The sequence below is a fragment of the Nyctereutes procyonoides genome, unplaced genomic scaffold, assembly GCF_905146905.1.
Source record: "Nyctereutes procyonoides isolate TBG_1078 unplaced genomic scaffold, NYPRO_anot_genome, whole genome shotgun sequence".
NCBI lineage: Eukaryota > Metazoa > Chordata > Mammalia > Carnivora > Canidae > Nyctereutes > Nyctereutes procyonoides.
The window spans coordinates 3,219,631-3,363,809 of record NW_026575042.1 but is presented as its reverse complement, the minus strand read 5'-3'; the positions used below and the strand labels follow the sequence as shown (position 1 = coordinate 3,363,809).

Sequence of the window (144,179 nt, the reverse complement as noted above, 5' to 3'; positions counted from 1 at the left end):
CCATATATGGTGTTCTAAGCAAACATAAATAAGTAAATGAATAAATGGATGAATGAATAAATGAATGAAATATTCTTATGAATTTTACCATTCATCTTTCTATTATACAATGACAGTTTTGAATGAACCTGTAGGAGCGTTTAAGTCAGATGTGGAATCACCAAAATGACACAATTCGTATCTCCTAGTTCATAATTTACGTATGATTCATTCCTATCAGAACAAATACTGTGTGATAGTGTTCTTATTTCACTTATTTTCTTTTTAAAATTCATTTATTTATTTTAGGGGATCCCTGGGTGGCGCACTGATTTGGCGCCTGCCTTTGGCCCAGGGAGCGATCCTGGAGATCCGGGATCGAATCCCACGTCGGGCTCCCGGTGCATGGAGCCTGCTTCTCCCTCTGCCTGTGTCTCTGCCTCTCTCTCTCTGTGTGTGACTATCATAAATTAAAAAAATAAATAAATAAATAAAAAATAAATAAAAAAAATAAATAAAATTCATTTATTTATTTTAGATAGAAATAGTGAGAGCCAGGGAGAAAGGCAGGTGGAGAGGGAGAGAGAAAATCTCAGGCAGACTCTGTACTGAGTTTGGAGCCCAATGTGGGGCTCAATCTCACAACCCTGAGAACAGGGCCTGAGCCAAAACCAAGAGTCTGACACTTAACCAACTGAGCCTCCCGGACCCCTGTTCTTCTTTCACTTCTTGAAATACACACTTTTTACCCATTCTGTGTACCTTTCTCTTACTGACAAGTAGAGTAGAGTTGAAAGGAAAAGATACTATGGTTGCCCTGTCTTTACCATTCTTTCTAAATCCTCATTTTCAGTGTCAGTGGTTGGTTAATACAGGGAAGTAAAATAAGGCTACCATAGGTTTCAGGACGCCTGAGTGGCTCAGTGGTTGAGCATCTGCCCTCGGCTCAGGGTGTGATCTCAGGGTCCTGGGATTGAGTTCTGTATCGGGCTCCCCATAGGGAGCCTGCTTCTCCCTCTGCCTATGTCTCTGCCTCTCTCTCTGTGTCTCTCATTAATAAATAAATAAAACCTTTTAAAAAATACCATAGGTTTCCTTGGCCTTTCTTGGAATCCCACTGTCTTCTTTCCGCAGTCAAAGCCAGTGGTGGTTGAACAGAGAGATTGACTCTCCCCTCCATTCCCCTGCTTAATCAGTCCTACTGATAACATACTTCCCACGTACTCATCATGGGTCTGTGGGAAATAGGTGCCCATGGGGCATCAAAAATGCTATTTGAAATGGGGCAGCAGGGAACAACAGACACACATGCTGCACACATCTCTGCTTATGAGCATGTTCCAATGTCTCCTTGACTTCTCTTGTAAAACACAAGTTCAAAGATAAAATTATTAAGAATGGCTCCCTGCTTAATTCTTTCCTGTCACCAGGGGCACCACGGAACTAGCCCTGCCCATCAGGATGGTGGCATGTGAGAGCTAACACTTTGTGCCTACAGTGACCGGGCACTGGTTCAAGTCTCAATGAACTCATTGAGACTTCTTGGCAAGTAAATCAGTAGGTAAGTTATTACCTCACTCTTCATATCAAAACTTGAGACACTGGGAGGTTAAATGAGTTGCTGAGGGTCACAGCACCTGCCACTGGTGGAGGCGAGATGCAGCCCCAGCAGGTGGACCTCTGGTCCATACCCCCAACCACAAGGCTAAACTGCTTCTCAGGATGAATCAAGGAATGACTTGGGTGGGGGCGGGGGCGGCAGGCAAGGGGATGTCCCACATTCTTTGCTCTAGTGTCTGTATTGAAGTCTATATGGCAGGGTTGAAGAGCCTTTCCCTTCACACGGGAATCCATAACTTTACTTCTTTAAAAATGCTACCCTTCCTCAAACTGGGCGAAGGGGCTTAGCAACATTTTAAAGATGATGAGGGAGGTGGGGATGAAGTTCACACTGGGAGGCTTTGGAGTCTATGGGCCCAAATAAGTCAGGGGAAGGCAGCAGGGGGTCCGAAGAAGCCCCTTCCTCCCATCCGCTGTTAGACTCAGGAGCCTGGGAATTTTGCACAGGAACCCAGTTAAGCACTGGCTTGATTTTTCTTGTCCCTTAGTAAACAGTGTGCACATGTGTGTGCATGCACACACAATCCAGCTCTACATCCAGGCTACATTCTTAGAAATGGTGTCCCTTTACCACTCCCACATCTCCTCTTAATTTGACTCAAAAGCATTCCCCACTTGCTGCCAGGAAAGCAGGAAAGGCCTTGCTGAGCAGGTTCACCTGGTCGCCCTTTGCATCCAAAACACTGGCCTACACATATCAGCAGGGAGGAAGGAGGACAGCCAGCCAGGATGGAGGGATGTGATAGCTCCCTGTTGGTGCTTGCATAGGCAGGAGAGGACAAGGAGAGCAGGGAGGGCAGGGAATGGAGGTGGGGACACAAAGGAAGTAAGATAAGCACTTTGCACAAGGTCCTGGAAGATGAAGAGATCAATGTATTGCCCAGTGGTCTTACATTAACCCTAACTGGTTTATTAGTCACCAGTCTAGTCCCATTCAGCCATTTTTGTGACCAACCAAACTAGTAACCTTTCCTCTGAAGTAGTGTGTGTTCTCTGATTAGCCATCCAAACAAGGGTGATGTCAAAGGCAGCTGGGGTTTCCCTCTCCTGGCATGAAACCCCTGGACCCCCTACCAAAAAGACTTATGCAGCATGTGTGTTAACGCACCATTTGTGTTTTTCCCATAAATGTTCCTGCAGACATTGTCCCATCATTCAAAAATTAAAAACAACAACTGTAACATAACTAGGTACTGACCAGACTTGAAGAAAGAACATCAGTGAAGGGAAGCTGTGGCTTGGTGCAATTGCTTTCATCGTTCCAATAGAGCAGCCACATTCTCCCCATTGGTGTCTTTCCTTTTTTCCAGCACATGGGCAGCTTTCTCTGCCTTTCCCGTTGTCCACTGCACAGTGCCTTCATGGCACTCTTATTGACCAGCACCAGCACGGGGCAGAGTGCTCCTCCTCGCTCCTGCTTCCTTATTTGGGTTGCAATAGGCTCTATTTCTCTCTGGACATAGTGTTTGGAAACCAACAGGCATGTATTTGATGCACTGTGCAAATGTCGTATGGTGTTGCTAACGTCATACCATTGACAAAAGAAGACAAGAAAAGGCTCCCAGCAGATGGATTGGTGTTACATTTCCTACTACGCACAGTTGATTCATGACAGCCCAGAGCAAACAGCAACCACTTTATCAGTGGGAAAGATGCAAGGTTTTATGTGGTCTCCAGCAAGAATTCTCCCAAATGGCTATTTTGCAGTCCTTACTGACTTGTCAGTAAATTTTCTCTTTCGTGGTTCCTTTTTCCCCCCTCAAAGATACTACTGGTCTCAGAGCTTAGAGGCAACAATTGTTGTTCCTCCCAAAATAAAGGTCATTTGTGCAAAATAGTTTATGACCTACAAAAAGTTGGGCCAACACAATCTCTACCAAAGGGATCTCCCAAATACCTCACTCATTTTTCACATTTGGTCAGTTTGAGTGACAAAGGCTCATGGGTGTAAGAGCATATGATACCATACAATTATGGCCTCTTGCTTATCTTTTTATAGACAGGCCAAAGAAATCCCAAAATGTCAGCCAGGGCTGGACCATGAAGGGGAGTCAGTAAAAAAGAAATGAATTATTTTCTTCCTTTGATGATGGCTTTTTTTTTAAAAGATATTATTTGTTTATTCGTGAGAGACACAGAGAAAGAGAGGGAGAGAGGCAGAGACACAGGCAGAGGGAGAAGCAGGCTCCATGCAGGGAGCCCGACATGGGACTCCATCCCAGGTCTCCAGGATCAAGCCCTGGGCTGAAGGCAGCGCTAAACCACTGAACCACCCGGGCTGCCGTGTTGATAGCTTTCTGTTATCATCTTCAGAGTCTTCAGCAAAGATCCTGACACTGTGAAGATACAGTTTATGTTTATAAAAGATGGAGAACCTGCTCTCATCCTGGCTTGCTAATTTCCAGATTTCTTCTGGCTTTCGCACAGGAGAGTAAGGGTGTTGAATGCCAAGTAGGCGGAGGATGATCCCTGGCTGGCTCACCCCATGTCTGGGTTAATCTCCACCAGCTACCAGTCAGGTGGGAAGCATCACTTGGCTGCATGGCCACCGCGGACCATTCCTTTCAAGTTATTATAGGTTGCCACGGAAACAAGGATGTCTTAATGTTAAGAATAATTTGCTCCTTAATGGAAACAGTCTCTCTCTGAAGGAAAGTTAACTGGGAAACCATTTGAATCATCCCCTGTTGCTGTCCCTACCCCACCCCCGCCCTACTTTCCTCTGTTTGCCTAGAGGTCTTAATTTTGATGATCTATGAGGTGTCAGCCAGAAGGTCTTGTGCTCTGCTGCAAAGCACTATAAAAAGGCAGATGTATGACTGTGTCATCTACAAATACCCTAGAAAGTTAAGTGTTAAACCAATGTTAATAATAAATGTTTTCCTCCGAAGTAGGTTATGGCAGCATCACCAGAGCCCTTTGAAGTCGTACAAACTAATAAAATTCCGGGGAGCTCAGGAACGCTTACCCCTGCCATTGTCTTTATGGTACAGTCAGGAAAGTTATTAAATGCCATTCCATTGCTTTTGCCTGAAGCCCTTGGATGCCCCTCTGCATCTGAGCTTGATCTCTGAAGATGGGAAGCCCTGGGACAAGAAAGTCCCAGGGAATGGAGAAATGACTCTTTAAAAGTCTTTTTTGAGGAAACACGGTGACTAACCCACCACACTGACTCGGTCCAGCACCCACCACCACTTTGCTACAAGATCTCCTTGATCTAAATGGGTGAGGCCATCTGGGTCCTGCCTGGCCTCGATAGTAAGGCCCTGTGTTGGTCGCTTAGGAACCACTGGTCTTCACTCTGACTCCTGCAGAGATTTGTCTGAAGAGAGCCCCCAGGTGGGAAATCTAAAAATCAGGTCACATGCTTATGGGTGCAAGAATTAGAAGCTTACTTTGTTGCCCTATCTTTGCTCAAGAAAATTCTAAGCCAAAACTATATTCTGGCCCCAACAGATGTAAAGTCTTGGCTGCTCCTTATCTTCCGTTGCTTCTCATCCAATAGGAAGGGTGTTTGTTACTGTTGCTGTTGTTGTATTCTCTTAGTAGATCCTTCCTGGTGCAGGAAAAAGAGTCAGCATCATGGGGAAAAGGAGCCACAGTCATGAAATCAAAATGTTCCAGTTTTAAGCTAGTTTCCCCAGAAGTGGATCCTGACAGAATATTCCAGTGAAAGTGATTCATTAGGAAGTGTTCCCACGGTTGTCACATTCTGTAGGGTTGGGAAGCAGGTCTGGGAAGGGAAGAAGAGCAAACAAGGCTATAGTGTCAAGCCGAGTTCCTAGGAGGGTAATGCTGGCACAGTATAGGTCACACCTAAGTGTTCCCATCAGGGATGAGGGAGTTGGAGAGCCCGTAGCCTAGACCCCTCAGTCATTGGTTAAGGGATGTAGGGGCAGGACATACGGGGGCATGGCCAAAGCTGCTCCAGTAGCCTATGGGTTGTCCTCTGCCATGGAGATGCACGTGAGCCTGGGAGCGGAAGCACCAGGAAACAGCAATACGACAGGAGGGAGTAGCAACAACTGTACTGACAGCCACTCTTGTACACCCCATCTGCAAGAGAAAAGAGCAAGGAGGGAAGGCCAAGCTCACTTTCAGGTTAATTTGTTTGTTCATCACTCACTTATTCACTTAGTAAACATTTACTGAGCACCTGCTATATATTCCAGGCATTGCGCTAAATGCTGGAGATGATAAAGAAGAAGAAGGCAGAACCGATCTTGTCATTGCGAAGTTAACAGGGTGGGTGGGGACATGTACTGAAATGTCTGTCACCCAGCTGAGGTTTGGACTCGACTATTTCTAGCTTCCATCTAGGTCTGTTGGATGAAGGGCCAACCCTTCTACCTTGAGGAAGCTCTCTGTATAATTACATAAGTCAGGGGTCACAGGGCTGTGCTGCTTAATGCTAATACTGCATGCACCTAGAGATCTCTGGATGAAAAGCACAACATGAGTGCGAGGTATTATTAGTAATAAAGGTGGTGTTTAGTAATACCAAAATAAATAGGCTGACAGGAGTTTTGCTCTGCATTCAGGAAAGTGTTCTGGGTCTCCTAGGCCCTTTATCTAAGAATCAAATGCTCCCAACATCTATAAAACATTCCTGCCCTGGTTTGTCTTAGGACCTGAGCGCTTTTCTGGCATCCACGCTTCAGTAAGTGCCCTGCTGATTCCAAGGACTGCGGCTGTGTGGGCGGCATCTCAGCGGCAGCCCAGGCAGATGGGTTACCTGAGGTCACATCCATCTAGCCCTCCACCAATGGGCCAGGACCAGGAAGGAAGGAGAAGGAACTGGAGTGGAGACATACCAAAGAGGTTCTTAGTTGTAGGGGTAAGTGGGTTTGGAAAAATATAGCATCCCTGCCCCTCTGTTCCTGGGACTGAGGCCTTAAAGAGTAGAAGGAAAGGGCGGGGAGGCTGATTTACAGAGGGCGAACAGGAAGCCCTCTCTGGGGAGAGGATGTCCGAACGAATGTTGTGTGCCATCTGGGACCTTGCCTTAGCAGATGGAGCTCCAGGGTAGGAAAAGCTTGGCGTCTGAGGGGCAGCAGAGTGGGCAGAGGGTCAGGGTGGAGCTGACAAGCTGAGAAGCAGGGACATGAGGTCTAAGCCCCAGGCAGGCCATGGTCAGAAGTTTGGATTTTATTTGAATGTGATAGGGAAAGCCTATCTTAGCCCTTATCCCCTTCCCCTGTAAAGGTCAAGAAAGAAGAGGCCGTGGGCTCAGGCACAGAGCAGGTGGCATGGAGAGCATATGGAGACCCTCACAGATGACAGCCAGGAGTCCCTTGGCCTTTGGAAGGGAGCAGGTGCCTCCTCCTGTTCAAAGTTTGGCTCCTGGAGCCTGGAGTTTTCCCATGATGTATAATTCTCTTCCCTGAAGGTTCAAGTGCTTCTGCTAAAAGCTAGTAAGTACCCTGGTAAGCTTTCAGATCCTGCTGCAGTGATTTTTAGGTCCTGGTGGCCTTTTGACAAAAGCTGGAATGTCCCAGTGTACCTCTACAGGCTGCCAAGAAAAGACAGTCCAAGCCTGATGTGAGGGCAAACAGGGCTGGGCTGTGGCACAGGGGCCAAACATCTTACACACCCAGCTCCTTGGACTTGGGAGAAGATCAGTCCATCACATTAGAACATTGAGAATAGCAGTTCTCAAAGTGTGGTACCCAGACTGGCAGCATCAGCATCACATGGGATGGGAAGTTGTTAGAAATGCTAAGTCAGAAACTCCAGAGGTAGAGCTCACCTTCCATGTTCTAGCAAGTCCTTCTGACAATTCTGATATCAAGTAGTTTGAGAACCATTGCTTTAAAGGAAAGCTGGGAAGGTGGGTTTTTTTGTTTGTTTGTTTAAAAATCCTTCCTTAGTTAGGACTTGGCTCTCAGTGTAAAGTCAAATCAGAGCAAAAACAGAAACCTTCAGGGCACAGAGATATGTGATGCCAAAACCCCAACCACCCACTGAGCCTCACATCTGAGTTATAACTTCCCCAATTCAATGAAACTTTGTGATGAAACATATTAATAAAGAATAAACTCTACTTCTCCCAAATAAGTTCCAAGCCCTTAATTTATCGTTGGTGTACTCTGGATGCTCCTGGGATATGTATTCATTCCTTCTCATGCTCAGCTGCTGAAGATACAAAGATGGTAAGACTCTCGAGTAGCTTGAATCAAAAAGAGGAGTGTGACTTGTAAATGAAACATTAAAAGGCACAGTAGTAAGCACTGCAAGAGTGCTGTGGGCTGGGGTGAGGGAGAAAGAGAAGGAAGGAGGAGGAGGCAGAGGTCTCAGCCTAACCTGGAGGAAGGAACCAAGGGAGGTTGGCAAGGGTTAACCCAGTTCACGTGGTCTCCTGGCTGAGTCAAATCATCATGCAGTCAGGGGCAAAGCTCCAGCCCACATCCCTGCCTTCTCCTCGAGAACAGAATTGTCCACAGAGCCCAAATACACCCATTGCCACAAGCATGTGCTTGAGCTGTGAGAGGGGAGACTGGAGGAGTAAAGGCATCACTGGCTACCCCGGCCTCCTGATTGCTGATCGGCAGCTCTCCCTGGCTGGTTGGCCAGCTCCAAAGCCCAGCAGTTGCTTCTCGGTGTAATCACCCCAACAGACACTCCCAAACCTCATTTCTACCACAGAATTCTGTCCATTTGAAAGTACTTTCAAGACTTGGAATAAATCCCTATTTATATAATGACTGACATTGTTTTTAATGACAAAAAATTAGAAACAAGTGACATTTGCAATAACAAAGAATGGTTAAACAAATTAGATTAAGTCCATAGAACATAATACTATGCATTAAAAGCTCTGTTTTTTAGTGGCACCTGTGTGGTTCAGTGGTTGAGCGTCTGCCTTTGGCTCAGGGGGTGATCCTGGAGTCCTGGAATCCTGGGATCGAGTCCTGCATCGGGCTCCCTGCATGGAGCCTGCTTCTCCCTCTGCCTGTATCTCTGCCTCTCTCTCTCTGTCTCTCATGAACAAATAAATAAAATATTTTTTAAAAAACCCAAGACTTTGTCTTTTAAAGAATTTTGAATGTTGTGGGAAATGCTCTTATATATACAGTAAGATTCTAATTTATAAAATACGTATAACAAACATATGTGCATTAAAAATATCAAGGAGAAATAAACCAAAATACTACGAGGTAGAATGGGAACTTTCATTTTTTATGCTTTTTGTATTTTTCTTTTTTCTACACTTGGCATGTATCCCTTTTATAATGAAAAGGTTATAAAAATTAAAACCCACATGTGACTTCCTCCTGGGCATAAGGAACTCCTTATCTCATTGTTCCTCCAGACAGCTGCCTCCTGGTCCAGTCCTGGTGAGTCACCCACCTTGTCTGTTTTTTATTTTCTCTTTGCAAAATGAACATGATAATCCTAGCCTTTCCACCTCATGAGATAGTTATATGTTGTCGCCGTTACCTCCCGCTTGTAAAGCCCCAGGTGAATGCTAATTACTGTTATTACTAACACACTAATGCTTTCTGGGAGAGGTGAGTCACGGTGACTGCAACATCACTATTGAGACTCACAGGAGGAAGGAATGCTCTCCTGGGACAGAGTTTTCCGTGATGCCTTCTCTTCCCAGAAATCATCCTCCCGTGTAGGGTTCCGAGAGGGGCTGGAGGGGGACGTGTATAGCCACCAGCTCTTGCTGGTACCAAATGGCTGAGAGCCTCGGCTGCAGGCCACTGAGCCTCTCATTGCACACTGTGGGTGAGCTGCATTCTGGCTGCTATTGGCTGGGATCAGCTGGCTTGGGCTCCAGGCTGTAGTTTGGGCCCAAGTCTGTGCCACATGTGTCTCATCCTCGGGGACCGCAAGCCAGCTGGGGCATGTTCTTCTCCCAGCAATGGCAGAGGCACAAGGGGGCACACCCAATCACACCAGCACATTTTAAACTGTTGTATGCATCACCTCTGCTAATATACCCCTGGCCAAGCCCAAAGTCTTGAGACAGAGAAGTGTTCTCTTCCAAAAATTGTGGGAGGATCTGCAAAATCACATGACAAAGGGTGTGGATGCAGCAAAAGGTGGATAATTGAGGTCAGTGACTCAATGTGGTACTAGGATGGTTGGGAAGCTGTTAGCGCCCTGCCCATCCAGACCGAAGGTGTGGAGGAATGGAAGTGGGGGCTGTGCCAATGCTACAACCCTTCTTCACTCATGACTGACATTTACAGGGGGCAGGGCTTGGAGCTCCGTGGGGCTCTCACCTGAGCCACAGTGCAGGCGAGCATGAAGGCAGGACTCTATGCCATCCATCTGTTTTCCTCATCTACTTGATTTCCAAACCTGCAGCCTGGAGCCATATTTTCAATACATTTTAATTGGCAGCATTCCTGCCTCTTGTGTTGCCATGGTTTTAAAAGGTTGTGTGTATTTTTATCATTTCAAGACCACATCTCAAGTACTTCTCTGGTGTGTAAACATCTTTAGGACTGAAGTCCTCCCTGGGAAGATCAAATGGACGTGTCCCCAGGCTGGCTTGGAAGGGTCCATCCGACGATGTGGTTTATTGCCTGAGATTGTGGTCCACCCAGCAGGACAGCACCAGAGGAAGGTGGAAAGTTGGGGGAGCTGCTGCAGATATACATGTGCAGGGTTGAGGAGATGCTTCCACAGAGACAACAGAGATGGATGGTTGCAGAGACAGAGCCTAGCGTTGGGAGCTGAGAGGCAGCCTCCACGCACCGGACTAGAGCTTCAGGGTTCTGGGCTTAACAAGGCCAGGCAGGAGGCCTGAAGGAACCAAATGCAATCTATGACTCTGAAATATGGAGCCTAGCACAGACCAAGGGCCTCTCACTAGAGAGGATCCTGGGTTAAGATGACTTCTTTTATTGAAACCAGATGTCTCGGCACAACTACAAAGCAGGAGTCTCATTTTCCTTCTGAAATGAAACAGACAGGTAAGAGAAAAAGACCTAGCATGGACTTGTGCCAAATAATGGTAGAGCCAACACAGATGTCCCTGTCGAGTTTACACCTGCCTCATAAGAGTTCACTGTCACTGTCGAAAGTCAAGGGTTGAACCTCAGTCTAATGGAGGAAAAATCATCAGATATGTCCCCCAACACCTGACCAGCATTCCTCAGAACCATCAAGGCCATCATCAGCAAGGAAGTCGGAGAAACTGCCACAGCAGGAGGATCCTAAGGAGGCCTTGGGACTGACCATAATGCGGTGGCCTGGCTGGGATCCCGGGACAGGAATAGACATGAGATGGAAACTAAGGAAATCTAAATAAATGATGAACTTTTGTTAATAATGTATCGATATTAGTTCATTAACTGTAACAAAGGTACCATGCTAATAACGTAAGATGTTTATAAATATCAGAAATGGGGTATAGAATGTACTGAAAACTTTTGCAGTATCTTAATTTTTCTGTAAATCTAAAACTATTCTAAAAAATAAAGTCTATTAAACAAAAATCAAAGGCCAAGAGCACACACTTGGAAGCCAGTTTGCCTTGGGTTCAATCCTGTCCATTTCACCTTGGGTAAACCACTTAGTCCTCCTGTGCCTTGGTTTCTTCACTGTAAAATGGGAATAATCACAGTAGCTCTGACTGTCCTGGTGACTAAACTCTGGAAGAGTGCCTGGCACTGAGTAAATACCGCTAGTGCTTATTTAATACATAAAACTAAGGGTGTGAGTCCACCTCATGTGTCCTATAAAACGAGAAGAGCGCACATTAGCTGAGGTTTTGTTTCTCTTAAGAAAAAAAAAAAGGAGACAACAAGTGTTGACAAAGATGTGGAGAAGAAGGAACCCTTGTGCCCTGTTAGTGGGAATGTAAACAGGTGCAGCCACAGTGGAAAATAGTAGAGATTCCTTGAAAAAAATGTAAATAGAAATACCATGTGATCCAGTAATTCCACTATTGGGTATTCACCCAGGGAAAACAATAAATCAAAAAGATACATGCACCCCTATGTTTTCTGCAGCATTATTACCACAGCCAAGGCATAGAAGCAGCTCAGGTGTTCATTAATAGACAAATGGATAAGGAAAATGTGGCATGCACACACATACACACACACAGAAGAATATTATGCAACCATAAAAAGGATGGGATTGTGCCATTCAAGACAACACGGATCAAGAGGGTATTACGTTAAGTGAAGTAAGTCAGGCTGAGAAAGATAAATACCATATTTGTCTTCCACTCATAAATGGAATCTAAAAGAAAAATGAATAAACACAAAGCAGAATCAGAATTATAAATACAGAGAACAAACTGACAGTTGCAGTGGGAGGCGGTTGGGCAAAATAGGTAAAGGGGATTGGGAGATACAGGCTTCCAGTTATAGAATGAGCAAGTCATAAGAATAAAAAGCAGAGCATAAAGAATAGGTCAATGATATTGTAACAGGGATGTAAAGGGACAGATGGTAGCTATACTTGTGGTGAACATCACATCACATACAAACTTGTCAAATCACTAAGTTGTACACCTGAAATTAATGTAACATTAAGTGTCAACTATATATATATATATATATTTTTTTTTTTTCTTTTTAAAGACCATGCTTAGGTCTCACTATGATCTCCACTGGCATATAAATCCTGCAACCTTGCCCATCCCTGCAGCATGGCCTGAATTCAACACCTCCTGCTTCTTCTCCTGAATGTTTCTCATCCTTTTCCAGGTTCAGATGAGATGCCCCAGCCTGGAAGCCACCAGAGTTGTTATCAACACAGGCAGATTCATTGCTTCCTTGTGTCCTACCCTTATTCCAGCCCTGGGAGCATCCTACTCTATCCAGGATCCAGCAATATTTCCAGACGTCCCCAATCCCAGCACGCACGCCCAGCCCCAGACCCCTGGGCTGTCTCTCCTGCCTGTGTGGTGGACACCCTTCCAGCTCCGAGCACCTTGGGAAGGAAGGGCACGTCACCACCCAACCGGATGCCTGGGAAACGCGTGTGTTCCTTATTGCTCAGGAAGAGGTCTCCCTAAAGAACAATCCTGAACTTTGTCCAAATGGTTGAGAGCTTGACACAAGTCATCTTCCTGTGAGCATCTGAAAAAAGCTTGTGTCCAAGCAGAATCAAATGCACACATCTGCTGTTTCCTTCAGTCCAGAGCTTGGGTTCCTGGAGCTATTTCCTGCTTGCACTCACAGCCACACTCCCTCTCTGGGGCCACTAGGTAAAACAGAAGCCAAACACTGCTCCGACGTGGCAGTCCCTGAAAGTCTAGGGCTACAGGATGAGGCTGAGTCTCCCTGTGCTATTCTCCAGTGGGTTCCCCCGCTTTCTGCTCTTCGAAGAAGCCTATTTTATGTCCAAACTCTGGAGACACTAGCAAAGGGGGTTGTTCAGGTGACCCTCATTTTATAAGTGAAGAAACTGAGTCCTTCTGAAGGCAACAGAGATTTTGGGCATGTTTCCTGTTTGGAGAAGGAATTGCCACTCCCCATCTACCTTCTATCTGGGCTTAGCTCATTTTCTTTGCTTTTCTTTGCTTTCCATCGTGCCAGTGCTTGGCAATGACCTACATAGACCACATGCCTAATAATAACGTGGCCTTTATTAGCACCTAACATTTGAGAGCCTCTGGGGATTTGGCAAAAGCAATGTTTACTAAGTCATCTGCTTGTTGCAAACAAACCCTCATGCCTCTGGGGCAGCCTTAAAGACAAGAGGCTGCTGGCTGGGGGTACCTGACACAGCAGGCACTTGACTTTTTTTCTTTCTCATTTCTAAATATGGAAATCCTCCCATGGCTCACTTGCATGGAGTTGATATTTAATGTATATAGCAACTAGTATGCTCAGGCATTGACCAATCAGAATGGATGTTGGCCAGTGTACCCAACCAGGGCCCTACCCCCACCTGCACCCCTCTGTTGGTTAGGCAGTGCCTCTGAAGCTGCAGGATTAGAGGAAGGTCCAGGGAGTTCCAAGGAAGGGGTCTAGGTGGTCAGAGCAGTGGGGCAATGGCCATACCACGTGATAGGAAAGCAATGATTTAACCAGCCGTTTGCCAACCTTAAATGAACATATATTCTCAATTCTTAGAAACTACAGAGCCACACCAAATGGCTGAACATACAGATGTCCCTGAGCATACATGATGGTTGATTATAGCAGGCCAAGGAACAGAGGTGTTTGGATTTAAGAGCCTTAAAGATTTCATTTTAGTTCATCCCACCTCCCCTTTGGCCCACTGGAGCTGGGAGTGGAACTGGAGATGGGTTGGGTGAACAGATGCAGGAAGTAGGCATCAATGGCAAATGACAACCTGAGATGCTCAAAGCTGGAGACCTCCAAGAGGGTCCCTGAGTCCAAAGGATAAGTGTAGAGTGAGACATGAGAGACAGGACAAAAGGCAGATGCTGGGAAGAGCCTCTAGGGTCCTAGGGGGTCAAGAGGACTAGAGCATAGTGAAGCAAGGGAGTGTAAGACCATTGCCTCAAAACTCTCCCATTCTTGCCATGGGAAGCTTAGCTGCGGTTCAGTGTAAGGAAAGGGAAGGAGCTACTCAGTACTTCCCAGGTCTTACAACCTGTTTGTGAAAAGATTTTCCTGAGCTTTGCAGCTAACTCACATAGTGAGTCCCTTCTAGAAAAGTTGTTATGGATGCTGAAGTTGATACCAGAGAACTTCCTTATTTGAAGGGCTATTTCCCACTGGGAAAAAGCATGATTTGGGTGAGTGATCCTTTCCATCAGAGTTCAAATTCTTTATGACTTTGGCACAACAGCAGTTCTATTCTCTTTTTCTTTTTTTTTCTTGTTTAATTTTTATTGGAGTTCAATTTGCCAACATATAGCATAACACCCAGTGCTCATCCCATCAAGTGTCCCCCTCAGTGCCCTTCACCCAGTCACCCCCACTCCCTGCCCACCTCCTTTTATACCACCCCTTGTTCACAACAGCAGTTCTAACACTCATTTTTGAAGCGGGCTGGAAGGCCACTGGTGGGATGCATGAATTCTCTGATGGATGCAAATTGCTCTCCACACATGGTGAGTCCTTACTTCTGCTTGTCAGAGTGAATGCCACACAATCCTTCAACTGTTGTTTATAAAGAACTCACCACTTCTTACCAGTAACTTATTAAGTGAATCATTAAAGATGACTGAATTTGGAATTTGTGAACCAAAATTAGTGTGTGACTAGAATACTTTTTATTTTTTAATTTTATTTATTTTATTATTCATGAGAGAGAGAGAGAGAGGCAGAGACACAGGCAGAGGGAGAAGCAGGCTCCTTGCAGGGAGCCTGATGTGGGACTTGATCCCAGGACTCCAGGATCATGCCCTGAGCCAAAGGCAGGCACTAAACCACTGACCCACCCAGGGATCCCATAGAATACTTTTTACTCTGTATTTTATCCCAGATTCTGTCTTCCATGCAACATGTGGCAACTTGCAAAGCTCGTGCTGGGCATGCATCACTGTCGATGGCCAGAATGCCCACACTTCGGAGGAAGCGAGCTCTGTTATCTCTCTCATCATTTGTTACTACTACATTTTCCATGTACTATAGTTGGTTACAGATGATCTGATCTTGTCTCCAGTGGTTATTATCTCATAACTAGACTGGAAGATATGCATACATGGTGGTTCAGACAAGAACCATCGATGCCCCTACTGCAAAAGCAAGCATTTACGGAATACCACCCCTCTCCCTAAAAAGCAATTTACTTGTACAGTGACAGCTTGTACAGTGACACTGTTGCAAACAAGTGGCATCTTTTTTCCATTAGAAAATGTAAAAGGACAGAATAGGTCTATTGCCACACCTACGTGGCTTGGAGTAAAAAAATGTCTAAAGGTTATTACTCCTTTCTGGGAAGGTTTTTAAATGTAGCTTTATTTTTTTTAAATAGATTATAAATTCCTGGGATCCAAAAGTCAACACAATACTAAAAGGCATAATCGAGACATTTCGTTCTCACTGATCCCCAGTCTACATGGATCCTCCATCCCACACCCTGGAAGTCACCGCTTATATTTGTTTCTTATAAAACCTTCAGGGTTGCTGTATGCAAATAGTATTTTCCTCAAAAAGAGAGGTTTTAAATAGTTCATGAATGCACAGAGCTGCCCTGACGCCACATTAAAAGGTAAAGTCAAATAAGGTAGATAATTTCAAAAGTGACCCCAGGAGACTGAAATTGCTTCTAAGGTTTATCTTCCTATGACTGTCAGCAGCAGTGACCTTTTTAAAAATATACGTGGCTTTTGGGAAGAGAATAGAATAGCTTTTCCCCAGCTCCCTTGTTCCTCCCACATCAACAACCCCACAAGGGCTCTGACAAAGGCCCACCTCCATTTCCAACAAACTCATCTGTCTAGGCCCATCATCATATCAGTGCCAGTGGGGATGGGTGAATGGACTGTCATGCACACAATATTCAAGGAAGAGGTGGCTGGCTGATTCAAATCAAGTTTCTTCCAACTGGAAACAGTCCTTCAAAATGGATCCAATGGAGAAACTTGATTCTGGAGGATGTCCCAAATATGCAATAACACCTATTTATGGAGTGTTTCATGTGCCAGGTGTTACGGCAGGTGCCAGGAGGAAGGGTGAGTGGGGGAGAGTTCCTGCCCTTGCAGGCCTCACAGCTTCGGGAGAGGCATAAGACACGGTACTAAGAGTCACGAGGAAGGGCCACTAGCCAGGCTGGAGAGCTCAAAGGCTTCATGGGGGTCCCTCACGGAAACTGAAATGAGAGGGGCAGGAAGGCTCAGCAGATGGTGAGCCTGAGGTGCCATTATATACGGAGGCCTCAGCATGAGGCAGCCAAGCTCATTCCTCCTGGCCAACTGGGACCTTGTGGAGAAAGTCCTGGTGATCGAAGGAGTGACTTTAACGGAGGTGTTTGGGGTGTGTGGCAGCCCTCACGTTACAACACATGGACATGAGTCTAGTCCTACTCTGTGCCAGGGCAGTGGGAGGGTGTGGAGCTCCAGGCAACAGTCAGGAAATTAAATGACTTCCCTCCCAAGGACCCCCCAGTTTATTCCATGCACTCCATAATTGCTTTGGAAACCTCAGGAAACGTCATAGCAATGGGAACTTCCAGGCAAAGGCCTCAAAATGACAATGAATCAGAAGGTGAATCAGTCGGGTTCCCAGTAGAAAAACAGATGGCACATTCATACCACGAAGACCTGGGGAGGGGTTATGTATAAAAGTGCGGGTGGGTGGGGGATTCAACAGGTGGTACAGTGTCTAGGGCCTCACCACTCTTAGGCCCAAAAGAAGGAGATTGGGGATAGCTACTGGAGTCCACAGGGAGAGGGTGTCTTCTTATGCCCCTGTGTCTTGAGAGGAGCAGCGGCCCTCAACAGAGGTGATCTTGCAGAGAGAGCCAAGGATTAAATTTCTCAACCTCACCCTCCTTCCTCTGGTGGGCCTGAACGTAGCTGAAGCCAGCCCCAGGAGAGGGTACAGGACTTGCCAGTATGGTTCCAGACACAGAGCAGTGGAAGGCAAGGATCTGGAGGGGCGTAGGTGGCAAGAAGGCAGAAGGAAGCCCACTAGGGCCTCCCTTGATGTGGGGCAGCAGGAGACTGGACAAGCTTTCTTCTCTTTTTTGTGCTTTTCTGTATTTTTCTAATCTCAAAATGAGCGCATGTGACTCCTGGAATTGCAGAAAATATGATTTTTGAATTTAAAAGGCCAAAACACAAACCACATCAACAACCATAACAGCAGCACGGAATGTGTACCACGAAGGCCCCATGGGGCAGTACAAATGCCTTTAATAATTAGAGCAGAAACGGGAGGCCTCACAAAGAATTCTTTCCCACTCTGGACAGCCAGCTGACCCTTTCCCACAGGACAGTGACCACAGATGGAGCAAATGCAACTGACATTCTCGACTAAGTCCTTGGGAAGAAGAGTCACTGGGCCCTGAACAAAGTGACACTCGAGCCCCTCTCACTTCTCTGAGGTGAAGCTTGTGCAGAGGGAGGGCCTCACAGGGGAAGACACTCAGCCTCCCAGGGATGTGGTTCCATCTCCAGCTCAGACACTTCATTGTGGGGGCACCTCAAGCCAGAGACTGTGAGCGCTGCTCCTGCTCCTTCCCTTCTGAAGGCACTAAGAGGGCCCCTGACCTTGTAAATTGCCAGAACCTCTGCAAATATTACTTGTAAATGAAGGAGAGTAATCACCACTACAAAAGGCAAAAACAAATGTCCTAACTGCTCCCTATGTCACAGCCCACAACCTTTAGGAGGCCTGCAGCACATGCTAGCCCTCGGGCAGAAAGAAGACACTTTCAACTTGGGTGAGTTGAGGAGAAATGCAAATGGGCCGGAACAGTTGGGATCATTTCTTCATTTCCCACCAGATGGCCTATTTTCTCTTGTGTCTCTGCCTTCTCCACTCCTCAGCTCTCTGGATTCAGGGATTTCTTCTGTACAGCTCTCTCCCTACCTGCAGGTTTAAAGGTAGAGACACTCAGGTCTGGGGCTCTCAGAGACCTCAGAGGGCAGAACCTATGACACCCACCTTTCTTTTGCTACCTCAGCTGCCTCTGGCAGTGCGATTTCAGTGTGGGATGGTACTACAAGCTCCCTGTACCTTGAGGAAGGGACAAGATGGATGAGGCCAATGGAAGGCCCTTCTCATCATGTGAGAGAATCCGGGCAGAAAAGAGTGTGAAAAGGAGGCAGGACAAGGAGATGGGGAATTCACAAGAAACGCTGCATGAAGCCTGAAAATGTGATCACACTTTGTCATAGTCCTCAATCCTGTGGCACACTCACAGCTCGAGCCTGAAGATTTTCAGGCCAAAGGGAAATGCAGGGACCAAGGAAAACTCTTGTCAGATGCTAGACCCTCCCCAGCCCCTCCCTACCTCTCAAGACTTCCACCACAGCCAGGAGAGAAGAGAGGGAGCCATAGGCCAGGCCCCCTCAATACCTGAAAGCCTCACACCTATCTTCCTCCCTCGTTTATACTATATAAACCAGCCCACAGCATTTTGATGCTGAGGAAGGGTGGGTGCTGGGCACAGGGACTTCAGGAAGAGAGTAAGGTGTGACAATGGAGCGCTTGTCCTTCCTGCAGGATGGGGTGGGGTAGTGGCTAAAAGTCTAGATTTGGAGGTCAGATTAAGAAGGTCCAAAGCCCTTCCCCTCTGCCTCTTATCAAGGTGGTCTACTTACTTAACCACCAGGCCCTCTGATCTACCACCGTAAATGGGATAACCAGGTCTTAAGTGCTTCCTAAGGTGATGGATGTAAAATACAAACACCAACTTGGACATATTCTTGTCTTAAAAAAATTGATCCTGAAACTAATCAAGCCTCTGGATCTCTGAACAGTTTACAGAAAATATAGGGATTGAAAAAGAGATTAAGCAACGCTATAAAGACACAATCAGCCCAATCTGGAATGTGGGACGTTCTACAAGATAAATGACCTAGTGTCCTCAACGAATCAATAGCGTGGAAAAAGGGGGGGGGGAGTGGAAATTGTTAAAAAATAAAAAAGACCCAAGAGATAAGAGCCATCAAAAGAAATGCATGAGCCTTGTTTGGATCCTTATTCAAAAACAAAACAAAGCAACCCCAAAGAGACATCTTTAAGGGAACTAATCTAATATTAGGGAATGACTGTTAATTTTGTTAGGGTGAATAATGGTGTGCTACTTATATTCTTAGAAAGTCCTTACCAATTACAGATGTACCTGGAAGTATTTATATTTATGGCTGAAATGAAATGGTATCCGGGACTCTTAGAGTTAGGGAGTAACAAGGGACAGAGTTAAATGGTTGGAGCTGGGGAATGAGTGCCTGAGTTTTCATTATACCCTTCTGTCTGCATTGTGTATCTTTTGAAAGTTTTATAGTAAATTAAAACCTTTCATAAAGTCACCTTACATGACTACAAACCATGTTAGGATGTTAGGTGCCCGATCGGACACCTAGTTGCCACCTCAGCATCTGTCAGGCTGACGGGTGCCTGCGTCCATGGCTGGGGGATGGTTCCCTGCAGCTGCGACCTGCTTCACTTCCAGAATGAGCCACAGGTCTCTCTGATGTGTGGCAGGGGATGCCAGCTTGAGCCTGCTCAGGACATCCTGCACCCCACCAGGAGGAACCCACAAGAGCAGGGGAGTTAGCGCCCTGTGGGCAATACATCCAAGCACCTTGCTTTAAAGGGGGATAAACTGAGAACTGTGTGAGGTCTTGACCTTCATGTCAGCTGGTCCGTGACACAGCCGGACTAGGGATTCTGTCTTGATGGCTTCTGCAACACGCAGCAGAGGACTTTGCCCACATAGGCTCTCAATAAGGATATTTTGCATAATTAAATAAATAGAGACCATAACAACATAATACAATTAACAATAGAATGTACTAAAAATACGTCTCCCCCCCTCCATATGACTGATTTTAAGATCCCAAAGTATCATTTGAGAAAATGAGGACCTATGAAGGAAGACAGTCTTTTGTGCCCCAGAGATCCACTTCCACCCAGGTGGTAAAACACCATGCTTACTGTCTCTTAGCTCGATCTTCAACATAACGAACCCAGTGTCCATGCGGGTAGGTGTACGTGCAAACAGGTGTGTGTGCTCCATATTGCTGTAGATAAAAATAGCTCGTGAGCTTGGAAGAACAATCTGCTTTAATTCTAGGAATTCGAAAAAATGCTTTGTAGTGAAGAACAGAATCTTAGTTTTGAAAATAATTGGCATTTCCCCCCAAGCACAAATATTTTAAATATTAATGTAAGGGAGATAACATGCAGAGGCAACTCCTCCAGCCCAAGTCCTCATGACTACAGGAATCTGTTTCTTCCGTCCTTCTCTTCTCACTGTCTCTGGGGGCTTTCAGGGGGCTGTGAAAGAATCTGTAGGGTTGCCAAAGTTTGAAAAATAAGCAACCTGGCTATCAGGCAAAAATGTGCAAAAGACATCCACATGCTTTATTTTTGTGTAGAGAGCAAGGAAATATTTTTTTTATTAGAAAACTGGCAAGAAGAAAACCAGTTGAGTGATGAAGGTTCCAGCTGTGTGTCTAACCCGTTTAGGCAAGACCAGATGGTTCAGAGGGCTGGTAATGAGATCCAAAGTATTCTCTATCTAGGTCAGCACTGAATCCAGCCTAGGTCACAAAGTATAGAGAGTGGTTTAGCCAGATGTGTGTTCAAGAGCCTATGGAAATGAGAGCGTGTTCTGAGATGCAGGCATATCTGACTTTGGGTCTAACCTGTCCCCTTTGGGGGCAGGTGTTGGTCCGGAGTTCTCAGATAGAGTTGTCGTGGAAGGAAAACTTTCTGTATAGGATATATCTGCAACTGTGGTTCTTTCCCAAAGGCTTAGAGAATGTCATTGACTTTCCAAAACTCTCAAGAAAAACAGTGTCAGGGCACCTGGGGGGCACACCTGGTTAAACATCTGACTCTCAGCTCTCAAGTCTTGATCTCAGGGTTGTGAGTTCAAGCCCTGTATTGGGCTACATGCTGGGCATGAAGCCTACTTAAATTTTTTTTTAATTTACAAAAACTTAAAAAAAAGAAAAACATGGTGTCCACTGTGAACCAGAATGCAGGGAATCCTCTCCTGCATGGTAGATGAATATTAATTATTATGCTTTTTCTATAGATAAACTTGATCATATATATATTAAAAACCATAAAAGTTGCATGGTGCTCCACTTCTAGGAGTTTCTTCTAAGGAAATAGGATGTGCCCTAAAGATTTTATTTATACTAAAAATAAAGATAAAAATAATAACTAATTTTTTAAAATAGAGTAATGAAGTAATCTTACTGGTAGCCCAGCAATAAGGGATTTTTTAAAATGATAGTACAGTGCAATTTCTTCAGCCATTGAGAACAATATTGAAGAAATGTATTTATTGACAGAATTTATTTATTTATTGAGAGAGAGTGAGAGACAGCATAAGCAGGGGACAGAGAGAGAAGCAAGCTCCCCACCGAGCAGGGAGTCTGATGCTGGGCTCCATCCCAGGATCCTGGGATCATGATCCAAGCCAATGACAGATGCTTCACTGACTAAGCCACCCGGGAGCCCTCAACCAGCATCTTTCTTAAAAGTTACTCTTCTTGGCTTATTCCTCATTGATTTAAACATGTAATTTCCTAATCACTCAAGAGCAGTCTTTGAAAGTATGGAAAGAACCCATATAAACATCAAGAGAGAACAGAGCCAGCCAAAGGGGGATTTTTTTTTCAGCTTTCTCATTTCGAGGTGTTTCCTTCTATCAATGATGTCTCAACACTGGGGGAACCCTGCACTGGATGGATGCTTCTTTTTGTCCCTCCAAGGTCTGGAATAAGCATCCTCCCACTGTTAGCACATGCGTGCCCTCAAATAAAGTGTGAACAACAGCCCAACCTAAGATGGTAAATCCACCCTGGAACACTCACAACAGCTCAAAAGGCAAGCAAGGGTTCTGAGCTTCCTGGGGAAAAGCAGGGCCAATGTGCATAGCTTTCCACATGATGGCTCCTGGGCTCTGGCATAGCAGACCCAGGAGTTAGGAAGACACAGACATTTAGAGATGACAGTGTCCAGAGCTGAGAGACCCACAATAGACCGACACAAGCATCCCAGGGCCAGACTCTACTTAGCACCTCTAGGGGCTACAGAGGAAGGGGTTCTGGGACCACACAGAGCTGGTTCTGAAGGATTTGGAGACCAAAGGCACCGTGTATGGAATGGAGCTCCTTTGGAAAATGGACATAACTCTTGGCATTTTAGTACCTTTGCTTATAAAATGAAAATAACATAAACCCAGGGAAGTTGTAAGAATTAAATGAGAGCCTAGTCTAGAAGAGTCTCACAGAGATGTGCAGAGCCCTACCTACCATGCCGGGAGCCCAATGTGGGACTCGATCCCAGGACTCCAGGATCACACCCTGGGCCAAAGGCAGACGCTCAACCACTGAGCCACCTAAGCATCCCCAAAAAGCTTGTTTTGTACTAATTCCTTTTCCTAAAGATTTTCGTTTCTGACAGTGTTTTGTACCAAAAAAAAAAAAAGTTAATTTCTTGGCTATAGTTTCTTTCAAGTGGCTTCTTTGCTAGAAAGATTGCATAGTTTATTTTGGTGGTTGCTTGGCTGGTTTGTTGGGTTTTTGTATGTGTGGCAAAATATACATAACATTAAATTTACCAATTTGAACCTCACAGTTTTCTGGCATTAAGTACACTCACATTGTTGTACCACCATGTATCTCCACAATGTTTTCACTTTACCAAACTGAAACTCCAGTACCCATTAAATAACTTCCCACTCCTCCCTGCCCTCGGCTTCTGGTAACCCCCATTCTACTTTCCATCTGGATGAATTTGACTTCGCTGGGAGCCACCTATACCTGGAATCATACAATATTTGTCCTTGTGTGTCTGGCTTATTTCATTTAGCATAACGTCTTCAAGGCTCATCCCCAATGTAGTATGTGTCAGGATTTCATTCCTTTTAAAGGTTGAACAAAAATACTCCATTATGTGGCCATACTACATCTTATTTATTCACCCATTTTTCTGTCATGGCCACTTGGCTGCTTCCACCTTTTGGCTGTTGTGCATAATGCTGCTATGAACATGGAGATCCAGAGTTCTGTTTTTGAGGACCCTCCATACTCTTCAGGATTACTTCAGAAGAGCAGGAGTGTGTGTTTCTTCCAGTAGTGGGTAAAACAATGGTTCCCAAACTGGATTCTGCATCAGAATCACCTGGGAACTCTTATATGCAAATCCCTGAGTGCCCCACTTTCAAGACTATGAGACAAGATTATCTAGGAGAGGAGCGGGCATCTGGAATTCAACACAAGTTCCCTGTGCCACTCATCTGTGGGGTGGTCTATGGGGCCATGGGGTACAGACAGGAGTTCCAGCTGCCCCTGCATTGTCCACTATATACACCCGAGGGGAGACAAGTTTTGTTAGACACAGATCCAATGCTGCTTTGCTCTCTATATGTGGCAGAGACTTCTTGTAAGAAAGTAAAGGAGTAAGGAAAGCCATCCTCCTGTCTGGTGAGGAATCAGAATGACAGCTCTCCCTGCTCAGGACCCAGCAGCCTTCTAGCTTGATTCTCTTTGCTAATATCTCAGGAGTGGGCAGAGAAGCTTCCTCAGGGAGTGTCTGTATGTACTTTTCCTGAGACAGGATATGATCAGCCCTGTTTTTCACTATCCAATATCAAGACTCTTATTTGACAGTGCCTTGGGTCAAGCTTTCTCATAGGTAGTTTGGTTTCCTTCCACCTAGCCTATAATAGGGATTCCTGATTCAATGCTCGCTGGCACAGTCATGCATGACTTTGAGAGGCCACATGGTTTGGCCTCTCTGCCAGCAGCATGAGCTTCCCAGGGTGTTCATAGGGTCTATGGATCTTCCAGGACATGCACCATTCCCGAAGGGATGCCTCCTCCTTTGAGCGCCTGACTTTTCTTTTAATCAGGATTTTTTTTTTTTAAGTTTCGTTTTGTACTTTGCTATAGCATTATTTGCATTGAATTTAGAAAGTTTGGAAACTATAGGAAAAGAGAAGGAAACGGGGAAAAAATGGTCTTAATCCCACTCCCAAAGTCTACCATTTTTGTGAATTCCTTCCTGTCTTTTTTCTCTGCATCCTTTTTTATGTGCTCACTTATCATAAGTATTTTCCCATGTTATTATAAACTCATACATACATTTCAGTGGGTGCATGGACCTATCAGGGTTTACTCAATTCTTTCCTTATTTTTAAATGTTTTCAGTTGTTTCCAACTTTTCTCTATTGTAAACGGTATTACAATGAATGTCTTTAGACAGAAGGCCTCTTGTGATATTTTCCCTTAGGGCAAAGTCCAAGAAATAGGATAATTAAGTCAAAGTCATGAACATATTAAGGCTTTTGATATGTAGCCCACCTAATTTGTGGAAGGATGGGTACCAAATTGCACAACCATGAGCAAATACAAAAATGGGCACCATTACCTAGATCCTAGTCTCATGGTTCGACACTGAGTGTTTTTGCCCTCAGGGGACATTTGATGTCTGGAGGCATTTTTGGTTTTCACAATGGAAAGGATACTACTGGCATCTATTTAGCAGAGATCAAGGATGCTGCTAAACATCCTACAATGCACATTATAGCTATACACAACAAAGAATCATCTGATCCGGAATGTCAACAGTGTCAAAGTTGAGAACGCTGCTCTATGGTAACCATCATTTGGATTGCAACCCATTCAGGGAGAAAAATACAGAGTCTTATCAGCTCAATTTCAGGGCCCAGCTGTCAGGTGCTGTTGCTTGTGTCAGTGCTACCAGATATCAGCGATGAAAACCAGTCTAAACATAGCTCACTGTGTTCCTGTACAAGATGAGCACCCTGATCCATAATCAGATTTCACCTTGACCAACCCAAGGCACTACCTGAAGCACCTCTTACCCAGGGCCCTGAGAATTCTTACCCATGGCTTTCAGTCCAAACCACTGCCACCCATCAGAAATGTTCTGATATAATTCAAAACAGAGGATCCATATGCTCTGATTTTGAGAAATTTTCTGGGATCCTATGCAAATGTGCCCACACATCACCCCTTCTCAAACCCACAATAAACCCTGTGCAACACACCCAAACCCTAGGACTTTGAAGACAAGATTTCAAGTCACAGACCTAATCTGTGATAGAGACAGTTAACTCTTCCCAGTATCTATTCTCCTGTTCCTCCATGGTAATAGAATCTCCAATTTTTAGCTGGTCTATAGCTTCTCAGAACAAACACAGCATTTACCAGACTTTCTTGCAGCTATCCAATGGCTTGTTAAGTGGAAGTGTTGAGTGTGACTTCTAGTGGTGTCATGTCAGAGGAAATGCCCCCTTTTTTACTAATGACGTAAGTAAATGTGGACATGCTGACCTGATCTAAAGCAGCCATCTTAGACCAGGAGGTGGAAGTCAAGTTTGGAGGATGTCAGAGCAAGAAGATAGAAGGATCCTGGGTCTTTGATAATCATGGAATTACTGTACCAACCCTGTACTCTTTACCACCAGGCTTCACTATGTGGGAGAGAAATAACCCCACGCTTAATTTAAACCACTGTTATTTTGGTCTCTGTTACAGCTGAACCTAATCCTAAGTGATACATAATCCAACTTCCTCATTTGAAAGATAAAAATGCAGGCCTGAATGGACTATATCAGGCTTGGTTCGTGGTGCCTTTTCTGCCAGCTGTCAGAGAGTTTGCTGAATAAGAAAAAAAAAATGAATCATTTAAGAGAAATGGTGTATTTTGGGACACCTTATGAGACTGATAATACAAAAGAAGATGAAAGACTTGAATTTGGAGGAGAGCAAAGGCTTTAGAATATGTGAGATGAGATTTGGGGCACACTAAGGAAAAGGAATATAAAGCATCAGCCTTCATTTTTCAGGGTTAGATCTCCTGGATCTGGGAGTAGTTAAAACTCTAACAACACTCTTATTGATGTAATGATCCTTTTTTAGCAGTCAGCAAGTCTGAATGCAGAGGCTGTTTATAGAGCAGTGTAATTAATAGATACTTCATGGAAGTGATTGTTGCTGGTTCAATTATTCTTTAAGAGATTGGACAGATCAAGAGACTGCTCTGGAAGGAGAATCAACCTTTCTTTTCTCCCCTTCAGGATAAGTGAACACTCATAATTTATTAAAATTATCCCCTTGGCTTCATTTTACTCACAAAGGAAATATATGCACCTTCTTAAAATATACAGATTTGTTTTCCCTTGAGTCCAGAAGGTAAAGAGAATGATAATCGGCATCCTATTGAGTTAGAAGAAAGCTGTGTCTGCACATTGCCTAAGCAACCAGTCACTCAGGACAATTCTGTCAAAACACCCGTCGATTCTGTGAAAAATCCATCAGCCTGGTTATGTGACATCCCACAGCCTTCAGTTTGCCCTTCCTAGATGGAGTAACTATTTCTTATTTTCTATCGCCTATATTGGCTTCCTACAGACACTGCTGCAGATAAAGTTTTGATTTCATAGAGGAAGTCATCTATCTTTGCAACTCCCCACAGGGTGATACCCTCATGACCATCAGAAAATGCTCTGCAGAAAAAAGGTTCCATTGCCCACTGGAGCTTGAAGGGTCAAATGAAACCCAGTCCCCAGAACAAGCAGAAACAATTAGAAAGATGACCATTAATTGGCCTTCCCCTTTTCCTTCTTCTCAGTGCCCAGAAAATGGTTTTTCTTGGTTCTAGGACTAAATGGAGTGAACACCTGGTCCAGATTTGCTTGGATCCTTCTTCTCTAAGCAACCAACTCTTGATGGAAAATATGCTTATATCACATAGGCCCACACCAAAGAGAAGAAAAAGCCTCCATTTATCCTGTCTCTTTGATTTCATTTCAGCCTCTGGAGGCAAAGTCAGCCCAGGCAAGCCTCATACAGCACGTCTGGCTGGCTGCACTGTTATCATAGTGCAACAGAACCTTGGCAGCAGCTTCTTGAGCGGGGTGCTGTGACTCTGAAGACTGTTTGCATCATAAAAGAGTAACTCCGAGCTGCACCAAGATTCAACCTACCAAAACATGTGAGTGACCAACCCTGTGTACATCCACCTTTCTATGTAGTTACTCTTCTCATCTGCAACTGGCCTACTTTTATACCTACTTTTCTCATATTCCTTAGTCTAGCCAGTTCCAGCTTCACATGAACTGCCTCACCCTGGTTCTATCTCCTAGTTTAATCTCTCTCACTTCAACCAATGGTATGCTGGAGCCAGTTCCCGTTGGCTTAAGAAAGCCAGTTGTACATAGCTCTTCATAATGTCATGTTCAATAGCATCACAATGGTAGCTTGAAATCAGGCATGGTAAGGGTAATTATGCCACAGAAATCAGCAAAATCTGTAAGAACTCCCCCTACCCTGGCCCAGAAGGTCAGTTTAAAGTTTAGCACCACATACGGGATCTATCCCCTTTGAAATAAAGGGGTAAAGGTATCCCTGGGTGGCGCAGTGGTTTAGCGCCTGCCTTTGGCCCAGGGCACGATCCTGGAGACCTGGGATCGAGTCCCACGTCAGGCTCCTGGTGCATGGAGCCTGCTTCTCCCTCTGCCTGTGTCTCTGCCTCTCTCTCTCTCTCTCTCTCTGACTATCATAAAAAATAAATAAATAAATAGATAAAGGGGTAAATATATGTCCATTTATCATAGTAAAGGTAAATGATACACTAGATTAAAAAATAATTAAAAATAAAGTATTTTAGGCCAACCTTAGTTCTGTTCTGGTTTAAATCAACTAAATGTAAGAAGATACTTGGAAAAATTTGAAACCAAGTATAGATAATACTAAAGAACTCATGTCAATTTTTTTAGGTATGAAAATGATATTAAGGAGGAATAGATGGGAACTTCCTCAACCTGATAAAGAACATCTAAGAAAAACCTATAGCTAATAACATAACTTGAGAGAAACTAAGTTTTCCCACTAAGATGATAAATGAGGCAAAGATGTTCCCTCTTCTTTTCAGCATTGTACAAGAAGCCCAAGCTAATGCAATAAGACAAGAAAATGAAACACAAAGGATACAGATTGGTATGGAAGAAATAAAGCTGTCTTTGTTCATAGACAGCATGATTGTCTATGTAGAAAATCCAAAAGAATCAACAACAAAAAACCCTTCCTCGAACTAATAACCTATTATAGCAGTGTTGTAGGACATAAGATTAATGTACAAAAGTCTATCACTTTTTTTGTACATCAGCAATGAACAAATGGAATTTGAAATTTAAAACACATTACCTATGTCAACTATATTTAAATAAAAATATCTTAAAAACCACATTATCATTTATGTTAGCACTCCCAAATAAAATACTTAGGTATAAGTCTAAAAAATATGTCTAGGATCTATGTATGAGGAAAACTACAAGACTTTGATGAAATAAATCAAAGAACTAAATAAATAGAGATATTTCATGTCCATGGACACAAATACTCAAGATGCCCACTTTTCTCAACTTTATCTATAGATTCATTGCAATCCCAATCAAAGTCCCAGCAAGTTATTTTGTAGATATCAACATACTGATTTTAAAGTGTATTTGGAATGGCAAAAATCCAGAATAACAACACACTATTGCGGGAGAACAAACTCAGAGAACTGAAACCATCTGACTTCAAGGCTTACTATAAAGACACAGTAATTAAGATTGTGTAATTAGACAAAAATAGACAAAAGAATAGACAAGTAGTTCAATGGAACAATAAATAGTCCAGAAATGGATCCACCTAAATAGAGTCAACTGATCTTTGACAAAGTGGCAAAAGCAATACAATGCAGGGAAAATAGTCATTTCTATGAATAGTGCTGGAACAATCAGAAATCCATATTAAAGAAAAATGTATCAAAACACAGACCCTATGTCTTTCATAAATTAACTCAGCATGCAAAATGAAAAACTATAAAATTCCTAGAAGATCACAGAGGAGAAAATCCTAAATGACCTTGAGTATGGCAATGGCTTTTTAGATACAGCACCAAAAGCACAATCCATGCCTTATAATTGAGAAGCTGATCTTCATTAAAGTAAAAAACTTTTACTCTGCAAAAGACTCTGTAAGGAGAGTAAGAAGACAAGCCACAGACAGGGGAGAAAACTTTTGCAAAAGACATATCTGATGATGGACTGCTATCCAAAATAAGGAATCCTTAAGATTCAGCAATAAGAAAATGAACCATCTGGGACTCTTGGGTGGCTCAGCAGTTAAGCATCTGCCTTTGACTCAGGGCAGGATCCTGGAGTCCCAGGATCAAGTCCCACTTCGGGCTCCCTGCATGGAGCCTGTTTCTCTCTCTGCCTGTGTCTCTGCCTCTTTCTCTGTGTGTCTCTCATGAATAAATAAATAAAATCTTTTTTTAAAAAAAAGAAAATGAACAATCTGATTTTTAAAACAAGGAAGAGGTTTTAACAGACACCTCCCTAAAGAAGATCTACAGATGGCAAGTAAGCATATGAAAAGATGTTCAACATCATATAATCAGTCGTTAGGTAATTACAAGTTAAAACAACAGTGAGATACCACTACACACATACATATAAGAATGGCCAAAACCCCAAACAATGACAACACCAAATGCTGTCAAGGATGTGGAGCAACATGAATTCTCACTCATCGCTGGTGAGAATACAAAATGGTACAGCTACTTTGGAAGAGAGTTTGTCAGTTTCTTACAAAACTAAACATATTCTCACCATACAATCCAGCAGCTGTACTTTTTGGTATTTACCCAAGTTAGATGAAAAATTATGTCCACACAAAAACATGCACATGGACATTTATAGTAGTTTTATTTATAATTGCCTTATCCTGCAAACAATCAAGAACTACTATCCTTTAGTACGCAAACGGATAAATAAATTGAGGTGCATCCAGTCAATGGAATATTATTTAGCACTAAAAAGAAGTGAGCTATCAAACCATGGGAATATGTGGCGAGACCTTAATGCATATCACAAAGTGAAAGAATCTAATCTAAAAAGGCTACATACTATATAATTGCAACTATATGATACTCTGGAAAAGGCAAAACTATGGAGACAGTAAAAATATCAATGGTTGTCAAAGGTTAGGGGGTTAGACAAACAGGCTGAGCACAGAGGATTTTTAGGGCCGTGAAACTATTCTGCCTAATGGTATAATGGTGGATAGCTGTTGTTATATGTTTTTCAAAACAATAGTATGCACAAAACCAAAAGTGAACTACAGATTTTGTAAACTACAGATGTAAACTACAGATTTTGGGTGATCATGATGCATCATGTAGGATCATCAGTTGTCACAAATATACCACTCTAGTGACAGATGTTCATAATGCAGAAGTCTATACATGTGTGGGGACAGGGGATATATGGGGAATCTGCACTTCCCACTCAATTTTGCTGGAAATCTAAACTTCTCTAAAAAATATAAAGTCCATTTTTAAAGAAATGGAATTATGGTTATGTAGGGAGTTGTTTCTGTAGCTTAAAAAAGTATTGAGGGATTAAATGCCATAATGTCTGTAACTTACTTTGAAAACACTTCAGAAGAATTAATGAAGCAAATATGGAAAAATTCTAGCAATTGTTCAATCTCAAGTATAAATGTATGCAGGGTCATGCTACTATCCTCCTTTTCTGTCTGTAGTTTTCACATTTCTCATAATAATAATTTTAAAAGAACTTCCAGCCATGAAAGCTATGAGTTTGGGCAATCTCAAATAGAACTGCTCATATCTGCCCCGTAAATCTGGGCCTGTATTAGTTGTTGTTGTTAACATCCCAGTAAAAGCATGTGCTAGAGGGCAGAATGAGGAAATTACTCACTAGCAGGCATCGTGGGCTTTCTCAGGCGGGAGGCAGTTGAGTGCAGTATACATTTCACTATTTAACTTTTGTGATGTATGGAATGACTAAAACAACTGTACTTTACTAACCCTTGTAAGAACGATGCCCCTCATTTTGTTCAATTAAATGTGTTAGTTTCCACTAACTGCATTTGGCATGGCTCTATGATTCTCTGAGCAGCAAATACTGTTTAATCGAAATAATATTTTAAAATACACATTTTCTTGTACTGATGCCTCCCCCTTTCCTTCCAGGGGAGTCCTTTGGCCTTGGGGAATTTTAGGGATCTTATAAATGCAAACAAAAAGAGTTAACATTTAGCTGCTAGCATCCAAACTAGGATTTAATTTTTTTGGTAGAGATTTTATTTAATTATTTGTGTTAGAGTGAGACAGAGCACGAGAGAGCATGTGGCACCAGTGGGGGTAGGTAGGAGCAGAGGGGGAAGGAAAGAGGGAGGGAGACAGACAAGCAGACTCTGTGTTGAATGAGCCCCATGCAGGGCTCAATCCCACAACCTGGAGATCATGACCTGAGCTGAAATTGACTGAGTCACCCAGGTGCCCTGAAACTTGGATTTTAAAACAAGAAGTATCTTTAGGGAAAGGGTTTTGTAAGTCTTTCTATCCCCACCTTTAGGGAGAATAGAGGTCCTGGTGGACCTGACCTTTTAGGTCACAGAATCCTATTCAATCAGAAAGAGGAAGGGGGCCAGGGAGGGAGAAACCAATATTGGTTATGTGTCCTAAATATTTCCTCAGCTCACAGAGCATATCAGATGAATGGAGAGAAACCAGGGGCACCACTTTTGCCTATGTCTCATTTGGGACCCAGGGAGGTGATGACCCCATAGCTCCCCACACCAATCTTCGATGGGGAGTCACATCAAAGAACACTCAGAGGCACAGGGTGACCTAGTAGAAGGAATTTGGCTCTTGTGTGATTTGAAGGATACCCCCACAATCCCCAGGTACCCTCTCAGGGGACAACAAAGCTGAATTGAGAGGCACTGGGCCTTTCAGGAGCCCCTGGTGAAGGTGAGGTGGCCCCAGAGCAGAAAAGGATGGGACAGAAACTCAGGAGACTCTGTGGTGCCAACAGAAGCAACAGTGGGCCAAGTCAAGTTGAGAGAGACCAGTCTGTGAGGGACAGCAGCAGCAGAGCCCTGCAGAGACACCAATAGGACACCCAGACCCAGTGGTCATCATCTACACAGCAATCCCAGCCTGCTGTTCCATGGCTGAGATTGGATCTATCCAACCATCCCACCCTCCCTCTGATGCCCCAAGGTCATGTAAAATACAGCCCTCTGCCTTAATTACATTTCACCTCAGAGGAACATAAAGTGAAGCACTTTCCCCCAAAGATCTAGAAAGACTGTGTAAATAACTGCATTTAACCAAGAGCACTGGACCCACATAAACATGGCTGTTCCTGCCCCTTCCTCCTGCTATCCAACAGGGTGGGCTAACCTGACAAAAAATGAAGGAACCATTTTTCTTTTGATCATCTGAATGCAATGTGAGAAGATCCAAATCATGCTACAGTCAGAGTGTGTTCTGTGGCATATCCTTCTCCCAAGATGCTCATGACAAGAATCCCATGACCCAATAAATCTGGGAACCCCTCTATCCTGAATGCCCCTCCTGGAACTGTATGATGCACTTGGACATATTGAAGATTCCAATTGTTTTGCAGTGAAAAGCCTGTTGAATCTTTATCTCGGCACCTTGCTTGGCCTCCACTCCTTCCTTTGGATACCCTCCATTAATATCCCCAAGTACATGTGTTCCCATGAACACGCTGGAACCTTATTCATATGGAAAAGAAAGTTTCCTGGGCTCACCTATGGGAAACCACCTTAGGCCTCAACAGACAAGGAAGTTTGTTCTCTTTTACCTCCTTGCAGAAGAAATGAAGCATACTCCAAGTGGGTGCTCTCAGTTCCCAGGTGGCTCAGGCACATGATGCAGACACTTTCCAGCATTTCCAGCCCCTTGTCGACAGGCACATTTGTGTGATTAGGGTCAGGTATACCCTGCATGTGGGACTTGACTCTAGTGAATTGATTCATGGTTTTTATTTTGCTGTCAGAGACAAGTTGTTAACATGCAAAAGCTTATTTTTGGTTTTTCTACACAAACCATTGACTGAAGTAGAAAGGACACTGGACTAAGCGAGGAATGTAGAAAAAGCTGAGTTTGAAGCTTTGCCCATGCACTAGTGTACACCAGCCCCGGTTCAAGTGTCAACAAAACCATCAAAGGCAAATGGAAGCAGACTCGGATCCTTCACTGAAAACCTCCCAGAACAGGATGTGGGCTTCTCAAATTCCTTGGAAATCCCTGCATATCACTCCCATGGCCTCCTTGCCATCTTAGCCCTCCCTGTTTTTGTCCCTCAGACTTAGATCTCAGCAGTCCTGGATTGTACCTGGTGTTTCTGGGACCTCATTAGAGCCCCTGTCGCAACTTCCCTCCTCTTCCCTTTGGTCAGCTATTAATTTAGGGCTTTTTCCCTCTCCCCTGACCTGATGACTTCAATTGAACCATCAGGCTGAAACCAGACCTTCTGTAGCCTTGGACATCCCATGGAGCCTTAGTTTCATTCCATAATGACATTAATAAAAGCTACTTGTTTTGTTTGCCTTGCAGGGCTGTTAAGAGATCAAAGGAATAAGTCTTCCTAAGTCTGAGGTTCACTGGAAAGCCCAATACAAATGTTCCTTGTTATTATCTATTTTTTATAATGTAATTTTTGTTGTTACACAGTATCTTTAGTGACTCTCCAAGCAGCCAGTGTTATTAATCAGTTTTCTCAACTAAGAAAACAGAAAGTTTGTTAGAATATTTTTCTACTCAGAAAAATCTTTAATACAGAAGGAGGGGACCAGTGTCCTCAGACCAGGAAACACACCTGTGAAGAGGATGCTCGGGCCTGCACAGACAAGTGCCTCCTAGACCTTGTTCCTGCTCCAGTCATTAGCTACAGATCCAGTTCCTGTTCATTTGGGAACTGCTGACATTGAATTTTCACTGGCTTCAATTTTCTGTTGGCCTTCGTTACTTCCTTCCTCCCTCCCTGGCTTCCCATGCTTTTGGGATGTTGAAACCTTTGGCACACAGGGCTGCTGACATACCTTTTGTACACCAAGCTGTTGTGCTCTACTTTTATTTATTTATTTATTTTAATTTTATTTATTTATTCATGAGAGACACACACACAGAGAGAGAGAGAGAGAGAGAGAGAGAGGCAGAGACGCAGGCAGAGGGAGAAGCAGGCTCCATGCAGGGAGCCCGATGTGGGACTCGATCCCGGGATTCCAGGATCAGGCCCTGGGCCAGAGGCAGGTGCTAAACCGCTGAGCCACCCAGGCTGCCCTGTTGTGCTCTACTTTTAGAAGTAAACACAATCACATGTTGTTTTAAGGAGCTTCTGGAAACCTCTGGGGGAACAGATTCTGTCCAGTTTTGACATATTTTGAACAAGGTATTTCCAGTGCTTCCAACTTCTCCACCTATTAGTGGAATATCTGCTCCAGGTCCGAGGATCGACAAAACGGTCAAATGGAAGCCAAGCCTTGGACCCTTAACTTTCTTCACACAGAATATAAGGCTCAGATATTCAGAATGAATCACATTTCTGGCAGTACTATCAAAACTCTCAACCTACAATTGTCTTGGGAAGGCTGAAGTAAGGGCAAAACTGCTGGAGATTACTATTAAAGCACTGAAAGTGAAGGGGATACATTTTAATACCCCAACAGACCTCCCCCTGGATTAGTTCTGAGCCAAATGAATCATGGCCATATTGGATTTCTAGCTGAATCAGTTTCCCCACTTGAGTATTGCAGTCCTCAGAGAGACATTGACCAACAGGAATGATTCCAGGGATGAGGGCCAAGGTCACTCTTCACCCTGTTGGCAAGTGAGGGGGCTCCCTAAGGCAATCAAAGCCGAAACTGATTGGAAAAACTCCATAACCCCCAATATTTAATCATCTTCTTGTCCCTGTGTAATTATGAGATTAGATTCTATTTGGCCTGCCTTCTGGTCCACCTTGGAATTTCCATTTGTAAAACACTACCAATCACAAATCCTTACCTCCCCCCTTTCCAAAAGGTGAGATTTTGAAATCCTTATCAACTCTCATGTGTGGAGAGTGCTCAGGTACAACATTTTCTATTTGTGTCCATTCTCTGGTAAAGCCTCACTACAATCCCATAAGAATGGGGCAAGTATTACCAGTCTCATCTTATGGTTGAACAAACTAAGGGTTGGAGAGTTTGAAGGGGTTCCTCCATAGTCCTAAAGTTGGTAATGACAGAGCTACTAAGTCTCATGTGTTTTCTTTTCATTCAGCAGCTTCTTAATCTAGAGCCTTTTGTCTGGCTTCAAGAGACTGCCCAGAAAAATTTATATGTACATACATTTTTCTAGAAAGAGGGTCTATAGCTGTCATGAGATTTCCAAAGAGATGCAAAACTAAAAAATTATTAAGAACAAGCTGACTATTTTGTTTGGGATAGAGAAGGTGTTTGACATTTGCATACTGAATTGAACTGAGGATAACTGGGGTTGGGGAGATGGGTCTCAGAGGGGTAGCATTCTGGTTCTCCAGAAGAGTACCCTAGAGGAAAGGATCCCCAAGCTGCCACAGTTGAGTTTCTTGTCATGGTAATTCAGAGAAAACATGCAGAAGTTGGGGAGCAGGCCAGGACAATTTCCTGATGGATATATAGCCCAGGACCCAGGAGCAACCCAGCTCACTTGGAGAGGACATATTCCTAAAGAAGTTTATAGTGAGAACACTGTTGAAAGAGAGAGAAATTACCAATTTCTCTCCTGGGCTTGGACTGTGGTGGCCAGTTTAGGGGTTCTTGGGTCTTCTAGGACTTCCCTAAGAGCAAGGATATGAAACCTGCCCACGGGGATTCCTGCCATCAGCTGGCCCAAGGCTCATACAGAGTGAGACAAAGGCAGGGTTGAGCTTCCCAACCTCACACTGAAAAGATAAATGAATATGAGGCTTTGGCAAAGAGCTAAAGCAAAGATAGAGATCAAGGAGCATCACTGTCAATCCAGTTGTCATCCTGGCAATGGGACCAGCTTTAACTATACTCATTTGGGTATCTTAAAGAACTAGACATGTACGATAGTTTGGCGTTCGTTTAGAGACATGAAGTAAAGTAAGGACATTTTTTAACCTCACAACAGAATATTATACCCCCCTTTTGGCCAACAGGATACATGCTGTTAAGATGTGTAAAATCTGATGAACTTAGGGAGTAAGAAATAAGCATAAGAACCCTAAGTTAGCCTTCCAGTTTGGGCTGTTTTGGTCTTTGTGTTTCACAGGATGTGTTTCGAGGAGAGATTTCCGTGACCACTGAAACACAGAGAAGCTTGGTGCCCGAAGAAGAATGAGGGGAAACAAGAGCCTACGTGTGTGTCCCATGGTAAACAATGAGGCCGGAAGCATCTATCTGGAATGCAGTCAAAACAACTGCCTGCTGAAATGCTGGGGTACCCGTGTTCTCAAAATGGAGTGCCTCCTTAGCAAAACTTTGCTGAATAACAGATATAAAAGGATGGGTGTGTGGTAAGGAGCTGTATAGGAAAAAATTGGGAGCAAAGATTTTTAGCAGCCAAATTTTATGTGTTTGTGCATGAGAGACAGAGGGGGGAGAAAGAAAGAAGGGGGGGGGAGAGAGAGAAAGGTAGAGAAGCCCAGATTCAGTTGTTGGAAATCCACAATTAAAATTCAGCCCACAATTCATCTCAGTCCCTTTCAGTGGAGTCCTGGCACTGGACTCCGGTTGTGGCAGCTCCTTGAGGGATCCTGAGTATAATAGCATCGGAAGAAATACATGATATGTTTCAAGATCCTTGAATTCTTCTTAATCAAGTTACAGTGAGGGGGGAGAGGTTCAAGTAGCAGTCCTGGCATTATTTTAATTCACCCAGTGGAAAATTACTGAAGCATATTTCATATAATTAGGGTCAAGAATGGATTTTGCATCATTGGAACCAAATGCCCCAAACACAAAGCCAATTCAGCTGGCATGATTTCTAGCCTAGAGAACAGCAAATCTGGCAACAATTAACCAGGCAAGAGGAAATAGTAGAGAGACCACTGTTTGGCCACCCTCTGCACAGACCAGGGCAAAGAATTATGGAACTCCAGCAATTAGCAGTATAAGGGATGCACTGGAACACAGCAACATGTTGTGAGTAATGGCCTGTGCCCGGAACATCTCAGGAAGTTTTATGAATGTTAACTTAGTTGGGCAATATTCCAGGAAGGTAAGAGGTCCCTATTTTACAAACACTAGTGTTGCTGGGAGCTGGGCCTCCTTGAGGCCCAAGTGTCTTGGAGGGAGTTGACTCGATCCTGATGCTAATTGATGAAAAAAGAAGAAGAAAAGGATTAAACCTATATTATTAACAACACAGCTAAATTAAATTTGGAACAGAACCATAATGCTCAACACAGATGCATCCATTCAGAACCCAAAAAAGTTGTCCTGAGCCTTAAAGCTGTCAGCTGTGTGCAAGAAAGGATGGCAACAAGATCCCCAGAACAGCCTCGTGGCATTCTTCAGCAATAAGTGTTCACTGAGCCCGGCTGGCAGTGTGTGAAATTCTGGGGTTCAAAGTGTGGTAACATCTTGGCTTGCTGCTGGATGCTATGAAGTCAGAACCAAAAGGCACCCATGGCATCATTGTGATTGCTTCACTTCCCCCTTAGGCTACTCCCAGTAGATGCCTTAGGGATAAGAGCAGTAGGCTTGTCTCTGGGCAGATTCCAAGGGGAGTTGGTAAGCAAAGTATCAAATTCTATTATATACAGCAGCGCACATAAATGGGTAGATAGAAAAGGTAAGCCTCACAGCGGTAACATAATGTAAGAGACACCTAAGTAACAGTGGCTTGAACAACATGGAGGTTGCTTGTCTCTCTTGTAACAACCTAGACATTAGCAGTCTGGGGCAGGGTCTGATGGCTTATGATGGAGGGACAAGTCTCCTTCAACCTTGTTCTCCCCTCATCTAAATGGTTCAAGATGACTTATCACCACCATGTATACATTCCAGCAGCAAAGGAGAAGAGCAGGGCACTCCTCTACTCGATGGGAGAACAGCATGGATGTTCTGCACATCCCTTCTCCTTGGTCCAGAGACAGTCATGTGGCCACACTTACCTGCAAGGGAGATTGGAAAATGTAATTTCTTTCTTTTCTGGGTAGCTATGCACCCAGCCAAGAATTGTATTTATTTGGAAGCAGGGTGTGATGGCAGTCAAATCTTTGGCTCCCTGTTAGAAGTCTCCCACTCCATGCTCCTTCATCAGTTGCTCCTCCCCTTCCCCCTTTACCTCCAGCACTTCTTTTCCTGTGCCCCACGCAGCACCTCAACTTCCTCTCTGTCACATCCTCTTCCTCCTGAGCTCCATGGTCCCACTCAGAACTCTCTTCTTGTCCTCCTTTTTCATGTTTTCTTCTTCACACAGACTAGAGAAGCTTAAAAATAAGGAAAGACAGAGCACCTGGGTGGCTCAGTGGTTGAGTGTCTGCCTTCAGCTCGGATCGTGATCCCAGGGTCCTGGGATCCAGTCCTGCATCAGGCTCCCTGCAGGGAGACTGCTTCTCCCTCTGCCTATGTCCCTGCATCTCTCTGTATCTCTCATGAATAAATAAATAAAATATTTTAAAAAATAAGGAAAGACAAAGTTACATCTTTCATGAACATCTGGTAAGCATTTTTTTCTGGATGTAACTCCATGTATTATGTTGATTGCGTTAAACAATGACCTCCCTAAATACAGTGGAGGCCTTCCATAAATGGGAAGTGACTCTAACATTGTTTGTACTACATGTGCTCAAAAACACTAAATAAATTTCAAACACACTTCTCTCTTTGTTCTGGCTGGTGGTGATATGGATGGACACATGTGAGAAGCAGAAGAGCAAACGGACAATGGCTAGACCATGTATAACAATAGGACTCTGACTCACATAAGAAGCCCCAAGAGCCAAACCACAATCTCTGCAGCAATTGGCCCAGAACACAGTCAGGGCTTGGTCAGTAGCTGCCAGCTTCCCTATTTTATGTCTCTATGTCTGTCTGTCTGTCTGTATGTATTTGCCACCAATGCCCCTACAGCCTGCTTCTAATTCAAGGCCAACCAGTGAAACCAAATATCAGATATGCTACATTAACCAATCACATAGGATTCTCTGCTTCTAGTCTATGGGCCTCTGACTCACCTGTGTCTCTTTTGCCTCCAGCCTCTAATCAGGGGACTCCTGAAGCCATCCTTTCTGCCCCTATAAAGCTTTCCCACCCTTCTACCTGCCTTGGAGTTCCTACCAAAGACAAGTACTAACTCCCTTACTATGGCAAGATCTGAATAAATAGCCTCTGCTTGCTCCCGTTTGTTTATTTTATTCATTTATTTTCACATTTGCAAAAAACCCACTGAGCTGAACATTTAAGACCAGTGCTCTTTGTGCTGTTTACTCTATATATCTTACCCACCCCCAATTTTTAAACATTTACTTTGCTTGACCTTCTGAATAAAGTAAAGATGGACTTTAGGAGGAGTAAAGGAAAAACAAAGAACATGGTAAAATAAAGTAAGCACTGTCGCTTTCACTGAGCATTATGAGAACCAAGAACTTATCGTTGCCAGTTCATTTGAAATGCCAAAGACCGATTTAGGAATAGCTCCTACTTTTTATGAAAAGACCATAATCACTGTGCTGAGAAGGGAGATTGAAAGACAAGAAGTTGCACACTCAGTTTCTGGGGCCTTCTCCACTCCCTAGAGTGTGCTGGGAGGTCAGAAAAAAACAAGACCAAGGCACCATTGGCCCTATGGTTTACGTTACTAACATATCCATACATGTACCGTATTGTTTTCTCCATGCCTCTCTTCTAGTGAAACTCCTCTCTGTAATGGTCTATTTCATCTTAAGGTATAATTTGTCCCAGCCAATGCCCCCCAGAAAGCCGCTAAAGGTTGATAGGATCATCTTCCATCCTGGTCCCCAGAAGCTCTCAGAATACCACAAGGAAAGTTCCTCCTTTCTCTCCTATGGGGCAGTGGAGCCCATGATGCAAATTAAACCCAGACAATTAGAAAACAAGACTCCCTTACCAATAAAACTGATGTTGCTTGTTCTATATTTTGAAGAATTTAATTCAGGGTAGTTTCTAGGAACAAAATGAAACTTCCCCCAGTGTTTTGGCTGACTTTTTGACATAAGTTGTGAGACATAAAATATTCAAAGAAATCAGATATAAAGAGTGAGAATGAGATTTAGGATTAGGGTTGAGGCATCATTGAAAGTTGAAGAATCAACAGTATTTTTGTAACAGGAACACCAGGCTGTTCTTCCAGATTCCAGAGCTGAGTTGCAAATGTGGAGGATAAGCTCTTCTGTTTGTACTCCAGTTCTACCAGGGTAATACATGTATGGATGACTTGACACCCAGTGAAGGATTCCAGGGATGGGAGGGCCGGCCTCCAAGGACGTGAACTCACAGCTACCACCATGGCCACACAGGGATGATGGAAGGAGGGAAGGCTGGCTACTAACAGACGGTGGGTATGAGACTCAACTCAATAATGTTAATGGGATTGCAAAGTAGAAGACAGGACATTAAACATGAATTCTGGGAGCAAACTAACTACCCACAAGTCCATTGTTGAAGCACAGGCTTCTCACCTTCCAGGAGGAACATTACATGTTGGGTGTCACCAAGTCCTTCCTTCCTTTCTTAATGAATCCCCAGTAGCTCTTGGAGAAGTTCTAATATTTCCCTCATTTAAAACTGCAGATGTCAGGAATCCCTGGGTGGCTCAGTGGTTTAGCGCCTGCTTTTGGCCCAGGGCATGATCCTGGAGTCCTGGGATCAAGTCCCACATCGGGCTCCCGGCATGGAGCCTGCTTCTCCCTCCTCCTGTGTTTCTGCCTCTCTCTCTCTCTCCATGTCTATCATAAATAAATAAATAAATCTTAAAAAAAAACTGCAGATGTCCTTACCTAGCACCAAATGTGGAATTAAGATCACCTTAATCATCACCTCTTGACTGACAGTATCTTGGCACGCTCCCATACCACCTCTGCCCAGAATGTTCTTAGATCCTTACCATTGAGGCCCCAAACCCCTGTGGCCCAGCAGCTACACATGCTGCTCACATGCATCCCCTCCTTTGCCATTTCTCCTGCCCTCCACGACTCAGGCCTCTGCAGCTCAGCTGGACTCTTGCCTTGCCCCCTGAGCTGGTGGCTGTGTGCCCCAGTCTCTGTCCTCTCCTGCAGCCACCTGCCTTCCAGACTTGACCACATCCCCCAGCCTGACTCCCCAAGCCCTTTTTTTCCCACCTAGTCCCCAACCTCACTTCCCTGACAACCCTGTAGGTACCCTCTTGTCCAGCCTTACACGTTCCGGCTGACACTGCCTCTTTCCTCCTTAAAAATACCAACACATTTTTCATCATGAGCTACAACATTAAAAGTCCCACTTAGAATGTAGACAGCAACAAGAGAACTTCACTCCCACCCACCCACCTTCCACAATATGAAAAGGCAGATAATCTGCAAGAGCTCATCAGTGAACTAAGGTCATAAGGAAGCCAGGTGAACTAAATTCCAAAGATGACAAAGCCCTTCAGGGAGATAAGGGACATATGAACTGTTTCACCTTTGGCAGAGCATGGAAGGTGAGGTTATTGTGGGCCACTATGAAACACAAAAATAGAAAAATAAAACAGACCTGTAGAGCTTCATGAATTATTGGAGAGAAAATATCTGTATAAGCGCCCCCCAAGGTAATAGGTCACAATGTCCCCTTGCCTCCTAAGAAGAACAACACTGCTGGTCTTTATAGTAAAGACTCCCTTGCTTTTCTTTATTCTTTTACCACTAAATGTGAGTCTCTAATCACTACTGTTCAGTTTGCCTTTTTAAACTTTCTGGAATGTGGCCCCAGCGTAAGACTTCTCCAGCAGCTTCCTCCACTCAGCGTTGGCTGCATGGAATTTTGCCACGCTGCAGAACACTGTAATTGAGGCCTGTGCCTCTTTGCTCCTGACTCCTCCTACCTAGAAGGGCTGTCCCTCTCTATCCCAGCCAGTTCCCACACGCACCTGTCAACTTATCACCTACCCTCAGAATCCAACAAATGCCCCTTCCTCCTCCAGGAAGCCCTCCCTACAGCTCTGTATGGAAGCTGCAACACATGCACGTGACTCCAACATCTTGAACTCAGTCTGCCAGCTCTTCGGCCTACCTTGCTCTGCACAATGGTTCCTTGTCCTGAGATTACACTGTGTTGTAGTGTGTTCTCAAAACCATACACCTGGGCTGTTTTATTGATTTGGGATCCCACAGAGCACTTAGCACTCAGCCAGAGACATGGTAGATGCTCCATGAATTCAATAAATGGGTGGATCTACCAAACTCTGCCTGCATGAAGCAGAAACGTCATGGACTCCACTGGGCCAGAGTTTGGCAGAGCCTGGAAGTTTTTCTCCTTATTGTTTGATTGTCTTACATGGTCCTGTGGATATAGGAGTGTCAGCAACTAGAAGCAAGATTGCCCCTTGCTCTGGGGGTTGCTCTGGGGACTGAATCCCTGACCTGCACTGTTTCCATTGTATCTGTTTCTTAGAGAAGTAATGTGTAGAATAGCATCTGGCTCTTTGAGCTTCCTTATTATTTAGATTTTGTATAAACAGGAGTTTCCTTTCTGGCTTTCCAGGATTAAACCAGTTGGAATATCATTTCAGTTTGAATGAAAACAGAGCTCCATCCCTGACGCTGAAATTTTGAGAAATGCAAACTGGAGAGACCATGTTGGTGTGACTTTGATGGCTAAAGGCGGAGAAAGAGGTATTTGAGACACCTTAAGAAACCTGCCTCTGTGCCGGGAAAGAGACATGTGTGCGGAGGGGGAATGTGAGAGATGTGGAAGCCGAACAGGAGCCCATAGCACCAGGTCCCACAGCAGTAGCCCTGAGGACAGAGTCTCTTGCCTACAACTAGAGCAGCATCCTCCAGGGTCCCTGTTGCCTTGTAGGCAAACTCTGCCTGGGATCTGAGTCCTTTGCCTCATATTGTTTATACTTCATGGAATCTGGAACCTGAAAACACCTGTAAGCTAAGAGAAGGAGGAAGAGTTTACCTCCCTCAAAAAGATGAGCAAAACCAAAGAATAGTTATTATTATCAAGCAACATATTAACAGTGGTTGTTATTGGCAGATGAGTTTATGGTGGAGAATGGCAGGGGGTGTCTCTCTATACTGCACCTTTCTGAATTGTTTGAAATCTTTTATAACAATGAGAAAATCTGATAAAGAAAACATAGGAACAAAGTAAAGATATATTACTAGTTTCTTAGCAAGCATGAAGCCATTCCTCTTGACTCTCCCCACCCCTACCCCCACTCAGTGAACCTGAGGGTGGTGGTCCAGGACCCATCTGGACCATGCACCCAATGCCTTTATCCTCTGAGCAGCTTCTCCCCTTGCTGCCCACTGCTGCCTCCCCTCCCCTCTCTGCAGTTCTCTGCAAGAAACCCTGGGCTTGCTGGACCTGGGAGATAGCTCTCCTATCCTACCCAAATCTACTTGTAGCATATTCCATTCCACCAGCTGAGGGGCCTGCCCCTCTCACTGTTGCATTTTATAGATGGCCTCATGGCAAAGTCTTCTTTAGCCTAGGCTAACACCTATATTTTGTGCACCATGAAATGGTATTGAGAGTTACAAACCTGTTCCACCCCATTTTATCTAACGATCTCACTTCTTGGAATATATCCCAAAGAAATCACCCAAAGGGGGTGAATGGGTACTGCAGATGCCCCATCCAGACCCCCTTTACAATGCCAGAACACCATTCTCTGGCTGGATTTTGATAGCAAACAGCTGACCCCTCTGCAAGCTGACCCACTGGGGAAGGCTCTTCTACCACCAGGGCAGCTTTCAGCCCATGACTGACTCAAATTCCTTTGCCTCAGAGGGGATCAGCTCTGTGATGCAGTTCATACTCCTGAGTTTCCCATGGGATTAGCCACAGGCCAACTCCAGCCAAGATCCCATCTCTGCTCAGCTCCTTGCCCTATTCCCCTCACCCTTGTCCTCCTCAGGCCTGTGCTCAAGAAATCGCATGCACCCAAAACCTACATCAGGCTCTGTTTCTGGGGAACTTGATCTAAGACATGGGAAAATTACACTCAGGCAAAAGGATGACCACAGAGTCATAGAGATGGAGAAAAGCTAAGCAGATGCCAATAGGAGAGATCACCATGAGGGATTGGAACTGGGGTAGGTAATTTGTTTTTCACCATCAGCCTTTCTGTTCTCTTTAATTCATTACCACGAATTTGCATTACTGATTCAAGTATATTAAATTTAAAAACAGAAAATATACATCCATACCACCTTCAAATGAAGTGATGGGCCTGCACTCAATGGCCATCTGGATTTTTTTAAAATTTATTTTATTTTATTTTAAAATTTTTTTTAGAAAGTTGGTCCAGAAAATGTCAAAAGTTTTGCCAGGCCTGGATTGAAATCTAGACTTCAGGTGAATTTATCTCTTTATCTGTAGGTAGATAGAAGGCTCATCATTTTCTGCTGCAGTTTGATGATATACTGAAAGTAACCAAATCCTAAATCAGAATAGAATGAAAAATTTAAAAATGCAGCCCTATTTGTTACTAAACTATAGGATATTAGGTGTCAATAGCACCCAACGTATATTTCAATCAAATGATGAGGAAGTAGAATTTGAAGAACAGGATAGTTGGCTGACCAGAAGCTCTGAAAGGTACTGGTCTTTTTTTTTTTTAAATTTTTATTTATTTATGATAGTCACACAGAATGAGAGAGAGAGGCAGAGACACAGGCAGAGGGAGAAGCAGGCTCCATGCACCGGGAGCCCGACGTGGGACTCGATCCCGGGTCTCCAGGATCGCACCCTGGGCCAAAGGCAGGCACCAAACCGCTGCGCCACCCAGGGATCCCCTGAAAGGTACTGGTCTTATAGGTAACTGATCCAAAAGGAAGACAGCTTCTGCCTCTGGATTGGGGGGGGGGGGGAGGATAGCACTGTTTGGAAGGAAGGTAAGGTCCTCACTATGCAGTGAATGGGGGACAAAGAGGTAGGGGGCCCAAGCTCTGCCATGTGACTGAGTGGTCTGAGACAGGGATGCCAGCTGGTGGAGGCCTGGAGCAAGGGATGTGGCTCCCAGGAGCCAGTTCATAAGGCATTAATGCAACAGCTATTTGGTGCCTCCTGTGTGCTGGGGACCATGAAGGACACTGGGACACAGAGGAGAGAAATAGAAATAAAGTGTGTCAATCAAGGAGCTTGATTGCAGGCAACAGAAACAGATTTTGTCTGAAAGCAGCAAAACTGGGACACCTGGGGTGGCTCAGTGCTTGAGCATCTGCCTTCCACTCAGGGCATGATCCTGGGGTCCTGGGAACGAGTCCCACATCGGGCTCCCGTTGGGGAGCCTGCTTCTCCCTCTGCCTATGTCTCTGCCTCTCTTTGTGTGTCTCTCGTGAATTAATAAGTAAAATCTTTAAAAATAAATAAATAAATAAATAAAATCAACAAAACTGAATTTGTTGAAAAGATAATGAACCACAGAATTTCAAGAAGTTTACAGAAGTGCCTTGGAAATAGGCACCTAAGGCAGCTTAGGTTGGAGGGGCTAAAAGGAGAAACTATAGGAATGGTTTAATAGTAGAAGAATGTGGTATGTTCCAGGAGAAAGCGTTACAGAGCACCCATGGCTGGGTGCTATAGAGCCTCAAGCAGTTTTAGAAACAGTAAGAACTGTATTTCCCCAATTTACATGGTTCCTTATTCTTAAAGGAGTAATTCAGTTGAAGGGTGTAGCCTCAGGTCATGATGTCTTGGAATGGGGGGAATTGGCTTCTCTTTGAGCTTGATGCTGAGCATGAGCAGGACCTGGGCAGAGAAAAGGACTGTGGAGGCCAGCAGGGCAATTGTTTTGGGGTCTTTTTAAATGTATATTTTTTAAATTCCAGTATTGTTAACATACAGTGTTATATTAATTTCAGGAGTATGACAGAGTGATTCAACAGTTCCATGCATCACCCAGTGCTCACCACAAGTGCCCTCCTTAATCCCCATCACTTCTTATTTCATCCATCCCCCCACCCACCTCCCTCTGGTGACCATCAGTGTGTTCTCTATAGTTAAGAGTCTGTTTCTTGGTTTACCTCTCTTTTTCCCTTTGCTTGCTTGTCTCTTAAATTCCACATATGAGTGAGATCATATGGTATTTGTCTTTCTCTGACCCATTTCACTTAGCATTATACTTTAGCTCTCTATCATCCATGTTGTTGCAAATGGCAAGATTTCCTTCTTTTTATGGCCAAATAATATTCCACTGTGTATATACTATCTCTTCTTTATCCATTCATCTATTGATGGGCACTTGCCCTATTGTATAAGTAATGCTGCTATAAACATAACAGTGCCATGTGTCTCTTTGAATTAGTGTTTTTGTATTTTTTGGGCAAATGCCCAGTAGTGTGATTATTACATCATAGTGTACTTCTATGCTTAGCTTTTTGAGGAATCTCTGTATTGTTTTCCACAGTGGCTGCACCATTTGCATTGCCACCAATAGTGCATGAGTGTTCCTTTCTCACCACATCCTCATCAATACTTGCTATTTCCCATGTTTTTGATTTTAGCCATTCTGACAGGTGTGAGGTGATATCTCATTGCAGTTTTGATCTGCATTTCTCTGATGATATTGAACATCTTTTCATGTGTCTGTTGGCCATCTGAATGTCTTTGGAGAATGTCTGTGTATGTCTTCTGCCTATTTTTAAATTGGATAGCTTGTTTTTTGGGTGCTGAGTTGTGTAAGTTCTTTATATATTTTAGATACTAATAACCCTTTATTGGGTATCCATTTACAAAGATCTTCTCCCGTTCCATAGACTGCCTTTTAGTTTTGTTGATTGTTTCCTTTGCTCTACATGTAGTCCCAATAGTTTATTTTTGACAAATCTAGGAAAATGTTGCTATTGTCAATTTCAGAGACATTACTGCTTATGATCTCTCTAGGATTTTTGTGGTTTCAGGTCTCACATGTAGGTCCTTAATTCATTTTGAGTTTATTTTTGTGTATGGTGTAAAAAAAATGGTCTAGTTTCATACTTTTGCATGAAGTTGCCCAGTTTTCCTAACACCATTTGTTGAAGAGGCTGTCTTTTTCCCATTAGGTATTTTTTTTGGCTTTGTTGAAGTTAATTGACCATATAATTGTGGGTTTTCTTTCTTTTTATTTTTTTAATTGGAGTTCAATTTGCCAACATATAGCATAACATCCACTGCTCATCCGGTCAAGTGCCCCCCTCAGTGCCCATCACCCAGTCACCCCCACCCCCTGCCCACCTCCCTTTCCACCACCCCTTGTTCCTTTCCCAGAGTTGAGTTAGGAGTCTCTCATGTTCTGTCTCCCTCTCTGTATTTCCCACTCATTTTCTCTCATTTCCCCTTTATTCCCTTTCACTATTTTTTATATTCCCCAAATGAATGAAACCATATAATGTTTGTCCTTCTCCGATTGACTTACTTCACTCAGCATAATACCCTCCAGTTCCATCCACTAGAACCGTTGCTATTTTTGAACCAAATAGTGAGGGCAGCCCCGGTGGCATAGCGGTTTGGCGCTGCCTGCAGCCTGGGGTGTGATCCTGGAGACCCGGGATCGGGATCGAGTCCCACATCGGGCTCCCTGCATGGAGCCTGCTTCTCCCTCTGTCTGTGTCTCTGCCTCTCTCTCTATGAATAAATAAAAAAAAAAAATAAAAATAAAAATAAACCCACCTGAAGCAAATAGTGGGTATTTGTCGTATTTCTGGGTTTTCTATTCTGTTCTATTGACCTATGTGTCTGTTTCTGTGTCAGTAACATACTGCTTTCATTACTTTAGATTTGTAATATAACTTGAAGTCTGGAATTGTGATACTTCTGGCTTTGCTTTTTCTTTTTTTTTTCAAAATTGCGTTGGCTATTTGGGGTCTTTTGTGGTTCTATACAAATTTTCGAATTGTTTGTTCTAGTTCTGTGAAAAATGCTACTGGTATTTTGATAATGCTGCATTAAATGTATAGATTGTTTTGGGTGGTATAGACATTTTAACAATATTTATTCTTCCAATCCATGAGCACAGAATATCTTTCCATTTCTTTGTGTCACCTTCAATTTCTTTCATCAGAGTTTTGAAGTTTTCAGAATTTTAGTGGTATATTTATCTGGTTTTGGCATCATAGTAATGTCCTCATAGAATGAGTTTGGAAGTTTTTATTTTTCTTCTTCTATTTTTTGGAATAGTTTGAGATAAAAAATAAATAGTTTATTTATTTTTTATTTTTTTATTTTTAAAGATCTTATTTATTTATTCATGAGAGAGAGAGAGAGAGAGAGAGAGAGAGAGAGGCAGAGACACAGGCAGAGGGAGAAGCAGGCCCCCTGCAAGGAGCCCTGATATGGGACTCAATCCCGGATCCTGGGATCACGCTCTGAGCCGAAGGCAAATGCTCAACCGCTGAGCCACCCAGGTGTCCCTTAACTCCTTTTTAAATGTTTGGTAGAATTTGCCTATGAAGCCATCTGGCCCTGGACTTTGGTTTGTTGGGAGTTTTTTGATGGTTGATTCAATGTCCTTGCTGGCAATTTTGATGAAGTCCCAATAGTTCATTTTTGCTTTTGTTTCTTCTGCTTTCGTGGATGTATCTTGCAAGAAGATACTGTGACCAAGTTCAAAAACGGTGTTGCCTGTGTTCTCCTCTAGGATTTTGATGGAATCTTGTCTCACATTTAGATCTTTCATCCATTTTGAGTTTATCTTTGTGTATGGTGCAAGAGAGTGGTCTAGTTTCATTCTTCTGCACGTGGATGTCCAATTTTCCCAGCACCATTTATTGAAGGGACTGTCTTTCTTCCAGTGGATCGTCTTTCCTCCTTTATCGAATATTAGTTGACCATAAAGTTCAGGGTCCACTTCTGGGTTCTCTATTCTGTCCCATTCTGTCTGTTTTTGTGCCAGGACCACACTGTCTTGATGACCACAGCTTTGTAGTACAACCTGAAATCTGGCATTGTGATGCCCCCAGATATGGTTTTCTTTTTTAAAATTCCCCTGGCTATTCGGGGTCTTTTCTGAATTGACTTGTTCAAATTTTCTGTTTCTCCCTGCTTCAGTTTTGGGAGTTTGTATGTTTCTAGGAACTTACTCATTTCTTCTAGGTTGTCTAATATGTTGGCATATAATGTTTCATAATATTATCTTATAATTGTTCGTGTTTCTGTGGTGTTGGTTGTTATATTTCCTCTTTCTTTTGTGATTTTGTTTATTTGAGTCTTGAGTCCTTTCCCTCTCTCTCTCTCTCTCTCTTGATTCCGGCTAGACTCTTATCAATTTTGTTGATTTTTCAAAGAACCAGCTCCTAGTTTCATTGATCTGTTCTATTGTTCTTTTAATTTCTATGTCATTTATTTCTGCTATAAATTTTATTACTTCTTTCTGCTATTTTTGAGTTTTGTTTGTTGTTATTTTTCTAGCTCATTAGGGTGCATGGCTAGATTGTATATTTGAGATTGTTCTTGCTTCTTGAACTAGGCCTGTATTGCTATAAACTTCTCTTTTAGAACCACTTCTGCTGCATCTTAAAGGTTTTGGACCATTGCGTTTTCATTTTGGTTTGTTTCCACCTATTTTTAATTGCTTCTTTAATTTCCTAGTTGACCCATTTACGGTTTAGAAGCACGTTGTTTAACCTCCATGTATTTGTGTTCCTTCCAGGTATTTTCTTGTGGTTCATCTGTAGTTTCATAGCATTGTGTTCAGAAAAGATGCATGCGATGACTTTGATCTTGAATTTGTTAAGGCCTGTTTTGTGGCCTGATATATGATCTATTCTGGAGAATATTCCATGTGCACTTGAAAAGAAAGTGTATTCTGTTCTTTTAGGATGGAATGTTCTGAATATATCTGTTAGATCCATCTGTTCCAGTGTCATTCAAAGCCACTCTTTCCTTGCTGATTTTCTGTTTGAATGATCTGTCCATTCATGTAAGTGGAGTGTTAAAGTTTCCTACTAATATTGTATTATTATCAATTAGTTCCTTTATGTTTGTTATTAACTGGTTTATGTATTTGGGTGCTCCCATGTTGGGTGCATAAATATTTACAATTGTTACATCTTCCTGTTGGATTGTCCCCTTTATCATTATATAGTATCTTTCTTTGTCTCTTTTTAGAGTCTTCATTTTAAAATATTTTTGTCTGATATAAGTATTGTTACTCTGGTTTCTTTTGACATCCATTTGCATGATACATGGTTCTCCATCCCCTCACTTTCAATCTGCAGGTGTCTTTAGGTCTGAAATGAGTCTCTTCATGATACTCTACATAGAAAACCCAAAAGCCTCCACCCCAAGATTGCTAGAACTCATACAGCAATTTGGTAGCATGGCAGGATACAAAATCAATGCCCAGAAATCAGTGGCATTTCTATACACTAACAATGAGACTGAAGAAAGAGAAATTAAGGAGTCAATCCCATTTACAATTGCACCCAAAAGCATAAGATACCTAGGAATAAACCTAACCAAAGTGGTAAAGGATCTATACCCTAAAAACTATAGAACACTTCTGAAAGAAACTGAGGAAGACACAAAGAGATGGAAAAATATTCCATGCTCATGGATTGGCAGAATTAATATTGTGAAAATGTCAATGTTACCCAGGGCAATGTACACGTTTAATGCAATCCCTATCAAAATACCATGGACTTTCTTCAGAGAGTTAAAACAAATTATTTTAAGATTTGTGTGGAATCAGAAAAGATCCCGAATAGCCAGGGGAATTTTAAAAAAGAAAACCATATCTGGGGGCATCACAATGCCAGATTTCAGGTTGTACTACAAAGCTGTGGTCATCAAGACAGTGTGGTCCTGGCACAAAAACAGACACATAGATCAATGGAACAGAATAGAGAACCCAGAAGTGGACCCTGAACTTTATGGTCAACTAATATTCGATAAAGGAGGAAAGACGATCCACTGGAAGAAAGACAGTCCCTTCAATAAATGGTGCTGGGAAAATTGGACATCCACGTGCAGAAGAATGAAACTAGACCACTCTCTTGCACCATACACAAAGATAAACTCAAAATGGATGAAAGATCTAAATGTGAGACAAGATTCCATCAAAATCCTGGAGGAGAACACAGGCAACACCCTTTTTGAACTTGGCCACAGTAACTTCTTGCAAGATACATCCACGAAAGCAAAAGAAACAAAAGCAAAAATGAACTATTGGGACTTCATCAAGATAAAAAGCTTTTGCACAGCAAAGGATACAGTCAACAAAACTCAAAGACAACCTCCAGAATGGGAGAAGATATTTGCAAATGACGTATCAGATAAAGGGCTAGTTTCCAAGATCTATAAAGAACTTATTAAACTCAACAGCAAAGAAACAAACAATCCAATCATGAAATGGGCAAAAGACATGAACAGAAATCTCACAGAGGAAGACATAGACATGGCCAACATGCACATGAGAAAATGCTCTGCATCACTTGCCATCAGGGAAATACAAATCCAAACCACAATGAGATCCCACCTCACACCAGTGAGAATGGGGAAAATTAACAAGGCAGGAAACCACAAATGTTGGAGAGGATGCGGAGAAAAGGGAACCCTCTTACACTGTTGGTGGGAATGTGAACTGGTGCAGCCACTCTGGAAAACTGTGTGGAGGTTCCTCAAAGAGTTAAAAATAGACCTGCCCTACGACCCAGCAATTGCACTGTTGGGGATTCACCCCAAAGATTCAGATGCAATGAAACGCCGGGACACCTGCACCCCGATGTTTCTAGCAGCCATGTCCACAATAGCCAAACTGTGGAAGGAGCCTCGGTGTCCATCGAAAGATGAATGGATAAAGAAGATGTGGTCTCTGTATACAATGGAATATTCCTCAGCCATTAGAAACGACAAATACCCACCACTTGCTTCAACGTGGATGGAACTGGAGGCTATTATGCTGAGTGAAGTAAGTCAATCGGAGAAGGACAAACAGTGTATGTTCTCATTCATTTGGGGAATATGAATAATAGTGAAAGGGAATATAAGGGAAGGGAGAAGAAATGTGTGGGAAATATCAGAAAGGGACACAGAACATAAAGACTCCTAACTCTGGGAAACAAACTAGGGGTGGTGGAAGGGGAGGCGGGCGGGGGGGGGGCGAATGGGTGACGGGCACTGAGGGGGGCACTTGACGGGATGAGCACTGGGTGTTATTCTGTATGTTGGCAAATTGAACACCAATAAAAAATTAATTTATTATAAAAAATGTAATGAGTCTCTTGTAGGCAGCATATAGATGGGTCTTGTTTTTTCATTCCTTCTGATGCCCTATGTCTTTTGTTTGAAGTGCTGAGTTCATTTACATTCAAAGTTATTATTGATAGCTAGGTATGTATTACCATTTGTTACTTATTTGTAGTTGTTTTTTCTCTGGTCTTTTGTTTTCTTTCTCTTTTTAATGGCTTGCTGGTTTTCTTTAGTGGTATTTTTCTCTTTTATTCTTTGCATATCTATTATCGGTTTTTGATCTGTGGTTACCATTAGTTTTGTATATAACATCTTCTGCATATAGCAGTTTATATTAAGTTGATAGTCACTTGAATTCGAACCCATTCTTTACTCCTCTCTCATTTTATGTATCATGTCATACGTTACATCCTTCTATTTTGTGAATCCCTTGACTGATTTTTTACAGAAATATTAATTTGGGACTCCTGGGTGGCTCAGTGATTGAGCGTCTGTCTTGGGCTCAGGTCTGTGATCCTGGGTCCGGGGGTCGAGTCTCTCACATCGAGCTCCCTGCAAGGATCCTGCTTCTCCCTCTGCCTATGTCTCTGCCTCTCTCAAGAATAAATAAATAAAATCTTTAAAAAAAGAGAAATATTTATTTTTACTGCTTTTGTGTTTCCTACTTTTCATACTCTCCCTTATTGTCTCTCTTTTTCACTTCAAAGAGTCTCCTTTAATGTTTCTTGTAGGGCTGGTTTAGTGGTCATGAACTCCTTTAGTTTTTACTTGTCTGAGAAACTCTTTATCTGACTTTCTATTCTGAGTGATAGCCTTACTGGGTACAGTATTCTTGGCTATAGAGTTTTCCCTTTCAGCATTTTGAATATATCACACCAACAGGACTATTCTTAAAGGGTGCTCTGTGTTGAAGAGCTGCAGTGGTGAAAGGTTGTTCCCTTCAATGGGCAGGAAGGGTTATAGAGGTAGAGCAGGGTAAAAGCCAGAGGACTGTTGCTATAATTTAGTAGAGGCAAGACAAATCCTGAGGAGGGAGGGAATTGAGGGTAGCGAATGTATAGGTAACAGCAGGCCTTGCCATAAAGTAAAAAAGGATCCATGAGGACAGTTTCTGCATGTACACAACATTGCAAAGCCTCTATCTGGGTTTCCCATTGACATTTTAGCTACAATTGGGACATCCAAGGTTATGTCAGGTCACATGTATAGAGTAGATCTTAAAGATGGGTTTGAATACTACCCCATCTGCTATTTTCTTGCCCTGTCACCCTGCAAATATCATGTCATTTGTCCAGGTCTCATTGAGGAGAATTTCCTTATGTACCTGTTTTGGACATCTGTGGTTTGACTACTAAGCATCTGTTCCCTTTTGTTTAGTAAGACCTCTGATTTCTGCTTGAGGATCTGTCCTATCTTAATTCTTCAGTAGTGGAGCTCATACCCCTGGCAACAATGATTGGTTCAAGGAGAGAAACACCATCCCAAGACAGTCCAATCAGAGTGAATCTTGGGAATTTTTGTGGAAGTCGCTGGAAGAGTTTTTCAATTCTTTCCCACTGAATGAAACCTGGAGCTTAGTCATCCTACAGCCAACTTGCCTTTAATATGGAGACAGTCATGATATGGAACTAAAAAATGGAGCCACAACAGATGGCAGAGCTATGAGACCAAGGCAAGCTAGACCAAGTCCTAATGACATCGTTTTAACCCCTGGATCAAGCTATACTTAAAGCCAGAGATATATCTCTGGATTTTCCCATTACATTTAAATTCCTATATAGTTTTCTGGTTTCAGCCAAAAGAACAATGGAAATATACAAACTCTGCAGATTCTGAGCTCTCAAATCGCTACCTTGACCTCAGGGCCAGAATTTGGTTGGTGATGCCTTTCACCAATAGACTTGGTCTTTTTCAGCAATAGCCCCTCTGGGCAGTGTGTTCAGTAATCAAAACTATCCTTAGACACACCCATGCTGGCCCACTGAAGCTGGAAGTGAGGAAAGGAGGAGGCCCAGCTCACTGCAGCTGGAGCTGCGTGGGAGGCAGGCTTTGCTTGGCCCAGCACCAAGAATGCCTGCAGGTGTGCACTGCCATCTCTGTGCCAACATGCCATGTGCTATGATTGCCTCTCAAAGAGGTGTTTCTCCAAAGGAGGTACGGTGGAGGCTTGTGGCATTGCCATGGCAGAAATGGGAGGAACCAGGATAGGAGTCTCATCCTGGTGACATCCAGTCTTGAGGGTGACAAGATCTCCTTGCTTGGTGTAGAACTAAGGGATGAGGACTTGGTGTGTGCTTGGGGTACTTGAGCCAGTCCCTCTCCAAAGGAACTCATACCCATCTGTGGGATCACCATCACCAGGGGGATCAGAGCACTAACAACAGAAGCATTCACACTTGACCGGCAGTGAAGGCTTCCGCAGGGCTTTGGCTCACACTGGGTATGTGTTTCTCAGTAGCACACATGTGTGGGCATTGGAGCCTGGGGAGCTAGGGTTGGATACTGGTAGCTATGTAAGCATGGGCCAGTGGCTTAACTTCCATGCCTCAGTTCCCTCATCTATCAAATATGGATAACAACAGCACCAGCTTCATGAGTTGTTATGAGGATTAAGTGAACTAATATCTCCAGGACTGGGCCTGGCTTATAGTGGGGGCTGCAGGTCGGTGAGAGAAGCATTCTTAACAGACTTTTAGCCGACTGACAAGGCTAGGCTTTGGACCAGGCCTTCTGACCCCCAGATCTTCTTCTGACTCAGCCAGAAACACAAGAGTGATGTTCATACACTTCGGAGTGGTTCATGAGGGCACATCCACACCCCCAGAGTGCAGCCTTAAGCAGAATCTCTGTCAGGTATTCCATTGATGGCATATTGGGTACATTGTCACTAATTATACTCAAAGCAAGGATGTGTCAATATTCCCATATTCTATGTCTGCAATTGCAAACAGCCAGGGAAACTGACTGGAGCTCACTGGGTAATTATCAGGGTTCATAGGGTATTCCTGCTTTCTCAAGCCTCCCAACTTGTGGCGCTCAGTGTTAAGGACAATGGGCAACTAGGCATTCAGTTGAGCATCTGACTTGACTTTCATGGTAGCAAAATTTGAGTCATCTTCATACATTTGGTGTGAGTGAAAAGGGTCTTAGGTATGGGACTCCTAGATTGTGGGTTCTTATGTCTGCAGACACACCCTCACCTTACATAACAAGCCCAAGGACTTACTGCAGATGAAATGAGATCCATTTCTACTGCCTTTATTGCCCAAATTTGCTATGACCCTTTGGGGACTCTTGTCTCTCAGGCTGGGATGGGGGTACCTCAGGACTTAGGTGAAACACTAGTCACCCTTAATAATTTTCCACTGTAGATAAGGACAAGTTCTAGGCAAAAGGGGATAGTTCTCATCATGTAACAGCAGGTTGTTGCTGAACTGGTGCAATAGACTTCTAACTGGTCTCTAGCCTTCCTTCTGTCATGCCTGCTCCTGATCCATCCTTACTGGCCACAGGGAAGGTTCTGTGAAATATAATACTGCCATTTGCTTGCCTAAAATCCTCCTGCAGTTCCTGTAGCCTAGAGCAGCACTGTTTAACAGGACTTTCTGTGATAATGGGAATGTTCTACATCTGTGCTGTCCAATACGGTGAACCTAACCACATGTAGCTATTTAGTACTTGAAATGTGGATACTATGTCTGGTGAACTGAATTTTTAGTTGCATTTTATTTCAATTAATTGAAATTGAAATTGCCACATATGGCTGGGGGCTCCATATTAGACAGTGCAAGTCTAGATAATGAAATCCCAAGTGCTAGGCATGTCCTAGCCCTATTTGAGCAACTTTAATTTTTTTTGCCAGAATTCATTCAAACTGGGAATTCCAGCCATAGCAAATGACTTACAACTCCCTAAAACCTTGTGCCCACTTTACACCTCCATGCATTGGCATCTGCTGTTCTCTCTTCCTGGAATGTTATCATCCCTTGCCCAAACACGCCTGCAAACTGCCTGCCAGCCAAACACAGTTTCAGTGTTACCTCTACTATCAAGCTTCATCAACCACCCCCTGCCCTCCCCAGGCAGAATTAACCACACCTCCCTTTATGTGTCAGTACAGATAGGCTGCAGGCCCTTCCAACACTCAGAGTACTCACGTGTTTCCCATCTGCTTCCCTCTGCAATAAAGGCAGACTCCTAGAGAGAAGGTTCCATGTTGAATTTACCTTTGGACTCCCAATGTCTGGCTCAGCGGTTGGCTCATATCAAGCAGTTACCAGATGATGGCTGAAGAAATAAAGTCATTGTAGTGGACATACACCATAGTTCAGGTTGTCCTGTGTCCAGCTTCCTTTCCTCTTCTGTCCTGATCACTCTTTGGGACTTCTCTTTGTGTGTGGCCTTGGGAGTTAGGGGAGTCAAAAGAAAAGATCCCTCTCTCACTGCCTGGGCCATCTTTCCAGGGAGCATAAGGAATGCAGTGATACCAGGGCAGATAAAGGTCACACTTGTCATTTCTGCCTTCTGGACTTCCAAAGCTCCAACATTGGCTCTCCAGTCTCCAGTCAAATGTGCAAGCCCCTGATCTGCTGAGAGAGGGATATCTTTTGGTTGTCAGCTACCAAGTGACACTCACCTGCAATCCTGAAGCTAACTTCCAGGGCTACAGAGCCCTGCAGGAAGAAACGATGTGTTCTTCCGTGATTAGACTCAATGGGTGACAGGACTGAGCTGTCAAAATGCACAAAACCTGAGCAGAAGGCTTTGGGCAGCAGAGGAGGACCCAACTGCCGCCCAGAGGGAAGTGTAACAGACAATGCCAAGAGTCTGGCCCACACCAGGAGAGCACAGCTCCATCCACTCCAACAAGAATGAGTGAGATGGTCGTTTAACCACATAGTGGGCCACCCCAGACACTGAGGGACAGGAGGGGATGCTCCCTAGAGACTCCAGGTGGTGTGGAAGAATGGTTTTGACAGATTGGGAAACGGAGGACTGTGGTGAGGCTTTGGTATAGGCAAGGGTTTAAGTAAGCATTCCTTCAAATACACTGTGAATGAAAAAATGTATTCATTCCTTCAGCAAAAAGGTTATCAAGGGCCTTTTCTTTTGCACAAGGTACCATGCCAGCACTCTTTCCCACCTACGAGCCTTTGTCTGGATTTCTTTTTGCCTTGTCTGAACAGCTCCTACCCATCATTCATACCTAGTCTAAATGTCACTTCTCTGCAAAAATCCTCCTTCATGTCCAGATAAGGTCTTCTGGACCTTGGTACCTCACCAGATAGCACACATCAGAGTTATAATCGTGGAGCCAATTATTGGCAGGGTTATTTGAAGAAAGGCCCTTTTCCTTGTTACAGTGGCTGGCTCTGTGAAAGCAGAGACAGTGCCCCTGTTCACAGATGCATCCTCAGCCCTGTACACCACGTCTGACATGCAAAAAGTATTTGTTGGATGGATGAACAAAGCAGGGGAGTTGAGGAAGGAAGGAAGGGAGGGAGGACAAGGGTTGTAGCACTCCCTCCTGGCCCTCTGGGGGATCACTGTATGATATCTCCTCTACTTATGTTTTTTGCCCTTAAAAAAGGAAATACAGTGATACATGCAATACATTTCTGCTGTTATACACTACCCAGCTTGTGGTATTTTGTAGCAGCTCGAAAGGACTAAGACACCTACTACACTTCATGTCAGACATGAAGTCTATTGATATTTGATGCTGTATTCTGCAGCTCAAAAAACCCAAATAATATAAATATAGTATTTTTCTTATTAGTATTTTGCACATAAGACTTGGGAAGAAAGGAGACTTACAAAAACTGAGCACTAAGTCTACACAACGTTGTACCTCATGTGGGATACTAGACCAGAAAAAAAGGCATTTAGTGGAAAAAAACAGAAAATCTGAATAGACTTTGTAAGTTAGCTAATAGCATTGTACTGGTGTTCTTTTCTTGGTTTTGATGAATATTCCAAAGTTATGCAAGATGTTAACACTGTGGAAGCTGGATGAAGGTAAACTCTGTATTAGCCTTGCAACTTTTCTTTCTTTCTTTCTTTCTCTTCTTCTTTTTCTTTCTTTCTTCTTTCTTTTTCTTTCTTTCTTTTTTTTTTAGAGAGAGAGGAAGAGAGAAAGCATGCATGGAGGGGAAAGGAGAGGGAGAGAGAGAATCTTAAGTAGGCTTCAGGCTCAGCATAGAGCCTGATACTCGGCTTGATCCCCATGACCCTGAGATCATGACCCAAAATGAAATCAAGAGTTGAATGCTTAACCACCTGAGCCACCCAGGCACCTCTATTCTTGCAATTTTTATATAAATCTAAAATTATTCAAAAATAAAAGGTTTATTTTATTTATTTTTAAGATTTTATTTATTTATTCATAGAGATACAGGTAGAGAGAGAGAGGCAGAGACACAGGCAGAGGGAGAAGCAGGCACCATGTAGGGAGCCCGACGTGGGACTGGATCCCAGGTCTCCAGGACCGCCTCGGGCTGCAGGCGGCGCTAAACCGCTGCGCCACCGGGGCTGCCCCTAAAAGATTTATTCTTAAAGGTTCATCCAATTTCTTAAACTGTTACAAAATATAAATCTCTGCACTGAGATATGATGGATGACTTTTGTCTTTATTAACACCTTCTCTGTGTTCTACAATAGCATGAATTGCTTTTCTAATTAGAAAACAAAATGCTTTTAGTAAAAATAATTAAATAGCTTGGTTTGGAAAATATTCAAGTGTATAAAACTTTTGTTTTTGTTTGAAAACAGTGACATCGTTAAGGTCAAAGTGCAGAAGATAGGGACACTTGGGTGGCTCAGCAGTTGAGCACCTGCTTTCGGCCCAGTGTGTGATCCTGGAGTCCCGGGATCTAGTCCCACATCGGGCTCCCTGCATGGAGCCTGCTTCTCCCTCTGCCTATGTCTCTGCTTCTCTCTCTCTCTCTCTCTCTCTCTCTCTCTCTCTCTCTGTCTCTCATGAATAAATAAATAAATAAATAAATAAATAAATAAATAAATAAAACTTTTTTTAAAAAGTGCAAAAGATAATAATAATCCATAACCTTACTACTGCAACAAAACTGGATTCTCAGTTTTACATGTAAAAGCAATGCTATGAAGTTGCAATTAGAGCTGGGCTGTCAAGTTTTAATTCAGGTATCTGCTTGTATTTCCTGCAGATGAATTTGGAGCAGACTGTGTGGTAATCTTCAAGTGACAAAAAATGTGTAGCTGCCAATCTAGATCATAGAGGTTCTGAAGGTGTAGTGCTATGTCCCCTCAGCCCCTCCAAGACCTGTCATCATTGTCATAGTGTGTGTGGGTGGTGTGGTCAGGTAAGACTGGGAAGGTCATGTTCCTCTGGATCCCAGAGTATACCTTTGGGACACCACCCAACCTAGCTGCCTGCTGGGAGAGTGGGAGAAGCTGCTTCTGAAGCTGGAGATGCAAAATGGGTGGTAATGGGAGCCTGCTGTTTGGAAGTCATTCTAGATGTGAGTTTGGAAAAAAGTGGCTCCATCCCCTTCTGCAAAGTGAAGCAGAGAATTAACTATTCATTGTCAAATAACCATAGTAAGAGTTGAACATTACCCAGGAATGCTGGGGTTTTGCAGTACTCTGCCCCTGCCTTACCCCATCCGATACTCTCATCTTGACTGTAATCATCAACTTTCTCTTCAGGATCTCTCTAAAGTTGTATGAGGTAGGCTGAATCTTGATAAATTAAGGCTTTCTTTTACCATGTTGGAAGAGGTGCCACTTCACATGAAGAAAAGTGTGAAGTAGCACTGGGGTTGTTTCTCTGAATATATTCCCCTGGTCTCATAAATGTGGAAAGTGGTCCTTTGTCCACTGCAGAGCTCAGTAGCTCAGGAGCCCCCTATAATTTGGCAGCAGAACGACTGGTTCTTCTGCTTGAGGCACTGGGTAATGGCTTGCTAGGCAGCTCTGATATTGGATCCAATCCCAGCCCTGGGTGACTGGCTCCTCAGACACCTGGGACGGCAACCCCCCCACACCCATCTCTCACTCCATGTTTATTGCCCCCTCTCCTTGCTAGTGGGACACTGAGCCTCTCCCTAGAGCCACCAGCAGTTGTGATGGACCAAGTGCCAGTCCTCAGCCTGGCATTAAGTCTTCCTTCAGGCTCTCTTGCATCCCTTTGGTCAGACCAGTCTCCCATGCTTCCTTGCTTCTGCCCCTAGACATCTACCCCTCTTTTTCTGAGGTCCTTCCTGCTCCCATCCAATTTCTACCCATTTCCAAGCCTGACCTGACTCAAGTCAAGCTTTGCAGTGGGGCCCGAGGACAGGCATCATCAGCATGTTAACGACACAGAATGGTAGGACCACCCCAGATCCTCCATGGCAGAGCTGTGCATCCTCAGACTGTTGAGTGATTTGCATGCCTTACAATGGGAGAAGAAACTTTGAAATGAAATAATCTCCAGGCGTGGGCCTGAGGCCATCAACAGCAGCAGAATCATGCCAGAAATGCAGATTCCTGGGTCATATCCCAAAGATACAGGAGTTGGAACTTCTGGGAGTAAGACCCAGGAATCTGCATGTTTGACACCCTGGTGTGATTCTCTTATATTTTCTTCATAAATTGTGTATTGTATAAATAAAAAAATCACAAATCACTATAATTTTAATATATTCAGTAATGATTTTAATTGTATTAATTATAAATTAGTATACATTGCTATAGACATTTGTCATTCATTATTGTATATGATGATTTTTACTTGATACATGAAAAACGTTATAACAAATCAGAACATCAGGGAGAAGACTGACATTTCATTCGGCCACTATCTCCTGTGGCTGTCCCATTCCCAGAACTTCACTGCATTTACACATGCATATATATTCCTAGAGAAATCACGTATGATCATTTTGTTTGGGATTTTATACATATGGTACCTTTCATGTCATTCTGCAACTTTCTTTTTCACATCAGCAATAACTTTCTAAGTTAGAAAGCAGAGGGCTACCTTTACAAGGACTGCCAACTATTTCCATGTATACATTTTTTAAGCTGTTAGTGGAAAGTTGGGTTATTTACAGTTGTTCTGCAATGCTACAGTGAACACTCTTGAACATACCTCCTGCACCAGGGTGTGTGGGTTTCTTTAGGGTATAAATCACAAAACGTTGGAAAATAGAATTGTTGGTCATGGAGGGATGAGCATTTTAAATGTTTGAATGCTATTGCCAAAATGGCTATAGCCTTTTAGTGCTTTGCACCTTCAAGTTTAATCTCTTTGTTTTGCGGTTGATTTCACACGAAGTCAGGAATTGGACATTATGTTATGGCATCAGAACAGATGATGTTCCAAAGGAGCTTGAACTCACTTCCTAGGACCAGTACAACTGACATGCACTGAACCTTCTAGAGACTCTTCATGGGCTCACTTATTTCTTTTTTTTATTATATATATTTTTTACTGGAGTTCTATTTGCCAACATATAGTATAACACCCAGTGTTCATCTCGTCAAGTGCCCCCTTCAGTGCCTGTCACCCAGTCACCCCATGCCCCCCCCACCTCCCTTTTCACTACCCCTTCTTCGTTTCCCAGAGTTAGGAGTCTCTCATGATTTGTTACCATCTCTGATATTTCCCACTCCTTTTCTCTCCTTTCCTCTTTATTCCCTTTCACTATATTTTATATTCCCTGTATAAGTGAAACCATTTAATGATTGTCCTTCTCTGACTGACTTACTTGCCTCAGCATAATACCCCCCAGTTCCATCCATGTCGAAGCAAATGGTGGGTATTCGTCCTCTCTAATGGCTGAGTAATATTCCATTGTATACATAGACCACAACTTTATTTATTTATTTATTTATTTATTTATTTATTTATAAATAAATTTATTTTTTATTGGTGTTCAATTTGCCAACATACAGAATAACACCCAGTGCTCATCCCATCAAGTGCCCCCCTCAGTGCCCATCACCCATTCACCCCCACCCCCCGCCCTCCTCCCCTTCCACCACCCCTAGTTCGTTTCCCAGAGTTAGGAGTCTTTATGTTCTGTCTCCCTTTCTGATATTTCCCACACATTTCTTCTCCCTTCCCTTATATTCCTTTTCACTATTATTTATATTCCCCAAATGAATGAGAACATACACTGTTTGTCCTTCTCCGATTGACTTACTTCACTCAGCATAATATCCTCCAGTTCCATCCACGTTGAAGCAAATGGTGGGTATTTGTCATTTCTAATGGCTGAGGAATATTCCATTGTATACATAAACCACAGCTTCTTGATCCATTCATCTTTCGATGGACACCGAGGCTCCTTCCATAGTTTGGCTATTGTGGACATTGCTGCTAGAAACATCGGGGTGCAGGTGTCCCGGCGTTTCATTGCATCTGAATCTTTGAGGTAAATCCCCAACAGTGTAATTGCTGGGTCGTAGGGCAGGTCTATTTTTAACTCTTTGAGGAACCTCCACACAGTTTTCCAGAGTGGCTGCACCAGTTCACATTCCCACCAAGAGTGTAAGAGGGTTCCCTTTTCTCCACATCCTCTCCAACATTTGTTGTTTCCTGCCTTGTTAATTTTCCCCATTCTCACTGGTGTGAGGTGGGATCTCATTGTGGTTTGGATTTGTATTTCCCTGATGGCAAGTGATGCAGAGCACTTTCTCATGTGCGTGTTGGCCATGTCTATGTCTTCCTCTGTGAGATTTCTCTTCATGTCTTTTGCCCATTTCATGATTGGATTGTTTGTTTCTTTGCTGTTGAGTTTAATAAGTTCTTTATAGATCTGGGAAACTAGCCCTTTATCTGATACGTCATTTGCAAATATCTTCTCCCATTCTGGAGGTTGTCTTTGAGTTTTGTTGACTGTATCCTTTGCTGTGCAAAAGCTTTTTATCTTGATGAAGTCCCAATAGTTCATTTTTGCTTTTGTTTCTTTTGCTTTCCTGGATGTATCTTGCAAGAAGTTACTGTGGCCAAGGTCAAAAAGGGTGTTGCCTGTGTTCTCATCTAGGATTTTGATGGAATCTTGTCTCACATTTAGATCTTTCATCCATTTTGAGTTTATCTTTGTGTATGGTGCAAGAGAGTGGTCTAGTTTCATTCTTCTGCACGTGGATGTCCAATTTTCCCAGCACCATTTATTGAAGAGACTGTCTTTCTTCCAGTGGATAGTCTTTCCTCCTTTATCGAATATTAGTTGACCATAAAGTTCAGGGTCACTTCTGGGTTCTCTATTCTGTTCCATTGATCTATGTGTCTGTTTTTGTGCCAGTACCACACTGTCTTGATGACCACAGCTTTGTAGTACAACCTGAAATCTGGCATTGTGATGCCCCCAGATATGGTTTTTGTTTTTAAAATTCCCCTGGCTATTCGGGATCTTTTCTGATTCCACACAAATCTTAAAATAATTTGTTTTAACTCTCTGAAGAAAGTCCATGGTATTTTGATAGGGATTGCATTAAACGTGTACATTGCCCTGGGTAACATTGACATTTTCACAATATTAATTCTGCCAATCCATGAGCATGGAATATTTTTCCATCTCTTTGTGTCTTCCTCAGTTTCTTTCAGAAGTGTTCTATAGTTTTTAGGGTATAGATCCTTCACCTCTTTGGTTAGGTTTATTCCTAGGGATCTAATGCTTTTGGGTGCAATTGTAAATGGGATTGACTCCTTAATTTCTCTTTCTTCAGTCTCATTGTTAGTGTATAGAAATGCCACTGATTTCTGGGCATTGATTTTGTATCCTGCCATGCTACCAAATTGCTGTATGAGTTCTAGCAATCTTGGGGTGGAGGCTTTGGGTTTTCTATGTAGAGTATCATGTCATTGGCGAAGAGTGAGAGTGACTTCTTCTTTGCCAATTTGAATGCCTTTAATGTCTTTTTGTTGTCTGATTGCTGAGGCTAGGACTTCCAGTACTATGTTGAATGGCAGTGGTGAGAGTGGACATTCCTGTCTTGTTCCTGATCTTAGGGGAAAGGCTCCCAGTGCTTCCCCACTGAGAATGATATTTGCTGTGGGCTTTTCGTAGATGGTTTTAAGATGTTGAGGAATGTTCCCTCTATCCCTACACTCTGAAGAGTTTTGATCAGGAATGGATGCTGTATGTTGTCAAATGCTTTCTCTGCATCTAATGAGAGGATCATATGGTTCTTGGTTCTTCTCTTGCTGATATGATGAATCACATTGATTGTTTTACAAGTGTTGAACCAGCCTTGTGTCCCGGGGATAAATCCTACTTGGTCATGGTGAATAATTTTCTTAATGTGTTGTTGGATCCTATTGGCTAGTATCTTGTTGAGAATTTTTGCATCATGTTCATCAGGGATATTGGTCTGTAATTCTCCTTTTTGGTGGGGTCTTTGTCTGGTTTTGGAATTAAGGTGATGCTGGCCTCATAGAACGAGTTTGGAAGTACTCCATCTCTTTCTATCTTTCCAAACAGCTTTAGTAGAATAGGTATGGTTTCTTCTTTAAACGTTTGATAGAATTCCCCTGGGAAGTCATCTGGCCCTGGGCTTTTGTGTCTTGGGAGGTTTTTGATGACTGCTTCGATTTCCTCCCTGGTTATTGGCCTGTTCAGGTTTTCTATTTCTTCCTCTTCCAGTTTTGGTAGTTTGTGGCTTTCCAGGAATGCGTCCATTTCTTCTAGATTGCCTGATTTATTGGCGTATAGCTGTTCATAATATATTTTAAAATCGTTTGTATTTCCTTGGTGTTGGTAGTGATCTCTCCTTCCCTCATTCATGATTTTATTAATTTGAGTCTTCTCTCTCTTCTTTTTAATAAGGTTGGCTAATGGTTTATCTGTCTTATTAATTCTTTCAAAGAACCAACTCCTGGTTCTGTTGATCTGTTCCACAGTTCTTCTGGTCTCGATTTCGTTGAGTTCTGCTCGAATCTTTATTAACTCTCTTCTTCTGCTGGGTGTAGGATCTATTTGCTGCTTTTTCTCCAGCTCCTTTATGTGTAAGGTTAGCTTCTGTATTTGAGTCTTTCCAGTGTTTGAATGGATGCTCCAACTCCCTGTGACGCCTTTCCGCCGGGAAGGTTGGTGCAGCTCCTGCTTCTCCGGGACGGGGCTCTCCTGTCCTGGGGACACTCGCCCGGCCTTAGCCCCGCTCCTCGCGTGGCCCCACCCCCTTGGAGGCCTTTTGTTTCTTTAGTTTCCCCCCCCCCCCCCCCCCCCGTCCGTCTTCCTACCTTGATAGAAGCGCGAACTCTTCTCACTGTAGCGTTCCAGCTGTTCTCTCTTTAAATCTCAGGCCGAATTTGTAGATTTTCAGGATGATTTGAAGGTAATCTAGGTAATTTGGTGGGGATAGGTGATTTGGGGACCCTACTCTTCCGCCATCTTGCCCCTCCCCCCTTAGACCACATCTTCTTTATCCATCATCTGTTGATGGACACCGAGGCTCCTTCCACAGTTTGGCTATTATGGACATTGCTGCTATGAACATTGGGTTGCAGGTGTCCCAGTGTTTCACTGCATCTGTATCTTTGGGGTAAATCCCCAGCAGTGCAATTGCTGGGCCCTATTTTTAACTCTTTGAGGAACCTCCACACAGTTTTCCAGAGTGGCTGTACCAACCCATATTCCCACCAAAAGTGCAAGAGGGTTCCCTTTTCTCTATATCCTCTCCAATATTTGTTGTTTCCTGTCCTGTTAATTTTCACTATTCTCCCTGATGTGAGGTGGTGTCTCATTGATGGTTTTGGTTTTATTTCCCTGATGGCAAGTGATGTGGAGCATTTTCTCATGTGCGTGTTGGCCATGTCTATGTCTTCTTTGGTGAAATTTCTGTTCATGTCTTCTGCCCATTTCATGATCGGATTGTTTGTTTCTTGGGTGTTGGATTTAATAAGTTCTTTATAGATCTTGGATACTAGCCCTTGATCTGATATGTCATTTACAAATATCTTCTCCCATTCTATAGGTTGTCTTTTAGTTTTTTGACTGTTTCTTTTGCTGTGAGAAGCTTTTTATCTTGCTAAAGTCCCAATAGTTCATTTTTGCTTTTGTTTCCCTTGCCTGCATACATATATCTTGCAAGAAGTTGCTGTGGCCAAGTTCAAAAAGGGTGTTGCCTGTGTTTTCCTCTAGGATTTTGATGGATTCTTGTCTCACATTTAGATCTTTCAATCATTTTGAGTGTATCTTTGTGTATGGTGAAAGAGAGTGGTCTAGTTTCATTCTTCTGCACGTGGCTGTCCAATTTTCCCAGCACTATTTATTGAATAGACTGTCCTTTTTCCAGTGGATTTTCTTTCCTGCTTTGTCGAATATTAGTTGAATATAGAGTTGAAGGCCCATTTCTGGGTTCTCTCTTCTGTTCCATTGATCTATGTGTCTGTTTTTGTGCCAGTACCACACTTTCTTGATGATCACAGCTTTGTAGTACAACTTGAAATCCGGCATTGTTTTGCCCCCAGCTCTGGTTTTCTTTTTCAATATTCCCCTGGTTATTTGGGGTCTTTTCTGCTTCCACACAAATCTTAAGATTATTTGTTCCAACTCTGGGCTCACTTATTTCATCCTCATATCACTGATCCTTTGAGGCGGGTATTCCCAGAATACCAATGCCAGACCGAGGCCCCGACCACGCCTGGCAGGTATCCAAGTAGCCCGTGTAAGATTCCCAGGGGGGCACTCCTTCGTTGGGTATTCAGATTCTGGGTAAGCAAAGGACCAGCAGGGTCTAAATTCACATATTCCGACTGAGACTTCTTCAAAGACATATTCAGAGTTGACTTATCTCAGGAAATTGTTAAGAAATTGCCTACATAGAAAAGCCAGTAGGATTTGTGATGCAGGTGACGCTATAGTGTATAAAAGTAATCACCCAGAGCTTCATCTGGATGTGGATGAAAGGCTCCCTTGGAATTGCTGCTGCAGAGACAGAAATTTAGGGGGAAGTCACCACAAGCACTCTTAAAACCAAAAGAAATGTAATCCAACTTTGTTTTTTTCCATGGGTGAGAATGTGCTCAGGCCTCAGCATTTTGGGGTGTAACTTGGGCCATTTCCCCACCCTGGAAACAGAAGCCACTGACCTCACCCACCTTCTGAGTGGAGTGTCCATACAGTTCTCCAGGCGCATCATGCTAGATCCTGAATTTAACAGCAGCCCCAGGCTCTGGTCCTTAGGAGCACAATTGCACTCTGCCTGGCTTTCTCTCTGACACTTTTTACGAAGAGAAAATGTGTGACTTTTCTTGATGAGCAAACAGCCGAAGGTGTTTGGGAAGGTCTATCATTTTTTTCTGGTGGCAAGACACCCTAAACTAAATTCATTAGCAGCTCTTCTGTTTAGAATTTCAAAATATTCTCTGACCTATATAAATTCCTTGTTATGTCCTCTACGAATACAAGAAGATTAACTGGCATGCGCTGTGGCTACAGAGCAAAGCAGCAGCATAGTATAGCAAAAAGGGGCTTGGAGGCTGTCATTCCACTATTGAAAACATCAAAACCCATGCTCTGGCCCCTGCTTCCTCTCTTCCTAAGGATTTTTCTTCATGTGTATATTTTTATGAATAGTAGATCATAGATGTCACTTTTTAGGTACAAGTCAAGACTTGTCCTCAGTTCTACATGTATTTGTCATTTATTCCTGTTTCTATATTTTCCTCCCTTTTAGAAAAATATGAAAGGAATACCAGGACAGAAGTTTGGCTGTGTCTTATGAGCAACTAACTATAATGAGTCATATGGGCAAACGCTGAGCTGGTGACCACCGACTCAAATAAATTAGTTTCCTCTCTACCTCTCAGTTTTCTTTCCCTAAATAAACATGACACAATATACCCATTGGTTAATTCATTTGACAAATATTTATTGAGCTCTGAGTCTGTGCCTTGCACCAGTACAGGGTGCTGGAGCTACAGTGGTAACCAAAATACTTAAGGTCTCTGCCTTCATGAAATTTAGTTATCAGTGGATATTAAAGCCTTGCAGGGACAAAAAAAAAAAAAAAAACCTCTGTATCAGTCAAAAGTAATATATATATATATATATATATATATATATATATATATTTGCTTATGAAAACATTCTTTTCCCCCTCTATTTCTAAAACCATTGTTCTCACCTATCTATACTGCTTACTCGCATTTACTCGATGACACCTTAACAACAACGAACTGTAGTCTCGTCAAGGACAAATGCATGGCTTAGAGTTTTCATATTCCCAGTGCTCAGGATGATGGGGTAGCTGGCTCTGAGCCCTGAACATGGCCTTAAGGCCAAGAGTCGCTAGCCTTTTTCCTTTCCTAAATGGCCTTTTATCTGGGGCAGGCCACTGTAGATGTTGAATATATGATCACAATGATAATAAAACTGGTATTTTCCTACTAGAATTAATGATGGGTAAAGCTGTGCCAAGATACCTTTGTGAATATTAATGATTTGAACAATTTAGTCCTGAGTTTGTAGATATTCAGGGACACTGCATTTCATGTTCATGTTCATTAATCAACCTCAATTTGTTTAGACTAGTGATCCCCCCCACCCCCAGTTTATGACCACGATTAGCCCCTGAAATCTGAATTAGGCCATTTTGGTTGATTTCATTTGGTGCAGAGTTAGATTTAGTTCACTGATTATGAAAGAAACCATCCTGAGTTCTCAGTTTCTGGCCCTTCCCTTGGCTCTGAGCTCACACGTATGCTCCATTACCTTGACTAACTGCAAATTTATTATTAGGAAGTATGGGGATTATCATGAATAAGCCACAGCCATCCACAGTGCAGATTGAGATCTACTAACTAGCATCAGGCCCAGGCAAAGGGCGCCTGTTGGGAGGGTCTGAGTGCTGACTGGGAACCAGAGTCCAGTCATCTCCTGTGAGTCAGGCCCCCATGTGCTATAAGGTAGTGTGTTAAGTGTCATTAAAAGAGGGCTCAGCTCTTGCCGGCAGTCTTTGTTCCTTTCACCACTACCCATACTCCCAACTCACCTCCACTCCAAGGAGCAGACAGAGGACTGGATACAGATCAGCAAACCCTCATGCTGGCCATTCCAGGAGTGGCTAGAGAGAGAGAAGAGAAAGAGAGGATGGGGTGGTGGGATGGTGAGCATCTACATGACCCATCCCACTTCTCCTACCCAACCTTTCAATTGTTTTCTGAGGACTAGGTGGTTCTTCCCCTTTCAACATTATTCTTTTAAATTAAACTTTGAGGACAAAAGGTATTTAACACTTTAAGAAGTAGGATGGCCTAAATTTAGTCTCAATTCTGAAATTTTGAATCTTGTAAGCCACTCATTTGATTGCTTGTATGTTTACTAAGCAAGTGTTCATTGGGTAGCTACCATATGCCAAGCATGGGGAATATAATGGTGAACATGTTCAGTCTTCATCTCAGAGGAACTTGTAATATAGAGTGAAAGTCAGAGAGCTTGTAATCGTGTATTAGAAGAGCCATGGCACATGGTCCATGACGTGTTATGGGAACACAAAGAGGCTGCCCAGTGCAGACTGGGGACGAGGTAGGTTGGAAGCTATGGTGGTTGGAGGCTAAGACCTAAGAGACATAGAAGTCAACAATGAAGATAGGAGACAGATTATCCAGTTTGCCTTTCCATCATTGTCATTTGTGACTTTGGGGGTAAAGGATAAAGATAGGTCTTTCTTGAAGGTCACCTGAATGTACTACCTCAGTATGACCTACCGCTGTCTAAAGGTTGGCTCAGAGTGCTCATCAAAGCTCAGGGGAAACGAGGTTATTTTAAGTTAGGAGTGAATTGCCATATATACCATGGTGTCCATGACTTTGGGACCAAAATTCAAGAAACACTGAGGGTATCTCCAGGTTTCTTTTCCTTGACTCAGCAAATTGGAGGCTAGAGGAGAAATAAAGGAAGAGTTACTAGCTCTAAGTAACTACAGTTACAAGTGCTAAGGATCTCATGTATTGTTGTTACTAGCTTTAAAAACAGCACCATGTTGTCGATGTCATATAATTACTTACAGTCTCCCCTGCCTAAAACAAATCCAAGTTATGTCTTCTTGGAAAATATAAGAGTGTCATGGCAGAGATACTATGAATTTGTTGTGACGGGTTGGGGGTTGAGAGAGCATTGGAAATGACATATTTGGCACTGATTTTTTGGTCCTCAAATGAGAATTAGGTAGGGGATGGCTCACAGTCTGGTGGAAGAGGATGGACAAGTCATTACAAGTCAATGGAAAGAGCAAGGTGCTCTTGGCAACATGCAGGAACAGAGTGGAGAACCAACCTGGGTGTCCCACATGTGGACAAGAGCATAGAAAGTGTCCTAAGCAGGATCAGGGTCTCTAACGTGCCTCATGCTTTCAAGTACAGTCACATGACACTGTTTTATATCCTAGCTTTTTAATTGTAGCATATATTTAGCTTTTATGAAAATAACACCATGAAGGAAGAAAACAGAATTTAGGGACTTTGACAGGTTGCTCTTTTTTTTTTATATTTTGCTTTCTCATTTTTGTTATGATTAGCATCTAGAATGCAGGAAAACCTAATTAAAATAGTAATATTAAAAATGTATACAAAAGGTTCAATCATATAGAAATGTGGAGAACAAATTACAATGAACCTCTTTATAGGCCACCTGATCTTTCTCCTCTATAACCTCTCCCACCACACACAACACAATCTTGGTTTGGCTTTGCTCAAATAGTTTAAAGCAAATTCTAGGCATCATTTAATTTCGTTTCTAAATATTATAGTAGGTATCTCTATCGAAGAATAACTTTTTAAAAAACATAACCACAATGCCATTTTTATGTGATGCAATACCCAAAACATACCAAATTTTCCTAACTAGCTCCAGTAATATTTTTATAGTTGTTTCATTCAAGTCAGGATCCAAATAAGATCAATACATCATATTTAATTGAAAGAACTCTTAGGTCTCTTTTACTCTGTAAATTCTTCTCTCTTCTTGGTTTTTATGCCATTTACTTGAGGAAGGAGAGATATGAGTCATTGTCCTGTATAATATCCTACATTCTGGATTTGGCTGATTGTTTCCCCATAGTGTTATTCAACTTCTTCTTGTATTTACAAGCTGGATTAGATTCTTGTTAAAATGTTTTTTTGGCTAGAAAACTTTGCAGATGCTATGTGTTTTCTAATGTATTACATCATGAGGTGCACAGTGTCTGAAAAGTGTCTGAAAGTCCCACTTTCAGAAACATAAAAATTAATCAGTGGGTTCAGATGTTATCAGCATGGCCCACCCAAAGGTTCCCTGTCAACCTTTCGCCTAATAGTCATTGATGGTAGTTTTCTGGATTCTTCATTTTATTAGGTGTTCCGGGGTCGTGGTTTTCTATCATTCCTTCTGTCTTTATTAGCTAGAATTCTTCTATAAAAAACTCCTTATTATCTCTTTGGTTGCTCTGAACACAGTTCATACCAGAAAGGCAGAAGAAATACTTCTTTATCTCCCATTATGCACTCTTAATTTAATTTAGTCCATTGTATACATTGTTTTCCAAAGCTCAAATTGTCTCCTGCTTGGCCAGTGAAATCACCTCAAGTCAACTTCTGTGTTGTCATGACCTGACTAGCAGGACTGGATACCTCCTTTGCTTTTCTTTTTTCTTTTCTTTATTTATTTTTTAGATTTTATTTATTCATTTGAGAGTAAGAGAAACACAGAGAGAGTGTATGCGTGAGTTGGGGGAAGGCCAAAGGGAGAGGGAAAAGCTGCTGAGCAGGGAGCCTGACATGGGGCTTGATCCCAGGATCTGGGATCATGACATGAGCTGAAGACAGATGCCTAACTGACTGAACCACCTAGGTGCCCCTCTACAGCTTCTTTCTGATGAATTCACTAGATTTGGGGAAATCTTTATACCCTCATCGCCACTACCATTTTATCACTTATGACAAATAATGGTTTATACTAGTTGTATCAGTCAGGAAGGCTTTCAGCTCTAAGTAAGCATAATGAACAAATAGCATTTTCAATTTTTTCACAGAACACAAAGTCTGGAGCAGGCAGCTGTTAGCATTTGTTCAGCAGCTCATGAGATCCAGAGCCAGCATTGCTGTGATTCTCTTGGCCTCTCCTTCTTGGTTGCAAAATGGCAGCTCCTACTCCAGGCATCATGCCCAACTGGGGCAGGAAGAAAGGGGAAGGCCAGAGCCAGCTGCAGCTGTCCCTTTGTATCAGAGAAGCAAAAGCTTTCCCCAAACCACCATACCCCCCTCCCACTCAGCTGAATTCTAAAAGATCTCATTGGCCAGACTCAATTAGATGGACATCCCTACTTGCAAGGGTGGCCAGGAAAGTGAGCACTTAGTTTTGCTAGGTTCCATAGTTCAAGCAGGCAGGAGTGGGGGCTGAGGGTGAATATAGGGTTACTAGGTCTGGGAGAGTAGTCTTGAGGCCTGAATCAATATTCCCTATCTTGATTTTTTTGTGTTTTTATTTTTATTATTGTTTTAAAGATCTATTTACTTATTTCAAGAGAGAGAGAGAGAGAAAGAGAGAGAGAGAGAAAGAGAGAACACATGCATGGGTGGGAGACAGAGAGAGGATCTTCAAGTGGACTCCCCACTGAGCGTGGAACCCAACTCAGGGGCCCAGTCTCATGAACTATGAGATCATTACCTAAGCCAAAATCAAGAGTCAGATGCTTAACTGATTGAGCCACTCAGGCACCCCTACTTTTTAATTTTTACATAATGTCTACTATTCCTTGATTCTGAAGCAGGGTGGGATAGTTGAACTGTGAATTGGAAATGAGTATAGCTGCTCTAAGGAAATGAGTATCAGCTGTTTTGGCATCCATGCCCTGATGGCTCAGCTCCGTTCAGTTATCAGATGCCATCTCCAGCTGCAGGATCGCTGCTGCCAAGTGTCCATGCTGCCAAATGTCCCATCTCCTGTCTGCACGGGGCCAAAGCAGTCTCACCTTCATCAAGACAGACCTCATTCAAGCTGTAGTGATCCATATGATGCCAGGATACCTTGTGGCTACAGTTTCACAGAAACCACTCAACCTTCACACGGTTATGATAAAGAGAAGCACTAACACACAGGCAGCACTCCACAGACACTGAAACACTGAGCTTATTCTGAATTGACTGATAGGCAGCCACTGCCTGGAGCCTCACAGTTCTGTTGCCTTAGCCATCTCGGCTCCTTTCTGAGGACCCACCCCACCTGCCCATGACCTCCTTAGCATCCAGCAATTGAAAGGGCCTGGTCTAGTAGGAGTCCTAAGGCCTTACTACCTACCAGGACTAGGGCCATCCATTCTGTGTCTGTACACAGAGGTAATAAAAAAAAATACTATCCTCCATGAGAAAGCACATTGTTCCTATTCTTACTGGTCATTTTTCTGGACTGTCCATAGCTGAAGGGCAAATGATAACTAATTCAAGGAATGGAAGTAGATAATTCTATCACTGACAATTTTGATTTCCTCAAGGCTAATAAGTCTCATATTAGAAAACCTGAGTTGTTCCGATAGTAGTTTTATTTTTTTCCTTTTTCATGATCTAGGTATTGAAACTGCTGGTCACTAACCCAATATCTATCCTCTCCTTTCTCTTTTCTGTCAGAACCTGATTTCCTTGTGGGGCTGGGGGTGGAGGTAGTATGTGAGGAGCTAAAAACCACATTTCCTAGCCTCCTTTGGAAGTAGGGCTGGTCATATGACACACTTAGGACCAATGAGAAAATCCATAGGACTTCCAAGAAATCTCTTTCAGGCAGACAGGCTCTGTGGGTCACAGCCAGAACTCCTCCTGGGATGAACTGAAAGGTATACTGCCATCAACCTCAGTCATCCCAAATGTCCATTTGTGCACTCTTATGTAATATTCCCTCGTATCACTGGTTCTGTTGCTTGGTTCACTTATTTGACAAATACTTATTGAGCACTTGGGCTCAGTAAGTTGAGCATGTGCTGATCAGGTGTTATAGGTTCATATGTCCCAGGGCCAGGCCTATAATTAGAGATGTAGGCCAGGGCTGAAGGACCACAGCAGATGAAGGAAGACCTAGGCCCTGGCTAACAAAGAGGGCGGGGTGAGCCATTGCTCAGGTGTAGCAGCTGGTTTGACATTTGATGGATTCAAACCCCAAGTTGCAAGATCTTTCCATTTTTCAAGAGGGACCAGAAATCTTGATTTTATTTTTCAAAATTAACTCTGCTTGGGGCTGGACTTCTAGCTATGGCAGAGTGAAACTGGAAAAAGTTGGCATATTAGTTTTCTATTGCTTTGTAACAAATTATCACAAACTTATCAGCCCAATCAACATATGTTTGCTAACTCACAGTTCTTGTAGATCCAAAGTCCAGGCAGATGCAACATACCCTCTGCTCAGGGTCTTACAAACCTCAAATGAAGGTGTTAGCTGGACTAGGCTCTTAACTAGAGGCTTTGGAAAAGAATCCACTTCCAAGCTCATTGAGGCCAAAGTCATCATACTATGCCACATGAATATAAATAAGGAAATGAAATCCAGCAGCATGTTACAATGACCAAAGTGGAATTTATTTTGGGGATGCAAGGTTGATTTGGCATATGAAAATTAATTAATGCGGGCAGCCCCGGTGGCGCAGCGGTTTAGCGCCGCCTGCAGCTCAGGGCATGATCCTGGAAACCCTGGATCAAGGCCCACGTCAGGCTCTCTGCATGGAGCCTGCTTCTCCCTCTGCCTGTGTCTCTGCCTCTCATTCTCTCTCTGTGTCTCTATGAATGAATAAATAATCTTTAAAAAATTAATTAATGCAATGTGTCATATTAATGTAATAGACAAAACCTACATGATCATGTCAATACATGCAGAAAAAGCATTTGGCCAAATCCAACACTCATTCATGATGAAACTCTCAACAAACTCTGAATATCAGGGAATTTATTCTAATATATAAAAAGCACCTAAGAAAAACCTAGAGCAAATATCATACTTAATAGTGGAAGACTAAATGCGTTTTTTGAGAACAAAGGAAGAATATCTACTTTACCACTTTTTTATTTTTTTAAAGAGTGTTGGATTTTATTTATTCATGAGAGATGGAGAGAGAGAGAGAGAGAGAGAGAGAGAGAGAGGCAGAGACACAGGAAGAGGGAAAATAAGGCTCCATGCAGGGAGCCTGATGTGGGACTCAATCCCAGGACTCTAGGTTTATGCCCTGGCTAAAGGCAGGAGCTAAACTGCTGAGCCACCCAAGGATCCTTATCATTTTAAAAAAATTATTTTTATGTAATTTCTATACAATATGTGGGATTGAAACTTACAAACCTGAGATCAAAGTTGCATGCTCCAGGGGTGGAGCTAGGCAGACACCCCAAAGAACTAACCACTTCTATTCAATATCATACTCTAAGTTATAGGCTGTCAAGAAGACAAGAAAAAGAAATTAAAGGCATTCAGACTGGAAAAAGAAGAAACAAAAGTGTCTTTATTTGCAGAAAATATGATTTTGCAGATAATATGATTAAAATACTATTTAATCTGAAAACACCAAGAAGAACTAAAAAATGAGAATGTCAAAGGATATAAAAAATCAGTATTTTTATATTCTGATAATGAACAACCTAGAAATTAAGAAAATAATGCAATTCACAATAGCACTAAAAAGAAAAGTACTTAGAAATAAGGGTAACAAAAGATGTGTACAACTAAAAACTACAAAACATTGCTGACAGAAATTTTAAAAGATCTAAATAAATGGGGAGCTATACCATGTTCATGAACTGTGAAGACTCCTTATTGTTAAGGTGGCAATTCTCCCCAAATTGGCCTGTACATACAACTCCAAAAAAAATACCATTCTTCAAAAACACTGTTTTGGTAGAAATTGACAAGCTGATCCTAGAGTTTACATGGCATTGCAACATACCTAGAATAGCAAAAACAATTTTGAAAAATAACAACATAGTTGGAGGACTTATTCTGCCCATTTTCAAAACTTACTATAAAACAACAGTAGTCAAGATTATGTCACAGTGGTTTAAGGATAGACATGTAGAATCAATAGAAATGAATAGGAAGTCCAGAAAACCCTTACATTTATGGTAAATAGATTTTCAGTGACAGTGACAAGGCAATTCAACTGGGAAATGACACTCTTTGACAAATGGTTAAGGGGTAATTGACTATCCATATGCAAAAAATGAATTAATTGATAAAACATGTAGACACTTTATATCACATATAACAATTAACTCAAATTGGATTATAGACTAAAATGTCAAATTGAAAACTATAAACTTGAAAAAAAAACTCAAAAAAATCTTTTGACTTTGGCTTAGGCAAAAATTTCTTAGATATGACATCCAAAATATGTTTTATAAAAGAAAAATTTGATAAATTGGGATTCATCAAAATCTAAAACTTTGGCACATCTAAAGATATCATTAAAAATATGAGAAGACAAACCACAGCCTGGGAGAAAATATTTGCAAGTCATATATCTAATTAAGGACTTGTATCAGAAATATATAAAAAAGTCTTAAAACTCATTAAGACAAATAACACAATTAAAAATGGGCAAAAGATTTGAATAGATCTTTCACCAAAGAAGATATATGAATAACTAAAAATTTAGCACATGAAAAGATGATCAACACTGTTGATCAGAGAAATGCAAGTTAAAATCACAGTGAAATACTTCTATACTTTTATTAGAATATTGATAACCTAAAAGTCAAATAATGCCAAGTGTTGCTAAGGGTATGGTGAAACTAGAGCCCTCATATATTGATGATGGGAATATAAAATAGTAAGTCACTTTAGAAAGTAATTTTTCAGTTCCTTAAAATGTTAAAGAGTTATGACATGACCCAATAATTCTACCCAGCAATATACCCCCAAAATGAAAACATTGCCATTTAGAGTTTATATAATTATTCATAGGAGCATTATCCACAATAGCAAACATCTGGAAATAAACAAAATGTAGTTTATCTATATAATGGAATACTATTCAGCAATACAAAGGAATGAACAGATACAACTACATGAACTACAGCATGGATAAATCTTATGCTAAATGAAAGAAGCCAGACACCAAAGACTACATATTGCATGGTTCTATTTATATAACATTTCTACATAGATGGAAAACAAATTATTGGTCATGGAGGACTTGAAATTGGAGAGTGATTGTATATGCACATGAGAAGACTTTTAGGGAGAGATGGAAATACTCTAAAAGTGGATTAAGGGGATGATTGCACAACTTTATAAGCTTACTAAAAATCATGAATTATCATGTATTCTGGGTGAACCTTACAATACATATATTAGACCTCAATAAAGAGGTTAAACATAAAAATTAAATCTCCCAATTTTAAAATGTTCACAACTAATTAAAATTCTTAAAAGACCTTTGTGGGGGGAAAAATACCCCAAGTCTGTGGTGTAAACCCTTGGGCTGCTCTCTTAAAACATCAGAGCCCAGTGGCATGAATAGAATTTTAAATGAAATAAAATCCTTGTTTTCCAGGAGTTAAAGATCCAAAGGCAGAGAATGGGAAGTAAACAATTATAACACCTAATGATAAATGCTCTAAGTGGTATGTGCAGAGAGGTATGGGTCCAGAGAGTCCTTGACTCTGACTGGGTTTGGGTTGGGGTACCACAGACGAGGTTGGACACTGCAGTTAGGTTTTGAAGCATAAGCAGGAATTCAGGAGATTGCAAGTGTGGGAAGTGGAGAAAAGGGGTGGGAGACATTTCCAGGCAGAGGGAATAGAATCGGCAAAGTCTTAAAGGTGTGAAAAAGCAGTTCCCTTTGAGAACTGGGGAGGTTGGAGATGTGGCACACACGGAGAATGGAAAGAGCAAAAAGGGGCGATGGGGTGTATCAGGAATGGTTTGGCAGGCCATGTTAAAGTTTTGGACATGGGATTAAGACGGGATTTACTTGTTGGAGAACATGCACATGCTTCTTCTTCTTCTTTTCTTTTCTTTCTTTTTTTTTTTTTTTTGGACAAGACTTTTAGAAACTGTTTATTTTCCGTCAACCTTATTTCCATTCTGTTCCTTCTGTGGAAGAGCAGCTTAAGACCACTCAGTGGTTGTTCCTCCCCATTCAGTGGCCTGAGCAGTGGGAGCTGCAGACCATCTTCAGTGGCTGGCTGAGCGCTCCAGTCTTCAGTAGGGAACTGCTGAATAGGCACAGAGGGCACCTGCACGCCTTCAGACCAGTCTGCAACTTCAGGCTGAGTAGCAGTGAACTCAGGAGCTGGAGCCGTCCATTCACCCTGAAATTCCTCCTTAGTTACAGCCTTTTCAGCAGCGGCCTGTTCTTCCTTTTCAATCTCTTCAGGATCTCTGTAGAAGTAGAGATCAGGCATGACTTCCCATGGGTGCTCACGGGAAATGGTGCCACGCATGCGCAGGACTTCCCGGGCTAGCATCCACCACATCAGACCCACTGAGTGAGCTCCCTTGTTGTTGCAAGGGATGGCAATGTCCACGTAGCGCAGAGGAGAGTCTGTGTTACACAGAGCAATGGTAGGCAGGTTAACGTAAGATGCCTCTGTGAGAGGCTGGTGGTCAGCCCTGGGATCAGTAACCACCAGAAGCCTTGGCTCTTGGAAGGCTGCCTGGATCTGGTTAGTGAAGGTTCCAGGAGTGAAGCGGCCAGCAATAGGAGTGGCTCCAGTAGTAGCAGCAAATTTCAGCACAGCTCGCTGGCCAGTATTCCTAGATGATATAACACTGACATCAGCTGGGTTTTCAATGGCAACAATGGCACGAGCTGCCAAAAGAAGCTTCTCCCAGGTTCTCTTCAGATTTATGATGTAGATACCATCACTCTTCCTTTTGTAGATGTACTGTTCCATTTGGAAGTCAAGGTTGGTGCCACCTAAGTGGGTTCCTGCTGCAAGGAATTTGAGGACATCCTACTCCTTCATTTGCAGAACATCAAGGGCTCCGGACATTGTTAAAGTTTCCCTTTAAGTTACGATGGAAACGCAAAACAACGCCGTATGGACCCTTCCCTGGGTAGCGCGGAAAGGCCATGCACATGCTTCTTTTGGCCTGAATTAAACTTTGCAAATCTTGGCAACATCATATTGTATTCATTTAAACATATCCATTAATATACCTCTTACTGTGTACCAGGCACTGTTTTAATACTTAAAATAAACTCACTTAATCCCATCAACAGTGGTTCTCAAACTCTAACTTGCATCAGAATCACCTGAAAGTGTTCTTGAAACAGAAACTACAGTTTTCGATTTAGTACATCTGGAATGGAGACTGAGAATCTGAATTTTGATTCAGTTCCCAGAAGAAGCTGATATTGTTGGTCAAGAGAGCACACTTTGAGAACCATTTCTTTATATCATCTTTATAAGAAAGATATCATTATCACAACCATCCTCATGTTACAGAGAAGAAAACAAACAGAAGGTTAAGGAACCTGCCCAAAGCCACAGAGAATTAAGTGATGGGGCTGGGATTTGATGCCAGGCAATGACTGTCATGTCTGTTAGCTCACATGTTGCAAATGAACAGAGTTAAGGGCTGGCATTTTCAATCTTTGTTTGCAACTATCAAAAATACATTACACACACACACACACACACACACACACACACGGTGGCCTTCACTGATATCTGAGATAAGAGAAACATGCTAACTGATGCCAATGGGGTAGTATGAGAAAGTCTTTGAGGAACTCTGTAGGCCTTTCCAATGAAGTATCATTATTTTTTGGTCCTACTGGGATGAAGCCAGGATTTAGAAATGCACAACTATCAATGTACAAAATAACTAATTAAATATGTAAAGCAAAATCCTTAAATACATGTTATAACTCAAAATTGAACTGTACATTACTCAATACCTATTGTTTTAAATATAGTTTAATTTTTTCAAATTATGAAAACTAACAATATCTAGAGAAGATAATATGATGCTTGTGTGTATGTGTGTGTGTGTGTGTGTGTGTGTGTGTGTGGTGATGGGGGGGTGTCCCAAGATGAAAATTGCAATTCTTTCAAGAATCTGTTTGCTTTTCACAGATCTTGATCTAATTTGTAGCATTGCCCTGGTTGCCTTCTGATAAACAACTTCTTCCTTAAATTGGTGGCATTATGTTATATTTGAGATTTGAATCACAGAAACTGTAATACAAACCTGCATGCTCCATCTTGTCGTTTTGTAGAGTGCTGTATATCTAATTAAAGCTTCTTACGGGTCCATAAAAAGACCTAACATTAAAAAAAGCAGCCTGTGTTGGAGAAAGCCTCCAGGCAGATTGGAGGAGGGGTTTCTTCATTAACAATAAACATATTTGCTTATATTCAAAGTAATAATATATTAATTTGCACTTGAATATTCTTAAATATTGCCTAAGCATAATAAGATCATGTTACTACATCTATGGTGTGGAACTGAAAATGGGTCATGTTCTTGCCAGCAGCACCATAGCTTCCCAAGAAACACTGGGGATGAATGAATGATTTACTATCCGGCTGTATCCCTGACTTTATTTGAATCAATCTATTATTCTGTTCCTTTTCATTTATTGTTTTGCTATTCTTATGTGTTTGTTACCTTATAGACTTTAGTTGAAACCTGAGTCACACACAGCAACAATATAAATACTGCTTTCCAAGGGCTTATTTATTATGGCCATTGCTTTGTGGTTACTGTTACTCTCAGGGCTATAAGTCTGGTGGCAGAGGTCGTCAACCACTGGATTCCCTTGGGAGACCATTAGAGTGGGTCTTTTTTTGTTTGTTTGTTTTTCTTTTACAGGGTTCCCTAAATAGTGATATCTCCCTGAGGGGAAAAGTGCATGGCCTTCCAAGTTTCCAGTAGTGAAGGACTGACTGAATTCTACAAAAGAGCTACTGCGTAACATATGCCTAGAGTTAGAATGTCAGTGTCAAAGTGAGATTTTTCCTTTATGGTCTTTCTCAATCAGAGTGATCCCAGAGTTGGGGCTTTGACTCATCCTTAAGGGACAGAGGCCTAGCCTGAGGCCTAGAGTCCCAGGCTTTTCCCAGCCAATGATCCATCACCCCATCCTAGAGCGTTAGGCTGAGTGGGAGTCCCCCTTTAATAGAAAACCTTGTTCTCACCTTAAGGGCTTGCATCTCCCCACAATCCACTTACTTTTCAATCATCTTCAGACATGCAAAATTGATGCTGTGGAGACGGTCTGAAAAAAAACAAAAACAAAAACAAAAACCCTGACATTTGCAGGTCAGCAAAGACACACTTGCTAAAGCCATCTAGATTTCTCTTCTGCACCTAGTCAACTTAATCAAATTTGGAGCATCTGAGCAGCTTTTATTTGTATATTTATTTTTTTCTTGTGTCCTTCTTCACTAGGCATTTTTTATTAGAAGGGTGGAAAGAAAGGAGAAACAGAAAGGGAAAAGCAGGTCGGAGAAACCCGGCATCTGGCTTGTTGGCTCTCCCTTTTAGGAAGCCTCGGAGAGCCTATCTTCCACCTATTGAAAGACAAGCTTTCGAGGGTGGGAGTCAGGAGCCCAGCACCCCTCTCTGGCCTCGGCTGAGCTCCCCTCCTGAGCCACTTGGCCTAGTGACCATGCCGCTGAACTCTCTAGTTAAACCACGATTAACGTCTGCTGTTTGAATCCTGGACTTCGTCTGTTTTAACACTTTCCATGACCTTTTTGCCTTTCCAGGTGGTTTCCAGGACAGGCCGCTGATGGGGCCGGGCTAGTGTCTCCCGTTGACCTTTAAGGCCAGCGCCGCATTCAGATGGTGGGCTTTTCTCCTTTTGTTTAAATAGCAACGAAATCAATAAAATTCCTTCAAATTGGGTTCCCAAGGAATAAAACTGTAGAGAAAAAGAGCATATGCATATATTCATATATGTATACACGAAGGTATATTTGATCTTTTCCCTCTCCTTGCTTAAACTTGGCGGGAGATGCGGGGCACCCAAAAGGGCAAAGCGCGTGCTGCCCTCACGACCAGCCCCCGGACGCGGTCAGGTGCGCACGCAGTCCCAGCGCTCCGATTACCCCGGGGGCTCGCGCCGCTCTTCTCGGCCACTGCCCCCCGTATCCCTTGCGCTTCCTCCTTCCTCGGGCGCCTCGCCCGCTTCCCGCCGCCAGCCCACAGCCGCGGGCCCCCCCTGTCCCGACGCCGCCACAAGGCCCTCCCGCAGCCCGCGCCCGCGCCCGCGCCCGCAGGTGCTCCCGACCCCGCCCTCCCCCCGCGGGCCCGCCCCGCTCTGCGTCACAGTGACGCGAGCCCCGCGCAGGCGCACCTCGCCCCCGCCCCCCCCCCCCCGCCCGCGGCCGGCCGCCCGTTCGGTATTATGATTAGCGCTGGGTGCGGGGATTCGGCGGCCGGGAGGGAGTCGTCGGCGCCGCGGCTGCTGCGGACGGACGCCCGCCTGCTGGCGGAGGTAGGGGCGAGCGCGGAGCGCGGCGGGGCGCGGCGGCCGCGGGCCGGGTGCGGGCCGGCCTCCGCCGCCGGGTAGCCTGCGGCGTTGCGGGGCTGGGAGTGCGGGCCAGGGCGCCCGCCGCGGGCGGAAAGTAAGTTGCGCGCTCGCCGCTCCGCGCTCCCCGCGCCCCGCTGCCTGTGCCGGCCGCGGCGCCCTGGGCCCGGAGGACGCGGGCTCGGGCGGCGGCGGCGTGCGGCCTGGCGGCGGGGCGGCGGCGGGGCGGCGGGGCGGCGGGGCGCGGGGCGGCGGCGGGGCGCGGGGCCGGCACTGGCACTGGCACTGCGGCGGCCGGCGGGCTCCCGGAGGCCCTGCCCTTGCGGCCGCGGCCGGATTGCGGCACCTCGGGAGGCGCCCGCGCCCCGCGCCCCGCCGCGCCCCGCCCCGAGCGGGCCCCGCGCCCGGCCGGGCTCCCCGCGGCTCCCCGCGCCCGGTGCCCTCGTGGGGTGTGTGCCGGGATGTGTTTCCTTCTCCAGAGCAACCTGGAGATCCGGCCGCAGCCAGGCTCTCTCGGAGAAACCGCAGCCTCACAAGAGAATGGGAGATTGTCTGTGGAGAAAGGGCACGGGGCCGGGAAGGAGGAGCGCTGCCTGCCGTCCCCGGGGAGACCGGCCGTTTTGTTGTTGTTTTCTCCCTTCACATCCGGAGACCTCCGTTCTTTTACATAGTCATCGCCTGTTGATTGCTTTCTGAGCCATTTTGCAAAAAAGCCTGTCGTTAACTTGGACTTGGGATCTAGGAAAGTGACAGCCTCATCCTGGGGGGGCGTGGGGGGGTCCTGGAGCTGTGCTGTTCTGACCCTTGAATCGGATAGGAGGAGCCGCAGCTTCTGGGGAGGATCGGTTCCATCTCAGCAGTATTTGGGAGAATTTGGCAGGAGGATTCCCACATCTATAGAGGTCTGAGGATAGAGGACCTTTCAAACTGTCAGGTTAACTTTTTTATGTCTTTAAAGATTGAGTGCATTCTCAAAGCCTTAGGGATGGGTGATAAAGCTGATTTACTGCGTTTCACATTTTATCAGTTTTGAAGGGGAAGCATGGTTTACCAGTGATGGGACTGCGAATGTTGAGTGTCCTGCTGAATCTTCACCAAATTTCTGTCAACTATCAGTTGCCTCAGTTCGGGTTCCTTGTTCAGGGTTGGGACACTATGTCTCAACCTAATTTATCAGTATGTTTATTGGTGTACTTTAAAGCTAGGAGCTGTCAAGTTTTATGTAATCAGTTTTTAAATTTATAATTACAAGACTTTCCGTATTTATAAAATCATTCCCCTAAGGAAATCTGTCTTCTATGTCTGCTTAATTATTTCTTTTGGAATTGGATTCCTGAGGAAGAATGTACTGTACAAGTGGTGATTTAAGCATACGAGTTAGACAAGTTTCCTTAAAAAAAAAAAATACGTATTGATTCTTTTCTCCAACTGTCTTATTGTCCCTACTAGGAAAACAGATGACATTCCCATTTTACAGAACTAGAAATGAGAGAAATTACATGACATTCCCAAGGGCGCATATGGAAGCAGTGTAGTAGCTGAAAAATTAAGTGCCCAGGGCTAACTTTTCTTACATCTTCAAGATTTTTCCAGGCAGGGAATTTTGAGTGTGACCTTTCTGGTTTTTAAATCTGCACAATCAGTTTTTGTTTTATGCACAGAAATGGCTCTCGCCCCATTAATATTTTACTACTTAAAGTTTTCAGTATTGCTGCAGTAAACATATAAGAACTCAGAAGTTATCCTAATTTTTATTTTTCTAGAACAGAAATATAAATTGGGACTTTATGTTCAAATTTAATCCCCATAATCCCATAATGAAGGCTTTTATATGTCTTTATTGAAGTTGAAGGGCTCTCATGACATTTTTACTGGCCACAGGAAATAATGTTCATCTAAACCTTACCATGGGTGTTTCTGTCATATAGAAAGTGAAACTAAATGGAAAAAAGTTATTTATTTTTGGAGATAATTGAGCAGCCATCGTTCTAAGTACTGGTATAAAGAAGGTGTGGTGTCTTCCCTGTGATGTCTTCCCACACTGGGCCCAGGAATAAAAGAGCACAAGTGAACTTTCTACACAGCCAGAATTTTAAAAACATAGATGAGGTACTCTAAAGATCTCTTTTAACGGCAGGCACGCTGTTTGCTTAACAATCAGAAGATAGAATTGTTAGCCAATAAAACTATTATTCATAATTTAGGTACTTCTCAGTGTATGTGTGTGCAGGTAAATTCTTAGAGCAATGTCAGTGAAGTTACTTGAGTAGATTCTAGCAGTTTTGAAGATAAACTTAGCCTGTTATCATTTATTCATGGTACCTTTGTGTGTCCATTTTTGGGACCCTGGATTCAAGAGTAGCAATAGAAAAATGAATAAAAACCAATTACTGCCTTTAGGAGCTCACAGGCTATTGGGGCACTGAAGTAAGCAGTGATGATAGGATCCAGTGAATGCTTTGGTAAGGCATAGGCAAAACCCCACAGAAGTACAAAGATGGTGGCAAGGAGCAATCTGACTTGCAAATGCTTCACGGAGGAGGTGACAATGGACTGGTCTTAATACAGGTAGGGTTCCCAGGCAGAGAGAAGGGGAAAGTGCTCAGAGAGTTCAGGGAAGATGAGAAGACAAGGTTAAGTAGTGGAGGAAGAACTTAGATCCAAGTGGGTGAAAGGGAGTTGAGGAGGTAAAGACAGTGCAGCTGTTCTTTTTTTAAAGAATATGAACAGGAAGAGAGAGGAGTGGCAAGAGCTCTGGGCATGGAGAGGGAAGTGTTTTGGTATCTTGTTTTTGTTTGCAAAGAGCTAGTGTAAAATTTCTCAGACTTAATAGCCTCACAAGAGCTCTTTTCATATATTGGCTGCTCTGGATGATCTGGAGCTAGATTATTCACACTGGATGGTTTCTTCATACCTTTTTCTGTAAGTCTGCTTTGGGTTGAGGCCTTATATCCCATGGGAAGCCATTTCTTGCTGGTGGCAGGGGAGGAGCCTGTCTAAAGAGGATCCCTGCTGCACCTTTCCTGAACGTTTATTTCTCTGCTGCTTCCAGAGCCTCCTGAGACTCTGCTTTGGCACCTCCAGCATTTGGCTTCTGCTCAGGTAGCCTCTTCCATGACAAATCAGGCATCTTTCTCTCTCCTTACTTGTTTTATGGTTCCTTCCAAAGTGCTGCGGTGTAGCACTCAGTAATTACTTCAAAGTCAGTCACAGGCCATGTGCTGTGATGTTTTAAGTTCTGCAGTATCTTCCAGGCTCAAAGCAGGATTGGGTCTATTTAAATACATACCCCATCAAATGCATTATTGGCCTGGAAATGTAATGTAGGTTATGAAGTCTGTGCTCCAGAAGTGTGGGTTACAGGTCTTATAAATGGTCAGATCATAACCCCACTGGGCGTCAGTTGCTCATTTGTTGAAATGCAGTTATTTTTTTTTTGATAAATTAATTTTTATTGGTGTTCAATTTACCAACATACAGAATAACACCCAGTGCTCATCCTGTCAAGTGTCCCCCTCAGTGCCCGTCACCCATTCACCCCCACCCCCCGCCCTCCTCCCCTTCCACCACCCCTAGTTCGTTTCCCAGAGTTAGGAGTCTTCATGTTCTGTGTCCCTTTCTGATATTTCCCACACATTTCTTCTCCCTTCCCTTATATTCCCTTTCACTATTATTCATATTTCCCAAATGAATGAGAACATACACTGTTTGTCTTTCTCCGATTGACTTACTTCACTCAGCATAATACTCCAGTTCCATCCACGTTGAAGCAAATGGTGGGTATTTGTCATTTCTAATGGCTGAGGAATATTCCATTGTATACATAGACCACATCTTCTTTATCCATTCATCTTTCGATGGACACCGAGGCTCCTTCCACAGTTTGGCTATTGTGGACATGGCTGCTAGAAACATCGGGGTGCAGGTGTCCCGGCGTTTCATTGCATCTGAATCTTTGGGGTAAATCCCCAGCAGGGCAATTGCTGGGTCATAGGGCAGGTCTGTTTTTAACTCTTTGAGGAACCTCCACACAGTTTTCCAGAGTGACTGAAATGCAGTTATTTTTCTCAAACTTTAAAGACTGTCAGCTCTTTGAAGGCAGAGACCAATTCCTTGATTTAAACATCCCCTGACCAGTGTGATGGCCTCATGCATAGTTAGTATACCCAAGTGGTGTCTTCATGAAGAAACTTCAAAAATCTAAACTTATTTTGTTGATTTAACCAGCCTATTAATAGAAACTGTGCCCATTTTAATACAGGTGGGCTAAATTTAAACTTTTTCAGTCATAGAATTTTGGAACTAGAAACCAATCTTTCACTTGATCCTAGCATGTAGTAGATGCTCAAGAATGTTTGTCCCTGTGCTTTGTATTTCTGGTCTGAGTGAATGGCACCACTTGCTACCACTCTCTGCTAGAATCATTCTGGATTTCCCTCTTTGCTTTGCCCCCCAGGCATTGAGGTCTGAGATTCTACTTCCTAAACATGTCTCGTCCATTACCTCTCATCATCACTGTCCACATACTGGCTGCCTACGTGATTTAGGTCATTAAGTGGGACATTTTCAGTAGTATCTTTATCTGTACCCCAGCTCTAGTCTTACCCTGCCAGGCTGGTCTTCACTTTGCTGTTAGAGTGGTTTGTGTAACTGTCATCTCTGCTTGCCATTCGTCAGCTCAGGATTCTTCCTTGGCTGCTGCTGCCTTTTTTTTTTTTTTAGATTTTATTTGTTTATTTATTTGAGAGAGAGAGCGAGAGCATGAGGGAGGTGAGGGGTGGGGAGACGGAGAGGGAGAGGCAGGGAGCCTGATGTGGGGCTCTATCCCAGGACCCTGGGCTCCTGACCTGAGCTGAAGGCAGATGCTTAACCCGCTTAACCCGACTGAGCTACCCAGGCGCCCCCTTCTTTGGCTTCTTAGTGCCAGCTTTTGTTTGTTTGTTTAATAATGTGTATCTATATATTTTGAGTAGATACTATACTATAGATACTATACTCAAAATATATAGATATATGGCAGGCCCTGGGATACAGAGCAGAATAAAATGGACATGGGCTTTACATAGACTGAAGTTATCATTTATTTGAGTGGGGACACAGATTATTACTCATGTAATTATATTAACTGCAGTTGTGATAGGGGCCCTGATGGGAAAGGAATGGTGCTGTGAGAAGGTATGGGAGCTGATGTGCAGGGATGTGTGTGGGTGGGGAAGGACACCTCCTGGAGGTGAACTTTTAGCTGGGCCCTGAAGCCCTCTGGTGAGGGCTCACCAGACCTAAGGAACTGCAGCTGGTTTGTTTGGAATACAAGGCCCCTTGGGTATGTGGTCCCTGCCTAACTGTCTGATCTCGTCTCCTGTGCTCTGTATTATCATCCCAGTCATACTAAGCTCTCTCAGGTCTGTGTGCTGAAAAGCGTCTTCCCCATCATTGCCAATTTCAATTCTTAGCTCAAACAAAATGAATTTCTTCGAGATAACCTCCTGTGAACTCCCCTAAGGTAGGTTTTGGAGAAAGAGCAACTCCTTTAGCATATCTGTCTCTGTAAGAGATTGTACAGATCTTGTGGCAGGAATCTTCCTAGTATGTCTTGTAGAGGCATTTAGGGGCAGCTTGATGGGCCTATTAGCAGATATCAAAATAAGGTAGAAAACTAAGTATATAACTCCTCTCAAATATCAGACTCTCCTGGAAGGAAGGCCAGTTCTGAAAATTTTGAGGGAAAACGGTAGATGATTTTGAGCCTACTCACATCTTGCTAATATATATTATCCCACTTGCCTTCATAATAACTGTCTAAGGTGGTGATTATCTTTGTTTTATAGATTAAGATGTGCCTCTTTGTAGAAGTTGAGTAACTTGCTGGGCTCCAGGCCCTATGATACTCTTTCTACTGCGCTCTGATGCTGCTGTTCATGTCTGCTGAATAAATGAACTTTGATCATTTTTAAAGTGCACCTCTATGGTGAGGGTAATAAGAAAGGTTGACCATGTGGTAGTTTGAAATGAAATGCTGAATCTTAGCACGCTCTCCCAGCTCCTCTCCAATATTCCCTCTCCTCTGTGTACACACCTCTTAGGGCATTATATTGTCTTTATATGGCGTAGCTAGGGGAAAATGTTCAAATCATAAATTGAACTGGATTTAATTCACCCACGTTGTTTTTTCTTTATTAGAGAAATTGTATTTTAGATAATGTAAGTTTTATAGTATAATTATTTATGTAAAGTTCATTTCAGATTTAGGACCGTGTACTAACAAATATTCATGGAGACAGTATGAAGCTAGAACGTACTGTTTTCGTGGATCTTTTTTAAAAATAGTCATAATCCTCAATAGCCTTCTATTTAGTGGACAAAAGCAGAGCGATTAAATTTAAAAGTAAAGTTTAGCTTTCTGTTTTACCTCATTTTCTGCAAGAGAAACAATTCTCTCTTTATTGGTGTAGAGTATTATGAGTGCTACTAAAGAAATTTGGAATGAGAATATTCATTCATACAGTCTTAGTTTCAGGGCTTGATTTTGTCCTTTGTGCTCCTATTTTATGTGTATTTGCTAATCTTCCTGTAAAGGAAAAGGCTTTTTCAGAAACAAATGGAGAGAATGTAATTTGCAAAGTGTATTAGAATTGCAGTTGGGGAAAGGGTACAGTTTTTATGCAGAAAATAGAACCTCTCTAAATTTATCTGAATTACTTGCTTGGCGTTCTGTGCTACCAGCTGTTTTTGTCATCACAAAATTGTATGTAAACACTAAGGTGAAGTTATTTTTAAGGTGCCATTCCATTTTTACATGATCAGTAAATATCTGTCTTTTGAATCGTTATTTGCCTGTAATTTCTTTTTTTAAAAAGTAGTTTCAAAAAGTCTTTAATGGAATTGTTTGTTAATAATGTTTATTAAGTGAGCGGTGGTGCCAGGGAATTTCCTCCATTTAATCGATTGCTGGGCTAGATGACTAGCGTAGCATATCATCACTGGAAGAACGTGAGAAATGTCCAAATTGATTTATTTTATTGCTGTTCTTTCCCTGGGAAAGAAGACAGGCCTAGGTAAAGGAGGTGTATTGTTGCAGGAAATAATGGAGGGCCCAGGAGTCGGTGGGACCTGGAGTCCAAACCAGGCAGCTCTAAGCTGGGTGTAGGACTGGGGCAAAGTCCTCATTGTCCCTGCCTTCTCCTCTGTGAAGTGGGTATATTTCCATTGTATTGCTGGTTGGGGGGAATAAATGATTAAACAAATGTAGAGTTCAGTATGGACATGGATTCCCAGTTGTTACTTTGTTCACTCTTTTTGAGACCTGCATTAAAACAAAACTGAAATTCTAAAGTAAACAGTTGTGGCAGTGAAAGACAGTTTTTAAATTTGAAATGAAACAGTCAACTAGTTTTGTTAGGAGACTGGACTTAATTTCTATATAAACCTATTTACCTTTGTAGTAGGTTTTTAGGAAAGTAGTATGGGTGATAATGAGAAAGGTCTAATCTAAGTCAAAACAAAATTGGTGTTTTATGGAACTTTAAAGTGGACAGTGAACTTTTTAAAATTGGTTTAAATTCTCTAATGACTTTATTTCTATGTTGCATTTATGTTACTACCTAAAAAGTTTTTTTCTTTTGAGACCTCTTATCAGCTCTGTGATTAGAAGCTGCTTCTGTGCATTTTTAACTCTCTAATGATACTTAATTAAACTTAAGTATAATTCAAGGATAGATTCGTGGTGAATTATTGAGTATGGCAAGTTTTCCATTAGTTTTGAGAAAGTAAGAGTTCATCATAGTTGCCTAGATGGTAAGCCATTAGGTATTTTTCAGGATCAAACTTCTTAACCGTACTAACTTATCTCAAGTCTACCCCAAATCATAAATTCACCCAAACTGATATTCTCTTTTCCAAAGCCAGCCAGCCATGTGCATGCTCTGCTGCCTCTGTCTCCCCCACTTTCAGGAATGGTGTTCCACTGCTCCCTCTTGAAGGGTAAGCTCTGGTCTGTCGGCTGTCCTGTTCTTGGGGATCCTGCCTTGTTAGTGTCCTCTGCTCTTCCTTTGGCACTCCTCACCCAGGCTAACCTGTGTAGTTGTTTATTTTTTTATATGTAGATAACATTTGTAAGGTTATAAAGGACAGAGACTGTTGTGTTTCTACACAATTAAGGCTCAAATATTTGCTAATGAAAATAGACTTGGTGATCCTGTTCCTTCCTCAGTCTGAAGGAATATTGCATACCGTGTCCCTCACGGGAAGCAAAATATTTCCTTGAATATGTCTTGTTTATTAAGATGACATAAATAGGTTTTAGATAATATATTTTTAGGGAAATTAGTCTTTTCATAGATCTCAGAAAATTGAAAATTACACACAAAAGAGTCAAAATTTTAATAAACTGTTTTAGATTGTAAAAGCAGCACACATTCACTGCCAAAAATTTGAAAAGAACAGGAAAGCATAAAGAGAAAAAAAAATTCTATAATCTTACCAACTTAACATTTGGTATTTTTAAAATATATATGCAGACAAATTAAATGCTTTTTTTAAAAAAAATTGAGATCATGCCATGAAATTTGGTATATGAATTTTATAACTTAACATTTTATTGTGAGAATTTCCCCATGAGATTAAATAGCCTCAAAATATGACTGCATAGTGTTAATGTTAGGTGTACTGTGATTTAATTGTTTTCTTTTGCAGACCTTTAGATTATTTCTATTTTTTTGTACATATAGATATCACTGAACGTTGTTGAGTGTAAAAATTTTCAACAACTTTATTTCTTCAAGATGCAAATCTAGTAGTGAGATTATTAAATCAAGGTGAGTATTTTAAGGCTCTTAATGTATATATTGCCACATTGCTTTTCAGAAATTTCAGAAATTAAATTTTTAGAAATCAGATAATTTTAGTCTTAACAATATGAGAATCTCAAATGATGTAGCCTTTTAAGTCAAAGTCAATGTAATGTTAAGTATCAGTATTTTTGTTTATAGGTTTATTTTTTTTTCTGTTCCAGTATTCTTTTTTGACCATTTTTTAATGATCATCTTCATCACAAATCAGCAGGGAAAGAAAAGATGGGGAGTGAAAATGAGTACTGATAGCATTTTAATAAAAGTTTGGAAGAAAGATTTAGATTATTGGGGGGCACTTGATGGGATGAGCACTGGGTGTTATTCTGTATGTTGGTAAATTGAACACCAATAAAAAATAAATTTATTAAAAAAATAAATAAATAAAAAGATTTAGATTATTAAGTTTTTGAATTCTCCAAACTTCCAATTTCTCTTGTCTTCCTGGCAACAAAGAGTAATTGTGGATTAGCTTTATTTATTTTGGAGTAACTTTTACATACCTGCTTTTGCTCAAGTCATTATTACATGCGTGTGTTATACCAGGCTGTCACCAGAAATGGTGACACATTTAGCCTTTTTTATCATTTTAACAAGAGGCAGATTCTGTTTAGGAATTTAAACTTATCATCTGCACTGCTGGTCCTGATAGTGTGGTTTGGATGTTAACCTCTTTCTCTTTACAAATAATTAGTACTACTCTACATCAGTTAATAAATCGCCTGACTCCCGGATACATTAACATTCCTTGATATATCCTGGACCATTGCTAGTTTCACTTAGAGAAAATAAGGATTATGTAAACCAATGCTTCATGAGATTGATCTACATCTGTGACCCAGTCGCTGTCTGAAGAGCCGAACAGTCCTTTCAGCCTGCCATTCCTGGTCACTTTGGTTACTCCCCGTCCATTAAAATTGAATGCTTGGAAGAGTACTTGCAGAATATACTTGAGTAGGCAGTTATCTTCCCTTGGAAAATACTTTCCTAGACATTTGGAGGTACAATTTTGCCTATTTGGACATTTCTCATAAGAAATAATTTAACCAGGATGCCTGAGTGGCTCATTGTTGAGCGTCTGCCTTCATTCAGCTCAGGGCATGGTCCTGGAATCTGGATTGAGTCCCGCCTCGGGCTCCCTGCATGGAACCTGCTTTTCCCTCTGCTTGTGTCTCTGCCAATCTCTCTCTCTGTCTCTCATGAATAGATAAATCTTTTTTTTTTTTTTTTAAGAATTTAACCTTTTAATTTGTAATTTCCAATCTTGAATCCATCCAGTGAGTGCAGCCTGATAACCACATAATAGCATATGATAACTACACTGTAATATCCAGCCAATCCAGTGAAAAACTCTGATCCTTCCATAACTTAGGACCTCTTGGCCTATTTGTGGTTTCTTCATCTTTGATTTATGGCTTATATTGGTAACTCCCAGGAGGAGGAGTGCTATTCTAGAAATGTAGAATATTGTTTATTTTGGATAAAGGGAACAGCAGTGGCAACTGCATGTAGGATTGTGTTTATTTGCTTGACCAGGAGGTTGTTGATATTCTCGGAGGATTTAGTCTACTGTCTTCCTTTCATCCTATGCCATTTTTGTTATGGTATCTGAAATTTCAGCAGTAAGATCGGGGTGGTAGTATTCACTGAGACAGTGTTAATTCCTCCACTTAGTTTTTCTATCAGCATGCAGTTTAGCATTTTCCATGAGTAAAAATTACAGTTTGCATTTTTGGTATCTCTAAAAGATAACCAGAATATTTCCATATGTAAGAAGCTTAAATGCAGTTTTAGTGTGTCTTTGCAAAAAGTCCTCGAGAGCATTCATTGGCACAGATTTTTTATTAAAAGCACTTAATTTTGGGAGAGGTTTTACATATTTTAAATATTGGTAGTCCGATTTTAGGAGGAAATTTATAATATCCCAAATAAAATGTAGGAAAAGACATGGCCCTTTTTGTTCCATTCCTCTACTTTCTCATGCTGTGGATTGGGCATGCAGAGCTACCTTTGTTCAGTATTCTGTTTTGTCCTCCCCAAAGATGTGAGTAGGAGACATTTGTTTGATACACAGACCACACTGCAGTGGTGGTGATGTCAGTGAAAATCTGAAAGTGAATTTCGAGAAGAATAACAGGGCGAATTCCAAATTGACAGTAGATTTAACAGAGGCTGGTTCTACAAGTGTTTTCAGCAGCTTGCAAAATGTGTGTAGGGCCACCCACTCTTCCTTCCTCTTCTCCAGCCACACCCGTACACTTCAGTTTGCTTCTCTTTAGTTGGGAGGATATCAGTATATTCTTGCAACATATACTGGGAGTTGTTTCTCAAACATGAATTTCCATATTATAAACACTTTTGACTGGTTTCATTTAGGTCCAGCCTAGTTATGTGCTTGTGTGACTGCTTTAGAATAGCCTAATTTAGTGGTTTTGCTGTTTTAAAAGACGTCATATTTGTTATGTAGCCATTAAAAATACTGATATGCAAGCAAGTGCATGGGAAAATGTTCATTATATAAAGTAGAGGAAAAAGTAGGATCAAACTTCATATTCAGTATCTTAGCTTTGTAAAGAAATGTAGGTATAAAGGATATGTATTCATAGCTGAAGAGAGGTTAGCTTAGATGAAATTACAGGTGATTTCTTTATCCCCACCCCCAGATTGTGCTTTTCTACATTTTCCAAATTTTCTAAAGTGAATTCGTATCAACTTGTTTTGTAGAGAGAATTACTTTTAAAATGTTATAGACCTGTTTCTCTTTCTGTTCCTGTGTTTGCATATATTACATTTTATTTAAAAAGTTGTGTCTGAGCATATATTACATGTAGGAAATAATTGGAAAGGCTGTGTACCAAACTGTTAACAGAGATTGTCCCAGAGAGTAGAAAAATTGATGTTTTGAAAAAAATTTCTCTCTTTTTGCCAGTTTATATGTTCTAATTGTATATTTTCCTATGTTGTACAGGTATTTCTTTCATAACTTCATCATAGAAATAAAATACTAAAACGAATGAAAGTAATACATTAGGCAAAAAAAGACTAGAAGACATAAAGTTATCTATAGAATGATCACATCTTTGTAAAACAGAATAAAGAAGAAGCTGTATGTAAATATTTGCAGAAAGATCGCCAAAATACTGATAGTTTTTATCGTCAGTGGTAGGGCTATGGATGCCTTTTTATTCTTTCTACTTCTAGTCTGTATTTTCCAGATTTTCTGTAAGAATGTATTACTTTTAGAAGGAAAAAATGTGAAGGAACATTTAGTTCTTTTTAAAAAGGTAGATTTGAAAGAAGGTCATCTTGATATAATTTTAAAAGCAAATACTTAGCTTTTGTGGGATGTTTTATTGAAAAATCATCAGGGGGATTCCTGGGTGGCTCAGCGGTTTGGTCCCTGCCTTCGGCTCAGGGCGTGATCCTGGAGTCCAGGGAGAATCGAGTCCCACATCGGGCTCCCTGCCTGGAGCCTGCTTCTCCCTCTGCCTGTGTCTCTGCCTCTCTCTCTCTGTGTCTCTCATGAATAAATAAAATCTTAAAAAGAAAAGAAAAGAAAAGAAAAATCATCATGCTTTGATGCCCAACTAGAGATAGTATTTTCTTTATGTAAAGTCATACCTCAGTCATTTTCAATTTAATACATTTTAGGAAACTGAACAGATCAGTAAATTCAGTCTCTTGAAGTAGGGTGGAAGAATTTCTACCTGCATGAGAGAGAATGCCATCATTTTAACAATGACGGTGGTAACCAGTATTTACTGTTTCTCTGCCCGGCTTAATTCTAAACACTTATCCTATACTAACTCATTTAATTTTCACCACGACCTATGAAGTTGTATCCTTACTACTAACATTTTCTAATGAGGAAACGGATCGTAGAGTCAAGTTTTGCTGAGGTCCCGTGGCTAGTGATAGGTGGAGTGGGATTCAGATCCAGTCATTGGTGCTCAGAACCAGTGCTCACCCGCACTGGACTACCACACTGCCTTGCCTGAGTGGTAGAAGGAGAGAAGCAAGCAAGGCTAATGTCAGGAGCTACCATATCCCACTTGCTACTGAACGAGCAGGTAAGCGTCCAGGGTTCACCTGTCTCTAGATGTGGGCCTGTGCCCATGACCTGGCCCTGTTTGTGAGCTTAATGATTACCTGGATGCTCACCTTTAGTGTGTTGTGTAAATTGCCTCGGCCTAGTGTGAATGTTTAGGCCTTTCAGTATTTGTGGGACATTTCAGTGTTGTGGAAAGGACCGTAAAACCTTTATTCTCACGGTATTCTCACCATGCCAGACTTATATATCAGTGATCTGTTCACATTCTCTGTTTGTAGTGATAGTTTCTTTTTTACTGTTGAATTGGAATCTTCTGCTTTATGTGTTCTCAGATGCTGGCCTTATGATTGATTTCTGCTGACTTGCTGGAAGGTTGTGTGTTGTAAAGGTTGCCCTCCCTGGCTGTGGGAGTGAGTGTTTCATGAGCTGTCAAGGGTTCCTACAGGCATGCTAGGCTTGGAAACTAGGCTAGGCAGGATTGGAGTTGCCCACTGCTGCTGATCCGGCAAGTCGAGCCTCATTGTGCGTAGCTTGCAGGCTCCTAGTGATGGTCCACAAAATGTGGATTTGGTGTCTGTTACCCAGAAAGCATTTAGAAAACGGTCAATTCACTGTTGTTCATGATTATTGTTTCCTCCTCCACCTAGTGGAATGGTCTGACTGGGCCACCTGGAACAATCTCTGTGTATCTGTTCACTGTGAAATTCCTGTTCACTCACGATTGTTTGAGTGGGTTGTAATTCACAGAGGGAGAAAGATGACGGGAGAGGAGACTGGTCACTAAGGACAAATTTACCATTTTTATATGTTTGTCTGGATCCAGCCTTAGGGTGTATATTTTGACTTTAAGCAGTTGAATAGAACTAAACTAAAATCTCCTCCTGTATTTTCTTTTTAGGAAAAAGAAGCAACTAACAAAACACAGTGGTAACAAGGATTATTCAGTATGTGGTTTGCAGGGTATGTGCTGGAGCCATTGCAGAGTCACCTGTACTTTATGTAAGCCACATCTTAGAATTTGACATTGTTGTTTAGAGTGACTGAAGATCCTCAAAGATAAAAAATTTAGTTATTTCTTATGCTAACACAAAATGCACTTGATGGTAGGATTGCTTAGTGGACTCGTACTTAAAAAGATGTTCAATAACAAGGATCTTTTTCCTTCTCACCTTCAGTTAATCATAATGTCCTGTTTTTAGTGTATAATTATAGTTTCATAGACCCTGGCAAAGGGATATGTGTACAAAACAAAGTACAAAAAGTAAATTTCTTGATAGTGAAAGTGATTATTATTTGACTCTAGGGTAGTCTCATTGTGAAGAGACCTCCTTTGATTCTTTCCCATCAACTTGCTAGTGGATTCAAAACCTAATTAATTAAATTGAGATTTATTTCTAAAATCTGATTTATATGCCACTTTATAAAAATCGGTCTAAACTAAAGCGATAGATGAAAAAAACCAAATATTTTAAAACTTGGGGGTGGCTTGAAATTGTTCTGAAAGCTTAAGTTGTGTTTGCAAGCTTGTACAACAGAAACATAGACTCAGGTAGAATTTTAAAACTAATCACTGCCCTTATAATTAATCAAAATTAAGATTTAAAGATAGTTTTCTGCTCCCTGGAATTAGCTTAGAGTTTCTATTTTTGAAAATAAAATATGCCTGAATTAAATTTTCTTTTGGGGAACTACTCTTCAAATAAAGCAATATCTTGCCACTCTGATTTTCCTGTTAATCCCATTAAAATTATTAGCTCAGATGACAAGATAGATAATACACAGTATGGTAGAAATTTGCTTTTTCTCCAATACCTGTACATAGTACTGGTTTCTTGTTTTAAAAATCTTTGAGAAACAGGATTAATTTAGTTTGGTTTTGAAATTGGTTTGCAGAAACAGTATAGCATAGTTGTTAAAAGCACAGATTTTGAAGTTAGGGCCCTAGGTTTAAATCCTGTATCTTTTACACTCTGCCCTGTTAGCCAGCGCCAAGTGACTTAACCATTTCTTTGCCTTAAAATGGGGCTAATAATCCTTATCTCTGAGGGCAATTGTAAGGATTAAATGAGGATAATATAAAGCATTTGGTATATAAGTGGCATATTATACTTAGTGAATGGTAGTTTATATTTACAGTAATTACTAAAATGTAAAAAAATTAATAAACATACTAACGTTGGCTCTTTAAGCATGTGCACACATGTGTGTACGTGCTCGCTCTCTCTCTCTGTGTGTGTGTATATATATGTATGTATTTTGAGGTGACCCCAGATATGTGTTTGAGATCATTTTAATTTGCATGTGAGAATAACTTTATGCCTCTTTTATTGTTGGTACTTTAACTCTCCAGATATTATCCTAAATGTAACATCATTTAGAGTGGTTAAATGTTTATAAAGAAGATGGGCTTTGAAATAAAAATTCAGTTTGAATCTTAGTTGTAGCACTTTGATTCATTTTGCACAAATACATATAGTAGGCTTTTAATAAATGTCAGTTTTTCTTCTGTTCCTTTAAGCAAAAATGAGATCTAACGAAATGTAATGCATGTGCTTTAAAATTTAAAAAACTCCTCATTTTATGTACAATTTACTTTTGGGGGGTATTTTTCTTCTAAGTGGCAGTAGATAAGAAGTACTTAATAAAACAACTGGAAACATGTATTAGAAAAGGTTTCATGGAGGGAAGGGTATACACTCATAGGACAGAGCTAGTCTTGGGAAGTGGCTGTATTCCTCTTTGAATTTTGCTATAATTCTACTAAATTTGGGTCAGAAAAAGTAATAGCGAGAGTTGAATTTGTGAGATTTAAAGTGATGTCTTAAATTTAAAATTTGTATAATTTTATACATTTGTTTTTCTGAGGGTCATTTATAAAAGTCTGTTTCTGTATTTAGAGTTTATAAAGGTTTAGAATTTTAAATGCCATATGAGATATGGTCTTTAAAACCAAATGGTCTTTAAAGTGGTTTAAGAATGCATGCATGCTTGTTTTTGAAATTTAGTCAGATCATGGTAGGTTATGTTTGAGAGTTGGAAAACTGTAATACAGATAAGCATAACTGATAAGTACAAAGATTGAGTACCAGTCCGCAAACATTTATTAAGCAACTACTGTGTGTCAGATATTGTTCTAAACACTAGTGACACAAGAGTAAAAAATTCCCCTGTAAGCATTTTAAAAAGAGGTTGAATTTCAAAATTTAATAAACTGTTGATTACTTGTTATATCTAAAACACTCTTCAGGGGAGGGTAGAAGGAAAAAAAAATAGAATTTTAGAGTCCTCAGGACCCTCGCAGTCTTAAGATGGGGATGGTATATACAAAAACCTATGGAATAAGACCACACAGATGTCCTGAACTGCTGGGGAGATGTAGAGTAGGGAAGGTAATTTCAGCTGGGAGAGTTAGAGGAGGCTTCATTAAAGGACTTTGTACTTAAAGGAAATAGTGCTAGCTTTGGAATAACAGGAAAAAGTTGTTGGGTTTCTGTCCAAATGTTTATTCTGTTTTTCCCTTTTTGCCAATTCTTGACTTACTTTTTAAGACAGTAATTGAAATTACTTTTGGAAAATTTTTTTTTAAACATAGTTTATCAGACTTGCCAGCTTTTTTTATTTGACATCACCAAAAACTTGTTTCAACTAATTTTTTTCAGCTTGCAAAATTTAATATGGCATTTAAATTCTCAACCTTTGTAACATAAACCCAAAATATATAAATAGGTTCTTATAAATGGCCCTTACTCATTTTATGTCTCTGTTTACTGCAGGCTTCTCTTAAAAAAGAGAAAGCTATAAAAGAAAAAGCTACAGAACCTTAATTTTATTTCTCCTCTTGTTTTGTAGATGTTCATGACGACATTGAAAATGAATTCCTTATTTTCACCAGATACTCTTATATGAGAAGATCTATTTCAAACAGTCTAGATCTGTTTCCTTCTGTTGGACCAGCATGGCAGGATTCAAGCGAGGATATGATGGAAAGATTGCTGGATTATATGATCTGGATAAAACCTTGGGTCGAGGTCATTTTGCAGTGGTTAAACTTGCCAGGCATGTCTTTACAGGTGAAAAAGTAGCAGTAAAAGTTATTGACAAGACAAAATTGGACACTTTAGCTACTGGCCATCTTTTCCAAGAAGTGAGATGCATGAAACTAGTGCAGCATCCCAACATTGTACGCCTTTATGAAGTTATTGACACTCAGACCAAACTATATCTTATTCTAGAACTTGGGGATGGAGGAGATATGTTCGATTACATAATGAAACACGAAGAGGGACTTAATGAAGATTTGGCTAAGAAGTACTTTGCTCAGATTGTTCATGCTATATCTTATTGCCATAAACTCCATGTAGTTCACAGAGACTTAAAACCAGAGAATGTGGTCTTCTTTGAAAAACAAGGTCTTGTAAAATTGACAGACTTTGGTTTCAGCAACAAATTTCAACCAGGGAAGAAGCTCACCACAAGCTGTGGATCTCTTGCATATTCTGCTCCAGAAATTCTGCTTGGTGATGAGTATGATGCACCTGCAGTAGGTAGGTAACCTTCTTCCAGTATTTGCCCACTTGAATTCCACCAGCTAGAGCATAGTTGGTCAAATTGGTTGTTGTTTATCTGAAAATAATTTTTAAGGGACTTTCTTAAATGCATCTTAATTAACAGATTGGGTTTCATGAATACCATATATGCCTACAGCTGGCACTCAGTTTGTTTTACTCTTTAGATGGAAAATGTCTAAAATATATTTGTCAGCACAGAGAAAAGTGAGTAAGTTATCATTTAAGGTAACCATCATGTACTTACTATAATTCTTTTACGGTCTGAGAACATTTCCTATTTTCTTAGATTCTTCTGGTAGCACCCCTCATCAGTTTTTCCCTATGCATATCCTTTAACAGTCATTGAGACTCATATTGGAAGGGTACTATGAATATTACAGTTCATTATGAAGAATTTGGTCATGGGAATCATTTATTAATTGTGACCTTGAAGAGTACACTTGATTTCTGCTTTATTTTCTCATCCATGGAATAGAATTGGATCAGATAGAGGTATCACATCCCAGGTTATCATGTTTACTGTCTATCTCATTGTACAAGACATACAGACACCTGCTGAATGGTGGATTCCAGAATCTTGGTAGCCCCTGGCATTCCCAACTACCCCGTATTCAGTCCAACACATTATTGTGTTCTGTCTTGTCATGAATTATCTACTTGGGGTGGAAGTGTTTACTGCTTTTCAGCTTGTGTCAGCTCTGTCCCTTGGGATTGTATCTGTTTTGAAGGTCATATAGGAATTTACTAATAATTTTTAAGGATTTGTTAAGTTGAAGGTGTGGTCAGCTTCTATAACTTTTAGTTTAATCTTGGAACAGTGTGCCTTAATACTACATGTATGTGATATCTTCATAGATAGCACTCTTCCATTTGGCTTCTCATCATTTGAAGTGCATGTTACAGAAGATGAAAGACACACGTTGAAGAGCACATTGAAGAGTGCTGATTTTTATACTGATTTTTATTCTGTAAACCAAGACACTGCTTTTCATGTTAGACTGTTCTGGAAAAGAAAGGGTTATTGAATGGTTCCTGCCCACTATAAATAACAAGGCTTCACTAAAACATTTCATTAGAATATTTGAGTCAGAGATTTTTGATGAGTGGAGCAGGTCTAATCAGAAAAGGAAGCCAAGAATTAACAGAAGAGGAAACAAATGTCTGAAGGTGAAAAATGATGTTTAACTTCACTAATAATCAGGGTAGATGAAACCAAGATCAGATACTGTTTCATACTTTTCACGTTGGGAAGAACTAAAGTCAGACAAATCCAAGTGCATCGGGGGGATCCCTGGGTGGCACAGCGGTTTGGCGCCTGTCTTTGGCCCAGGGTGTGATCCTGGAGACCCGGGATCGAATCCCACATCGGGCTCCCGGTGCATGGAGCCTGCTTCTCCCTCTGCCTATGTCTCTGCCTCTCTCTCTCTCTCTCTGTGTGTGACTATCATAAATAAATAAAAATTAAAAAAAGACTATAGATCATCGGGAACTCTTGTAGTATACAGAAGACAGTTTGTCAGTGTCTACTAAAGTTAAAGATTTACACAACCCTGAGACCCAGCAATTCTCTTCCTGTGTACACACCCTAGAGATGCTCTCACTCATGTACACAGATTTTCAAAGAATTTTTTTTAAAATTTTGTTTATTCATGAGAGAGAGAGAGAGAGGCACAGACATAGGCAGAGGGAGAAGCAGGCCCCCTGTGGGGAACCTGATGCAGGACTTGACACAGGACACTGGGATCATGACCTGAGCCAAAGGTGGATGCTCAACTACTGAGCCACCCAGGCTTCCCTCAAAGAATTTTTTTTTTTTTTAAGATTTTATTTATTTACTCATGAGAGACACGGGGGTGGGGGGGTGGGTAGAGACACAGGCAGCGGGAGAAGCAGGCTCCATGCAAGGAGCCCAATATGGGACTCAATCCTGGGTCTCCAGGATTCCCCCTGGCGCCCAAAGCAGACGCCCAACTGCTGAGCCACCCAGGCGTCACTCAAAAGAATGTTTTTAACAGCATTATTGTGTATTCATAAGTAGGGGAATACTTGTTTGATATTCATACAATGAAATTGGTGAAAATTAATGAATTTTGTATGTCATCATGGCTGGAGTTCACAAACAGAATGTTTAAGAAAAGGAAATTGGTAAGAGAGTACTTACAGTATTAAACACTTATATAAAAGTTTGAAACAAACAGTGTTATATTGTTTAGGGGTAAATGGACATGTAGTAAAGTACTGAAGAATGCATGAGGTCAAAATAGTTACTTCAGAAGGGCAGGCATACCTAGAGGGAGGGTTTCAGTTGTATTAGTGTTATTTATTTCCTGACTTGGGTGGTAGGTACATAGGTATGCACTCTAATGTTCTTTTTTTTTTTTTCCTTACAAATATTGCCTAATAACACTTTTAAAAAGGGAAAAGGAAAGTGTCTGGAAGGATGCTTACCAGTTCGATAAATGGTTGGTAAAGTATGAATTGGGTGGAGTTTATGGGTAACTCTGTATTTATTTCAATTTTGTGTAATTGTGTAGTTGAGATAAATACAGAATTCCTTTAAAAAACAAGTGGACAGTAGTCTTTCTGCTAATGTAGTGTTAATTTATTATGCCAGAATCAGTCAGTGATTTTTCACAAATATGTAGTAGCATTAGTAGGGACAAGGATTAATACTGATCTATTACTAAATTATCACATGTTGCTGAATTAAGGAACTTTGGTTCAATTTTATGTGTCTTAGAGTGCCCTGATCCCTAACATTGACACTTGGTTCAGGATTGTCTATTATTTTCAAAGAATCAGACTTTGATTTTATGGATTAACTGCACTTCTATTCTCTATGTCATTATTTTTTCTTTCATTGTTACTAATTTTTTCCAGGATCCTTCAGTTTCCCTTTTCTTTTTTTTTACCGTCTTGAATTGAAAGCTTTTTTTCTTTATTGTTATGATTTCCAGTATTTAAAGCTGTATGTTGCCCTCTCCTGTAATCTCTGGTAACATCCTGGGGATTTCACTCTGCTGTCATTGCTGAAATTTATCTTTACTGTTTTGTTTCTTGTTTAACTCCAAGGTTCTTTTTTTTTTTCTTTTTTTTTTTAAATTAAAACTGGATAGATTTTTCCTTTTAGCTATTTGGTTTTTAACTTCTAATTTTAGTACATTTCAGTCAGTAATGTACACTATAATCTGATTGGTTTTTGTTTTGGAAAGTGTTTTTAGATTTTCTGGGTGGTTTAATATGTAGTGATTTTTGGTGACTATTCCCTTAAAACATTTGTATTTAAAGCATGTACAAAGTTTTTATACATATACATAATTAAGGTTGTTAATTATGTATTTTGTTCCTTTGTGTCATGTTTTCATTCTGATGTTATTTTCTAAGGGAATTATGTTAATTTTCTACTCTAATATGAATTTTGTATTTTAATCAACTTTTGCTTATTATGTGTTATTTTAAGCTGAATGAGGTATATAAACTTTTATTTAACATGATGTGCTATACCTTTTATCAATATGAGACTGTGCATTATTGCCGTGGATTCTATTTTGTCATTTTGTTATAGGATGCACTAGTGTCTTCCCTTAATACTCAGAGTTAATATCCATATCATTCCTTCTGCCCTCCAAACAAGAACTAAATGTAGTTTGCTTTTATTTTCCTTTTAGTTATAGATTTATACTTTGCTTTTATTACTTAAATACTTTTTTCTGGTTCAGTAATGCTTTAAGATCTGTTGAAGAATGTGGACATATCTTAAAATTGTGTTCTTAAGCATCTTTATTCCATTATTTGACCTAACTTACTACATGTGAAGAGCATCTCAAAATACAGTATGAATTTAAAAATGACTAGCTGGTCTATCTGAAAGGCATTGCCTTGTCTTGTGAAAAAGTAGATTAATAAAACAAAAAATGAGACATTTTTGATTGTTAATTTGTGTGTAACTTATAGTTTGTGTAATTTGCCAGTTTTTGGAAATCTTGGCATATTCAACCCAAGAGTTGTGGTTTAACTAGAAGCCACATTGAATTCCTTAAGGCAGTCTGTTCCTTGCTCTGCTTTAGCATGATGAAGAAATATCTCAGCATGCTCCCTCTTACAAAGGAGTCTCTTAGGGAATGTAGGAAATGGGCAGCCACCAGAACTGTGATTGTAGTATTATGTGTATAATATGTTTAAATATTTTCTCTTTGAAAACTTTTAAAAGGATTACTCCTTCTTGTACAGATTGTGCAACCTCGGCCATAATACATTTGTAAAATAGTCCAAAAGGACATAAATCAGAAATTCTCTTTGGTTTATCTAAATTTGCTATTACAGTTTCTTATGAATTGATAACTCCTTGCTTTTGTTTCCAATTTTTTTCCAGAAAAGCTATTAATGTGCTTGTTTCTGCAGTTTTCTCCAAATCTCTGTGGGTACAGCTTTATTTCCCTGCTCAAAGTTACCATTTATTAGAGGCAGATGTCTTAGTAATGTTACTGTGTTTTCTGACTTGAACCTTCTCTTCCCAGAGTCAGGTTCTGGTTAATTTTATATTATTTACTCTTCCACAGTTTGCCATTCAGACTATGGGTCCTGATGGGTTCTAGATTAAAAGACCTTGGCTTGTGTCATAGTTCTAGGTCCAAGTTGGGGGTTGGGATTATATATTTTTAAGCCTTTTTTTTTGTGTGTGCATAAGGAAGTTTGGTCTGCTTAAAGTATTATCTTGTTTGCTTTATTTAAAAAGGTAAACATAACACCTGCCTGCATGGTACGTGTCTAACATGAGCTGCACTGCATCCGTAGCCCAGGCAAACACATGTGGCATCCAAGTGTACAGAACTGAAAAACGTGTCCATAGACATGTGGCACGGACCTTCCACAATCTAGCTGCCAAGTGCATGGTCACATACTCTGAAAGATACCTTTTACAGAGTGTAACATCATCACTTGTCATATAAAACCAAAGGAAGAGTCTCACATTGTGAGAAATGCCAGTTATTTCAGAAATCAGTTAAAAATTGATCTGGCCTGAACCCTGTGTAAACAGAAGCACTTTATGGTATTAGCTCTGTATGCACAATGTACTGGCTTTACAGTGTGAATGTTGTGTAATTATATATTTAGGAAACAGCAAAAGTTCTGTACTTTGAGTAAAATCTTTTGAGTTTTATAAATAAACTACTATAGAATTAATATTTGTAATAAAGATTCTTGACCATGAAATGTTATGGGTAAGCTATAGGTGCCATACAAATGGGTTTCTTAGGCTAACTCAACCATTGATTTTTTTTAAGTGAGAGACCTGAAAAATTAGATAAAAATTACTTATGTGCTTTTAATGTTTTCCCTCCTACATTTTTAGCTCTGATGCTTATGGTTCTCACTGTGTTTTAAGATTCATATCAAATGAAATACATGTTGACACTACTTTGAAAAGTATAATTTACTCTACTGGTGGTATGGTAAAGATCTAAATTGATGGGGACGCCTGGGTGGCTCAGCTGTTTGGCGCCTGCCTTTGGCCCAGGGTGTGATCCTGGAGACCAGGGATCGAGTCCCGTGTCGGGGTACCTGCATGGAGCCTGCTTCTCTCTCTCTGCCTGTGTCTCTGCCTCTCTCTCTGTGCCTCTCATGAATAAATAAATAAAATCTTTAAAAAAAAAAAAAAGATCTAAATTGATGGTTCTTACTACCTATAAGTTTCACCTGGAGCAGATTTAAAAAAAAAAAAAGCAAACCTGGCCTGGGCCTTACCCAAGAGATTGTGATTTAGATAGTCTTGGGCGAGGCTCTCGTCCAAAAGCTTCTGTGAGATTCTGATGTGCATTCAGCCTTGCCTACCTGTGATTTAAAATCCTAGAATCAAATGATTTTGGTTATTTAGTGAAAAATAGATTCCTTACATTTTATAATATTCTTTAAAGAATAAATGTTCAGATGAAAATGCTTAAACCTCTTTAGTTTCAAAAATTGAAAAAGTACATAGACCCTTTTTTGATGTTAATAGTTGAGCTTAAATTTCTCTCCACTTCCTCTCCCCTATTTTAATCACACCCTGTGCTTATTTAGGGATAAGTAAGTGAAAACCAAATTTTAGATCCTTAGGAAATTTTTTCTGATGTTATTCCAACACCTGGAACTTCACTGTAGACACTCCTTGCTTTTCCTGTTAGGAGCCTGGAGACTATCCTGCTTATTTGCTTTCCACTGCCATGCCTGGAGCTGTTTGTCAGGGTGTCCCTTGGCCTTGTGCAGGTCAGAAGGTTGCCTCACCGCCTCATTCAAAATAATTTATTTTCTCTCTCTCTCTCTTTCTCTCTCTTTATTAGAGAGGGAGGATGATTACAAGCAGGGGTGGTGGTAGTGAGAAGGAGAAGCAGACTTTCTGCTGAACAGGGACCCCAGGTGTGGGTCTCGATCACTGGACCCTGAGATCATGACCTGAGCTGAAGGCAGATGCCTAACTGACTGAGCCACCCAGGTGCCCCCAAAACCATTTTCTTCAGAAGATTTATAGCACCTTCACACTTTTCTAAGGGGTTTTGCTGCCCCTTACTAGACTTGGGTTTGTCCTCTCAAAGCCTGTGTGGAAAGACAAAGATGTACAGGACTGATTTACCTAGGTTCCACTAGAATAAAAACTGGAAGTTACTATTCATATACTTTCAGATTAGCGCCCAAGCTCTGAGTCTTTGGTACTTCATGTGAGGAAGTGCGAATTGGGCTGACTGACATAACTGTGCATTTTTGAAAGAAGATAAGGAAGTGAGTTTAGAGGCAGGTTTCCTGTCATTTGTACCATGCTGCTTGTTTTCAGATATTGACAGTTGCAGGTGACAGGAAGTCCTGGGGCTTTGGGCAAGAGTAGGTAAGGAATTATCCTGTGGAACAGCTGGAAGAGAGGGGGAATTCCTTAGGAGGTGGCAATTTTAGATAGTCACCACTCTTAAGAGAAAAATATGCTTATCAGTTCCTTTTAAAATTTATATGCATATCTTTCCTCTGCTCAGAACACTTTAAAGACTTACATTTCCTTCACCTGTCAACACCCGAGTCCTCACAGAGGCCAGTATGGCCCTCAAGATTGGCTTCCTTATTTCCTTGCTCACTTTTTCCTCCCAGTCTTCTGCTCAGCTCTAACAGCACTACCTTCTTGATGTTAGTCACATTCCACATCCAGTCATGTCTCTGGGCTCTTCTGTCCCCTTCCCTCTGCTTAGGCCCCTCTTGCCCACTGCCACCCTCTTGGCCAGGCCCAGCCCTCTCCTCCAGAGGTGGAGGGCCCCAGCGCCGCATCTTCCCCACGTGACTCACTTCTGTGCTCTCTGTTACCTCCATCTGAAATGAGGATAGTAATAGTTCCTCCCTTTAGGATTGTTGAAGGAGTTCAATGAATGACAACATGGAAGTACTTAGCTCAACACCAGACACAAAGTCAGTCTTCAATCAGATACAACTGTCAGTGACCCTTTTGGGGGTGGTCACACTATATCCGGTTTCTGCGGTGCCAAAGGGTATTTAAAGATCATGGTCTCATTTTCCTTTCAAGGTGCTTGCTTTGTGTTTGGAAATTTGTCCTCAGGGGAGTTTCTGAAATGTTGGCTGCTGTGAGAGAACCAGGAGGGAGGGGCAGGCCCAAGAACTTTGCTCTTGTGTTTTTCTCACACGTTTGTTGTTGTATTTAACTTTCAGAATGTAGGAAATAAGTTAGCTTCTAAAGTAGCGATTTCTCTTTTTTTTTAAATTAAAGTTAGATAAAAACAAATGAAAATATTTATTTGGTAACTGGTTGGTTTCTTGGAACTTTAGAAGAACTTTATAAAACACTTAAAATAGCCGTCTTAACACAGGAATACAGAAACTGAATCTGCTTCTATTCAGGTTATAGCACAGGAAACCTTTAGGGACTTGAAAACATCAGATCTGTTTGGGGTGTGTGTGTGTGTGTGTGTGTGTGTGTGTGTGTAGAAGTGTAAACCTGTTGAAGAAAGACTAGTTTGCAAAACAAAAAATCAGTAAGTAGTTAGCACAAACTTTCAACACAATAAACTTGGAATCTTGTTAGTCACAATATACATTGCTGGACAAACAACTCAAATGTTGAGCAAAGTCACTGTAGTGTTTTTAAGAACTGATGAAAACTGTATTGACATACAGGTGCTGTTCTCAATTGCGCTCTTGTTCTTGCCCTGAGATGGCCTGTTGGGACTTGTTAGTGACATGTCTCTGTTTCTGGGGAAACTGTCCCTCCACGTCGGGAAGTTGCCTGTGTGGTCCTGGAGTTGTCATGACTCCCAGAGCAGCTGCCTTGGAAATGCTTTCACGGGCACATTAACGAACATAGTAATGTGGTTTTTTTCTTTCAAGGGCTGTGGCTTCTCTCAGTCAGATCCTCACATGTTGATACAGACTTTGGTGGAGAAAGATGGAGAGCAGACATAGAACAGGGCACCATAGAGCTAAGCCAAGCTAATTAGCAGAGATGTACTGTGGAACTGGTACTTCCTTCCAACTGTGGTTCCAAATACATGTCTTTGCTGTTTTTAAATGTCTTCTTCCAGTCATTCTTTATAACCCATTTTCTAACCTACTTTTTCTTTGAAAAGCATTGACTTATCTTACCTAGTTTTTATTGATTAGCATTACGGTGATGTCTTTAAAATCATATCTAGTATAGTGTAGAGCAGTGCCTATTTTAATACTACAAAATTTTAATTCAATTATCTTAAACCTTGGAACCTAGGGAAAACATTGTAGGACCTCAGCATCTGTGGCACTGTCCAGTGAATAGGAGAACAAGACTTTGTGGAGTGAGATGCTCTTTGTAGATACATCTAAATTGCACCTAGGATTCAGCTAGGCACAGAGTAGGTATACTAGATAGAAATAAGGGAGGGGTTGTAGGTGGCTGAAAACAGGATGATGTAAGGGACACATGCCCTGATGGCCTTTTCCCTTTGGAATTGGATGGGATGACACCAGATCTTGCTCATTTCAGTTGGCTCACTTGTGCCCCTTGCTCAATAGTAAGGTCTTTGAGAGAGAGAACTGTGTGTTTATGTATTTATCTAAGTCCCATCCCTATCACCTGGTAAACACCACAAGGTCTTAATGTTTGTTTAAATGAGTAAATATTGCAGAGATGAACTAAAGAAATGAAAATGTACATTCTTTTAAACTTTTGCAAAGTGTAATTTTGACCCCATGGTCCCTCCTGATGTCCTTGCTCACATTGGCACTCCTTTTCATTGCTTTCTGGATAAATATCAATGTGTCCTGGACTCACTGTGAGTCTGATGGAAGCCGTGGTTCCTCTCTTCATGGAGAGGCAGAGCTGCAGTTTCAGGCATGTTATAACATATGACCACTCTGAAGCCCCTTTTTTGGATCTGGTCTTGCAGGCTTGCTGGGCTGAGTAGAAAGTGTGCCCACAACTTTGAGAGGAAGGATGAACATGGGCAGTTTTGAAATAAGTTTTGGAGCATAAATTATAGGTGAAGAATAGTGTCCTTATTTTTGTGCCTTTGACTACTTGACTTTTTGTTTTATACATTTAGATCTCTTATTTTCCTTACTGTGTTTTAAATTTCCTAGTTATAACTTGGAAGTTTGTAATAGAAAATTGAAAGTAAGCTTATAGACAGGGCTTCTTCCAAAAGGAAGATCAAGTCATTGGGGATATGGTGTGTTTTTGTTTTTTGTTTTTTAAAGTCAGAGAATTAGGGGCGCCTAAGTGGCTTAATTGATTAGGTGTCTGCCTTCGGCTTGGGTTGTGATCCCAGCGTCCTGGGTTTGAGCCCCGCATTGGGTTCCCTGTTTGGTGGGGAGCCTGCTTCTCCCTCTCTCACTCCCCTTGATTGTGCTCTTTCTCTGTCAAGTAAATAATAAAATCTTAAAAAAAAAAAGAGAGAGAGAATTAATTTGTAGATATTTGGTGTGTTTGATATGTGGTTTTTTTTTTGTAAGCCCATTTTGTGTTATTAACAGTTTGTATGTGTTGACTATTCACTGACATTAGGAGGTCCTTGTTACAGTTTAAAGAGACTTAACATGATTTAGGAGCTTCAGTAGATGGCAAGGAAGCTTCTCAGATGGTGTGATCCCCATCTTCCAAGGTGTGATTCTCATTTTGTACTCAGTGGTAAGTAGTTTCTAGAGGACTGAAACTGGCTTAACAAATTCTTAGGAGACTAATGTATAAAATACCAATTGATTGATACAAAGATTTTATTTATTTATATTTTTTATATATTTTTAAGGATTTTATTTATTCATTCATGAGAGAGACGGAGAGAGGCAGAGAAGCAGGCTCCCTGTGGGGAGCCTGATGCTGGACTGGATCCCAGGACCCCTGGATTACTACCTGAGCCAAAGGCAGAGGCTCAACCACTGAGCCACTCAGGTGCCCCGATAGATGAGATAGAGTATCAGTCCACTACAAGTTTATATTCTTGCTTCAGATTAGTGATATTTTTCCTAAATTTACCTATTTTTTAGGTTTGTAAAAAGTTGACATACAGAAAATTTTCTTTTAGGTATGGTATAAGTTGATTTTGTTTAACCTTTTTAGGAACTTTTGTGATCTATTGAAAATCCCAAGGTCACATGATTCTTGTTTGGATTTCTGCCTAGCTCTTAGAAAGGGCTCATCCCTATTCTGGTATTTTAGTTCATTTATTTCTTTTGCTTCCAAAGCCCTGAAAACAAGGTTTCAGCAAGTTATCATTTTGTTTCTGGTTGTGACAGCACGATCTTCAGTCTGCTAAATATATTACATCCTGGTGGTTTTAGATTAATCCTGATTTTGTTCTCAGTCATCAGTTTGTGGGTAGGATATGTTGTTATCTGTCCAAGGATAGCCATATTATCAAGTTGTCAGTAAAAAGCTTGATAAAAAATTTTTGGATTTACTGTCCAGCTTCGGTATCAAAATGAATTCATTAGTAAACTGAGGCAAAAGTAGTTAGAGAAACTGTGTTGTTTCTGACTTTTGACCCTTCTGGCTGCTGTCAGGAGATGAAAGGGGACGGCTTTCCACGTTGACGAAGTTTTCTAAGGCTTCATTCTTGAGTTACGTCATGTAAGAGCAACAAATTTCAGCATCCTTAGCTATCAGTGCCTCTTAGAGAAATATTTATTGATCACTTTCTTTAGATGAGTTCTTGAGTTGTTCCATAGCAGAGCACCATGAAGCAAGCAAATGCTCCTGGAATGCTGAAATGGGCTGTCCTAAGCCCATGTAAAAGTTCATGTATTTTGTTTGTAGTTTTCATTCAGGGTCTCACTTGGATCCTTATTTAGTTAATTTTACATAAAATTCTAGCAAGTTAAGTAAATTAGTATTTTGAGCCTTCCCATAGGTAGGTAACATTAGGGACTTTTTAGAGGTTGGCCCACTGATAGCAAAGATGAGAAAGAACAATGAAATCATAACTGAAAACTCAAAAACATGATATTCCTGAACAATCAGTGGATCAAAGAAGAAATTAAAGGGGAAGTGAAAGTTTCTCAAGACATAGGAAAATGGAAACACAATATACTAGAACAACTATATGCTGACAAACTGGACAACCTAAAAGAAATGGAAAAAGTCTTAGAAACATATAGTCTATCTATTTTGAAAGCGAGCTCTACTTTGAAAACTATAAGACATTGGTGAAAGATATCAAAGGTACAAATAAATGGAAAGAGGCCTGTGTTCATGGATTGGAAGAATTTAATATTGCTAAAACGTCAATATTACCAAAAGCCATCTGTAGATTCAGTGCCATTTCTATCAAGATTCCAAAGATTTTTTTTTTACAGAAATAGCAAAAAGCATTCCTAAAATTTATATGGAACCACAGTAGACCCAAAATAGCCAAAGCCATCCTGAGAAAGAAGAAAGCAGGAAGCATACTTTCTGATTTCAAGCTCTGCTCTAAAGCTCTAGTCCTGTAGAAGAGTGGTTTGGGCATAAAAACAGACAAATGGACCAATGGAACAGGATCAAGAGCCCAGAAAAAAACTCAAGCATTTACATTCACTAATATTTGATAAGGGAGCCTGGAATCCTCATTGAAGAGAAGATACTGTCTTCAATAAATTGAAGAAAATTGGATGTTCACATGTAGAAGAATGAAACTTGACCCCTCCTACACCACTCACAAAAATTAACTTGAAATGGATTAAAAACTTAATGTAAGACCTGAAGCCATGAAACTCTTAGAAGAAAACAGGAAAAACCTCCTTGACATGGGTCTTAGTAATTTATTTGGATATGACACCTAAAGGACAAGCAATAAAATAAAAAACAACTGGGACTACATCAAAGAAAAAAGCTTTTGCACAGGAAAAGAAATCATCAACAAAGTGAAAAACAACCTATGGAATGGGAAGAAATATTTGCAAACCATGTATCTGATAAGTGATTAATATCCAAAATGTATAAAGAACTCCTACAACTCAGTAGTGGCAAAACCAAATAATCTAATTAAAAATGGGTAAAGAACCTAAATAGACGTTTTTCCAGAGAAGATGTACATGAAAAGATGTTCAGCATCACCAATCATTTGAGAAATACAAATTAACACCACAATGTAAGGAGATACCCCTTATACCTGTTAGAAAGGCCATCATCAAAAAGACATTTGTTATCACAAATGCTGGTGTGGATATGGAGAAAAAGGGAACCCCTGTGCCCTGTTAGTTAGAATGTAAACTGGGAATACATCCAATGAAAGGAAAAATACTAATTCAAAAAGATACCTACACCTCCATGTTCAGAACAGCATTATTTACAGTAACCAAGACATTGAAACAACTGTTAGTGTCCATCAGTGGATAAATGAATGAAGAAGTTGTGGTGTGTATATATGTGTGTGTGTGTGTGTGTATACACACACACATATGTATATACATATATACACACACACACACACACACACACAAACAATAGGGTATTATTCAGCTATAAAAATTAGGAAATTCTACCACTTGTGACAATATGGACCATGAAGGTATTACGCTAAGTGGAATAAGGCAGAAAGATAAATATTGTATGATCTTATTCATATGTGGAGTCTAAAACCAAACCAAAACAAACAGCATAGTAAGAAAAAGAGGTCAGATTTGTGGTTATCAGAGGTGAGGGATGGGGGAAGGGGGAATTGGAGGAAGGTGTTCAAAAAATACAAACTTTGCACTGTTGGTGGAAATGTGAACTGGTGCAGCCACTCTGGAAAACTGTGTGGAGGTTCCTCAAAGAGTTAAAAATAGACCTGCCCTATGACCCAGCAATTGCACTGCTGGGGATTTACCCCAAAGATACAGATGCAGTGAAACGCCAGGACACCTGCACCCCGATGTTTCTAGCAGCAATGTCCACAATAGCCAAACTGTGGAAGGACAGCCAAACTGTCCATCGAAAGATGAATGGATAAAGAAGATGTGGTTTATGTGTACAATGGAATATTCCTCAGCCATTAGAAATGACAAATACCCACCACTTGCTTCGACGTGGATGGACCTGGAGGATATTATGCTGAGTGAAATAAGTCAATCGGAGAAGGACAGATATTATGTGGTCTCATTCATTTGGGGAATATAAAAAATAGTGAAAGGGAATTAAGGGGAAAGGAGAAAAAATGAGTGGGAAATATCAGAAAGGGAGACAGAACATGAGAGACTCCTAACTCTGGGAAACGAATTAGGGGAGGTGGGCGGGCAGGTGGGGGTGACTGGGTGACAGGCACTGAAGTGGGCACTTGACGGGATGAGCACTGGGTGTTATTCTATATGTTAACAATTGAACACCAATAAAAAATAAATTTATTAAAAAAATACAAACTTTCAGTTATAAGATAAATAAATACGGGAAATGTAATGAACAGCATCATGACAGTAGTTAACGCTGTTGTATGGTATATAGGAGAGTTAAGAGAACAGATCCTAAGAATTCTCATCATAAGGAGAAAATTTTCTTTTTATTGTATCTATATGAGATAATGGTTGTTGACTAAATTTGTTGTAATCATTTCACAATATGTATAAACCAAATTATCATTCTGTATACCTTAAAGTTATACAGGTGTATGTCAGTTATTTCTTAATAAAAGGAGGAGGGAGGAGAAAAAGCCAAATATGGATGTTTGTTCACCACATGGAGTCCAGGCCATGTGGACTGGTTATGGGCTCTTGGAGGTAGGGCAAAGTACATACTTGTTATGGAAGCAGCTCTAACAGGGGTATCTTGGATGAAGGGTAAGACGGAGCCATCTTTTTATAAGCCAGATGGTTGTTACTTTCTCTGCAAATGAAGGAACAGAGATGAATTGTGGCAAGGTACACAAAGGGCAGTAGTGCCATCTCTCCTGGACGTTTTCCCTTCATTGCCAAGCCCTAAGGTCTCATTATGATTACATCTCAGCGCCTACCACAGTGCCTGGCAAACAGTGATGCCACACATTTATGAAAATTCATTCAGTGTCTGCTTTGTAGCCCTTTAGAGTATGGACCAGTGCCTCCAAGGACAGCACTGTGTTAGCGTGGTTCTTTAGTAATTTTAAGTGATGTGGGAAAACAGGCTCTAAATAGTTTTCACTTCCTCATTATTAGCATCAGAGGAGGAATTAATAAATTATACTGGAAATAATTAAACATTTAAGGAAGAAGGCATGATATATCCCTATCTATGTTATGTGTCAAAATAAATTCTAGGTGAATTAAGGATTTGTATATAAAGAATTAAGCCCCCCCCCCCAGGTAATATTCATACGAACTTGGCCTTTCTAAACAGGAATCATAAGGAAAAGGTGATAGGTATGATAATAGTTTATGGATATAGTGCACATATTTTTTAGAAATTATAATGGAAACCAAGGAAATTATTTGTAATATAGATGATTACTATTCTTACTGTAGAAAGAGCTTTTATAAATCAATGAGGAAATCTAAAGACAAATGAAAAGAGAGTTCATTAAAAAATTATATAAAAAAACAATAAATATGGAAAAGTCTAACTTTAAAAGTAGATGGAGTATTCAGGACTTAGTATAAAGCTACAATAATCAAGACTATTATATTAATGAAAAGGCATACATATAGATCAGTGGAATAGAAGAGAGTCCATAAATAAATCCATACATATATGGTCAACTGATTTTCAGAGGAAATACTAAAGCAATTCAGTGGTGAAAGAGTAAGTAGTTTTTTCAGCAGTGTTGCTGGAACTATTAGATATCTGTATGCAAAAAATGAACCTTGTTCCGTTTCTTACATGACTTAAACTCAACGTGTATCATAGACTTAAATGTGAAATATAAAACTGTAAAACGAAGAAAATATAGAAGGTCTTTGCAGCTTTGACTTAGGCAAAGCTATTTTACTTTATTTTTTAAAACTATTTTAGATATATCAAAAGCATGATCTATAAAAGAAAAATATAATAAATTGGATTGTGTAAAAATCAGCTCCTGCTTCTTGAAAGATGCTGTAAAGCCACCGGCAGGGAGAAAATACTTGCAAATCACATTTCTGATAGAGAATATGTAAAGAATTCCCAAAGGTTAGAAGATACATGCAAATGATAAATCCACTAAGGGGTTAAAATCCAAAATATATAAAGAACTTCTATAACTCAGCACCAAAAAACACAAATAGTCCAATTAAAAAATGGGGCAGAGGAACAGACATTTTCTCCAAGAAGGCATACAGATGGCCAACAGACACATGAAAGATGCTTAGCATCATTAATCATCAGTGAAATGTATATTGAAACTATAGTAGGAGATCACTTCATACCAATCAAAATGGCTAGATCAAAAAGAGAAGAAATAAGCGTTGGTGAGGATGTGGAGAAAAGGGAACCCGTGTGCACTATTGGTACAACTGCTGTGGAAAACAGTATGGTAGTTTCTCAAAAAATTAAAAATAGAAATACTGTGTAGTCCAGTAATTCCACTACTGGATATTTAACCAAAGAAAACAAAAATAGTAATTTGAAAAGATTTATGCACCCTTATGTTTATTGCAGCATTATTTACCATAGCGAAGGTATGGAAGCAACCTAAGCAACCATTGATAGATGAATGGATAAAGGCAATATAGTGTGTACAAACACACACACACAGTGGAGCACCCTTCAGCCATAGAAAAGGATGAGATCTTGCCATTTGTAACAACATGGATGGACCAAGAGGGTATTATGCTAAGTAAGTCAAAGTCAAATGCCATATGTTTACACTTACAAAGGAATCTAAAAAACAAAAATTAAAAAATCAGATTCTTAAGTACAGAGAACAAATGCATGGTTGGTTGCTAGAGAGTTTGGGGGGTGGGGGGAGGGGTGAAATAGATAAAGGGGATTAAGAGGTACAGATTTAAGTAAGTCATGGAAGTGGAAAGTACAAGTAATATTGTAATAACATAAGGTGACATTTATCATGAGCACTGAATAATGTGTAGAATTGTCAAATCGCTATGTTGTACACTTGAAACTAATATAACACTATGTCAGCTGTACTTCAGTAATTTTTTAGAAAAGCTTTTGAAGCTGTTTTTCAGGAAATAATGTAAATGCAGTCAATATGACCATTTTAAGATAAAGCTGTTTTTCTTTATTGCTAGAGATTGTATATAAAAAACTCTCAAAACTCAATAAATTAAAAGGCAACCCAATATTAAAATGAATGAAGGATGTGAACACATAATTCACCAAAGAAGACATAATATAGCAAATAAGCACATATAGATGCTCCACATCATTAGTCATAGGGAGAATGCAAATGAGAACTACATCCTTAGAATGGCTGAATATGAGGGGAAAATAATCAGGATAATAAAAGAAAATACAGTACAAATTAAAACAAATTATCGTATCTTTACCTGTCTAATAGGCTAATATTAAAGAATGTCTGTGGTGTTGATGAGTGTGCGAGGGACTCCCACAGGCTGCTGATAGAATCTTCTGCCCCTAAACATGTATTTTTCATAATCTGAAAAAAAAATAAATGTTAAACACTGGGAAATGCATGGTTATATTTGAGAGAGCTTTCTAGCTAAAGTTTTAATATGAAGGAATAGTCATAATCCTGTGTGGAACTAACCGGATTGTATGTTTATTGTAATTCCTAGGAAGAAAAAACATGCTGACTTTTTTTTAAGGTAGGAAAATAAGTTTTATACACTTTCAGCCACATGCCTGTTTAGGTGTTATGCATGGAAAACAAACCAAAATCAAACATTTCAAGAACCAAATAGTTTGAATTTTGAATCTTATTACAGCAAATACACTAAAGTTTTTTTCCTCTTTATCCTCAGTTAGAAAGTTAAAGTCTTTTGACAAGTTTAAACATTTTGGGCAATCTAGGGTAACGTGTTCTGTTAAAGGATAAACTTCATTTGATTTTGTATCCCCCACATGCATTAAATATGGTGTGCCTTTTGAAAGAGAACCGGTGGGAGTTGGTATATGCAGGTGATTTTTTAAAAAAATGTATTTATTCATGGGAGACAGAGAGGCAGAGACATAGGCAGAGACTCCCAAGGGGAGCCTGATGTGGGACTGGAGCCCAATGAGGGACTCAGTCCGGATCCGAGGATCATGCCTGGGCCGAAGGCAGATGCTCAACCACTGAGCCACCCAGCATCCCTATGCAGGTGATTTTTATTAACTGATATTTTAATGGCTTTTATATTTTTCTTATGTCAGCATACCTCAGCCTTATGCAAAAGGCTCAGCGTTCTTAGAATAAATTTAAGAAAACATCAGAATATTCCACTACCTATTAGAATAAAGCATCAAGCAGACTTCACATTTATAAAATGCTAATCATACAATTCTTTAGTGTGCATGGTTTATCTTGTTTGACTAGACAAATAGAATTGGACATTTTTAGATTTGATTCTAAGTCTAAGCATTCCTACTTTCTAGATCAAAGTTAGACTTGTGAAATTTGCATCATTCATAATCTCGTGGGAAGTTGACATGTGAAATCACTTCTGAAATCTAAGTCTGCAGTCACTGTGTATCCACAGCAGGAGCTCCCCTTTCTGAAGAGCATCCATGTTGAAATTTAATAGAAGAAGGTGTGCGTGTTGCCATGCTCATGGCCCTGTTTTCCACATTTTAAAAGTATTTCTAAAATATGAACACTTTAGACTTTGTGGCTAGTGTTATGATGAAATTAGACAAAAGCCAAAGATTTTTTTCCCATAAGCTTAGTGTAAAAGGAAGTATTTAGTCTTCACAAGGTATTATTTTAAAAGGTATAATTTTGGGAAGCTGTGAATTTGTAACGAATTCCTGCCTCACCCAGGTATTTAGAAATGCCTTGAGGAACTGTTTTGGCTAGGTGGAGATTTGGGAATGCCCCTGAGGTGGGTTGCACTGTGGTGGCTCTGGCTTTGGTGTCCTCTTCCCCTTGTGAACCCTTGGGAGTGCTACGCTCCAGCACACATGGAAGTAGAGGGTGAAATGGCCAGCAGCACTGATGTGGCCCCTTCTCTGGCCTCACAAGACCCAGTGTATATTATTTGAGAGGTTTTTTGGTCCTTGAAAGAAGATAATTGTGCTAAAATTCAAACTAAAATAATTCCTACTGTAACTATTTATGCTGTGGAAGGATTGGTCTATGAATTCATTAAGGAAACCTTGCAGAACCAAGTGTCCCCAGGCCACAGGTTGAGAATCACTATCTCAATTAGTAGACTTTTTTTTTGTTGTTGTTGTTAAATTACCTTTACATTGCTCTAAAGATGTTTTTGCTTATTCCACTGAAGTACATACACTTCATAATGTTCTGTTAAGCACACCTAATTTTAATTACTTTTTAAACAAGCAATAAATGAATGCTCTTGTAAGATAATTTAAATAGTACAGAAGTAGGTGGAATAAAAAGTATTAAATTCTTTTTGCTTTTCCCTACCTGTCTCCTATACTTAGAGGTATGGATTTTCTCCATCCTTGCACATTCTGTAGTGATACATGTAGGGCTCTTTGCCCCAGACACCCTCTCAGAAATTACCAGATGACTGGGGGTGTCCACCTTTTGTAGAAGAGAAAACTGAGGCCCAGAAGGCAGATATAACTTGGCTAAGAACACATAACTAATTACATGGCCGAGGTAGGATTTGATCCCAGGTCTCTCTGATGCTTTAGCCCAGGCCTGCTCTTTTCATTAGGCCATACTGAAGGAAATCACATGATTTTAGCCCGGCCTGTCTTTTTTGCTCTTCATCTATAAAGTTCACTAAAATCAGATTTGTAAAGCAATTTATGAAAGAATGCTGAGTTGGAAGGGTATCTGCTGCTTGTCTGGTTTGGATTTATGACCATGTGCAATCCCACAGTGCATGATTGATAACCTCTGGACTTCTTGAACTTTTTCCTGTTTTCTTTTGAATTGAAAAAACAAGTTTGCATAAGGCGTCAAACCCCTAACTGAAACAAACTGCAGCTTCTCTTCACTGATCCTCACCTCCCCCCACCCCAGGTACTCCAGCTCCTTTCCCTCTTAGCTTTTATCTGAAAGACAGTAATAACTAGTGACTGCCCCTGCAGGAGCAACTGCCTTTTGCAGGGGCCTACCCAAGCAGTATTTGCCAAAGTACTCCTTTCTCTTCAGCTTCAGGTTCACTCTGACATTCAGCAAATTTCTGAGGGTGTAGGGGACGGGTTCTGCTCTCCAGGAGCTCTGAGTAATAGAGGAAAACATCTAATTACAGCTCACTGTGGTGATGCCTCGGTTGCCAGATTGGAGGGCAATTGGGCAGATCTCAGGGAGAGTCGAGCGTCAGTGGTAGGAGGAGCCTTGGAGGATTGTGGGCATGTGCAGGAGTTGGCAGGATCTTCCTGACTTCCAGAAGCAAGTCAGAGGACTCTGTGGTACAGAGTCTGGGTGCCTCCCAGGTTTTGACTGGATAGGTGGAGGTGCCATAAGACCACACTAGAACCTACATGAGATGAATAGATTTGGGTAAAAGGTGATAAACTTAGTGTGGACAGCATTGATTTTTGAAGTCCTCAGGGGGTATTTAGATGAATTCAGGTGTGGGAAAGAAGTGTTTTGAAGTAGGTATGAATGATGGCATGCATTCTAACTTTCTTCTTCCTCCTCCTCCTCCTCTTCTTTCTTCTTTCTTCTTCTTCTTTCTTCTTCGTCTTCCTTTTCTTCTTCTTCATTTATTTATTCATGAAACACACAAAAGGAGAGAGAGGCAGAGACACAGGCAGAGGGAGAAGCAGGCTCCATGCAGGGAGCCCGAAGGGCTGGGCTGAAGGCGGTGCTAAACCGCTGAGCCACTGGGGCTGCCCCCTAACTTTCTTCTTAAGAGAAGAAATGGTTATTACTTTGATAAACCTTTGCTTCTAACCAGAGTATTGGTAAAACCAGAAATAATAATAAGTACTCTAAAACATGGACTTAATCAAATGTTTCATTCCTCTTTTGCCCCACTCTTAACCCTGTTAGTTCAGAAGACCACTTGGAGAATGGTCTCTAGTCTGGTCCCTCAGAACCAACCACTGATCTTGTTGGGAACAAGAATCTTCAGTAATCAGAGTTCTAGGTGATGTTGAATATAGATAAGTAGTTCTTACTGTGTAGGGAGGAATTCACATTAGTAGACCTAGGGTTTCTGAATATCCATATGAGTTACAAATATCCTGAGACCTATGTGTTTGTGTAACAGCACTAAGAAAGCAACATTAGTTTTGGGTCATATGTTAGTGGCCAGTAACCACAGTTGGAACTGAAAAGTGATTGCATAAATCCTGCTGGTTTTAAGTGGTGTTGTAAAAGGTGCTGGTCCCTGCTTCATCTGTAGTGATTTTAGAACATTCGGTAGCTTCTGTTATGGTTGTTGGCTATACTGATAAAAGAAAGCCAGAAGGAAGAAATAGAGGTTTCCACGTGAAACTTTTCTTCTGGTCTTCCCATTTTTATTTCTAATCCCTGCTCGCACTTTTGCTCTCTGGATAATTCACTTCAGAAATGATTTTTTAGAAAACCTCTCAATTATATCATCCTCCACCTAACCCCTGCCCCACCATTTGGCAGTAGCTTTTTTTCAAATTAATCATTAGCATGTTCTTTTATTGTTTTGTTTTCATTTTTGATCTTTTGTCAGCCTGCCTAAAATGATCTTTGTGTATAAACTCCACCTCCAACCCTAGAAATGGCATAATTAAATTGTATTATGACAAGTTGACCTGCTGAATGTTAGCTGGTGAAGAAGATGTCAGTGCTTATTTTTGTGATCTTATTTCCAGCTAACTTGAGAGCTGCCAGGAAGAGGACCAGTAACTTCCAGTCTTTTTACTAACAAAGACCTCATTATCTTTCCACCCCTTCCCACAATTCCATGAGTTGGAAGTGTTTTTTTTTAACCAAAGGAACTGCATTTATTAAGTGGTGTTTTCTTTTTCCAGTTTTATTAACCAAGGACCTATAGCTGGGTCTGAAATCAAAACGTATGCTGTAGATAGGAGTATCAACATTAAATTTGATTTTTCAGATGGTTAATATTTGTTAACATGTGTACCTTTGAGTAGACAATTCCATTAACATTTAAAAAAAATAGAAATAATGTAAAGTCCCTATTCTGTGCTCTTTCTTTCACTTTGCCCCTGTCCATCCTCTACCCCCAGTTATAGACTTGGGGTGGATCCCAAGCTGAGTGTATGATCTGTACCTTGGGAGTGTTTAGTTTTGTAAGCAAGTTTTTTTTTTTTTTATGGAAAAAGATATTTTAAAATAATCACAAAAATAAAATTTTATTAAGCCAACTACCAACTCCCTCCCTCATTTGAGGGGAATATGATAGATAATCTGTCCTAATGCCATTGTTAGTCCTGTAATATCAGATGTCTTGTCCTGGGAACCCCAGATCATGAATTGTCATCTTTTGTAGCTGCATTACTGAGAGACCTTTCCTGTTCCTCTCCCCCAACGTTCACTAGTTTTTCTTGTCTGTGTTGGCTTTGTGCCTTCTTGAGTTTACCTGCTGCTTGTCTCTCACAGTGAATTGAGAGCCCTGGAAAGGCAGGTGTGTCCCCATTCATCTCTGGGTCCGCAGTGCTCAGAAACAGTGCCCACCTGGCACAGATGCATGAGGGCAGGACAGTGCAGCCTCCTTAGGATGCTTTCTTTGTGCTGGGCTCTGGCCCGAATACCCAGCATGGACTTGACTTTCATCTCTTTAATGCCCTCAGCAGCATTAAGAGGCAATGCATTACTGTTACTATTCCCATTTAATGATGGGGGACACATTTAAGTACTTGGTTAAAGTCGTACCACTTTGATGATTTTTTTTTTCTCTTTCCTTTGGCCTTTAGGGTGGACACGTAAAATCATTCAAATACTAAAAAGTAGAATAAGAAGAGAAATTAAGTCTGGAAAATAAGTAAATGGAATAAGCAGCCCCTTGAATAGTTGCGTTGTCTCAGTGAGAGGTCATTTGCCCTTTCTAAAACGGCTCCCTTAGTCACACTTCTGCTCTTCTCTATTCTAGATGCTTCATATCATGTCACATAGCAATGTAAAGTATCAGGCACAGAATCATATTTCTAAATTTCTCAAATTTTAAGCGTTTCTGTGTTTGGAAATTATTTGAACCCTGACTAGAAACAGTATATATATATTTATGTTGTTTTTCTCCTTTTACTCTTCTAACCATGCACCACTTCCTAACAAGTGGTGTGTGAGTTTGCTTGGGCAAATGATCCTGAAGAGAACATTTCCAAATAATTGAACTTCCTTGTTGCTGTTTGAGGTTGGGATTTAACAGAAAATTAAAGTTTTCTTTAACCAGATAAGAATTTGAGGTAATTATTAGTTGATGTTTATGTTATCTGTTACACTTTTAGAACATCAGCTTTGTATAATTGCAGTACCAGGTATCATCTCCAATTTAGTATAAAGAAAAAACTGAAATAACCAGGCTGATTTATCCAGTTAAACCATGAAATGGTGGAAGAAATAATGTAACCAAATTCATTTTATAAAACATTTTTTTGGTAGGATTTGTATGGAAAGATATGAACTGATTGTATCTCAAATACATGTGTATTAATGGTTGGACTTGGTTATAGTAGTAGCTTTAGACATTGTCAATATTTGAACAATGGAAGAGAGAAGACAGTTTTTATTTTAACTACCCTGATTTTTATGTTTATGTGTTTTTATTGCAAGCCACTTAAAATATCTTCCCTTCTTTGGGGATGAGATAGCTAAAAATAATCAGAAGAGCACAAAATAATATAAATCAACCAAAAATAAAAATGTGTGTTTTCCTTCTATAAAGAACATTAGTGAAAAGATGAGTTTACTTTATAGTGAATTTCTAAAAATATAACTGCTTGTAAAATGAGGGACACATGTATTAAAGCGAGAATGATTATAATTGTCACTTGTTCATAGTAGTGGCTTGCGAGTTGGGGCAGGTGACCAATAATAGGTTCAGGTTGTTCAAAGAGGGTTTAAATTAAACAGCTATAGATTTCCGTTGAAATTCCCAACAAGTTACAACTAGTATTTGTGTTATAAATTCTTCCCACTGGATTTTTTGTTTAAAGATATTTATTTATTTATTCATTCATTCATTCATTCATGACAGACACACACACACACACAGAGGCAGAGGCACAGAGCAGAGAGAGGCTTCATGCAGGGAGCCCAATGTGGGACTCAATCCCAGGACTCCAGGATCACACCCTGGGCCGAAGGCAGGTGCTAAACCGCTGAACCACCCAGGGATCCCCACCCACTGAATATTTAAATAGTAGGTGCAGCTAGCCACCATTACTCAGATTGTTTGACTTTGTATGGGGACGGCCATCTGCATTCCAAGATCAAGGTAAAGAAATGTGGGTCAGTGAGTAGAGTGGAGTCCTGAGCCAGCTTGCTGTCCTGGGGCTCTAGGTCACATAATGTATTCAGCCAACAAGCAATGCTAGGCAGACCTCCTGGAGACACTGAAGAGCCAGGGGTGTGGACTGAATGATCTTTAAGTCCCTTTCATTCTTACATATGTAGTGTTTAAGTTTAATAGATTTTTCCATCTGCTTCACTAATTTTCACTGAAGCATCCTTAGTAAAATTTATTGTACATACAAAAAAGAAAAATCGCAGTGTGTATAACTGTTGGGTTTCTGCCCTTCTTGCTCTATTTGTTTAGTTTGGACCAAGGAGAGGATATTTTATTGACAGGTTGTAATTCTGCTGGAAAATAATATGGATCCTACATTATTTGGGTGTTTAAGCTTAAATGGAAACAGCAGCTGAGTATTAACAGATGTGTCAAAGTCCTTGTGGTTTGCATTCTCTTCTTTTTGTGGTCAAAAGCTTCTTGAATTCATGTCTTATATATTAATGCTTATGTAATCATGCCTATACTTTAGTTTCTGGGATGAATGAATGATTTGTGGTACCCTTCCTAAATGAATTCATCCTTTTTTCATTTGAAAAAGCATCATTGTCCCAACTGATTGGTGAGATTTTTATCTAATGGCAAGAAATAGGGCGTTATTTGATCTTGTAGGAGTTAGTCTCACTCCTAGGAGTTAGGAAGGTTGAGAGTGTCCTCAGATGTCAACTAGTCCAGTCTTACAATCACTACAGGAATGTCTTATGCAGAATATTAGACAGCCTCGCCTTTGCTGAAATACTTAAAGTGATGGGAAACCTACTGTCTCTTCCAGTGTTTTATTAAGGAGCTTCTGCTGTTTTTAAACCAAAGTGTGCCTCCTCGTTACTTACACCTTCAGACCTAGTTCTGTCCTCTGAAGTGATGTATAACCTGTCCTTTTCTTTGATAGCACAGAAATATTTCTTCTCTCTGAATTTTAATTTTCTTAACTATAAAATGACTGTGACTTACATTGTCTGGTTATCTCACCAGGACTGAGGTAAAGGACACCTGAGATAATTGTGATGTTAAGCAAAAATCTTTTTCATGTCTCAGAGTATTAATATATTTTAGTTTTTTCTTTGGTAAATAGCCATATGAGAAAGACAGCCAGCCATCTGTTGTCCAGTGGTTTGGGAACCTTGATAGGCACTTTCCACATGATGTTCTTGCCATTAATGAATTGACTTGTCTCTTCGCTGAACATGTATTGACTATTCACTATGTGACTGAAGTGAATATAAAAACAGTGAACAAGACAGATACCTTCCCTGCCTTATTGAGACTTAAGTTTTCTTCTTAGATGTTTTTCTTTGAGATATAATTGCTTTTCACTATTCTAATAAAGTAATATTGTTAGTCTCTTTTTGCTCTTAGTGCTTTTGGTTCTTACCCAATATTTAACAGTATGTCTTTGATTTGTAGATATATGGAGTCTGGGAGTGATCCTTTTCATGTTGGTGTGTGGGCAGCCACCCTTTCAAGAGGCCAATGACAGTGAAACATTGACAATGATCATGGATTGCAAATATACAGTACCATCCCACGTGTCCAAAGAGTGTAAAGAGTAAGTAAAAACAGAACAAGAATATGGAAACTTAAGCACTCATAATAAAACCAGAAGTTTTATTTATTTCTTTAAAGATTTTGATTGATTGATTGATTGATTGATAGATAGCATGAGCAAGGGGAGGAGGAGGGGCAAAGGGAAAGGGAGGAAGAGGAAATTTCAAGCAGACCCGGCCCTGAGTGTGGAGCCCTACTTGGGGCTCAGTCTCATGTCCCTGAGATCATGACCTGACCTGAAATCAAGAGTTAGATGCCTAACTGATTGAGCCATGCAGGCATCCCAGAAGTTTTGTTTTATTCCAATAACATCAAAAAAAACTTTGAGATAACTTCAGCATATAAGCATCTGCTGGGTTTGTTTAATTTTTGAACTGATAATTTTTTGTTAACTGTGTTTTGAGAGGTTAACCCAGAATATGATTTGAAGTCTAATATTGGAGTGCAAAATGTATTAGTCTATTTCTTAAATATGCTTGTTTTCAAGAAACCCATTATATGCCTCTTCAGCCTCTAGGAATGGTAGTTAGGTGCTTGAAATGAAGATATTACCAAAAAGCAAGACCACCTGGAATTATTTTAAATTCCAGAGAAAAGTTAAGAGATTTCTTTGCCTGAAATAGACCACCAACACACCATTTTTAAGTTTTACATAATGTGTTGCTTAATTTTATTCATGCACTGCTCTCCCCAATTGGTTAATGTGACTGTGAGAAGCCAGCAACCAAAAGTACACTTAATTTGATTATTTGGAATTTAAAGTACTTTATAGTTCTATGATATGTATAGTGAGAAGTACAGTAATGGAATAAAAGTACTGTTAGAAGTTCAGTATTTCATTGACATTATGGGTGATATATATATATATTTTTTTAAATGGGTGATTTTTTTTTTTTTTGAGTAAGTTCAGCTGAGATTAAAGGATTTTCTGTAACAAAGATTTGAGTTTTTCTCATCAACTTGTAAGAAGGAAATCTTATGGTTTGAGAAATCTTTTCTCTAAATGGAACCCCATCTTAGGCCCATGTGGTAGATGATTAAGAACCTACCTATTCAAACTCTCTGGATTCAAATGCAGGCTTCTCCTGTATGTGAGATGATATGAGATTGTAGATGTGAGAATGGTAGAACCTGTTGTCCAGCATTAGAAATAGAACAGTTGTAATATCTTAGAAGCCTTCTCTCTCTTCTAGAGGAATTATTTTTAATAATTGTAGGACTATTCAGTTTTCTACTTTTTCCTATGTCAATTTTGTGAACTTTTTTTAAGGAGCTTGCCCATTTTATCTAAATTTTCAGATGTATTGGCCTCAAGTATTTACGTTCTCTGATTATATTTGTAAAATATATAGATCAGTGGAGATGTTGCCCTTTATCATTCCAATATTAACAGTTTTTGCCTTCTCTTGTTTTGGTCTTGATCCGTTCTTGCCTGAGGTTTGTTAATTTTATTAGTCTTTTTCAAGGAACTGCCATTTATCTTTATTAATTGACTTGTATTTTTTGTTTTATGTTGTGAATTTCATCTATTACTTCCTTCTACCTCCTTCATGGGCGAATTCTCTTTTTATGTTGGATACTTAGCTCACAAATTTTCATTTTCTAATGTCATAGTTAAGGTTATAAGTTGCCTCCTTGTACCATTTTTGCGATATCTTACTAGTTTTGACTTATAGCCCTGTTATTATTTAGTTCTGATTATTTTTTAGCTTCAAATGGTTTATTTCACCTCTAAATTTTTAGAGGGGTGTTTTAGAGGGGTGTTTTACATTTCCAATTTTTTCTAATTACTTTTTTGTTATTCATTTTTAACTTAATTGCATTATGGTCAAGAATATAGTCTATAATAGTACTAGTTTTGTTTTTTTTTTTTTTTTCAAATTGTTGAGGCTTGCTTAGTGCCTAGCATGGTGTCAATTTTTGTAAATGACCTTTTTGTTTTGGAAAAGAATGTATATTTTCCAGTTGTCAGGGTCAGAGTTCTATATAAATCCTTAAGGTTGGTTGAGCTTGTTAATTATGCTATTTTAAATTACACATCTTTTCTAAGTTTTTTTTTTTCTAAGTTTTTTGATTACTTGATTCAAAACTGAGATATTCTTCCACTATGATGATGATTTATTGTTTTATTCTTAGAGGTCTGTCAGTTTTTGCTTTGAGCGTTTTGAGGCAGTGCTGTTAGGTACATATTGTACTTTACTGGTGAATTGAACTTGTACATTACTATTTATCTCTAATGATACTTTATGCCTTAAAGTCATTCTGTGTTATCTAGTTTTAGTTAGCCACATCAGTCTTATTTTGGTCAGCATTTATGTGCTATATAGTTTTCCATTCATTTACTTTAAACCTTTCATCGTCTTGGTTTTAAGTACATCTTTTTAACAGCTGGGAGCTGGAGTTTAATCCTTTCTGAGAATTTTTGTCTTTTCATCAGAGTTTATCCCATTCATATTTATTGTCTTCACCTTTTGACATACTTATGCTCTTTCTATATGCTTCATATTTGTCCTACTTTTTTCTCTTTATATCTTTATGTCTGTTCCTTTTTTGGGGTTGATGCAAGTTTTTCTTTTTTCACTAGCTTGGGAGTTACAGTCAGTTGTTTTTAGTGATTATCCTGTTTTAATACACATATCTGTATGCTTAATTTAATAAAGTCGATAATTAATCCTTATCTCTTCCTAAACAACACAGAATCCTTAAAACACTTTACCATTTGATGTTTTTTAACTCCACAAATTATGAATATTATTATTCTGTATAGTAAAAAAAAAAATTTAGAATTACCCAGATGTTTGGTAAGAACTTGGTATATATCTTTCCATTTGGGATCAAATTCTTTTGGGCTATAAATCAAATACCCTTTAGAATTTCTTTGATGAGCATTTGTTGGTGATCAACTTTCTCAATTTTTCATTGAAAATCTCTTAATGATACATGTGCCCTTGAAGGACAGTTTGACGGAGTGTGGAATTCTAGGTGGACCGTTGTTTTCTCTCAGGTTATTGAAGACACATCTCTGATATGTCTTGTTGCTTTTGGGAAGTCAGCTGTTTGTGTTATTTTTCTTGCACAGGTGATCTGTCTCTTCTCAGGCTGCTCTAAGAGCTTCTATTCATTCTGCTTAGGATGTGTTAGGCTTTTTGGGTTAGGATTTGTGTTCTTTCGTGAGTTTGGAAAATCCTTAGCCATTATCTTTTCAAATGCAGTTTCTTGCCCATTCCCTTGTATTTTCACTCTGTCCACACCTTGCCTTTTCTTAGTCCACCAATGTAGGGTTACTTCCTTGGTTCTATCTTCCAATTCATTAATTCTCTTTATGTCTAATTTAAAAAAAATGTCCATTGCTTTTTTTTTTTTTAAGTCTTTTGTATTTCAGGCTTGTCCATGTCTTAAACATATTCAACACAGTTATATATATATATATATATATATATATATATATATATATATATACACAGTTTTATTATTCTGTGTCTGAAAATTTCAGTATTTGTAGACTTTGCATTCTGATTTTGCCATCATGTTTTTTTAGTTCTTGTTAAAGGTACTTGTTTCCTTTGTATTTTTTGATTGTGAGGTCATATTTCTTGTAATATTATGTAGGGAATTCTTTTAAGTTACATTCCTATGGAAAGGGTTTGCATTTTCTTCTCTATTGTAGTTACTCAGGAGCACCTTCAGCTTAAAACCACCTTAAATTAACCTCTTCTCTATGCATACCATGCAGATTAATTTGGACCACAGGTCCATTAATTTGGACCACAGACTTGTGTGAGGACCTGTCGCTAGAAAATCGTAGACGAGATTTCCCTGCCCTACCTCCATAGCCAGTGTTGAGGCAAGCAGGTTTCCTTCTTGATATCTTAGCAGTAGATTTGTTTCTCATTTCTTAGTCACCGTTACACTGAAGCTGGGATTCCAGCACTTTACAAGGGCTCTAGTTGTACTTTTTGCCCTCAGTAGGCCCTACTACACATTGTATTCTATTTTGTGCACTCGGTGTGGCTTTCAAAACCAAAGCAGAAGCAATCAGGTCAAAGGCTAGCTTTGTCATTTGCCTCCTAAAAGTCCTGCTTTGAATACATTTTTATCTGTTGAGCCTGCCTTCCTGCCTTTTATCCTTCCATCCTTAAGTATTTGTGTATTTGTTGCTATGCCAGCACAATGCATTTAAACAAAATATATGTTTAAAATATATTTTAAATGCCACAGCATTTTGATGGTTTTCATCAGGGTCATTTATTCTTCCTGAAGCAGAAGTTGGCGCATGCACTGTATTCTTTATGTCATTGCTGATCATGATAGCCGGTTCTGGTATGCCACTAAGCCACAGTTAATTCAAGGGCACATATTGATAGCTAGAGTTAATTCTAGATGCTAGGAATCTGTTTGGCTTATCAGTATATCCAGCAGTTGTGATTTTCTATTTATGAATCTAATGGTACTAAATTTTCTTTATTCCCATCTGCCTTGCCACCATCACCACCACTAGTGAACCTAATGAAATTGATGGTATAAGTGTAGGAAATAATTCTGATTAATAAAATAATCCACTGTTACTAACCCCTGCCAACAGTTTGCTCTAACGGTGGACTTGCCTTCCTTTCCAGCCTGATCACACGGATGCTACAGAGAGATCCCAAAAGAAGGGCCTCCTTAGAAGAGATTGAAAATCATCCATGGCTTCAGGGAGTGGACCCTTCACCGGCCACAAAGTATAACATCCCCCTTGTGTCATACAAAAACCTCTCGGAGGAAGAACACAACAGCATCATTCAGCGCATGGTGCTGGGGGACATTGCGGACCGAGACGCCATTGTAGAGTATGTCAGCACTTATCAGCATGGGGCCATGGGTTAGGGTTCTTGGAATGATCTCTCCTTTTAACTTGTTAGGGCCTGTGGACACTGTAATGGGGAGCGTTCTCAATTGGCAGGGGCTATGTCATTTGTTTCTAGAGTGCCTGGCCCAGTGCCTGTCTTATAGTTTCAGACTTCATTGTTCAGTTGTTTTTATTTTCATATTATGAGTAGGTTCTACCATTGCTGGGTGGCATCAGCGAATGCTGTGGCCTCTGTCCCTTCCTCTAGGGGTGGATCGGAATAGCTTCTTTTGTATCTTAGTACATTTATTTTTCATAGCGGCATCTTCTCCATTGTCATGTCTCTCTGCTTCCCACAGCAATCTGGAAACATGGGAAGGAGCACAGTCCTCTAAATCAGAGGGCGACATATGGGGCCTGTTACACATTGTTGTAAGGAAAATTTTAGGGGGCCACAGTAATGCCTCCATGGCTTGGATATTGTCATTGGCCACATTGTGCTGCAATATCAGGGTAGCTATAAGACCACATGACCCACAAAGCCTAGAATGTTTACTTTTTGGCCCTTCTGAGCCCTTGGTGCAGCAGTCTGTAACCCACAAGATACAGAGTTGTTAAATAAGTCGTTTAAAACAGTATAAAGATTCTGTTGCTTTGTTTTAATAATGATTTATTTCTGTCTTAATAATGATTTATTTATTTATTTAATTTAATAATGATTTGTCCTGTCTAGAAAATTACAAAGTATTTCCACAAATGAAGAGTCAAAAATTACTTACCCTGTTGAATGAAATAGTCGGGTATGATGGAAAGAGGATCTACTCGGGGAGGGGAAAAAAACCCCAAAAACTCAGATTCAGAATTCTGATTGAAGTACAAATTTCTACAGATTTCCAGCTGCATTATGAATTTTCATACTTAATGACCTTTAATGAACAGGAAGAGCAGGACACTTGGCTATTCCTGCCAAGGGCACTCACTTTAGGAATATGTAGAAAGTGATTTTTCATTTTGAGTGTATAGAAGGCTATTTGTATCTCCCTGAATTGGCTCAGTGTTCTTAGCTTAAATAAATACATGCAGTGGTACCATTTTAGAACTATTTGATTCATGTAAATTCAATGATGAATCCGCAGGGAGGGATAGTCTCATTGGTTCCGGCAACCCTCTTTGCCTGTCCACCATGGACAGGTGCACAGGGAGCAGGGGCTGGGAGGCCCGAGCTTACTCTGCCCCTAGCTGCTCTCAGGTCTTGTCTGTGGCTTGTGTCTGTGACCAGCTCCTCCTCCTAGGCATGATTCCTCCACTCAAAGACACATGTTTCCCTTGAAATAAGCCATTGACCTTATCTGGTATTCCACTTAGAAAAGCATCTAAGAAGTCATTCTGAGTCCCGAATTTCATCTTGGGCTGACTTCAGAGTCTTGCATCTCAGTCTGCCCTGCCCCCATGAGCTGTGACCCCTTGTTCCTTTTGTGAAAAGCGATCCTTGTATTGCTCGTTTCCTGAGTGTCGCTTGTGTGTTTTCACGAACCATGGAAGGTTTTTGCAAAGTGCACTTCTGTATTTCTGGGCCCTTCGGCAGTTGGCAGGCTGGGCCAGCCGCAGGAGAGGAGGCGGCCGGGTGCCCTGTGGGCGGGATGCTGCCAGCTTCTGGCCTGCGGGGTGCCTGCTCAGACTAGGCACCCTGAGCACTCTTTAGAAATGGATGAATGGATACATTGATTTTATTCAGAGAAGAGGCTAATGACAGGCTCTCAGTTACATTAATAATTCATTAAATGCAGAAAGTGTAAAAATAAAAACTTACCCTTGTTTTTCTGATTGATACTAGTATTTCAGTGCATATTCATGTAGCTCATTTCATACTTCTGATGGAAGCCAGTAAGCCAATTTAATGGAAATGAACACTTTGACACAGATTAGAGTTTATATAATGCATACATTCTTGGAAAGCTTCATCACCTTTTTTTATGCATTGAAAACTGACATCCAGCTCAGCTGCCATCAGCATTTGGATTTTTCTTACCAACTGAATGTTTCTATGTAGTTTCTTAGAATTTCAAGAGCAGTCTAACTACTAGGTTTCTCTTTTTCTTCTGTTTTTTCATCATTTTAAAGATTCCAGGTTATTGAATTTCATTTGCTTGTACTTCAAACAACAACAAAAAATTGAGTTCTGCTTGTGAAAAAGCAAACGTGCTAATGTGGCTTATATTTATTCTCCCTTATTTTCCTCAGAGCCCTGGAAACCAATAGGTATAACCACATCACGGCCACTTACTTCTTGCTTGCTGAAAGGATCCTGAGGGAAAAGCAAGAGAAAGAAATACAAACCAGATCTGCAAGTCCTAGCAATATCAAGGCCCAGTTTAGGTGAGAACAAAATCTTCACTGATTTTAGTAAGTTAATGTTTTGAAATAGAGAGCCCCTATGCTTCCTAACTCTTTGGGGCACGAGTATAAACCATGGTGACAGCCTCACTGGTGGGGCCATGCCTGGGCTCTCCATGTGTGGGAGTCTTGTTCCCCCATCATCAAGGCCACCTTCCCTCCTGGGGCCGCAGCAGAGGAGCTGTGGCTGTTGGCCTGCTCAGGAGAACACGTTTGGAGAAGCAGCCTCAAGCAGAGTGTCTGTCAACTACTTTCATTAAACTGTTCCAGATCTGATATGTATTAATGTGTTATTTTCTTTTCATTTTGTTTTCATTCCAGCAACAAAGCCAAGTTTTCCCTCCATTATTTCAAATAATTTTTAAGAACACTTAGGGTGTTTCTGTGCTGTGATGTTATCTCAGGATTTCAGTGATTTGACATATCAGCTAGTTGATTTATTGGCTGCTTGACCTTCGGAGGTCACGTCACCTCTTTTTGACTCAGCTTCCTGGTCTGTGAAATGAGGGTAATGCCACAATCTGCCTCCTGAGCTGCGCTCCACGTGTTTGCGGTCACTGTTAGGAGTATTTCACCACCACTGGTGTCTTTGGTAAAGTTGTGACTGTGCTCTCCCCTGTTTTTTCCCCTCTTCCCCCCTCCCCTCCCCCCTCCCACTTTGCTTTTTCTTCTGCTGTATTAGCTTTCCATTTAAAATCAAGGCTAGGGAGGTCACATTTTTACATGACCACTATGAAAGCTATGTAGAATTTATCTTTCCCTCTCCAGATAGAATAATCCATGGAAGTGTAGTGATTGAAAAACAGAAGGTTGCTCCCAGTTCTGAATAATTCTCTACTCATACATCCATATACAAATATGTGTGTGTGAATATGTAATAATAATTATTTACAATAGGCAGAAAGCCATTGGATTTAAATTACTTGCAGTCAGCTTGCTATGTGTATGTTGTTACTTGGGATGCAGCAACAGAGACGAGAGAAGAAAACATTTCTGGGTGACCAAAGAATAAAGATTTAGAAATTTAGAACTGGACTCAGTACCTTCGTTTATATCTTGGATGGAGGCTTCTGTAATGAAACGTAGGCACACTGTCTGCTATCTGTGTGGAAAGGATGGGTCCCAGGAAGCCAAGGACTCGGGCAGGAGACAGTCCAGGACAGTGACTTTGAGTGGTGAGGTCATCCTAGTCCTGACCTGAACTCCCTGATGGAAAAGAGCAGGTTAACCACGCCTTGGGCCAAGCGTCTGGGGTCACCCCAGCCTTACAGAACGGACTCTTTGGATTTGAGCCGTTTTCAGCGACACAGGAAAGTTGATCACATATGTGAATGAGTTAAGTTGCTTTTACCTTATTCTTAAAGTCACCAAGCCAACAGAGGCTCTAAAGAAATATCAGAGCCTTCCCTCAAGTTTTCCTTTCATCCTCTTGGGGATGCTGGAGTGGAGGGGCTGTGTGGGCCTCGCCTCCTCCCCAGCCCAAGGCAAGTCATGCTTCTACTTCTACTTCCTGGCCTTATTTTTACTGTCACTGTGACTTTATGGTTAAAACCCCAGACCTGACTTGGTTCTGTCGCTGGACATGCCTTCAGGTCAGAGTGGCCTGGGGCTCCGGACCCTAGACTGAGTCAGGAGACAGGTATTTGAACGGGCATAGCTGTTCCGGAGGTTGAGGTAGGCAGGGTGAGCCAGGGAGCCCCAAGTGCACAGAGAGTGCCTCCTTCGGGTCCTGCCAGTGTGGGCTGGAAGTGTGGTGTGGTCTGAGTATTAGAAGAGGCCTCTGGAGGTCCTCCAAGGAGTAGACCCCAGCAAGGGAGGGCTCAGTGCCAGCATCCTCTCAGAGCTCAGGAAGTGAGGAGGAGCACGGAGACCAGACCAGACCGCAGTAGCCCCTCAGAAGCTCCCGCGGGGGTGGGGGGTGGGGTGGGGGGTGGGGTTGGGGGGGTGGAGAGTAGCCTTGGAACCCCAGGCTACATGTTGTCCTCAAGCCTGCGCCACCTTGGGCAGGTTTCTTACCCTGTCTGCATTCTTACTTGTTCATCTGTGAAGGGGATAATAGTGGCCCCCACTTGTGGAGGGGTGGGGGGATGAAGCACGTCCATCCCTGTCAGGTTCCCGTGGTGGTGCTGGCTCCAGTAGGCCCTCAGGCCTTGTGAACTGTACTGTCCATGTGACTCATTTCTAATTCTTGTTTAGCAGTCTCTCCTCTCTTTTGTTAACATAAGCCATAGTTTGCTCACAGTGTTCTGGCAATAAAGATGACTTAGTTTAGCACAGCATTGAGCTCAGATGTGTGCTCAGTTAATGTGAGCTATTGAACCATTTGATGTACTTCAGACCTGTTGGTTCAGAAGTGGCCAGTGGTGGAACTACCCCAGTGGCAGCACCCACCCATCCACCCACCCATCCTGTTTTGGGGAGTGGGTTCTGAGAACGCTTTTGGCTTTCTTTTCAAGTGGGGTGGAGGCAAGGAGAGAAGATCCTCCACCACGTGTGGATCCCTCATCCTGGATGGCGCCAGCTGCCACTCTGCTGGGTGGGACCCAGTCGGCAGGTGGCCTCCCAGCCCAGGGCTCCAGGGTGTTTGTGTGCGTGAGGGCCAGAGTGTGCAGTTCCCCAGAGCTGCAGGCCTGGCCAGGGTTTTGAGCATTTGCGTTGGTGGGGGAAAGAGGACTGGTCCAAAGGCACTTAGTGACCTCAAAGATGTTATCCAACACTCGGTTGTTATAAACTACCAAAGCAATGACAAGCACAAATGGACCCCACTCCACTGACAAAGAGGAAATGGCTCTGAGTTGGGGGAAAATGTCTGTCGTAAATTCCTATGAGTTTTTTTTAAAGCTGTAGATTTAATTGAGTTTTATTTCTAGGATAAGATAATTGGAGTGAAATGAAAGTGTTGTAGTGTGGAAGTTACTGTTTTAAAGATCTCTGGCATCTGCTATTCCCCGGACAGAGCACAGTTGAGAATTCCAAAACAGGCTGGAGACCTGTTTCAAAAGTTTTTTTTCTTTGGCTGCCAGACAGTGTTCTTGTTACTTGGGTGACTTTAGATTGGGGAATAAAATCAAAGTTTAAATAATTGTGGATTTGCTGCTTATTATAATTGTGTGGACATTTAAAAATACATGTATTTATATTTAGTGTTGTGTGTTTTATAATTGGTGAAGGAGAGATGTATGTGTGCCAGCGTCCATGGACTTTTCTTTGCAGTATTCTCGGGTTTAATCCACTGAATTATTTCCATTTATTTTTATAAACACCAAACTTTTATACCATCCTGTCATACTTGGAAGACTGGGAATTTCAGGTGAATTGTATTTGATTCTTTCAGGTGAATTTTATTAGCAAACCATTGCCCTTCAAAGGTGGTGATCTATGATCCAAAGGAATGAAACATGTGGTGTTTGGTGTTTTTGCTTTGGTGATCTCCCTTGTGCTTTTTTAAACTGCTTTTCTTGTGGTGTGAGACTAGTATGGGAAAGATGGAGTAGCTCTTGGCCTCCTTTTTCTGGTGGCTCTGATGAAGTTCTCCTTTGGCTGGTAAACCACAGACCGAGCCGTGTTTCAGAAGCACATTTGCCCTGCTGGTGTCCTTCACAGGATGGTGAATGGGTTTGCAAGGCTGTGGTTTCTCTCTTTTCTTTTCTTTTTTTATGTATTTATTTTTTTAGTCCATGGATTTTGCCCCAGTAAGTTTTATGTGATACAGTTTGAGTAAAGTCTGCATATTATGTGGTTTTCTTTTTCCAATCTGTTACACAGGCAGTCGTGGCCAACCAAAATTGATGTTCCCCAGGACCTTGAGGATGATCTCACAGCCACTCCTCTGTCCCATGCAACTGTCCCTCAGTCTCCCGCACGGGCTGCTGACAATGTCCTCAATGGCCACCGGAGCAAAGGCCTGTGTGACGCAGCTAAGAAGGATGAGCTCCCGGAGCTGGCTGGCCCGGCGCTGTCTACGGTGTCACCTGCGAGCCTGAAACCCACGGCCAGTGGGCGCAAGTGCCTATTCCGGGTGGAGGAGGACGAAGAGGAAGATGAAGAGGACAAGAAGCCCATGTCCCTCTCTACCCAAGTGGTCCTGCGCCGGAAGCCGTCGGTGACCAACCGGCTGACGTCGAGGAAGAGCGCTCCAGTCCTCAACCAGATCTTTGAGGAGGGGGAGTCCGATGACGAGTTCGACATGGATGAGAACCTGCCTCCCAAGCTGAGCCGGCTCAAGATGAACATCGCCTCCCCGGGCACTGTGCACAAGCGCTATCACCGCAGGAAAAGCCAGGGCCGCGGCTCCAGCTGCAGCAGCTCGGAGACTAGCGACGACGACTCGGAGAGCCGGCGGCGGCTGGACAAGGACAGTGGCTTCACTTACTCATGGCACCGGCGGGATAGCAGCGAGGGCCCCCCGGGCAGCGAGGGTGACGGCGGCGGCCAGGGCAAGCCGAGCGCGGGCGGCGGCAGTGCGGACCAGGCCAGCCCGGGTGAGAAGAGTGCGGGCGGGGGCAGCCCCGCGGGCGGCTCGGGTGGGAAGCCCACTGGCACGTCGGGCAGCACCCGCCGCTGTGCTGGCCCCGGGCCTGGGGAGCTGGTGCAGAGCCTCAAGCTCATGAGCCTCTGCCTGGGCTCCCAGCTGCACAGCGGCGCCAAGTACATTATCGATCCGCAGGGTGGCCTGTCCTTCTCCAGCGTCAAGGTCCAGGAGAAGTCCACGTGGAAGATGTGCATCAGCTCCACGGGGAGCGCAGGCCAGGCCCCCGGAGTGGGTGGCATCAAGTTCTTCTCTGACCACGTGGCGGACAGCTCCACCGAGTTAGAACGGATAAAGAGCAAGAACCTGAAAAATAACGTGCTACAGCTACCTCTGTGCGAAAAGACCATCTCTGTGAACATCCAGCGGAACCCTAAGGACGGGCTGCTGTGCGCCTCCAGCCAGGCCAGCTGCTGCCACGTCATCTGACCTTGGCCCCCACTGGCCACTGGCGCGCTTCCTGCTCTGAGTGGTGAAGACCGGCTCACTTCACTGCTCTCTTTTGGTTTTACTCTTTTAAAGTGGGCGTTAGGAGCAGTTATTTATTACCTTTTCGTTGGTCCGCCTGACGATGTGACAATGCATGGTCTTTGTGCATGCTGCTAGATACTACTTTTCTTTTCCAGCCGAAAAGTCTATTGTGTAATTTTTACATTTATAATTTTAATGTGGATGATCAGGATTAAATTAAAATGTATATTTGGAACCTAATATAAATGGAGCACTTAGAAATGTGTGATGTTCTGCACTTAACATAGAGAAAAAAATGCTTTTGTTTCCTTGTGAAAACTCTAAATTCCTGTCCTGACCTTCTGTGATAACAGAAACTCCGTGCTCGGAGGCACACTCCGTGGTGTCTGAGACAGAACCAAAGCAATAACGTGATGCCGACAGGCCTGGTGCCTGTGAGCGTGTGCGTGCCCCACCCTCCGAGGCCTGTGTGGAGCCAGTACAGCGAGCGTCTGCACTGAGAACCTTAAAACCACGATTTCAACATACCCACACCTGTTTGTCTTAAGCTATAGTGTGAAAACAAGTTTGGGCTCTTAAAATTTAACTGAAAAAAATTTTCTTGTTTTGTACTAGGTGAGATAAAGTACTTAGATTTATAAGGCAGCTTCCCCTGTAGTGGTAAATTACAAGCAGACAATCTTACTTTGTAATGTGATGAAGTGAACTGATGGTGTCTTAACTCTACTTGCAGAGTGTATAGTCTGTCTGACAGAAAAGATGCTCAGTGTCCATTCTTTCCTAAAGGGCACACCCTAGGGTTTCCTTTAAAACCATGGAGATAGAGGAAGCTGTACGGCCTGTTACGGGAGCAGAGGTGCACATAGGTTGGCAAAGTCAAAACCCTATGAAGTGTAAAAAAAAAAAAAAAAAAAAAATACCCGGGATTTTTTTAGGAGTTTGGTAATTAGATCGACTCTTTTGTTTTTTTCCATTCTTCTATATCCTTTAGCTCAATAAGCTATGAAAATTGGCTGATTAAACACACAAAAGAGTAAAATTCACACAGCAAACAAAATGCACAAAACCTGCTTTTTTGTTTTGTTTTTGTTTTCGTTTTTCTGGAAGTGTTTTTCACTTTGCCGTCCTGCCAAAATAATAAAGAACTCTTGCTTTAAACTGTTCCTGTACAAAGACTACTTTTGACCAGATAATCATCTTTCATGGCATTTTATCTTGTAAGACGCAGTATATTGGCAGATTGCTAATTTTAGAAGGGGCCAGATGCTACTTGTTCATGCTGTGCCCTGGGGGTCTTCAAAGCAGTGCTTTTCCACACTGGTGATAGGATGTGGCTGGGCTGGGGTTAGGGGAGGGGAGCTTCCCCACACATGTCTCTGAGTGGGCAGAGCACCAAAGGACTGCATTCCATTGGTCGTGGTTTCTCCAAGTACACACCGACTCTGCTCCTTAGGGTTCATACATTTTACTCTGAACTCTGAATTTCACAATATACTTACTAAACTAAGATGATACTTAAAATACTTATTTTACTTTCTAGACCTAGGCTAGATATGTTTTAAGCTACAGCTCTAGTTCATTGTGATATTTATGATTGAAAGCTACCAGAAAAGATGTGTGGGTGAAGCCATAGAACATATTTGCTTGAAATTCTTGAGCAGGGATCTTATAAAGGGCCAGAAATAAGATGTGTGGTTCACATAGATAGTGAGCGTAACATCTGTATTAAACGTAGGAGAGAAGTTTATAAAGGGCATTGGCAATAAACTCTTTGTTGCAGCTGTTTTCCAAGTAATGTAAATACTTCTTCCTGTGATAATGTATAGCCTTGGAATGGCACCTTTTAACCCATATGTGTTTGTTTTCCAATGGTTTTTTATATTCAGATGTATATATGGTGCTCACTCTAGGATCAGCAGTGTTGACCGTCTATGCTGCATAGCTGTATTATAGCCTTATTAGTTGTGTGTGGTTGGTTGGCCCTCTGGGTATACAGATGTTAGTCTGAGTGGCGTCTTACTCATTTGTTCATAAGTGAATGATTGTGCATGTGTTGTATGTCATAGTATGTCGTCACATAAAAGGGAGGGAGCAAATAACCATTACATTAAGATAATATTGGACCAAACTATTTACTAGCTCTAAAGTTTCTTGTACCCCTTAACCTGTCTTCAGAAGTTGCATAGAGTTATAGTAGTGTGTAAATTCAACATTGTGGAAAAACAATTAGTCTTGTATTTTTCTGTACGTGTGTGTACATATATTATATATATATACACATATATATACATATATATATATAAAATTATGTACTTCTGGCAATTCTATCTGTATTTAAAGATGTGACAATCTTGACACCGATTTTAAGAATAGCTGAGACTGAATCAGAATAAAGATATCCCTACCAAGTAAGAATTGATGTGTTAAGAGGGTACAGAATTATCAGCTGATTGGTCGATTGCTTCCACTGCTGGTTGATTTCCTCATTGTGTAAACATTGACAGGTATGTGACAGATGGGAAAAAAATCCAAATAATAAAGTGGCATATTGGTGTTCAGCAATATAAACCGTGTCCCGTGTTTCTCTTTCTTCTCCTGAATGCAGCTTTCTCAACAGACTCAGCCTGGGTGACATGCAACTCTGCACATGCTGTGTACCTGCACTGCCAGATGCAACTGAAAAAATAGAATTGTGACTGTCCTTGGTTTAAACTCATGGCCACAAAAATAAATGAATAAATAAACAAACTCATGACCACAAGTGGCTCCAGGACTGCCTGCTAATTATGCTTTATTTCCCAATTCATGGCTTCCCTCACTTGGCTGGTCATCATGCTCTCAAATAATGGAATGAAGTGAAGCCATTGAAACTGCTGCAGGCTCCCACTTCCTCCTCCCACCTTCATCTGAACCCGCATGCCCTGCCCTTGCTCCTGGTGTGTGATTCCGAGGTCAGTTCCTTTACTCACACCTTGAGGCTTTATGGCTGTGAGTGAGGCAGCCATGAGGACTGCTCACTCCCTGCTTTCTCTTGCACCATCCATCTTTGCTTCACTGCTAGATCATTCCTAATGGCAAACAAAACAAGACTTGATTTCCCTACCTTAAAGAGATGTCTTTGTTCTCTCTCCTCTTGGTTCTTTGAACCCTTCCAGTCAGGCACTTGCTGCTGCCACCTCCCCCCATCCCCGGCCCATAACGCTTTGCTCAAGGTTATTCTTTCCAGCACTCCATGCGCTAAAAAAATGGTGAGTTTTTAAAAACAGCTTTAGAGATATAATCCACATGGCACACAACTTCCCAGTTGTACAATTCCATGCTTTTCGTGTATTCTCAGAGTTGTGCAACCATTCCATAAACCCAAAAGGGAATCTGTACCTGTTTGTACTTCCTCCCTTCCTGTCAGTTACCCACTGGGGCCTTAACCCTGGTGACTGCTGACCCTGGCAGTCAGCTTCTAACTCTTGGTAAGTTGGTCACCCCTTCCTCATAAATCTCTCATTTTGGGCTCCACTTGCGCCTCACTGCTCTTCATCCCACTGGCTCGTCTCTCAACTTCTGTGCTTGGAGTACCCCAAGGTTCCTTTCTGGATCTTTCTCTGCACTTAGTCTCTTGGTTATCCCATTCAATCTAACATTTGTGTGCTGATAGAACCCCAAAGTATATGTAGTCCACCTACCACAAGCCAGATTCTAGCACACTGTTTGACTTCTCTCCATGTTTGTGTCTAATAAGCACCTTTTTTTACATGCCCCAAACTTAGAACCTCCCCCTTAAATCCTTCCCTTCCTAATGCTTCACATCTCATAAATGGTGGCTCTAAACCTTTTACACAAGTCCAGAATCTGGGAATCCTCCTTCCCTCTGTAATCCCAATATCCAAACCATTAGCAAATCTTAGGCACCATTCAGAAATGGATCCCTTCTCACTGCCTTCACTGCTAACACTTTAGTCCGTGGTACCATCATCACAACTGGACAACTGTAAACGCCTCCTGGAGGGTGCTGCTGCTTTTGCCCTTGCCATTTCTTTTGACTTTCTCTTCAGCAGTGTGAGTGAGACTTTTAAAAGCTAAACCAGGAGGAGGGGAGGGATGGTGGAAGAGTAGGGTCCCCAAGTCCCCTGTCCCCACCAAATTACCTAGATAAACCTCAAATCATCCTGAAAATCTACGAATTCGGCCTGAGATTTAAAGAGAGACCACCTGGAACGCTACAGTGAGAAGAGTTCGCGCTTCTATCAGGTAGGAAGACGGGGAAAAAGAAATAAAGGAACAAAAGGCCTCCGAGGGGGAGGGGCCCGCGAGGAGCCGGGCTGAGGCCGGGGCGAGTGTCCCCAGGACAGGAGAGCCCCGTCCCGGAGGAGCAGGAGCTGCACCAACCTTCCCGGGCGGAAAGGGGCTCGCAGGGAGTTGGAGCAGGACCCAGGAGGGCGGGGATGCCCTCGGGCTCCCGGGGACACTAACAGACACCTGCGCCCCGGGAGAGTGCGCCGAGCTCCCTAAGGGCTGCAGCGCGCACGGCGGGGCCGGAGCAGCTCGGAGGGGCTCGGGCGGCGGCTCCGCGGAGGGGGCTGCGGGGCGGGAGCGCGAATCCCACAGCGCAGGCTCCGGAGCACAGGGCCCGGGACACAGCCCAGGATCCGGCCTCCCCCGGGACAGGCAGAGGCCGGGAGGGCCCAGGACAGCGAGGACGCTCCTGCCCCGAGCTGAGCAGATCAGCGGCCCCGCCCCGGAGCCTCCAGGCCCTGCAGACGGAGAGCTCCGGGGTTACTGCGGGAGCTGACTCCAGGCTCCAGAGCTGGCCCCGCCACTGCGGTTGTTCCTCCTGGGGCCTCACGGGGTAAACAGCCCCCACTGAGCCCTGCACCAGGCAGGGGCAGAGCAGCTCCCCCAAGTGCTAACACCTGAAAATCAGCACAACAGGCCCCTCCCCCAGAAGACCAGCTGGACGGACCAATTCCAGGGGAAGTCAAGGGACTTAAAGTCTACAGATTCAGAAGATACTCCCCCGTGGTTTTTGTTTTTTTTTCTTTTTTCTTTGCTTTTTGATTTCTGATTGCTTCCCCCACCCCCCCCTTTTTTTTACCTTTCTTTCTTTTTCTTTCTCTTTTTCTTCTCTTTTTTCCTTTTTTTTCTTCTTTTTCTATTTTCTCTTTTCTTTTCTTTCCTTCTCTTTCTCTGCGTTTCCCAATACAACTTGTTTTTGGCCACTCTGCACTGAGCAAAATGAGTAGAAGGAAAACCTCACCTCAAAAGAAAGAATCAGAAACAGTCCTCTCTCCCACAGAGTTACAAAATCTGGATTACAATTCAATGTCAGAAAGCCAATTCAGAAGCACTATTATACAGCTACTGGTGGCTCTAGAGAAAAGCATTAAGGACTCACGAGACTTCATGATTGCAGAATTTAGATCCAATCAGGCAGAAATTAAAAATCAATTGAATGAGATGCAATCCAAACTAGAAGTCCTAACGACCAGGGTTAACGAGGTGGAAGAACGAGTGAGTGACATAGAAGACAAGTTAATGGCAAAGAGGGAAACTGAGGAAAAAAGACAAACAATTAAAAGACCATGAAGACAGCTTAAGGGAAATAAATCACAGCCTAAGGAAGAAAAACCTATGTTTAATTGGGGTTCCCGAGGGCGCCGAAAGGGCCAGAGGGCCAGAATATGTATTTGAACAAATCCTAGCTGAAAACTTTCCCAATCTGGGAAGGGAAACAGGCATTCAGATCCGGGAAATAGACAGATCCCCCCCTAAAATCAATAAAAACCGTTCAACACCTCGACATTTAATAGTGAAGCTTGCAAATTCCAAAGATAAAGAGAAGATCCTTAAAGCAGCAAGAGACAAGAAGTCCCTGACTTTCATGGGGAGGAATATTAGGGTAACAGCAGACCTCTCCACAGAGACGTGGCGGGCCAGAAAGGGCTGGCAGGATATATTCAGGATCCTAAATGAGAAGAACATGCAACCAAGAATACTTTATCCAGCAAGGCTCTCATTCAAAATGGAAGGAGAGATAAAGAGCTTCCAAGACAGGCAGGAACTGAAAGAATATGTGACCTCCAAACCAGCTCTGCAAGAAATTTTAAGGGGGACTCTTAAAATTCCCCTTTAAGAAGAAGTTCAGTGGAACAATCCACAAAAACAAGGACTAAATAGATATCATGATGACACTAAACTCATATCTGTCAATAGTAACTCTGAACGTGAACGGGCTTAATGACCCCATCAAAAGGCGCAGGGTTTCAGACTGGATAAAAAAGCAGGACCCATCTATTTGCT

At 41.5% G+C, this 144,179-nt stretch overlaps 1 protein-coding gene and 1 pseudogene across 3 annotated transcripts; one reads left to right on the top strand and one right to left on the bottom strand.

Annotated features, from left to right (window-relative positions):
* Positions 1–78,310: 78,310 nt before the first annotated feature.
* LOC129506877 (40S ribosomal protein SA-like) lies at positions 78,311–79,280 on the bottom strand (annotated as a pseudogene).
* Positions 79,281–82,602: 3,322 nt separating this feature from the next.
* On the top strand, positions 82,603–140,449 carry SNRK (SNF related kinase). Of its 3 annotated transcripts, none has more exons than XM_055321232.1 (7): positions 82,603–82,723; positions 96,552–96,613; positions 99,503–100,197; positions 125,524–125,665; positions 130,281–130,493; positions 132,734–132,868; positions 136,652–140,449. In XM_055321232.1, the coding sequence occupies exons 3-7, from the start codon at positions 99,609–99,611 to the stop codon at positions 137,841–137,843; spliced, it is 2,271 nt and encodes a 756-aa protein (XP_055177207.1). In that variant the 5' UTR covers positions 82,603–82,723; positions 96,552–96,613; positions 99,503–99,608; the 3' UTR covers positions 137,844–140,449. The 3 variants fall into 3 exon arrangements, with proteins under 3 accessions (XP_055177207.1, XP_055177205.1, XP_055177206.1); XM_055321230.1 differs by having other exon boundaries at positions 96,552–96,652; XM_055321231.1 differs by lacking the exon at positions 96,552–96,613 and having other exon boundaries at positions 82,614–82,723.
* Positions 140,450–144,179: the final 3,730 nt, after the last annotated feature.

Bases quoted from the DNA above. Each gene is read 5' to 3' on its own strand.
- SNRK (XM_055321232.1), top strand. From the start codon at position 99,609: ATGGCAGGATTCAAGCGAGGATATGATGGAAAGATTGCTGGATTATAT. The intron at 100,198-125,523 runs GTAGGTAACCTT...TTTGATTTGTAG, and splicing joins GTATGATGCACCTGCAGTAG to ATATATGGAGTCTGGGAGTG. The intron at 130,494-132,733 runs GTATGTCAGCAC...TATTTTCCTCAG, and splicing joins GACCGAGACGCCATTGTAGA to AGCCCTGGAAACCAATAGGT.